The following is a 132,795-nucleotide window of genomic DNA, read 5'->3' as shown; positions in this document are numbered from 1 at the left end:
CGGTTTACGCCCAGTAGTAATATCCCCAACATTAGGCCCCAGATTGATTTGAACTGGTTCATGTCAATCCTTAATACTTAAGAAAATTTCTTCTTCAACATCTTCACATAATCTTGTAAACCGTCGTGACATCACCTTCCAGGATCATGGTAAACCGCCATGCCGTCATCTGTTATTTAAAACTGTGTATAACCCACCTTCATTAATGAGCCTCCGACAATCGAGGCGACAACTCCGCCTCATACCCAAATTTTGGGCTCCTCGATTTTTCTGCCTGACGGTTATCTTTTTGCCTTTATAAATAGGGCCAGGGTGTCTTTCCATTCCCCCCCGTATCTCTTCACCTCATCTTCTTCCTCGCACAGCCCGACCTTTGGAGCTCCGCCGCCACCGTCGACCTTCGTTTCTGCCTCCGCGACGGCCGCTGCATCAACCTGACTGGACTAGAAAAGTGCGGCACTCCTCCGCTGTTCCCTCATCATCAGTGAGTTCTTCTTTCCTTTGCTCCAGATCCACCATTAGGGTTTCAATGTTCATCGGAGTCTATCCAATGCCCGCCATTGTTCCTTCCTGTTCTTTTTATTAGCACAAACAGCTAGCTGGATCCGATATTTCTTACGCGGCCGTAGCCATAATCCCCTTTTTGTTAGATCTGTTCCTTTATACAAAACTCATCTGAATCTTGCTGAACTGTTCATACTCTTGAAATTAGGTCTGAATTTATTTTGATTTTCCAACGCACGGCAGATCTGAAATTACCATGCCAAGCTGTGAAACTTGTTTTTCCTTCACTTACGCATCTTTAAACTTGTATCTTCAATACCAGATTAGGCGGTTTAACTTCATAGAAAAATGATGACCCAGTAGATACCATTAGTCCCCTGTTGAACCGCCACTGCATTCACCATTGTACTGTTTCCATTGTCAGACACCGGTTTACGAATAACGAACTCCGGTTTAACAATATGCTTATATCCTTATACCCTTGTATAGCTATCCATGTAAATCTTAAACAGGCAATAATCATGTTTCAGATTTCCACTGCCATGGCCAAGCAAGTCTATGAATGCAATTGGGCTCCTTCTCGAGTAACCGAAGAGCAGTTAAACAATCTTGTTAAAACGGGCGCTTTAGCCGAGAAAGACGTCATCCACTGGAGGGTCCCTGGCCCGGAAAATCCCCCTACACCCAAGGACGGAGAGGTAGTCGTGTTTTCTGATCATCTAGGTCGAGGTTTTTGCCCTCCCGGTTCGAAATTTTTCCGAGATGTACTAGCCAATTTTCAGTTGCGCCCTCAAGACATTGGTCCAAATTCTGTGACCAACATCTGCCACTTCCAAGTCTTCTGTGAAGCTTATCTACAAGAGGAACCTACAGTCAAACTATTTAGGGATTTCTTTCACTTAAACCGTCACACAGAATTCACGGATGGACCCAATACTGAATTGGGCAGAATGGCGGTTCAGAAAAGGAAGGAAGTCACTTTTCCTCATCCCAAGCTCCACAGTCACCCCAAAGAGTGGAACCAGACCTGGTTTTATTGCAAGGATACATCTCCACCTGATGAAAACCCCCTGCTGGGTTACCGCCCTGAACGCCTTAGCAATATACATCCTTTTCCTTAGAGGTTGACTGCAAAAGAAAGGGCCAACTATGCTCCTCAACTATCAAAGCTTAGAGCCTTCATGGCGAACGATTTGACAGGAGTTGATCTTGCTCGTTGCTGGATAAGCTGGAGTATTCTGCCCTTAAGCCGGCGCTCTGGTTTGATGTGTGAGTACACAGGGAGTTTGAAGGATGCTCAACGATACATTGACATTCAGCTTACAGATGCGGAAGTTATTGAGGCTGTAAAGAAGATGCTGAATGAACCGGAGGCTATCTGTGCCCAAACCGGACTGCTCCCTTTCTGCACCTTCCACAAACCGCCAGCTGTAAGAATCATATAGTCTTTTTATCTGAAGTTGCTGAAATTGTGATTATCTTCTGACAGGGTAATGATCCGTTCTAGAACAAGAAACCACAAGAAAAACCGGCAAAGCCGCAAGACAAACCGACCAAGCCACTTCCCCCAAAGACCAAGGTTGTTAAGAAACCTGGCAAGAAAAGGACCACTGCATCCTCCGAGCTACCAGCTGATGACGATGTGGGTAACCCGGAATCAGAGGTAGAACTTGACTCTCTTGGTTCATTTTTCGTACACCTCATTGACAATGATTATTATCAGGACGACGCTGAAGGCAGTCACACTGATGATGTAGAGGTAACCATTCTTTCCTCCGATTCAGATCCTCTGCCAACATAAAAAATCCGTCGAGCAAACCGGAAAGTAAAATTTTCTCATCCCCTTGCTTACTTGGATCCAAACTTTCTTTTGAAGACACAGCAGCACGAAGCTCGCCGCACAACCCGGCACAGCGGCCAGGTAGTTACCTCCGCCGGTTTACCGAACACTCCGGTTGGGAAACGCCGATCAGAGGTCTCTTATCCCCTTGACACTTCATGCCCCAAAGCGGGTTGTTTTCGTCAGCCTCTTAACCCGTCTGATTCAAATTATCAGGGTACTTCCCACTCATCCTCTGGCGAGTCGTCAACCACAAAGCTTCCACCCCTCAAAACAGTTCTTGGGTGAGCCATACACTTATTTTTATCCTTGATTGTTATTTTGATATACTTGTACTGATCCTCATGTTTATTTTTCTCAGCGCCAAGCCCAGACCCAGCAAGAAGGCTCGATTGAATAAACCGGCTGATGATGACGTGGCTGTTGAACCGGAAAAAACTCCAGATCCTGAAGAAACCAACGTTGACGCCATACTGAATGACCCACCGCCTCAAGATCATGACTTTGTTGCTGAGCAGATAGAAGTTGACACCACAAGCCATGCTGACAAGCCAACCAGCCCTGTCCGAACTGATGACAGAACGGCAAGTCCGGTTTAAAATACTGACAAACCGCCAACCCCAGTAACGGCTGCTGATGACAAAGATGATGATATTATGATTACTGGCACTGGCCATACCGCTCCTGGCAATCCCGTCTCTTTGTCAAAGCATACTGCCAAAGACGAGCTCTCTGCAATTGGCAAAGGCAAATGGAACGCCGATTTGTCAAATTATGCCCATCTGAATGCTCAAGACCTTCACTCCGGCTTCTTGAACCGTCTATACACCAGCCGTCACTATGAAGCCGGTTTGGTAAATTTGATGAAGGAGCGATATGAGGTAACTCCATAAGTGTTCCTCTCTTATATTCAATTGCAGCTTATCAACTTCCAGTAGCCCCCAAGTGACGGTTTAAGATACCAATCTAAACCGGGACTTTAGTAACAATTTCATGTTCGCAACAATGCATCTTAACTTCACTGATGTAGCCCCCAAGGGCTGGTTTAACTTTATAAAGATGAACCGGGACTTTGTAGAAGAATTCCCATATAAGCAATTATGAGCAAATACACATTAGCCCCCAAGTGCCAAGTTTAATACTTGTATTGTGCTTGGGACTTGTAGAAATTTCGGATAAAGAGCAAATATGCATTAGCCCCCAAGTACCAAGGGCATAACTTGTTATGTGCTTGGTACTTCAAATATGTACTGTCAACTCATTATATATCTGTCTCTTTATAGGCTGAACTGAGCAAGAAAGAAAGCCAAACAGCTGATCTGCAGGAGAACCTCAAATCCCAGCAAGCCGAAACCTCCAAAGCTAAGGAAGAGTTGACCAGCGCTCTAGGCGCTATGGAGAAACTTAAAGAGGGCTTCAACAAGGAGCGGGCGGATTGGGAGATTGAAGAATCCTCTTTCATAAAAAGGGCCGAGAACGCAGAAGCAACTCTTAAACCGATGGTTGACGAACTGACCGGTGTAAAGTGGAAGATTCATGCCATGACTGCTGCTGTGTTCGGTAAACATCTTTTACTTAATACTTTCAACATATCTTCCCATGTATTGCCGATTTACTGATGTGTACAATGGCGCATGAACTCGTATTAGCCATCTGGGCTCTAATGTATAGAAGAAATTGAAAGCGGCCTATACTCTGATAGAGCAGCTGTATACCGGTGCGCAGCGGATCATCTATACTGCTTCACACAATAATCCTCCTCCCACTTTGATCAAGGATACATTATAAAGGTTATCTATGCTTCCTGCCCGGGTAGACGAGCTAAAAAAGTCTGCCGCAAGAACGGGCGCTTTGGCCGCATTAACCCGGGCAAAAGCTTGGGTACCTGACTTTGATCCAGTGGAAGCGGCCCAAGGCTATCCCAGTTTGAAGGAAGACGGAACAGAATTTGGCAATGTTGATCTCTGAATCATAAACCGGGAAGTACGCCCATTGGCTTGTCAACTGGTTGAAGAAGAGGATCTCTCGTACTATCAGGCGAGTTATGATGATAAGAACAGACGGGTTGCTGCACCAATTCCAGAAGCGCAAAATCTTATCCCACCAATCTGTAAGCACACTTATGCCCCTGACATTGAACCGTCCACGCTTATAAGCGATGAAGTTGTATTCCAAGCCCTAACTGGGATCGACTGGGCAACTATTGACTTCCAGCCACTGGGTAGAGAGGAGGGAGTTGAACCGGTGCGAGACGATCCGCAGCCGTCTAGCCAAGCTGGTAACGAATCATGATCTGGAGGCCGGTTTAGTCTTCTACATGCCGCGACACATTTTTGAGAAAACAATTATCCTTGTGGGCACTGAAACGCCTTGTAATAGGCTAGTTTAAAACACTTGGTCTGTTATGCATTCGTGCATGTTTATCTGCGACTGATGCTTGTTAATTCGCCATGGTTAAGTTCATAATCCATAGCCATTTATTCAAGCTGTTCCTGCAGATAAGAAGCTTAAAGCGCCCTGGCGGTTTACCACCGGGCGGGTCATGATACCCAAATATATATATGACCAAGGTTTAGAACCAAGGTTTGTAAAAGATAACCAAATATGGAAATATATGATACCTGTGACCTTTAGGCATAATGTTGGCTGACCAACTTCGTAGTGAGGGTCATAACCCTAATATGGAGTATAAGTAACTCCTGTTATATGATGTTGGTTGATAATAAAACCGTTCTGGGTTATCATAAACACCAGTTTATTCTATACTGGTGACTTTGAGTCAAAACCAGACCGGGATGATAGTCTCCGGATTATAATTTGATTGTGTACTGACAACTTGTAGTTGACAGCCTAACCGGGTTGATAAACACCGGTTTGAAAACATCACAAATCTTATGAAAACAAAGAAAAACTTAGCAAAAGGCAAATAAAACCTGTTGTAGTCGAGGCTTTTCATGGGCTGCCAGGCCCCAAATTCGAGGCTTTTCATGGGCTGCCAGGCCACTGAGTTAAACCATTTTTGCAAAGCCTTTTAAGATGGTCCTCAATCCTTAACCAATCATCGTTTTAACTTGACAAGTTCCGGGTCTTCATTTTAGAGTAACTTGTCAAAGTTCGAAGGGTCATACCAGGTTTACCTGGGCGGAGTGACTTACTTAAATAGGCAGGTTAACCCGGGGTCTTAGGTGTATACACCAGGCTTCCAAGCCATGGCTTGATAACCTATTACAACTGTAGATTCTTTGTCCATTTCGACAGCAAAGAATCCCCAAGTAACATTTTGAGCTGTGCTCAGTGGGTGCCTATGTTTGAGTTGTTGTTTTTCAACACTCTCTTTGGCCCTGGATTGATTTGGCTTTGAGCCGATCAAGAGGTGTGACTATGGTTCGAATACGACCAAGCCCCCAAGTGATGCTGTGGGATACGCCGATCAAGAGGTGTAGCTATGGTTCGGATACGACCAAGCCCCCAAGTGATCTATCATAAAGCTTTGAGAAGCTAAATCAAGGTGTAAACCGGACGCCGCTTTATAAATAGAAGCTCCATGTAACCACACATGATGTAATAAAAACAACAGATACCCCGCTTTAGCTGAGGTTCTGGTTTATTATATTGATCATAATATATACATTGTCATAACATGTACATAAGCAGAGCCTATGGCTCAAGTATAGTAGGGCCGAAGATGAGCAATATTCCACGGCCGGTTGGTCTCCTCCTCCGATTTACGTGAGCCTTTGCGCTCTCGAACATCGATTAGGTAGTATGACCCGTTGTGTAGATTCTTGCTGACCACAAAGGGTCCCTCCCAAGGGGGGGATAGCTTGTGCATATCCGTCTGATCCTGGATGAGTCGAAGAACCAAATCACCTTCTTGAAAGGTTCTGGTTCTAACCCGGCGGCTATGATCATGCTGATAAATCGCCGAACGGGCTGCCGCCATGTCACGCTCCTCATCAATAGGTCAAGAGCTTCCTGTCGTGCCTTCTCGTTGTCAGCTTCAACATATGCTGCTACAAAAGGTGAGTCATGATGGATGAAACTAGGAAGAACCGCTTCCGCTCCATAAACCATGAAGAACGGCGTGTATCCTGTCGATCTGTTGGGTGTGGTATTGATGCTCCATAACACAGAAGGTAACTCCTCAACCCAACAACCCGGCGTCCGTTGCAAAGGAACCATAAGTCGGGGTTTGATGCTTCTCAAGATCTCTTGATTGGACCTCTCCGCTTGACCATTGGACTGGGGGTGTGCCACTGATGACACGTCAAGCCGGACGTGCTCACGTTGACAGAACTCCTTCATGGCACCCTTTGACAGATTGGTACCATTGTCTATTATAATGCTGCGTGGAAAGCCAAACCGAAAGATCACCTTTTTGATGAATTGAACCGCCGTGGCTGCATCACACTTACTAACTGGCTCTGCCTCCACCCACTTTGTGAACTTATCAACCGCCACCAAAAGGTGGGTCTTCTTGTCCTTGGACCTCTTGCAAGGCCCAACCATATCCAGCCCCCAAGTTGCAAATGGCTAGGTGATTGGAATCATCCTCAATTCTTGAGCCGGTACATGAGCGCGCCTTGAGAATTTCTGACAGCCATCACATCTTTTGACTAAGTCCTCGGCATCAGCATGAGCTGTCAACCAATAGAAACCGTGACGAAACGCCTTGGCCACCAAAGATTTTGAACCGGCGTGGTGACCACAATCTCCTTCATGGATCTCTCGCAAAATTTCACGGCCTTCTTCAGGAGACACGCAGCGTTGAAACGCCCCTGACACAGTGCAATGATGTAACTCTCCATTGATAATACACTACTGGAATTAGCTTATTGCCGTCTGCCAGTTCTTTGCCGTCTGCTAGCTGACGGCAAAGAAGGTCTTTGCCGTCCGCTTACGGAAAACGGACGGCAAAGAAATGGCTGATGGCAAAGAAAGATTTTGCCATCAGCCAGTTCTTTGCCGTCCGCTAGCTGACGGCAAAGATTCTTTGCCGTCAGCTGGCTGACGGCAAAGAGAGAGGTGGCCCCACTTATGAGCTGATTAGATAAAACTTAACGGATCCCCTCTTTGCCGTCCGCAGAAAAATAGCGGACGGCAAAGCACGGCCGACGGCAAAGACCTAACTTCACTAACCTAACTAACGGCCGAGCCCCCCACCCCTTTCCTCTCTGTTTCTCTCCATGACCAGATCGACCCCCCGCCGCCCCCCGCCGCCCGGCGCCGCCCCCACCCGCCGCCGCCTCCAGCACCCGCCGCCGCCCCCGCCACCCACCGCAGCCTGCACCGTCGCCCCACCACCCCCCGCCCCCACCCGCCGACGCCCCGTCGCCCCACCATCCCGCCGCCCCGGCGCCCCACCACGTCGCCGCCCGACCATCCCACTGCCCCGGCGCCCCGCCGCCCCCACCACCCGCCCACCACCCCGGCGCCACCGCGGCCCCATCGGCCCGGCCTCCCTGCCGGCTCTCCCTGAGCTCCACCGCCCCGGAGCTCCACCGCCCCGGAGCCTTGCCACCCCCGTCGCCACCGCCACCCTGCCGCCCGCCGCCCCCGTCGCCACCGCCACCCCCCGAGCTCCGGTGAGTTATTTTTTTCTTCTGTTTTTTCTTTTTTTGCTGTTTAATTGTTTGTGTTAGATTTAGGTCTAGATATGTGTTAGTGTTAGTGTTAAATTTAGTGCTAGATATGTGTTAGTGTTAGATTTAGTGCGTGGGTTTTAGATAATTAGTTATATTATTAAAAGAAGTAGAAAAAAGATGAAAAAAGAAGAAGAAGAAAAGAAGAATATGTAGAAGGGGAAGACGAAGAAAAGAAGAATATGTAGAAGGGGAAGAAGAAGAGAAGGAAAGAAGAAGAAGAAGAAATGAAAGAAGAAGAAGGATAGAAGGAAACACCCCGACCCCCTGACCCCGACACCCCGACCCCGACACGACACCCCGACACCCTGACCCCCTGACCCCGACACCCTGACCCCGACACCACACCCCGACACCCTGACCCCCTGACCCCGACACCCCGACCCCGACACCTCACCCCGATCTAGAGGCGCTATGTGATAGGCCGTTACAAAACATGAAAGAACCGAATGGAAAGCAGAACTGGACGAAGCCAAAGGCATGGTTCAATCTTGGAAGGCCAGCTATGAGGGAAATTATCTTGTGGGTGAAAATGCAGTTGATGTTCCCCGATGGGTATGCAGCGAATCTAAAGAGGGGAGCGAGTATTGATAAATTGAAGATATTTGGTCTCAAGAGTCATTATTGGCACATATGGATTGAGCGGGTAATGCCGGTGATGTTGCGTGGCTTCATCCCTGAGGATGAATGGCTAGTACTGGCAGAACTCAGCTATTTCTTCCGCGTTCTTTGTGCGAAAGAACTATCGCCTGGCGTGCTAGAAGAAATGGAAGAGTTGGCGCCGGAGTTGATCTGCAAGTTAGAGAAGATCTTTTGCCGTCTGCCGCGAACGGCAAAGAAGCCTCGCGGCGGCCACCTGTGCTCCCTGGGAGCTGACCCATTTGGTCAGTTTGCCTACAGCGGCGGACGACAAAGGCTTTGCCTACAATGGCAGACGGCAAAGAATGCCCACATTTGCCTACAGCAGCAAACGGCAAAGGCTTGTCCCGCAGTGATGCCCAGCTGACGTCATTCGGCGGACGGCAAAGGCCGGATGCTCTTTGCCGTCAGCGGCGGACGGCAAAGGCTACCGTTAGCCGCCTAACGGACTAACAGCGCATTTATTGCCGTCGGCTTTCTTTGCCGTCAGCCGCTGATAGCAAAGGCCCCTTTGTCGTCCACTTCAAAAAGCAGACGGCAAAGAAGGTCTTTACCGATGCCTACATTGCCGGAGCCTTTTGCCGTCCGCGGCAGACGGTAAAGGCCTTTGCCGTCCGCCATCCTTGCCTTTGCCGTCTGCTGTGGCAGACGGCAAAGTAGCTGATTCCTGTAGTGATAGTCATGGACTTGGACCGCCAGATTATCTGCCTGGCCAAAGTTTCATCCTCTGGTAACTCGCCCCGGTTCATATACGCCAGATATGGAACCGTCCAATCTGGGATAACATGAAGAGCCGCCACCAACTGAGCTTCTTGATCAGGAACAGCCAAATCCTCTTCACCAGGGAGCTTCGGACGGACTATGCAGAACATCTAGGAAGACATTAGGTGGAACCGGTTTACGTTGGGAACCCAGGCGGCTTAAAGCGTCCGCCACTTCATTCTTCCGCCGGTCCACATGATCCACCTGATAACCTTTAAAGTGACCTGCAACAATATCCACCTCACGACGATATGCTACCATGAGTGGGTCCTTGGAATCCCAAGTGCCGGACACTTGTTGAGCCACCAGATCTGAGTCACCAAAGCACTTAACTCGGCTTAGGTTCATCTCCTTAGCCATCCGAAGACCATGGAGTAAATCCTCATATTCGGCTGCATTGTTAGTGCAAGGGAACATTAAACGGAGAACATAACAAAACTTATCACCTTGTGGGGAAGTTAATACGACTCCAGCCCCCGAGCCCTCCAATTGCCTGGACCCATCAAAATGAATAGTCCAATAAGTATGATCCAGCTTCTCTTCTGGCGCTTGTAGTTCTGTCCAATCATTGATGAAATCCACAAGTGCCTGAGATTTGATCGCCGTTCGGGGTATGTATTTCAACCCGTGAGGTCCGAGCTCGATAGCCCACTTAGCAATCCGGCCAGTTGCTTCCCTGTTCTGGATTATATCCCCGAAAGGAGCAGAGCTGACCACCGTGATGGGATGACCATGGAAATACTGCTTAAGCTTCCGGCTTTCCATGAAGACCCCATACACCAATTTTTGCCAATGCGGGTACCTCAGCTTGGACTCAATAAGCACCTCACTGATATAGTAAACCGGCCGCTGAACCGGATACTCCTTTCCTGCCTCCTTGCGCTCCACCACAATAGCCACACTAACAGCTCGAGCGTTAGCTGCCACATATAGCAACAATGGTTCTTTGTCAACCGGAGCAGCGAGAATCGCCGGATTAGCCAGCTGCCGCTTTAAGTCCTCAAATGCTTCATTAGCGGCGTCACTCCAAACGAAGTTATCCGTTTTCTTCAGCATCTGATATAAAGGGATGGCCTTCTCGCCAAGGCGACTGATAAACCGGCTCAACGCGGCAATCCGGCCTGCCAGGCGTTGAACATCATTGATACATTTCGGTTTGTCCAAGGAGGTGATGGCTGTGATCTTTTCCGGATTAGCTTCAATGCCCCTGTTAGACACCAAAAAGCCTAAGAGCTTGCCTGCAGGTACGCCAAAGACGCACTTGGCCGAATTAAGCATCATTTTATAAACCCGCAGGTTATCAAAGGTTTCCTTCAAGTCATCGATCAATGTCTCCTTCTTCCTTGATTTCACCACAATATCATCCACATAGGCGTGAACATTGCGGCCGATCTGTTTATGAAGACAATTCTGCACACACCGTTGATAAGTCGCCTGGGCACTCTTGAGCCCAAAGGGCATGAACACATAGCAGAAGGCTCCAAAGGGAGTTATGAAGGCTGTCTTCTCCTGGTCCTTAACTTCCATTTTTATCTGATGATAACCAGAATATGCATCCAAAAAACTTAAACGCTCGCAACCCGCCGTAGCATCAATAATTTGATCAATACGGGGAGGGCAAAAGGATCTGCTGGACAAGCTTTGTTGAGATCTGTGTAGTCCACACACATACGCCAAGTGTCGTTCTTCTTAAGGACCAGCACCGGATTAGCCAACCATTTAGGATGAAATACTTCAATGATAAATCCAGCCGCCAAGAGCCTGGCTACTTCTTCTCCAATAGCCTTGCGTCTTTCTTCATTGAACCGGCGGAGAAATTGCTTGACCGGTTTGTACTTGGGATGAACATTGAGAGTGTGCTCAACAAGTTCTCTCGGTACACCTGGCATGTCAGAAGGCTTCCATGCAAAGATGTCCCGATTCTCACGGATGAACTCGATGAGCGCGCTTTCCTATTTCGGATCCAAGTTAGCGCTGATGCTAAACCGCTTGGACGAATCGCCGGGCACGAAGTCAACAAGCTTAGTCTCATCAGCCAATTTAAACTTCAGGGCCGGATCATGCTCTGTAGTTGGTTTCTTCAATGAAGTCATATCTGCCGGATCAACATTGTCTTTGTAAAACTTCAACTCTTCTGTTGCACAAACCGACTCAGCATAAGCCGCATCACCTTCTTCACACTCCGGAGCGATCCTGCGGCTCCCATGCACTGTTATAATTCCCTTGTGACCCGGCATCTTGAGCTGCAGATAGACATAACAAGGCCGTGCCATAAACTTAGCATAGGCTGGCCGTCCAAACAGGGCATGATACGGGCTCTTGATTTTCACCACTTCAAAGGTCAAAGTTTCTGATCTTGAGTCATGCTCATCTCCAAAAGCCACCTCCAGAGCTATTTTACCAACAGGATATGCCGATTTACCAGGCACCACGCCATGGAACACCGTATTGGACGGTTTAAGATTTTTATCGGTTAACCCCATGCGATGGAAAGTTTCATAATAAAGGATATTGATACTACTCCCTCCGTCCATGAGTACCTTGGTGAACTTATAACCTCCCACCTGAGGTGCCACCACCAACGCTAGATGACCTGGATTATCAACCCGGGGCGGATGATCCTCTCGACTCCACACAATAGGCTGTTCAGACCAACATAAATACAGGGAACTGCCGGTTCAACGGAATTCACCGCCCTCTTATGAAGCTTCTGATCGCGCTTGTCCAGGCTAGTGGTGAAGACATGATACTGTCCGCTATTCAACTGCTTCGGGTTGCTCTGGTAACCCGACTGCTGCTACTGTTGCTGATTCCCCTCATTGTTATAACCACCTTGGTTGCCCTGATTGCCTTGATTGCCATGTCCGCTCTGGTTACCGTGAAAACCTGAACCGAAACTGCCTCCACAATAGCCCGGCCCGTGAGACCCGGGGCCCGAACCGCCACCCGGTCCATGATCATACTGGAAAGAATCAGAATTTTTGAACTCTTGCATGATGTAACAATCTTTCCAGAGGTGCGTGGACGGATTCTCCTTCGTCCCATGTTTTGGGCAAGGCTGGTTCAACAGATAAGACAGGCGGTCCGGGTTAGGACTTGGTCCTCCACCGCGCTGGGGCGGTTTACCCTTACGCCGTTGGCCCTTGTCCTGCGTGCTGGTATTAGCCACATAGTCTAAGCCGTGGTCCGCTTTACGCTTGCCGCCGTTTCCATGACCCGCCGGGTTGTGGTGCTGCCCCTTGGCGTTGCCACTCCTTTTCCCCTTCCGTGTCTTATCATCGTCAGACTCGGGATCCCTGGTACTATCAGAGTTGGCATACTTCACCAGAGCGGCCATGAGAGTTCCCATGTCATTACAATGACGTTTGAGCCGTCCCAACTTCAACTTCAGGGGTTCGAACCGGCAATTGCCTTCCAATGTTAAAACTGCGGTATCAGCGTTGATGCGGTCCGATGAATGCAAAATATCTGAAACCCGGCGCACCCAATGGGTTGTGGATTCTCCTTCCTCCTGGACACAGGCAGCTAAGTCCACAATTGACATGGGATGCTTGCATGTATCCTTGAAATTCTGGATAAACCGGGCTCTCAACTTGGCCCGTGACCTGATAGAATTAGCCGGTAAGCTCTTTACCCAAGTGCGGGCCGTCCCCTCTAGCATCATGGTGAAGTATTTCACACACGCCGCATCGTCCACATCTAGCATCTCCATGGCCATCTCATAGCTCTCGACCCATGTCTCAGGGGATAAATCGGCGGTGTAATTCGGCACATTGCGCGGGCCTTTGAAATCCTTGGGCAGGTGCACATTGCGCAGCGCTGGGACAAGACACGGTACCCCCAATGAACTAGAAGTAACTCCTGGTTCCACCGACGTGGTTGGACGAACCGGAGTAAGCTGACGGGCTTCATGTTGTGCCGCTAACTCGACCTCTCTTCGTGCCCGAGCCCGGTCCACCACCTCCTGAGCATCACCAGCACCACCCGCCGGGTTATTACCACGGGGCGGATCACAGTTCCGCGCGTTGCTTGACACTGCCGGTTCATCCATACGCCTGCTGTAACTCCGGCTTGGGCGGGGAGTGGAATGAATCCGATCGCGACTATATGAATAAGCCTCCTTCTGAACCAAGGCTGTCTGAAGAAGCTCCTTAACCCGACGCGTCTCGACCGCCGCCGGTGAATCGCCTTCGATCACGATGGCCGCCAGCCATGAAGCGGCAGCGACAATGTTGTCCATCGGGTTAGAGTAATGACCCGGTGGCGTTGGGACATGTGGTGTTACAATGTTGTTCTGACAAGGCGGATCCACCAAACATGGCTGAACCGGCGCCCCTGCTCCAGGTGCCTTCGGCCGGTTTACCACCGGCGGCTTACTGGTCCTTGCTCCTGGGGTGTTAAAGAGGTTTCTAGCGTCATAAACCGGCGGTAGGCGAGATCGGTACCTCCTCTTCAGGACTTCGTTCGATGCACTCTGATCCAGCATAATACGGTAAGCCTGTGCATCCAAAGCGGCCCGCTCCACGGCCATCCTGGTATCCTTAGCTGCCAAGTCGGCTTTGGCCTGGGTGATCTGATCTTTCACCTTCGCGATTTCCGCATTGTGTGCATCCTGATCCGCCGGGTTAACCTCCGCCATCAGCGTTGCCAACGCGTCAAACAAATCAGATAGAACCTGAGCCGGCGGTCACACAGGGCCTCCTGCCCCGGCCGCTGTTGCCGCTGCCGATCCGGAAATCATTGCCGCTGCGGTCGAAGAGTGGAGCGCTGGTTGCATACCGGCCATGAAGATCGCAACCCGGTTTGGCAGATAGAGGGGTCCGGAATACTGTCGCCATCGGAATAGCCCCCAATCTGGCCATCTTGTAACTGATATAACGACTCGGTCTCTCCGGTCAATGACTCGTCGTCGGAATAAACGACGGTTTCACCACCAGATTCCGATCTATCCTCAGATTCCCCTCCATGGATGACTCCCACGAAGGCAAGCTTCATGACAGGCTTGACCCGGGCAGATCTCGCATGCTGAGCCATTTCGACGAGGTCGGTGCAGATGTCCGGCTCAGGGCCTGGTTCACCGATCTTGCCAATGAAAACGTGTATGCCACCAAAGGGGACCCGGTACCCATACTCAATCGAGCCGGCCTCGGGGCCCCATCCTGCATCGTCGATGTAGAGCTTGCCGCGACGACTTTTGGTCATCCGGCCCACAGCGTAGCCCTTGAGTCCTTCGAAGCAGCCCTCTAAGAATTCGAAACCATCGTGCGATAGCCCCACGGTGGGCGCCAACTGTCGTGGTTTTGTCACGGCAGATGTCCTAGAGAAAGGACTTAGTCGTGGAGCCATCGCTATGGGTTAACTTAAAGGGGTTAAAGCGAACAAGGGACATAAGAGATTTTATACTGGTTCGGCCCCTTGCGGTGAAGGTAAAAGCCTACGCTCCAGTTGTTGTGGGATTGCTTGGGTTTCGATGACCAGGGAGCGAATACGCTTTGCCTGAGTCTCGAGTTGTGGTCTGCCCCCCTTGAACCGCTATCGGGTCGTCCCCTTATATACACGGGTTGACGCCCGTCGGTTTTCACAGAATCCCGAGGCCGGCTCATAAACGTGTCCAGCTCGGTCTCTGCTCCTTCTATCTTACAACACAGGTTTACATATCAATGCCGGTTTATGTCTACATGCCTTAAACCGGCTTTGGGCCCTGGGCCTTTGTTGGGGAACGTAGCAGAAATTCAAAATTTTCTACGCATCACCAAGATCAATCTATGGAGTAATCTAGCAAGGAGGGGAAGGGGAGTGCATCTACATACCATTGTAGATCGCGATGCGGAAGCGTTGCAAGAACGCGGATGAAGGAGTCGTACTCGTAGCGATTCAGATCGCGGTTGATTCCGATCTAAGCGCCGAACCACGGCGCCTCCGCGTTCAACACACGTGCAGCCCGGTGACGTCTCCCACGCCTTGATCCAGTAAGGAGAGAGGGAGAGGTTGGGGAAGACTCCGTCCAGCAGCAGCACGATGGTGTGGTGGTGATGGAGGAGCGTGGCAATCCTGCAGGGCTTCGCCAAGCACCGCGGGAGAGGAGGAGGACATGGAAGAGGGGGAGGGTTGTGCCAGAACTTGTGGTTATGCTGCCCTCCCACCCCCACATATATATAGGGGCAAGGGAGAGGGGGGGCCGGCCCCCTCAGATCCAATCTGAGGAGGGGGCGGCGGCCAGGGGGGTTGCCTTGCCCCCCAAGGCAAGGGGGGCGCCTCCCCTTAGGGTTCCCCCAAACCCCCAGGCGCATGGGCCCTGGGAGGGAAGGCGCCCAGCCCACTAAGGGGCTGGTCCCTCTCCACATACAGCCCATAGGGCCCTCCGGGGCTGGTGGCCCCTCCCGGTGGACCCCCGGAACCCTCCGGTGGTCCCGGTACATTACCGGTGACGCCCGAAACTCTTCCGGTGGCCAAAACGGGACTTCCCATATATAAATCTTTACCTCCGGACCATTCTGGAACTCCTCGTGACGTCCGGGATCTCATCCGGGACTCCGAACAACATTTGGTAACCACGTATATCTATTCCCTATAACCCTAGCGTCATCGAACCTTAAGTGTGTAGACCCTACGGGTTCGGGAACCATGCAGACATGACCGAGACGTTCTCCGGTCAATAACCAACAGCGGGATCTGGATACCCATGTTGGCTCCCACATGTTCCACGATGATCTCATCGGATGAACCACGATGTCGGGGATTTAATCAATCCCGTATACAATTCCCTTTGTCAATCGATATGTTACTTGCCCGAGATTCGATCGTCGGTATCCCGATACCTTGTTCAATCTCGTTACCGGCAAGTCTCTTTACTCGTTCTGTAACACATCATCCCGTGATCAACTCCTTGGTCACATTGTGCACATTATGATGATGTCCTACCGAGTGGGCCCAGAGATACCTCTCCGTTTACCCGGAGTGACAAATCCCTGCACTAGTAGGAAAAGGGGCTTTTACCCCGGTTCATAAGGGCCTTTAGTCCCGGTTCAGGAACCGGGACTAAAGGGTCGTTACTAATGCCCTAGCCCTTTAGTCCCGGTTCTTACACGAACCGGGACTAAAGGCCGTCCACGTGGCCGATGCGGGGAGCCCAGGCAGGAGGGCCTTTGGTCCCGGTTGGTGCCACCAACCGGGACCAATAGGCATCCACGCGTCAGCACCTGGCAGGAGCTGAGGTTTTTGTTTTTTTTGAAAGGGGGGGGGGTTTGGGGGTTTTGGGGGGTTAATTTAGGTTGTTATTAGGTAGCTATTAGAGAGAAGTGTCCTCTCTTATATCTCCGTGCTTGGTTTACCAACGCTACGTACTGCTATGCCTAAACATGGCTTAGATTGAAGTGAAGGCAACATGTGGTGCATGTCGAAAGTAATACCAATCCGGACTTGATCAAGTTTGGATTGTACTACTTTCGACACGCACCACATGCATGTATCCTTCACTTCAATCCAATCCATGTTCATTTCACCCGCTGATATATAATAACTCTTCATGCACGCATCATGCATCATCATATATAATAACAAGTCCTACTAATCATCATCATACAACTTCTACTCGTTATTAATAACAAGTCATACGATCATCATCCTCACAGTCATCGAACCAACCCTACTTAATTGTTCTTAGCACATGATCATTAGTATTAGGTAGGACCGAAATACCCTCTTTAAGGTAAAATAGCATAAAACAATATAGACCCTGACTCTCCATTATGGAGAATGGAGATCATCCTGTCTCCAATTCTTGCGCCTCGCTTCCTTTTGCTTCCAAGAAGCTCCTTGCGACTGTCCATACATTTTTTCCATTCTTTGATTTGCATGTCTCCACTTTTTTTAGAAATCCGGTATGGACAGTTGAGATTCGTAGGATGACCTGGTTGTATATTCAAAACATCAAGCCTACCATTCTGATACATCAAATGAGGCACACAATCCTCTGAGATTATCTGTTGAAAAACATAGTAATAACTTCATAGTTAGCAATGATAATGCACTAGTTTTAGAACTATACAAAATATGCACGGATGTCGTAATAGTAAGAAATCTTACCAGGGTATCTCCATAGTAGTTACCGTAGTTCAACACGTGCACTAGTGGCACGTATGGAGGACCATAATGATGAGGAGTTTGATTGTAGATATTGTAATTCTCAATATCAGTACAAAATCCGACCAGATGAGTTTTCTCCTTATTAGTTAACTCAGAGCCATCGGTGTACTAGGTTCTGTCTACCATGTTCCGCACATTGTTTGAACAATCAAAATAAGCTGTCAATGAAAATAAGCTGTCAACTATTTTGAAATGAACAATATAAATTAGCTAATAACTATGTTTGAGAAACTCACATAGCGGTAGAATTGGAGGCGTATCAACAAGATCCATGGTGACAAGCATACCCTCATCAAAACCATACATTTTGCAAAATGCTTCCCAATATTTGCAACCAAAATGGGTTACGCTCTCAGAATTATACAGATTTACTTCAAAATCTATATCATGATGGGTCCTTAGGTGAATTTTCTTTGTTTCCATACTTTCATGGTCTTCAAAACCCATCCTCTCCAAGACGTAGCGTCTTGCATGGCATGGGATAAGCTAGCCGAATTGTAAAAGATAAAAAGTACACGTTGAAATAGTTGAAGTCGTGATTAATTACGAAAAATAACACTTTGTCGTCGTTGCGTACCGTTTCAACATCAAACATCTCCTCCAGCTTAATACTGAAGCGCCGATCTTCGTCCAGGTGAGGCCTGTCGCACTGACCTCGGTCGTCGTGGCACCAGTCGCACTCCCCCGGGAGACTTTCGTCGTCCGAGTACGACATTTCCTATGTTCATATATAATTCAAATATTAAACATCTACAATTAAATATATGTACTAAAAAACCTAAGTTAGATCATTATTATTCATCACGGGTTGACTATCGGTTTGTCGAGTCTTTTCTTGAAAACTCTCAACTCACGTGGTGTAGACATTCGACCGTTGGTGATGGTCGCTCCTCCCTTTGTCCCCGTGTGCATTACACCAAAATGTCTAGCTAGCACACGAGAACAAAGGAGAAGCGACCCCCACGACAATAGTCGGGATTCTTCGTCCTCTCATATATATATGGTGGAACTCTCCCTCACTGATTCCTCTCTGACATTTGCGACCGTCGGTGATGGTAGCTCCTCCTTTCGTTCTCGAGTGCATTACACCAAATTGTCTAGCACACGGGAACGAAGGAGAAGCTACCCCCACGACAACAGTAGGGATTCTTCGTCCTCTCATATATTGTGGAGACTCGACAGACTTACAGTCAACCCGAAATATCGTTTAATTATCTTTCTAAAAGAGGATTTGGCTGGTCTCACCTCGATGTCGGAGGGGGCGGTGACGGGGACGACGGCGGGGAGGATGGAGGGGCCGGGGGGGCTCCTAGATTTCTGCGAAAACAAAAACCCTATAAGCTATCAACTAATCATAGTGCTCTCCAATTTTAGCATTCAAAGTAGGATCGGAGTAGTTTTCCACTTTGAGCATTCAATAAGCAAAATCAAATCACAAAATAAAGTAGTATTCAAATTAGGATGCATTCAATTATAAGCAAAACTACATCATCTCCATGCGTCCGTACATTGCCGAATATTATCACTAATACACCTCGAATACTATCATACATATAGCATCGCTAGTACAGCTAGAACAGTAGCGCCCGACGGGTATCGGCGCGGGCGGTGGACACCCAAAGGGACGGAACCATCACAGGATCATAGCTCCAATGAGATCCCTGAAGAACCTGCCAGGTATTGTCGAACCTGCCCTCCAACGCAACCATGTAGCGACGGACGTGCTGGTCCTCCTTGCTGACACGGTCACGTACCTCCTCCGCGGTGTCCGGAAGCCTCAGCACCGTCACTGGCCCACGCGAGCGCCATCAAACAAGGATCGGGTCAACGACGGGCTGGTTCCTCACCAACCTACGCCCACCGGAAGGTAGCACCTCCCAAAACCAGCCCGGCGGAGCCCAGTCCCGGACATGGCCCCTCTGATCAAGCCGGCCTCCTCCGCCGAGTCGACGACGAGGATGCGGGATAGGCATCGTCGACATCGATGCGGGAATAATTGCTTTAACTAAAAAAACAAACTAGTTCTATTAATTTCCTTACTATAAATAGAATAAAGTAGTACTTACTAAAAATAAACTAGCTAGTTTAACTAGTTCTATTATTTTTCTAACTAATTCTATTAAACACTTTCTAAGTAGTACTTACTAAAATTTATCGGGGAAGGGGGTACGTATATCGACAACGACATACCCGATAAAAAAATAAGAAGAGGAAGAAGAAGAAAAAAAGAGGAGAAGAAGAAAGGAATAGAGGAGGAGATCGAAGAAAAAAAAGAAAAAAAAAGAGGAGAAGAAGAAGGAATAGAGGAGAAGAAGAAAAAATAGAATAATATATTATTCTATTTCTTCTTCTTCTCATCTATTTCTTCTTCTTCTACTCTTTTTTTCTTCTTTTTCATCTTCTTATTTATTTCTCCTCTTCCTCTCCTCTTCTTCTTATTGTTCTTCTTCTTCTCCTTCTTCCTCTTCTTATTTTCATTTTCTCTCTCCTTCTTTTTCTTCTGAATATGAACATACATAAATGACTTTGATCATACACAATTTTTAGATTCCTACACAATATGAACATATACATAAATTGACAAAGAAAATTCTATGAACAAAAAAAATCATAAAAATTCTATGAACAAAATTACAACAGAAAAAAGTCATAAAAATTCTATGAAAAAATTGATATATTCTTTGCATATATATGAACATACAAACATTTGCATATTCAATAATAATATCACCAAAAAAATCTAAACTACACATCTAAATTACAACAACTAAATTAACTACACATCCAAATTAATACAACTAAATTACAAATCTAAACTACACATATGTAATAGCTAGCTAGGGGGCGCGGCAGCGCGGCGGCGGCCATTACAGGGAGGAGGAGGGCGTGGCGGTGGCTCACATCGGGCGACGGAGGGCGATGGCGTGGGCGGCGGGGGGCGGAGGACGACGGCGACGGGCGATGGCGTGGGCTCGGGGGCACGGGGGACGGCGACGGCAGCGGGGCAGCCTGGCAGCGTAGATCGAGCTCGCGGCGTCGTCGGGCGGGGGGACACTGGCGACGGAGATGTGAAATTTTCACAAGTCCTGGTTATATAGCAAGGGCATTGGTCCCGGTTCGTGGCACAAACCGGAACCAATACCCACCCTTTAGTCCCGGTTGGTGGCACCAACCGGGACCAAAGGCCTCTTTTCACCAGCGCAAAGGGCGGGAAGCAGAGGGCTTTGGTCCCGGTTGGTGGCACCAACCGGGACCAAAGGGGAGCATTGGTTCCTGTTGGAGCCACCAACCGGGACTAATGTGCTGGCGCGGTGCAGTGGGAAGTTTAGTCCCACCTCGCTAGCTGAGAGAGCTCAGCACCTGTTTATAAGCTGCGTTGCAGCTCAGGTGCTGAGCTCCTCTCTAATATGCAGGCGTTACACATGCCTACCTTTCTCACTGCCATGTTGGGCCTATTGGGCCTGCGGGCCTGCATCCTGGCCCATGTGCAGATGGGTTTCTAGTCGTATGCAGGCCGTGTGGCCCATTAGGCGGCATTTTTTATTTTTTCCAGTATTTTTTTGTTTTTTGAATTATTTATTTTCTTTTAATTTTTGCTTTATTTTTTTATTCTTTTTGCTTTTAGCTCACAATAATTATAAACTTTCTGTTACTCCATTAGTTTCCAAATTTGAATAGTTTAAATTTCATCCGGAAACTCGTCTGTTACAAAGGGATTTCATTTTTTAAAACTTATTTGAACTCCTAACTTTTTGTGTGTTCAAAATGCACAAAGCCACATCATCATTTTTCAATCCTTTCTTACTTCATTTGTTATTTTTCATGCATTTACTAATTATTTTGAGCTATAAGACCCTAAAATTGAAAAGCATTTCAAATGAACTCTGAAAAGGTTGAAAGTTGGCATGATATCATCATTTCATCCACATAGCATGTGCAAGAAAGTTGAGAGGGTTACGGCAAAAACTGGATGCACTTCGTGTACAAAATGGACAATCTCTTTCAAAGTATCAGGATTTCATCCGGAAACTCGTCTGTTACAAAGGGATTTCATTTTTTAAAACTTATTTGAACTCCTGACTTTTTGTGTGTTCAAAATGCACCATTCAAAGCCACATCATCATTTTTCAATCCTTTCTTACTTCATTTATTATTTTTCATGCATTTACTAATTATTTTGAGATCTAAGACCCTTAAATTGAAAAGCATTTCAAATGAACTCTGAAAAGGTTGAAAGTTGGCATGATACCATCATTTAATCCACATAGCATGTGCAAGAGAGTTGAGAGGGTTATGGCAAAAACTGGATGCACTTCGTGTACAAAATGGACAATCTCTTTCAAAGTATCAGGATTTCATCCGGAAACTCGTCTGTTACAATGGGATTTCATTTTTTTAAACTTATTTGAACTCCTGACTTTTTGTGTGTTCAAAATGCACCATTCAAAGCCACATCATCATTTTCAATCCTTTCTTACTTCATTTGTTATTTTTCATGCATTTACTAATTATTTTGAGCTATAAGACCCTAAAATTGAAAAGCATTTCAAATGAACTCTGAAAAGGTTGAAAGTTGGCATGATATCATCATTTCATCCACATAGCATGTGCAAGAAAGTTGAGAGGGTTACGGAAAAAACTGGATGCACTTCGTGTACAAAATGGACAATCTCTTTCAAAGTATCAGGATTTCATCCGGAAACTCGTCTGTTACAAAGGGATTTCATTTTTTAAAACTTATTTGAACTCCAGACTTTTTGTGTGTTCAAAATGCACCATTCAAAGCCACATCATCATTTTTCAATCCTTTGTTACTTCATTTGTTATTTTTCATGCATTTACTAATTATTTTGAGCTATAAGACCCTAAAATTGAAAAGCATTTCAAATGAACTCTGAAAAGGTTGAAAGTTGGCATGATATCATCATTTCATCCACATAGCATGTGCAAGAAAGTTGAGAGGGTTACGGCAAAAACTGGATGCACTTCGTGTACAAAACGGACAATCTCTTTCAAAGTATCAGGATTTCATCCGGAAACTCGTCTGTTACAATGGGATTTCATTTTTTAAAACTTATTTGAACTCCTGACTTTTTGTGTGTTCAGAATGCACCATTCAAAGCCACATCATCATTTTTCAATCCTTTCTTACATCATTTGTTATTTTTCATGCATTTACTAATTATTTTGAGCTATAAGACCCTAAAATTGAAAAGCATTTCAAATGAACTCTGAAAAGGTTGAAACTTGGCATGATATCATCATTTCATCCACATAGCATGTGCAAGAAAGTTGAGAGGGTTACGGCAAAAACTGGATGCACTTCGTGTACAAAACGGACAATCTCTTCCAAAGTATCAGGATTTCATCCGGAAACTCGTCTGTTACAAAGGGATTTCATTTTTTAAAACTTATTTGAACTCCTGACTTTTTGTGCGTTCAAAATGCACCATTCAAAGCCACATCAGCATTTTTCAATCCTTTCTTACTTCATTTGTTATTTTTCATGCATTTACTAATTATTTTGAGCTATAAGACCCTAAAATTGAAAAGCATTTCAAATGAACTGTGAAAAGGTTGAAAGTTGGCATGATATCATCATTTCATCCACATAGCATGTGCAAGAAAGTTGAGAGGGTTACGTCAAAAACTGGATGCACTTCGTGTACAAAACGGACAATCTCTTTCAAAGTATCAGGATTTCATCCAGAAACTCGTCTGTTACAAAGGGATTTCAATTTTTAAAACTTATTTGAACTCCTGACTTTTTGTGTGTTCAAAATGCACCATTCAAAGCCACATCATTATTTTTCAATCCTTTCTTACTTCATTTGTTATTTTCATGCATTTACTAATTATTTTGAGCTATAAGACCCTAAAATTGAAAAGCATTTCAAATGAACTCTGAAAAGGTTGAAAGTTGGCATGATATCATCATTTCATCCACATAGCATTTGCAAGAAAGTTGAGAGGGTTATGGCAAAAACTGGATGCACTTCGTGTACAAAACGGACAATCTCTTTCAAAGTATCAGGATTTCATCCGGAAACTCGTCTGTTACAAAGGGATTTCATTTTTTAAAACTTATTTGAACTCCTGACTTTTTGTGTGTTCAAAATGCACCATTCAAAGCCACATCATCATTTTTCAGTCCTTTCTTACATCATTTGTTATTTTTCATGCATTTACTAATTATTTTGATCTATAAGACCCTAAAATTGAAAAGCATTTCAAATGAACTCTAAAAAGGTTGAAAGTTCGCATGATATCATCATTTCATCCACATAGCATGTGCAAGAAAGTTGAGAGGGTTACGGCAAAAACTGGATGCACTTCGTGTACAAAACGGACAATCTCTTCCAAACGCATTTGATTTTTATTTATTTTACTGTTGCTATTTTTATTTATTTTACTGCTGCTATTTTTACTTAATTTATTAAGGTTATTTATTGTACTTACTATAGTTTATTTTATTTTATTTTATTAATGTTTATTTAGTTTTATTTATTTTATAAATATAAAAAAATGAAAATAGATGCGCTTATAGAGAAAATTCAACCTAAATTCATAATAAATTTCTATGAAATTTACTATGAATTTAGGTCTAATTCCCTGTATAAGGGCATCTATTTTCACTTTAAAAGGCAGAGAGGGACGGGCTTATAAACTGGTGTGAGCCCCTTTCGGTTGGCGAGGTGGGACTAAACACTGGCCGCAACTAGGACCAGCCCTTTAGTCCCGGTTTGTGGTATGAACCGGGACTAAAGGGTGGTGGGCCAGGAGCGTGGCCCATTGGTCCCGGTTTGTACCACCAACCGGGACCAAAGGGTCCATACGAACCGGGACCAATGCCCACGAGGCCCTGGCCGGCCCCCTGGGCTCACGAACCGGGACCAATGCTCACATTAGTCCCGGTTCATGACCGAACTGGGGCTAATGTGAAAACTGCCCTGTGACCTAAGCCTTGTTTTCTACTAGTGCAGTCTCGATTCGCGCCAACCCAACAGACACTTTGGGAGATACCTGTAGTGCACCTTTATAGCCACCCAGTTACGTTGTGACGTTTGGTACACCCAAAGCATTCCTACGGTATCCGGGAGTTGCACAATCTCATGGTCTAAGGAAATGATACTTGACATTAGAAAAGCTCTTAGCAAACGAACTACACGATCTTGTGCTAGGCTTAGGATTGGGTCTTGTCCATCACATCATTCTCCTAATGATGTGATCCCGTTATCAACGACATCCAATGTCCATGGTCAGGAAACCGTAACCATCTATTGATCAACGAGCTAGTCAAATAGAGGCTTACTAGGGACATGGTGTTGTCTATGTATAGACACATGTATTTGAGTTTCCTATCAATACAATTCTAGCATGTATAATAAACGATTATCATGAACAAGGAAATATAATAATAACCAATTTATTATTGCCTCTAGGGCATATTTCCAACAGTCTCCCACTTGCACTAGAGTCAATAATCTAGTTCACATCACCATGTGATTAACACTCACAGGTCACATCACCATGTGACCAACATCCAAAGAGTTTACTAGAGTCAACAATCTAGTTCACATCACTATGTGATTAACACTCAATGAGTTCTGGTTTGATCATGTTATGCTTGTGAGAGAGGTTATTAGTCAACGGGTCTGAACCTTTCAGATCCGTGTGTGCTTTACGAATATCTATTTCAAATAACTGCTCTACTATACGAATCCGGTTTACTACTCAGAGTCATCCGGATTAGTGTCAAAGTTTTCATCAACGTAACCCTTTACAACGAACTCCTTTTCACCTCCATAATCGAGAAAATTCCTTAGTCCACTAGATACTAAGGATAAGTTGACCGCTGTCGTGTGATCCATTCCCAGATCACTATTGTACCCCTTGACCAACTCATGGCAAGGCACACTTCATGTGCGGTACACAGCATAGCATACTGTAGAGCCTACGTCTAAAGCATAGGAGACAACCTTCGTCCTTTCTCTCTCTTCTGCTGTGGTCGGGTCTTGAGTCTTACTCAATACTCACACCTTGTAACACAGCCAAGAACTCCTTCTTTGCTGATCTATTTTGAACTCTTTCAAAATCATGTCAAGGTGTGCGTTCCTTGAAAGTATCATCAGGCGTCTTGATCTATCTCTATAGATCTTGATGCCCAATATGTAAGCAGCTTTATCCAGGTCTTCCTTTGAAAAACTCCTTTCAAACAACCCTTTATGCTTTCCAGAAATTTTACATCATTTCGGATCAACAATATGTCATTCACATATACTTATCAGAAATGTTGTAGCGCTCCCACTCACTTTATTGTAAATACAAGTTTCTAACAAACTTTGTATAAACCCAAAAACTTTGATCACTCCATCAAAGCGTATATTCTGACTCCGAGATGCTTGCTCTAGTCCATGGAAGGATCGCTGGAGCTTGCATACCTTTTAGCATCCTTAGGATCGACAAAACCTTTCTGATTGTATCACATACAACCTTTCCTTACGAAAACTGGTAAGGTAACTTGTTTTTGACATCCATCTGCCAGATTTCATAAATGCAGCTAATGCTAACATGATTCCGACGGACTTAAGCATCGCTACGGATGATAAAATCTCATCGTAGTCAACTCCTTGAACTTGTGAAAATACTCTTTGCCACAAGTCGAGCTTCATAGACGGTAACATTACCGTCCATGTCCGTCTTCTTCTTAAAGATCCATTTATCTCAATGGCTTGCCAATCATTGGGCAAGTTCACCAAAGTCCATGCTTTGTTCTGATACATGGATCCTATCTCGGATTTCATGGCTTCTAACCATTTGTCGGAATATGGGCCCACCATCGCTTCTCCATAGCTCGTAGGTTCAGTATTGTCTAACAACATGATATCTAAGACAGGATCACGTACCACTCTGAAGTAGTACGCATTCTCGTCGTCCTACGAGGTTTGGTAGTGACTTGATCCGAAGTTTCATGATCACTATCATAAGCTTCCACTTCAATTGGTGTAGGTGCCACAGGGACAACTTCCTGTGCCCTCCTACACACTAGTTGAAGTGACGGTTCAATAACCTTATCAAGTTTCCACCATACTCCCACTCAATTCTTTCGAGAGAAACTTTTCCTCGAGAAAGGACTCGTTTCTAGAAGCAATTACTTTTGCTTCCAGATTTGAAATAGGAGGTATACCCAACTGTTTTGGGTATTCTATGAAGATGCATTTATCCGCTTTGGGTTCGAGCTTATCAGCCTGAAACTTTTTCGCATAAGCACCGCACCCCCAAGCTTTTAAGAAACGACGACTTAGGTTTCTCTAAACGGTGTCGTCTCAACGGAATTGCGTGGTGCCCTATTTAAAGTGAATGCGGTTGTCTCTAATGCCTAACCCATAAACGATAGTTGTAATTCGATAAGAGACATCATGGTATGCACCATATCTAATAGGGTGCAGTTATGATGTTCGGACACACCATCACAATATGGTGTCCCAGGTGGTATTAGTCGTGAAACAATTTCCACAATTTCTTAATTGTGTGCCAAACTCGTAACTCAGATATTCATCTCTATGATCATATCACAGACATTTTATCCTCTTGTCACGACGATCTTCAACTTCACTCTGAAATTACTTGAACCTTTCAATAATTCAGACTTGTGTTTCATCAAGTAAATATTCTCAGCGTCTACTCAAATCATCTGTGAAGTAAGAACATAACGATATCCACTGCGTGCGTCAGCACTCATTGGACTGCACACATCAAATGTATTAATTCCAACAAGTTGCTCTCTTGTTCCATCTTACTGAAAACGAGGCCTTTCAGTCATCTTGCCCAAGTGGTATGATTTGCATGTCTCAAGTGATTCAAAATCAAGTGAGTCCAAATGATCCATCTGTATGGACTTCCTTCATGCATATATACTAATAGACATGGTTCGCATGTCTCAATCTTTTCAAAAACGAGTGAGTCCACAGATCCATCAACATGGAGCTTCTTCATGCGTTTTATACCAATATGACTCAAGTGGAAGTGTCACAAGTATGTGGTACTATCATTACTATTTTATATCTTTTGGCACGAACATGTGTATCACTGCGATCGAGATTCATTTTAGGTGCAACACCATTGAAGGTATTATTCAAATAAACAGAGTAACCATTATTCTCCTTAAATGAATAACCGTATTGCGATACACATAATCCAATCATGTTTATGCTCAACGCAAACACCAAATAACAATTATTTAGGTTTAACACCAATCTCAATGGTAGAGGGAGCATGCGATGCTTGATCACATCAACCTTGGAAACACTTCCAACACATATCGTCATCTCACCTTTAGCTAGTCTCCGTTTATTCCACAGCTTTTATTTCGAGTTACTAACACTTAGCAACCGAACCGGCATCTAATACCCTGGTGCTGCTAGGAGTACTAGTAAAGTACACATTCATATAATGTATATCCAATATACTTCTGTTGACCTTGACTGCCTTCTCATCTACCAAGTATCTAGGGTAGTTCTGCTTCAGTGACCGTTCCCCTCATTACAGAAGCACTTAGTCTCGGGTTTGGGTTCAACCTTGGGATTCTTCACTAGAGCAGCAAATGATTTGCTGTTTCATGAAGTATCCCTTTTGCCCTTGCCCTTCTAGAAACTAGTGGTTTTACTAACCATCAACAATTGATGCTCCTTCTTGATTTCTACTTTTGCGGTGTCAAACATCGCGAGTTGCTCAAGGATCATCATATCTATCCCTGATATGTTATAGTTCATCACGAAGCTCTAATAGCTTGGTGGCAGTGACTATGGAGAACCATCACTATCTCATCTGGAAGATTAACTCCCACTCGATTCAAGCGATTGTGGTACTCAGACAATCTGAGCACATGCTCAACGATTGAGCTTTTCTCCCTTAGTTTGCAGGCTTAAGAAACTTGTCAGAGGTCTCATACCTCTTGACGTGGGCACTAGTCTGAAATCCCAATTTCAGTCTTCGGAACATCTCATATGTTCTGCGACGTTTCAAAACCGTCTTTGGTGCCACAATTCTAAACCGTTAGCAATACACACTGAACTATCACGTAGTCATCAAAACGTGTATGTCAGGTGTTTCGCAACATCTACAGACGACGCTGAGGTTCAGCACACCGAGCGGTGCATTAAGGACATAAGCCTTCTGTGCAGCAATGAGGACAATCCTCAGTTCACGGACCCAGTCCGCATAATTGCTACTATCAACTTCAACTAAATTTTTCTCTAGGAACATATCTTAAACAGTAGAACTAAAGCGTAAGCTATGACATAATTTGCAAAGACCTTTTGACTATGTTCATGATAATTAAGTTCATATGATTATTTAATGAACTCCCACTCAGATAGACATCCCTCTAGTCATCTAAGTGATACATGATCCGAGTCAAACTAGGCCGTGTCCGATCATCACGTGAGACGGACTAGTCATCATCGGTGAACATCTCCATGTTGATCGCATCTACTATACGACTCATGTTCGACCTTTCGATCTCTTGTGTTCCGAGGCCATGTATGTACATGCTAGGCTCGTTAAGTCAACCTAAGTGTTTCGCATGTGTTCCGAGGCCATGTCTGTACATGCTAGGCTCGTCAACACCCGTTGTATTCGAACGTTAGAATCTATCACACCCGATCATCACGTGGTGCTTCGAAACAACGAACCTTCGCAACGGTGCACAGTTAGGGGGAACACGTCTCTTGAAATTTTAGTGAGGGATCATCTTATTTATGCTACCGTCGTTCCAAGCAAATAAGATGTAAACATGATAAACATCACATGCAAATCATAAAGTGACGTGATATGGCCAATATCATCTTGCACCTTTGATCTCCATCTTCGAGGCGCGGCATGATCACCTTCGTCACCGGCATGACACCATGATCTCCATCATTGTGTCTTCATGAAGTTGTCTCGCCAACTGTTACTTCTACTACTATGGCTAACGGTTAGCAATAAAGTAAAGTAATTACATGGCGTTATCATTGACACGCAGGTCATACAATAAATTAAGACAACTCCTATGGCTCCTGCCGGTTGTCATACTCATCGACATGCAAGTCGTGATTCCTATTACAAGAACATGATCAATCTCATACATCACATATATCATTCATCACATCCTTTTGGCCATATCACATCACATAGCATACCATGCAAAAACAAGTTAGACGTCCTCTAATTGTTGTTGCATGTTTTACGTGGCTGCTATGGGATTCTAGCAAGAACGTTTCTTACCTACGCAAAAGCCACAACGTGATATGCCAATTTCTATCTACCCTTCATAAGGAACCTTTTCATTGAATCTGATCCGACTAAAGTGGGAGAGACAGACACCCGCTAGCCACCTTATGCAACTAGTGCATGTCAGTCGGTGGAACCTGTCTCACGTAAGAGTACGTGTAAGGTCGGTCCGGGCCGCTTCATCCCATGATGCCGCCGAATCAATATAAGACTAGTAACGGCAAGTAAATTGACAAAATCAATGCCCACAACTACTTTGTGTTCTACTCGTGCAAAGAAACTACGCATAGACCTAGCTCATGATGCCACTGTTGGAGAACGTAGCAGAAATTCAAAATTTTCTATGCATCACCAAGATAAATCTATGGAGTAATCTAGCAACGAGGGGAAGGGGAGTGCATCTACATACCATTGTAGATCGCGATGCGAAAGCGTTGCAAGAACACGGATGAAGGAGTCGTACTCGTAGCGATTCAGATCGCGGTTGATTCCGATCTAAGCGTCGAAGCACGACGCCTCCGCGTTCAACACACGTGCAGCCCGGTGACGTCTCCCACGCCTTGATCTAGTAAGGAGAGAGGGAGAGGTTGGGGAAGACTCCGTCCAGCAGCAGCACAACGGCGTGGTGGTGATGGAGGAGCGTGGCAATCCTGCAGGGCTTCGCCAAGCACCGCGGGAGAGGAGGAGGACATGGAAGAGGGGGAGGGCTGCGCCAGAACTTGGGGTTATGCTGCCCTCCCACCCCCACATATATATAGGGGCAAGGGAGAGGGGGGCCGGCCCCCTCAGATCCAATCTGAGGAGGGGGCGGCGGCCAGGGGGGTTGCCTTGCCCCCCAAGGCAAGGGGGGCGCCTCCCCTTAGGGTTCCCCCAAACCCCCAGGCGCATGGGCCCTGGGAGGGAAGGCGCCCAGCCCACTAAGGGGCTGGTCCCTCTCCACATACTGCCCATAGGGCCCTCCGGGGCTGGTGGCCCCTCCCGGTGGACCCCCGGAACCCTCCGGTGGTCCCGGTACATTACCGGTGACACCCGAAACTCTTCCGGTGGCCAAAACGGGACTTCCCATATATAAATCTTTACCTCCGGACCATTCCGGAACTCCTCGTGACGTCCGGGATCTCATCCGGGACTCCGAACAACATTCGGTAACCACGTATATCTATTCCCTATAACCCTAGCGTCATCGAACCTTAAGTGTGTAGACCCTACGGGTTCGGGAACCATGCAGACATGACCGAGACGTTCTCCGGTCAATAACCAACAGCGAGATCTGGATACTCATGTTGGCTCCCACATGTTCCACGATGATCTCATCGGATGAACCACGATGTCGGGGATTCAATCAATCCCGTATACAATTCCCTTTGTCAATCGGTATATTACTTGCCCGAGATTCGATCGTCGGTATCCCGATACCTTGTTCAATCTCGTTACCGGCAAGTCTCTTTACTCGTTCCATAACACATCATCCCGTGATCAACTCCTTGGTCACATTGTGCACATTATGATGATGTCCTACCGAGTGGGCCCAGAGATACCTCTCCGTTTACACGGAGTGACAAATCCCAGTCTTGATTCGTGCCAACCCAACAGACACTTTCGGAGATACCTGTAGTGCACCTTTATAGCCACCCAATTACGTTGTGACGTTTGGTACACCCAAAGCATTTCTACGGTATCCGGGAGTTGCACAATCTCATGGTCTAAGGAAATGATACTTGACATTAGAAAAGCTCTTAGCAAACGAACTACACGATCTTGTGCTAGGCTTAGGATTGGGTCTTGTCCATCACATCATTCTCCTAATGATGTGATCCCGTTATCAACGACATCCAATGTCCATGGTCAGGAAACCGTAACCATCTATTGATCAACGAGCTAGTCAACTAGAGGCTTACTAGGGACATGGTGTTGTCTATGTATCCACACATGTATTTGAGTTTCCTATGAATACAATTCTAGCATGGATAATAAACGATTATCATGAACAAGGAAATGTAATAATAACCAATTTTTTATTGCCTCTAGGGCATATTTCCAACAGCCTTCATAAAGCTTCACCGTCTATCTTCATGGGCTTCAGATATAATGAACTACTTATGGGGTTAACCCGGCCTCTCCTGGCCGGTTTACGCCCAGTAGTAATATCCCCAACAGTATTCGAGTTGCTTCGAAGTCAAATGTGGATTCCATACCTTTTCTAAGTGGTGTTCTCATATTCCTATGTGGATATTAATCCTTCTTGATCATCAAGATTGCCATCTTGATTCTATTTCCAACCGGTGCGTTTCTCTTCGAGATGATCCCATCATTCTCCCCATCCGCAAGATCAATTATAAGTTTTCTCAATGGTGTTTATTCCATCTGCCCCAAGTTGCCTTTGTTTTCCCGCCCTCCCACCCTCTTTCTTCAAGGACTCAGATTTCTTAATCATGTACCCATCTTATGGATGTGAAGTTTCTCCATTCTTTTCCATCAATGTTCTAATCCGGTGATTCTCAGGAAGATTCTAAGGAAGCTTCAAGTTCATCAATCTTCGTTCTCTTTTCTTCTCCGGTGGGTTCAAGTCAAGCTTTCGGTGTTGATCATATTCCCTTCCTTGTTTCAAGTGTTTTCGTATGCCGGTGTATCTCTTAATCATTCCCTGCTTGCTATTCAATTGTTCCGGAGTGCTGAAGATATCTTAGAAGATTCAAGTTTCCATTATTATTCCTTTCAAGCTATTTCGAGGTTGTTACCTCATTCAAGATGTTCAAATCAACCGGCGCAATCTCTCCTTTAAATCGTTCAACGGTGTTTCTTTGAGTGGGCCCTAACCCACAGGTCCTTTCCCAGGATCTTACCTAACTCTTCTAATTTTTCTGGAGTTATTCTCAAATTCATTCCAAAGTTTGACGAAAGAATGAATTATCATCCGTCATATGCCTTCTCCAAGATTGTTTCAAATTATTTTCATCTTTTGCTCAATCTTTTCTATTCCTCATTCCGGAGTGCCTCAACAATTCATGGTGGTTCTCATCCTCATTCTCAACATTTGAAGACCGAAGAGAAGATTTTCTCTTAAATCTTGCTCCGTTCTCTTGAAGATGCGTAGTCCAAGCTTGATGCCATCCTCTCATAATTGTTTTCGATTGTGAGAATTCTTTTCACCCATCTGGAGCAATTCAAGAGTCTTTTCAGTTTGATTCTCCAGAGCCATCATCTCAGTATTATTCATTCTCAGCTTTCAGATCTCATTATCCAAATCTTACCGGTGCATCGTTCAAATATCCTTTAATCAGTTCATGATCTCTTCGTTCTGATGTATCTAAATTCTGTCAAGTATCTTTATTCGTTTTCTAATTCTTGCCGATGAATTGCGCCTTTGCTACTCTCATTTCCAATTCTTACGGTGGTCCGTTCAAGAGTTCTCTTCCTTGGTTATCATATCAATTCATTCGTTCTTTCCAAATCCTACTGGCGGATCGTTGAAGAATTTTCTCAAGTTTGGCAATATCTCTTCAATCTTTTCAAGAAGAATAAGTAGTATGCCAAATCCGTTGCTTGTCATCAATTAAGTTGATGAAGGATAAACATACAGTAAATCTTATTCTTGTTTCCTTGAGGTGATTCAATTCTTTTCTTTCGAAGTTCGTTCATGATATCAATTTGTCGGTGCTAAGTTGTTCATCTTTTGTTTCTGGAGTTCTAAGCTCTCTTAGTTAACTTGCCGTGAAGCTCCATCTAAATGTTTACAAGGCTTCATCTTATTATTTTCAAGCTTCTTTCCTTTGTGACCATCCTTTTATCTATCCGGAGTTCTTCGAGAGTTTCTACATGCTGGTTCGTCAAGGATTCCTTTCTTTCTTCAATTGTTCTTCAAGATTTCTCTCGAAGCTAAGATCTGCCAAGCTATACTCAAAATTAAACATGGTGCTCAACACATGTTTTGTTTTGAGGAGTTCAAGTATTCTTCATCTTGCATTCCAAAGTGCAATTCTCTCTATCTTATCTTTTGAGGTGGTGTTATGTCACTCTTGACAATTTCCCTTCGTGTGTCATGATTCAACAGTTGTCAAGAATGAGATAGTTAAACCCATCAAGTTATTCGAGCATGAGCTATTCTCAATCCATCAATCTCTTCGTTGGAGTTATCTTGGGTTATATTTCACCTAAAGCTTTCCCTAAGGATTGTTGCTATTTATGGTGCCTATAAATGACCCAAGTTCTTCATTTATTCTCCCGGGGAAATAAGTTTCTCGTCTCCTTGTTGATATCAATCCAATCTATTGTTTCTGTTAGTGGCAGAATTTCGCCTCAATTTTGAGAAGTTTTCCATAAGCCCACTACAAGCTTATTCGTTTCGTTGTTGGTTTTCCAACAACTTCGTTCTAACCTTCTTGGAAGGGTGCTTTCCAAGATCATTTGTGGAAGAAGTTGGCATTTTCTTCTCCATTCCTTTATTCCAATGATCTATCTTCTATTTCTTCTTCCGGAGGCATGGTGATGTTGCTCTCTTCACTCATCATCTCGAATTGTGAGGATCGTGTTCTTTTCTTGCTTATCCATTTAAGCGGAGTGTTGTGTCTATCATTCCTCTGCTAACCGGAGTCTCATCCAAGTGCTTTCATTTTGCCAAGTTCATATTCTATGCCTTCCATTTCCAACCGGAGTGTTGTCGTAATTAATCTTTACCGTTCCTTGTACATCTCGTTTCAACCGGAGTGCTTGCATGTACTTCTTGTCCATTGTTCTCGTCATTCATAGCTATGCAAACTTCAAGGTTCTTGTGGTATTCCTTGTTCCTCTTTGCTAATGAAGTGTTTGCAATCTTGTTCATCTTTGTTGTATTCTTTTCTCGAAATTGTTTAACCTCTCAAGGTTCTTTGGTATCACTCGTTTGTACAAGAAGCAACTCTGTTTTACCTCTTCCTCTTTCGTTTCTCTCCGGTGCCATCCCTAGATCTCGGTATGAGATCTCTTGTAAGTGGAGGAGTGTTGTGACGCCCCGAGACCGACGCTTCAGACGCCTTTCATGTTTTTCGTTATCGTCATGTGTATTCATTTGTTTGCTGCATTCATCATGTCATCATCCGCATTGCATCAGCACTCGTTGCCGTCATTGTTTTTTTTTAAACTTGCATCCGCTCGTAGTTGCCGCGTCCCACTTGCTTTTGTTGACCGTTCTGAGACCAACCTTGTTCCTCGTTTTCCCTCTTGCCTAAACCGGAGTCTCTTTGCAGAGTGCATCGACCCCTTGCCCGTGTCCGAAACTGCCTCGAACCCGAACCGGACTATCGTTACCGTTGGGTCCGGATCATCCCCAAACATCTATAAAACATCTTCGTTTATTTGTTGGACTTCCCCAACCTAATTATCTTGAGCGTCCGATCTAAATCGGAAGGTCATTCTAGCCCCTTCCTAAATTTCATTTGCTATATAAGAGGTCCAACCCTAAAACCTAGGCCTGTTGTCCCATCATTCCCTTTCGTCCGCCGCCACTCTCCCTTGTTTTCAGCGCCGAACTAACCAGCCTCCACCTTCCCCCTCAATCCATTCCACGCCCGAGCCGCAACATCCTCTGCTTCCCGCGCTGCCGCCCTTCCGCCACCGTCAAGGATCACCAGCGAGCACCTCCTGGAGTCCCTGCCTCCTCATCGACCCAAGGAAACGAGCTTCTCCCGAGGCCAGCCATCGACCACAGCACCATCAGGCCGCTTCCCCTTGCCCAGATGCTCCACCGCTGCCTTGCTTCGTCCTCTCCGTCCTCCCGCCGTTGAGTAGCCCCCGAGCTCGTGGATGCCCGGCGCCGAGGCCTCCTGCCTCCCTGATGCTCGTCGCCCCGAGCCCCAGTGCTCCAAGGCTGGCCCTTCCGCAGCTCCTTGCCGCCTCCCTCTCCTTCTTCCCCTGGTTCTTCTCTCTCCCTAACCTCATGGTCTCTCTCTTTCTTTCTTCAGGACGAACAAGAGGAGCCCCATTCGCGCCATGGATCCCTGTCTTGCCGGATCCGAGGTGGATCCATCCGTCCCCGCCGTTTCCCGCGACCCGGATCTGCCGCCGCCTGCCGTTTCTTGCCTCTGCCTCGCGCTATGCTCGCCCGAGCCTCACCTCCAGGACCCCCACCGTCGCCGGAGCAGATCAGCGCCTCGCGGTCGACGACGACCGAACCATCAGGCCGTCCCCTGGCCCTTGCCTTTCTTTCCGTTTCTCCTTGCTGTCTCTCCTCCCTAAACTCTGTCGCTCTCTGCGTTTGTTCACAGGAGCATGCCCCAACATGGCCGCGCGCCCGTGCCGACCTCCCCTCGCCAGATCCAGCGCTCCATCTCGCCTCGTCGTCCCCGTCGCCAAGTCCGGCCACGGTCGTCGCCCCCTGCTTCCTCTGCTTCGAGCAGGAGGACGAGCACTCACCCGCATGCGTTGACCGCGTCCCGCTGCATCGATCGCGACCCCAAGCCGGCCTCTTCACCCGCATCTGCCCCGCCAGCCCAGCCAGATCCAGCCCAATGTGAGCATCGCCCGCAAGACCCCCTGTTCCTGTTGGGTCAGCCAATTTCGGGCCAACTCATGTTTTTTTCCTGGACGGATTTAGCTAATTTTTCCAGAAGTTTATTGTTTTACGGAAAAACCCTCTTATTCATGCATTTAATATCTCACTAACCGTGCATCGGATTAAAATGTTTTAAATATGTAAAGTGCTTAGAATTTCATCAAGTTTCATAATATGCAACTTTCATCCATGTTAAAAATGTTTAACTTGCTGTTTGCTTTAATTTGCATAAATGCCATGTTAAAATGATTTATTCCATAACTAAATAACCGTAGCTCCATTTTAAATAAACCTTATATGTAAATGGGGTAGAAAAATGCCTAGTTTAACATGGTGCACTTTATTTTGCTGTTTAACAACATTAAAATTGTGTTTAGGGCAGAACAGTAGCAAATTCGAAATATGCATATGAGGATTTTCCAGAATTGTTATTTGTTGTTCCGGCCTCATTTAAACTTGCTTAAATAGTTAGGTTACTTATGCTTCACCTCTTGCCATGTTTAACAACATTTAATATTGTTGGGTACATAAACGGGAGAGATCTAAATAAATGAATGTGGTGTTTCGTCGATATGCAACTCGTTGCATATTGAGCTCCACTTAATTTGTAGTATTGTTTGTTGCAATTTGCCATGCTTTTAAACCGGACATGCATCATACTTGTTTGTGCATCAGGCCATGCTTATGTGATGGTTGTTTACCATTATGTTTGCTTCTTTCCGGTTGTGCTTCTTCTCGATAGTTCCGGTTATGTTGCGCTTGTGAGGATCCGTTCGACTATGTTGGTTCGTCTTCTTCTTGGACTCGTTCTTCTTCCTTGCGGGATCTCAGGCAAGATGACCATACCCTCGAAATCACTTCTATCTTTGCTTGCTAGTTGTTCGCTCTATCGCTATGTCGCGCTACCTACCACTTGTTATCATGCCTCCCATGTTGCCATGTCAAGCCTCTAACCCTCATTCCTAGCAAACCGTTGTTTGGCTAAGTTACCGCTTTTGCTCAGCCCCTCTTATAGCGTTGTTAGTTGCAGGTGAAGTTGAAGTTTGTTTCATGTTGGAACATGGATATGTTGGGATATCACAATATCTCTTATATTTAATTAATGCATCTATATGCTTGGTAAAGGGTGGAAGGCTCGGCCTTATGCCTAGTGTTTTGTTCCACTCTTGCCGCCCTAGTTTCCGTCATACCGGTGTTATGCTCCTTGATTTTGCGTTCCTTACGCGGTTGGGTGTTATGGGAAGCCCTTGACAGTTCGCGTTGAATAAAACTCCTCCAGCAAGGCCCAACCTTGGTTTTACATTTGCCTAACAACCTATTACCCTTCCCTTGGGTCGGCCAACCCGAGGGTCATCTTTATTTTAACCCCCCCGGGCCAGTACTTCTCTAAGTGTTGGTCCGAACTGGGCAGCCGGCGGGGCCACCTCGGGGGAACTTGAGGGCTGGTTTTACTCGTAACTTGACCTATCCGGTGTGTCCTGAGAACGAGATACGTGCGACTCCTATCGGGATTGTCGACACATCGGGCGGCTTTGCTGGTCTTGTTTTACCATTATCGAAATGTCTTGTAACCGGGATTCCGAGACTGATCGGGTCTTCCCGGGAGAAGGAATATCCTTCGTTGACCGTGAGAGCTTGTGATGGGCTAAGTTGGGACACCCCTGCAGGGTATAAACTTTCGAGAGCCGTGCCCGCGGTTATGTGGCAGATGGGAATTTGTTAATGTCCGGTTGTAGAGAACTTGACACTTGACTTAATTAATATGCATCAACCGCGTGTGTAGCCGTGATGATCTCTTGTCGGCGGAGTCTGGGAAGTGAACACGGTCTTGTGTTATGCTTGAACGTAAGTAGTTTCAGGATCACTTCTTGATCACTTCTAGCTTCTCGGCCCTTGCGTTGTTTCTCTTCTCGCTCTTATTTGCGTATGTTAGCCACCAGATTTGCTTATCGCTTGCTGCAGCTCCACCTCACTACCCCATCCTACCCATAAGCTTAAATAGTCTTGATCTCGCGGGTGTGAGATTGCTGAGTCCTCGTGACTCACGGATCCTTCCAAACAGTTGCAGGTGCCGATGATACCAGTACAGGTGACGCAACCGAGCTCAAGTGGGAGCTCGATGAAGACCTTCGTTGTTATTATGCTTCGTTTCCCGATGATCAGTAGTGGAGCCCAGTTGGGACGATCGGGGATCTAGCATTTGGGGTTATCTTCCTTTTTTTCGGATTCGTTCGTAGTCGGACTATGTGTGTACTCTGAATGATGTATGTTTAATTAATGTTTTGTGTGAAGTAGCGATTGTAAGCCAACTCTTTATCCCATTCTTATTCATTACATGGGATTGTGTGAAGATGACCCTTCTTGCGACAAAACCACCATGCGGTTATGACTCTAACTCGTGCCTTGACACGTGGGAGATATAGCCGCATCATGGGTGTTACATCACCTCTATGGGTTTCAGAGATATCTCTGTCACGACCCAAACACGGATATGGGACAGACACTCAGATCAGTACCAATATCGAGTACAATTCAAGGGATACAAGGAGAATTTAGGGTGAGAATCACTATCAGCAGCAGAGGGATGAGATACAGGTAGCAGGAGGGTGAGGAATAGGAGCAGGAGAACGGAAGGTTCAGACGTTTCAATCAGTTCCCTCCCCTCACCTTGGAATATATCCAGGTGCACTGCTTTATTTCCATCTATGAATTGGCCGTAGCTGTTCTAAAAGTAGATGGCACGATAAAAAAAGGCCCATCTGGCTTCTGTAGGAGGAACAAGCTGTTTGAAAGAAACAATAAGCTTATCATGGCTCACCTCACTGATGCTTTTGCTTTGTGTTTGGCTTCTCTATCCTCCGGAGATAGCTTGTATCCCTGCGACAACAGCACTTCATGATGCCAGCCAATGATCAGGGGGCAACAAATGTCTGTCGCCTCCCTGGACACCTAGGGAGGAGAGGAGTGAGCAAAAGATTATTCACTTCATCTAAATTATGTGCTAAGTTCAGCTGCCTGTGGCTTAATCAAGACGGGCGTGATGCCCAGTTCCAATAAAGAAAAATGAAAAGAAAATAAATCTGCTACGAATTCTGCATGAAAAACTTACCAAATCATTCCCGGGCATGCCACCTCTGCACGAGTGTCTGCTCACATATGAAGAAGTTGCTGTCAGCAAAAACATAAAGTTTTTTTTTCTGGCTGCTAAAATGGACTGACTAACATGTAGTGCTTTTAAGAAGACACTTGTTCTTGAAGACGACTCTTTGTGACATGAGCAACAAAATTTCAGAAACCAGGGATCACTTCTCCGGATCCTGCACTTCTGCCACACCTTGTTAGGACACTTTTTTGCCTTGGTTTTGCACAAGGTTTCAACATAATCTGTCCAATAGAAGAAAAAAATGGTTTGAACATGACCGATATGATAATGGGGATCCAACACGAGCTAGCAGTTCCTTTCTCAATTGATAAATATTCTCCCTATCCAGGACCAGGGTCAATGTCAATAACATGACATCCATCAAGCGGAGAGATTTAATTGTGAGGAAAATATTAGCGTGTGATATTTTGTATGGTGGATTTTTCTTCAGTCTAAGAAAGAAAGGGACAACAACCAAAGACTTGAAAGTGATGGAGCGGAAGGTGTTGACACAATTCGTCTATATTTCTCTGAATAGGCAGACTAGTTGGCAATCAAACAAAATTCATCGAAGAAATTATTACATAATACGTTGGAAGCATTGTAAATATGCTATATTAACCATAGATTCAAATAACCCGCGAAATAGCCGTGATAACTGCGCTATAGCTGCCTGGGAGCCTCGCCGCTAAGCTATGGCTGTTGCCGCGAAAACCTCAACATATCCCTCTAAATGGCTAAAAAATCGGTAAAACCCTTCAGAAATCATCTCTCCCACCAGAAAATTTTCCGCCATTTGCCGCTATTGCCCGCTATGGTGGCCGCTATGGCTGCTGGAGGAGGCCGCCGCGAAATCATTTCTTCCGCAATTTTAATCCATGATATTAACTGAAAAAAGGTTGGTGCTGAGACAACACTATTTAGGTTGCACATTAAGGAAGTCTCACAGTGTCTTATCACTAGAGCATTCTTGGCTGAAAAATATATCTCAACATCAATAAGACAATTGCATATGTACCGATGGTAAGATCAGCCCTTCAAATTAATTGACATTAGAGAGAAGAGATCCCAACCGTAGCAATCCAAAGCATGCCAGTGCTGTATGATATCATATTTGATCAGATCTGAGGCCTCCGGCAAGGTGATCCCCTCTCGCCATTCCTATTTTTGTTTGTCGCTGATGGCCTATCTGAGTTGTTGAATCAGGGAGTGCTATCGCGTGCCATTGAACCTGTGAAAATCTGTAGAGCTGCCCCAGGTGTGTCACATCTTATGTTCGCTGATGATACATTATTATTTTTCAAGGCTAACCAGCAGCAAGCGGAAGGAGTTAAGAGCATTATAAATGTGTATGAAAATGTTACGGGCCAACTTATCAATCCCCTCAAGTGTTCTATCTTATTTGGTCCTGCATGCTCCAATGAGGCACAAGAGGTGGTTCGGTCTGTTCTGGAAGTACAGAAAGATGAGTTTGAACCAAAGTACCTTGGGCTACCAACACCTGATGGGCGCATGCATCGCGGTAAATTTCAGAATTTGCATGTACGGCTTATGAAACGGATTTGCATTTGGGGTGATGGTCACATGGCTCAAGCAGGAAAGGAGACTTTGATAAAAGCTGTGGTACAGGCCATTTCTGCTTATATTATGGGCGATGATCTAACACGGATGGTTAGAAATTACTGGTGGGGTCAGAGAAAGGCAAGAGGAAAGCTCACTGGATGCCTTGGGAGAAAATTATTCAGCCAAAGGCTATGGGGGATTGGGTTTTCGTGATTACAGAATCTTTAATCAAGCTCTACTAGCCCGGCAGGCGTGGCGGCTTCTCGTCAATCCGGACAGCCTATGTGCGAGAGTCTTAAAAGCTAAGTATTATCCTAACGGTCGTTTGGAAGACACCGTGTTTGCAGGGAACGCCTCATCGTCATGGCAAGCGATCACGTATGGGCTTGAGCTGTTGAAGAAGGGTCTTGTGTGGCGGGTCGGCAATGGCCAAAATGTAAGAATCTGGCGAGATCCCTGGTTGCCTCGACCACCGTCATACAGACCCGTCACCGTGCAAGGAAGATGCAGATTGCGACGTGTAGCTGACCTGCTCAGCGCGCATGGAACCTGGGATGTGAATCTTCTCCGCCAGTACTTCGTGTCGCCGGACGTTGAGGAAATTCTTCGCATCAGGACAGCACCAAGCCTTGATGATGTGCTAGCATGGGCACCGGATTCCAAAGGCGTCTTCTCTGTACGGAGCGCGTATAAGATCACCCTCGACGACAAATCCCGCACATCTATGTGTGCCATGAGCAGGGCACCGGACGGCAATCACGCCGTCTGGACGGCATTGTGGGGGTGCCCTGCTCCCCCAAAGGTACGGGTTTTCAGGTGGCGTTTGGCGACTGATTCCTTGGCCACTATGCAAAATAAATTTAAGGGGCACGTTGAAAAATCTGACATATGTACCATTTGTGGTCTTGAACCGGAGGACAACTTCCATGTTGTCTGCAGATGCCCGATGGCGCGAGCATTGTGGGAGGCCATGCGCGAGTCATGGCCACTGCCAGACCTGAACAGCGTCAACAACTCGGGCCCTGACTGGCTGCTGCAGCTACTTGACAAGAGCACGGAGATAGAACGCCTCGTCATCCTGATGACCTTTTGGCGGGCATGGCACTGTCGAAATGAGGTTACTCACCATAAGCCGGCACCACCTGTGGAGAGCTTTCGGAGATTCCTTGATAGCTACATCTCATCACTCTTGTGCATCAAACAAAATCCATATGGGGACATAGCTAAAGGCAAGATGGTGGTCGACGTTGGTGCAGGTGTGCGCCGTGTGAGAGATACCCACCAGCAGCCGCCGCCGGTGCCGTCGCCGTCCGCAGATAAATGGCAAGCCCCCCCGGCGGGCTGGGCAAAGTTAAACGTTGACGGTTCTTTCATACCGGGAGAAGACACAGGTGCGGCGGGCATGGTACTGCGAGACGAAGCGGGTGCTATTATTTTTTCAGCTTGCCGTTACCTTCGCTGCTGCTGTTCGGCACTGGAAGCTGAACTGGCGGCTTGCATGGAAGGAGTATCTTTGGCATTGGAGTGGACGGGCAAACCCCTCATCATCGAATCTGACAGTCTACAGGCCGTAGAATTCCTCCAGGAGCAAGGCATTAATCGGTCTAAGGTGGCGTCCCTCTAGTTGGGGAGACGAAGAGGCGTTTGCATGGACAGGCGGAACACCGCTTTGCTCATGTTCACCGCCCCAGCAATGAAGCTGCTAATTTTTGGCTCAGTTTGGCCGTACCTCCTTACGTGCTGCTGTTTGGCTGAGAGCAGGTCCAGATAGTTTTAGTAACCTTTGTCAGAACGAGTGTGTAATCCCACAATTTAATTATTACATACTCGTTTGACCCGCAAAAAAAAAGATCTGAGGGGTTTGCTGGGCAAGAAAGAGAGTATAAATATCAAGGTCTTCCATGCACAAACTGTCATGTGGGGCCAGACTTATAGGCGCAAGGGCCCTGCACTACCCTAGTTCTGTCCCAGTTTAATTATAGAGTCCTAGATTTAGGTTACAGAGTCTGGATCTTAGTTGGAAAGGTTTAGTCCCGAAGAAGGTTAACCTGCCACCACCCAATTAGAGTTGGAGTCTGTCACGTCATCGTAATAGGCTACTTACAGCCAGGAGTCTGTCACGTCATTGTAATAGGCTACTTATAGCCACCCGTATGGGATCGAGGGAAACAACCAGAAAATAATCTATCTTCTCACCTCGTGCACCTGCGCCTCGGCGCCCCCTCCTCACCTCTTTCTCCAAACATAGGCCACGAGAGTTTCGCCCTCGTCCTCCGACCTCCCACGACTACAACCTCCGGTCCAATCCAACCCCAGCCCGTGGCACAAACACATACCGAAAAAGGCTTTTGCCCCACTTTATAAATAAAGCAAACCGCCAGAGAGCGCACAAACACATACAAAGACAAAAGCTTGGCTTTGACTGTGGAAACTATTTTTTTCCAGAATACTGACTGCGGAAAGTTCAAAAGTCGTAGCCCGGCCCGCGGGGCACAACGTATGATTGTGATTTTGCCCTATCAAGACCCAAGTAGTGCAGTTATTTGGCAGAGACTTGGACTATGTAGACGTACACAGATTGGTTCTATTAGATGACCGAAAGGGTAAAACAGAAAAAGACAGCATAGACCTCAAGAAGAGTAGAAGAACAGTTGAGAGTTGTGGAAACTATTTTTTTTTCTAGAATACTGACAGTGGAAACTTCAAAAACCGTAGCCCACAGGTCACATACGTATAATTGCGACCTCACCCTATCAAGGACGTAACTAGTGCAGTTCTTTGCACTAGTAGAAAAAGAGGCTTCCATACGCCCCCATTAGTCCCCAAAACAATCGAACCGCGACCAAAGGGGGCTTTAGTCGCGGTTCGGGAGGAGACCCGCGACCAACTATCTGGGCCTAGCGCGCTCGGTCGACAGCTGGCGGACGGGAGGGGCTTTAGTCCCGGTTGGCCTGGCCAACCGGGACTAAAGGTCCCCCAACCGCGACTAAAGGCCCGTCCAGCTGGCGGACGGGAGGGGCTTTAGTCCCGGTTGGCCTGGCCAACCGGGACTAAAGGTCCCCGAAGGCCTTTAGTCGCGGTTGGCCAGGCCAACCGGGACTAAAGGCCCATCCCTATATATAGGACTCAGCTCACTTCACTTCACTCAGCTCACTTCACAATTTTCAGAAGGGGGTGGTGGGTTTGCTTTTGGTTTCTCCTATGCACACAAGGTGTTCGATGAAATGCCCAAGAGCCTGAAACAAACATGATATGAAGTGTCCGAGCCACACTTGAGCTTTCTCATTTATTTTTCCTCCGCGATCGCGGTTAGCAACTTGAACCTTTCATGTGTCATTGATAAAATATGCATGTGTGTAGTTCATTGTTTAATTTGTATTATTTCTAGCTAGTTAGTTTAACAAATGCATGATGGTTAATTATATACTTTATATAATAATAATGCAGATGAATCGGCAATGGATGTACGGTCCCCGACTCTCCGGCGAGTTCACTACGGGTTTGAAAGATTTCCTCGTAGTGGCAAATGCGAACAAGCAGCAAGGTTTTATTATCTGTCCATGTGCTGTCTGTAAGAATCAGAAGGGTTACTCCTCCTCAAGAGACGTTCACATGCACCTGCTTCGGCACGGTTTCATGCCAAGCTATAATTGTTGGACCAAGCATGGAGAAAGAGGGGTTAGAATGGAAGAAGATGAAGAAGGGGATGATATCGATGACAACTATCATGATCATTTCGGTGATACTTTCATGGAGGATGATGCTGAAGGTGGGGAAGGTTAGGTGAAGGTGAAGAAGAGGCACATGATGAGCCCGCTGATGATCTTGGTCGGACCATTGCTGATGCACGGAGACGCTGCGAAACTGACAAGGATAGGGAGAATTTGGATCGCATGTTAGAGGATCACAAAAAGTCATTGTATCCAGGATGCGATAATAGTCTGAAAAAGCTGGGCTGCACACTGGATTTGCTAAAATGGAAGGCACATGAAGGTGTAGGTGACTCATCATTTGAAAATTTGCTGAAAATGTTGAAGAATATGTTTCCGAAGAATAACGAGTTGCCCGCCAGTACGTACGAAGCAAAGAAGGTTGTCTGCCCTCTAGGTTTAGAGGTTCTGAAGATACATGCATGCATTAACGACTGCATCCTCTACCGCTGTGAATACGAGAATTTGAATGAATGCCCTGTATGCACTGCATTGCGTTATAAGATCAGAGGCGATGACCCTGGTGATGATGTTGAGGGCGAGAAACCCAGGAAGAGGGTTCCCGCCAAGGTGATGTGGTATGCTCCTATAATACCACGGTTGAAACGTCTGTTCATGAACAAAAAGCATGCCAAGTCGTTGCGATGGCACAAAGAGGACCGTAAGTCCGACGGGGAGTTGAGACACCCCGCTGATGGAATGCAATGGAGAAAGATCGACAGAGTGTTCAAAGATTTTGCAGCTGACGCAAGGAACATAAGATTTGGTCTAAGTACTGATGGCATGAATCCTTTTGGCGAGCAGAGCTCCAGCCATAGCACCTGGCCCGTGACTCTATGCATCTACAACCTTCCTCCTTGGTTGTGCATGAAGCGGAAATTCATTATGATGCCAGTGCTCATCCAAGGTCCAAAGCAACCCGGGAACGACATCGATGTGTACCTAAGGCCATTAGTTGATGAACTTTTACAGTTGTGGGCCAGACCTGGTGTACGTGTCTGGGATGAGCACAAAGGAGAGGAATTTGACCTACGAGCGTTGCTTTTTGTAACCATCAACGATTGGCCTGCTCTCAGTAACCTTTCGGGACAGACAAATAAGGGATACAATGCATGCACGCACTGCTTACATGAGACTGAAAGTGTACGTTTGGTTAATTGTAAGAAGAACGTGTACCTGGGTCATCGTCGATTTCTTCCCCGAAATCATAACGTAAGAAAGAAAGGCAAGCATTTCAACGGCAAGGCAGATCACCGGCCGAAGCCTGCGGAACGTACTGGTGCTGAGATATTTGATATGGTCAAGGATTTGAAAGTCATCTTTGGAAAGGGTCCTGGCGGACAATCATTTCCGCGGGGAGTTGACGGGCACGCACCCATGTGGAAGAAGAAATCTATATTTTGGGAGCTAGAATATTGGAAAGTCCTAGATGTCCGCTCTGCAATCGACGTGATGCATGTTACGAAGAATATTTGCGTGAACCTGCTAAGCTTCTTGGGCGTGTATGGGAAGACAAATGATACAAAGGAAGCACGGCAGGACCAGCAACTTTTGAAAGACCCAGATGACCGGCATCCGGAATGGTTTCAAGGTCGTGCCAGCTACGCTCTTACCAAAGAAGAGAAGGTCATTTTTTTTGAATGCCTGAGCAGTATGAAGGTCCCGTCTGGCTTCTCATCGAATGTAAAGGGAATAATAAACATGGCGGAGAAAAAGTTCCAAAACCTGAAGTCTCACGACTGCCACGTGATTATGACGCAATTGCTTCCGATTGCTTTGAGGGGGCTCCTACCGGAAAATGTTCGAGTAGCCATTGTGAAGCTATGTGCATTCCTCAATGCAATCTCTCAGAAGGTAATCAATCCAGAAGATCTACCACGGTTACAGAACGATGTGGTCCAATGCCTTGTCAGTTTCGAGTTGGTGTTCCCACCATCCTTCTTCGATATTATGACGCACCTCCTGCTCCACCTAGTCGAAGAGATTTCCATTCTCGGTCCTGTATTTCTACACAATATGTTCCCCTTTGAGAGGTTCATGGGAGTATTAAAGAAATATGTTCGTAACTGTGCTAGGCCAGAAGGAAGCATCGTCAAGGGCTATGGAAATGAGGAGGTAATTGAGTTCTGTATTGACTATGTTCCTGACCTTAAGCCGATTGGTATTCCTCAATCGCGGCACGAGGGGAGACTAAGTGGAAAAGGCAAGATCGGAAGGAAATCCACGATATGTATGGACGGTCATTCTATGACTGAAGCACACCACACAGTTCTGCAAAATTCCAGCTTTGTGGCTCCGTACTTCGAGCAACACAAGAATATTTTACGCTCGGACAACCCGGGGAAGCCTGAATCCTGGATTAGAAAGGCCCACATGGAGACTTTCGGCAGTTGGTTGCGAAAACATTTAATGAATGACAATGATGTTGGAGATCAGCTGTACATGTTGGCCAAGAAACCATCTTCGACTATAACGATTTTCCAAGGGTACGAGATAAATGGGAATACATTTTACACCATCGCCCAAGATAAAAAGAGCACCAACCAAAACAGTGGTGTCCGCTTTGATGCAGCAACCGAGAATGGGCGAAAGGTCACATATTATGGTTACATAGAGGAGATATGGGAACTTGACTATGGACCCTCCTTTAAGGTCCCTTTGTTCCGGTGCAAATGGTTCAAGCTAACAGGAGGTGTGGTAAAGGTGGACGAGCAATACGGAATGACAATGGTGGATTTCAACAATCTAGGTTACCTTGACGAACCATTCGTCCTTTCCAAAGATGTCGCTCAGGTTTTTTATTTGAAGGACATGAGTAGCAAACCGAGGAAACGGAAAGATAAGAAAACGATCAGTACATCATGCGATGATCCAAAGCGCCACATTGTTCTTTCAGGGAAAAGAAACATCGTGGGAGTGGAGGACAAGACAGACATGTCAGAAGATTATAATATGTTTGGTGAAATTCCGCCCTTCAAAGTGAACACTGACCCAAGCATTAAGTTAAATGATGAGGATGCTCCATGGATACGGCACAATCGTAAGCAAGCAGGGACACAAGGGAAGAATTGATGTGTAATAATTTATTGTACCAAACTTTGTATTTGGTCGATGAACTGAATGATGTATCAAACCTTTGTCAAACCTTCAAGGGATTTTAAAATGAATTAGTTTTATTTTTCTGATTTTTTTGATATATATAATTGTATTTTTTAAGATTTTAAAATGAATTAGTTTTATTTTTCTGATTTTTTGATATATTATTTGTATTTTTAAGAATTTAAAATGAATTAGTTTTATTTTCTGAATTTTTTTGATATATAATTGTATTTTTAATATTTTAAAATGAATTAGAAACAAAATAATATAAACTTTAATAAAATATATAAGTACAAACAAAATAAAATAAATTTTAATAACAGGCAAAAAAGAAACAAAACAAAAAAGAAACAAAACAAAAAATGTAAGTAGAAACAAAACAAAATAAATAAAGCAAAAAAGAAACAAAACAAAATATGTAAGTAGAAACAAGACAAAATAAATAAAGCAAAAAAGAAACAAAACAAAAAAGAAACAAAACAAAATATGTAAGTAGAAACAAAACAAAATAAATAAAGCAAAAAAGAAAACAAAAAACAGGCAAAAAATAAAAAATATGCCTCCTACTGGGCCACCACGGCCTGAATACGACTAGAAACCCATCAATGGGCCAGGATTCAGGCCCACAGAAGGCCCAGTAGGCCCACAAGCACATAGTGACAGAATAGGCCCATAAGCCTGCATTTGAGAGGAGCTCGAAGTGGTGAGCGCAGCCGCGCTTATAAACCACTGTCGAAGCCTCTCGGCTAGCAAGGTGGGACTAAACATCCCACCGCACCGCGCCAGTTCCAGCACAATGGCTTTAGTCCCGGTTGGGGAGGCGGACCGCGACTAAAGGGTACCCTTTAGTCGCGGTTGGTGTGGCCAACCGCGACTAAAGGGTACCTTTAGTCGCGGTCCGCCTCCCCAACCGCGACTAAAGGTACGTCTATATATACTGCACTTGGCAGTTTCGCCACTTCCCATTCTCCTCTCTCTCGGCGCCGAAGCCCTGCCCCGACGCCGATCGACGCCGAAGCCCTGCCCCGACGCCGACGCCGACGCCGAAGCCCTGCGCGCCGCCGCCCCCGTCCCCAGTGAGCGCCGCCGCCGCCCGTGCCCTGCCCTTGCCCGCCGCCCGTGCGCTGCCCTTGCCCGCCGCCCGCCGCCCGACGCCCTGCCGCCCGACGCCCTGCCGCCCGCCGCCCGACGCCCTGCCGCCCGCCGCCCCCCGCTCGCTGGCCCTGCCTGCCGTCCTCCGCGCGCCGGCAGAAGAAGAAGAAGGAAGAAGAAAAAGGAAGAAGAAGAAGAAAGGAAAAGGAAAAAGGAAGAAGAAGAAAGAAGGAAGAAGAAAACAAAAGAAAAACAGAAGAAAAACAAGAAAAAGGAAGAAAAAAGGAAAAAGGAAGAAAAAAAAGAAAACAAAAGAAAAAGGAAGAAAACAACAGAAGAAAAACAAAGGAAGAAGAAAAAAAGAAAGAAGAAAAAAAAGGAAAACACAAGAAAAACAAACAGAAGAAAAAAACAAAAGAAAACAAAAAAACAGAAGAAAAACAAAGGAAGAAGAAAAAAACAAAAGAAAACAAAAAAACAAACAGAAGAAAAAAACAAAAAAAAGGAAAACACAAGAAAAAAGAAAAAGGAAAAAGAAAGAAAAAAGAAAACAAAAGAAAAACAAACAGAAGAAAAAAACAGAAGAAAAAAGGAAAAAGGAAAAAAGGAAGAAAAAAAAGAAGAAAAACAAAGGAAGAAGAAAAAAGAAAGAAGAAAAAAGAGGAAGAAGAAAAAAAGAAAGAAGAAAAACAAAGGAGGAAGAAAAAAAAAGGAAGAAGAAAAACAAAGGAAGAAGAAAAAAAGAAAGAAGAAAAAAAAGGAAGAAGAAAGAAAGAAGAAAAACAAAGGAGGAAGAAAAAAAAGGAAGAAGAAAAACAAAGGAAGAAGAAAAACAAAGGAAGAAGAAAAAAAGAAAGAAGAAAAACAAAGGAGGAAGAAAAAAAAGGAAGAAGAAAAAAAGAAAGAAGAAAGAAAAAAGAAAAAGGAAGAAGAAAAAAAGGAAGAATAAAAAAAGAAAGAAGAAAGAAAGAAGAAAGAAAAAGGAAGAAGAAAAAAAGAAGAAAGAAAAAGGAAGAAGAAAAAAATGACAACCAAATGAAAACCAAAAGAAAGAAGAAAGAAAAAGGAAGAAGAAAAAAAGAAGAAGAAAGGAAGAAGAAAGGAAGAAGAAGAAAGAAAGAAAAAAGAAGAAAGGAAGAAGAAGAAAGAAAGAAGAAAGAGGAAGAAGAAAGGAAGAAGAAGAAAAAAAGAATTTTTACTTAAAGAATCTTATTTTTTTAATTCCTCCTCCTCTATGTCCCCTTAATCTTATTTTTTAATTCCTTTATACTTAAAGAATTTTTACTACATGCAGGAGTGACATATGGCGGACGATAGAGCCGAGCCGCTTAGGGATCCGGAGGCTGAACGTTATTTAATGGGCATCATCAACAACGAGATTCCTTATGTGCCGGGCTCAGAATATGAGCAACAAGAGGATGTAGTCTCTTCTTTTCTGAACCTTGACGGTGGAACAGAGATTGTCGATGATCAAGAAGGTGAAGGAACGGACATTGTCGACGGAGGTCAACCGTCAAAAACCGACGATCTCGAATTGCAAGTAGCAACCACCTCCGGCGAGGTATATATATACATTGAGCCTCTCGTGATACAAACTTACTGAAATGTGAATACATATGTATTAACGCGCGCGACTCTCTTTCTTTTTTAGCCCTCCGGATCGAGTACGACAAAGCGTGGCAAATCCAAGACGATGAAAACAGGAGAAACATATGCCATTGAGTTTGTCAGTGAAACCGGCAAGCCCCTACAGCACACCTCAAAGTTTATCAACCAATGCGGAGTCGTTGTTAGAGACAACGTCCCGATCACCGTCCAGGAATGGAAGGAGCCAAAGAAGGCACGTCTTGGTTTCAGTTTTGTCGACAAGAGAACGAAAAAGGATTGCTGGAGAAAGCTTATGGAACATTTCATTCTACCTCCGGAATACAACAAAGTCGATGAATTCGGTAACGAGGTTCCGGGTGGACGTCAGAGGAGGAGGCTAGTTAAAGAGTTCGCTCTTCAGAAGATGGGCGAAGCATTCCGGAACTTCAAGAAAAATTTAACCCGTGACTATGTCAACAAGGGCAAGACTCCGGATTTCAATGGACAACATGAGAAACTAAAAGATGATTGGCCAGAATTTGTGAGGCAAAAGCAATCGGAGCATTTCAAGGAAATATCGAAAAAAATAAGGATAATGCGAGTAAGAAAAAGTTCCATCATATTATGGGGCCAGGAGGATACCGCCTTTCGGAGCCTAGGTGGCAGAAGATGGAGGAGGACCTGAGGGTGTGAGGAATCCCTCTAGGTACAGAGGGATGGGACCCAAGGGCCAAAAGCTGGTGGTACGGGCATGGGGGATCGCTAGACCCGGAGACAGGGGTGTGTGTTCACCGGCAGAGACAGTTTGCTCCCACCCAAGCCCTTATTGACGCAATGACCCAAGCTCAAGAGGGCTTGATCAAGTTCAACAGAGAGAAAGACGCACTGACAACAGCCCTCGGGAATGATGAACACGGAGGACGTGTACGAGGCAAAGGCAAAGTTCCGTGGAAAGTAGGGTTTTCCCAGGACAATGACCCGTACTGTTACAGAAGCCGTAAGAGAAAGATGGACCGGGATGCAGATCTTATGACGAAGTTTGCATCGGAACTCCATGAGTTGAAGCAGACTGTGCATGAACTAGTGAAAGAAAAATCGGCTGCAGGGCCGCATGAAGATCATGAAGCGGATCGCGGAAGCCAGCAGCGGAGAAGCAGCGTGGCTTCCACGGATGCCCCGCCTGGTGCTAGTGCACCGATGATCGAGATTCGTGCACCGGAGCCTCACTACCCCGTGGATGATGTAAAGGAGATGAAAGAATGTGATCTGCATTATCCCGTGGGGAACGTTTCCACGAAGGTAGCTAGCGGTAGTGCTTTACCCTGTACACCTGGAGCACTCCACCACAACAACCCCATTGCATATGGCTATGCTCGTGTCACGGTGGAAGACATAGTCCAAGGGTTTGAGGACCTGGAGATTGACAAACCTACACCCGAAGGGGAGAGAAGACTTGGAGATGTCAAGCGCCAGTTCAGTCTATGGAAAAAGAAGTACATAGTGTTTCCAGGCGAGGCGCCAAGGCTAGCAAGTCCACCCCCCTCCGATGGTGGTGGTGGTGGTGGTGGTGGCGGTGGTGGTGGTCGTGGTGGTTCACCTACACCTCCTTCACGCCATTCGACGCCGTCCCCCGATCCACAACCTCCGGCGGGTACGACGCCCCCCAATCCTCCTCCGGCGGGTACGACGCCCCCCAATCCACCTCCGGCGAAGAAGCAGAAGCAGGCGGACAGCAAGGAAACCCGCTCCTGGACTATTAACCCGGACCCTTATGTACCTAAGACCACAAGGGTACCGGAGCCATCACTGAAGCCTCTCCTCCCAAGGCCTGGGGAACTTAGTGAAGCTGAAACCAAATTGACCGCGTCTGCTGATTATGAGAAATGGAAGGCGGATATGAAGGCGAAAAAAGAGCCTGAGCCCAAGCAAGTATTCACTGAGAAGCAAAAGAAGTGGGCTAAGGATTTTTTGACGACACCGTCCCAAGCCGAGCTGAATATGCCTGACGACTATGGACATGAACTTCGTAGGCAAGCAAAAATATTGAAGGAGGAGAAAGAAGAAAGTAAAAAAAGTGGGAAACAAGTTGACCAGCTCGGGATGCAGAAGAAACAATCGATCCCCCCGCTCATAGTGAAAGCCGGTCCGGAAGAGGACCCCGAGATCATAGCAGCTGCGGCAGCACTTGGATTGACCGTAGCGGGTGCCATGAAACAAGCGTCCGAGATGGGTTTGACTCTTCGTGCCTTCTTAGGCCTTGAGGATGCGCCAGTATGTGAGATAACATTACAATATGTGCGGAATGGGCCTCTCGTCGAGCCTGCGCGGGAAAAGAGTCTACCACCACAAATGCGAAATCTGCTACGTTAGTACAAGCAATTCATAACATGGGCCGACAAAGAATATGTTTATACGGATGTTACAGATGAGCATCACACCAAACGGTACTCTGTAGAAGTTCATATGAGTGAATTGTTCCAGCTGTTCAATCTGCGCGACCTCGACAAATCTATGCTGAGTTGCTACGTTCTGTAAGTGATTTATTTCTACCTCATCTCGTTCTTCATTGCCTGCACTATATATATATATATTGTCCTAACTATATTGTTGCATACGCTATTATGCAGATTGAAGATTTGGGAATGCAAAATAAGAAACATCCATGATGTTGGGTTCATTGACCCACATATCGTTAATGGACATGTGTTACAACATCACCCCGAAGACGTGGAGAAAGACTTGTACAAGTTTCTTAGAAAGCATCAACTCAAAAGTCATATTCTATTTCCTTACCATTTTGGGTGAGTGTTTCTCTCTTGTGCCCATTCTTTTTTGTTTACTCCATGCATGGTATGTCTAATCGATGAGTTATGCATGACTGTGCATGTAACGTGTTCGCGGGTTCCACTGGATTCTGCTAAATATTGAACTTCACACCTCCAGAGTTCTAATCATGGACTCTATGGATTCGGATCCAAAGCGTTGGGCCGACATGAGAAAAATGCTGCAAAAGTAATTATTTTCAATCATTTGAGCTCTATATCGATCGGTCTCTTTCGTTCATTTCCTAATATCAAGTAACTAATAACTCCCTTGTTCATTTAATTTTCTTTGCCCTGTAGGGTTTGGAGACGGTTCTCAGAAGAAATTGTCGGTGAATTCAAACATGAGCTAGATTTCAGAAGGTTAGTTAATGTGGATAAGCAGCCACCGGGGACCAATCTATGTGGATACTATGTTTGTGAGAACATCCGGAGACACACCTCTGAGCGGAAGGCATCGGATAGCGTGCGGAACGCGACGGATAACTTGCGGAGGAGGCTTAGTCCAGAAGCTCGCTTCCGACCAATTCAAGAAGAATTAGCAGGATTTTTCATGAGGGAAGTCATCAATCCTAAAGGAGAACACTATACCGAGGACGAAGAAATTTATATGCATACCCAAGATTGAAACTTGTTCGAAGTTGTATATGGTCATCCATCCTAATTGTGTATGGAAACTTGTTCGAAGTTGTATATGGTCACCCGAGATTGAATATATATTATATATTCCTCTTGAATTCTTCTTGTTTGAAATTTCATATGCATGTATATAGTAGCGTAGAATATGTGTACTGAAACTTTATCAAAATTAAAATAAAACACAAAATAAAATATAAAAGAAATAAAACACTCCAAACTAAAAAGAAACCAGGTTTAGGGGGGCTAAAACCCTAAACCTGCGGTGGAGGCCTTTAGTCCCGGTTGGCCACGAGAACCGGGACTAAAGGTCCTCCGCCCCGACGGACCACGGGCGCCCACGTGGACGGGCCTTTAGTCCCGGTCAGCCACAAGAACCGGGAGTAAAGCCTTTAGTCGCGGTCCATAAGAGGCGCGACTAAAGGGGCGTCTTTAGTCGCGCATATTTAGTCCCGGTTGCACAGCCGGGACTAAAGGCTGTTGCGAACCGGGACTAAAGGGCTTTTTTCTACCAGTGTTGGCTAAAAGGGTGAAACAGAAAAAGACAGCACAGACCTCAAGATGAGTAGAAGAACAGTTGACAGTTGTTCCTCGCCCATACCCAAAGCCCTCCTCCTTGCCTTGCTGATCAGCAGCTGATGCTACACCGGCCAGCTCCCTGCTTTGTTAGTTATCACTTGCTTGTCCGTTCGTCGCTGCATGAATATGGGCACCTTCCTTCCATGTTCCACAAGCTGTTTCACATGGCTGCTCTTGCTCCTAGTCTTCGCTGCACATCCATCTTCTCAAGCCTCCAACGCGACTGCCAAATTGTCCGCTGTCTGGAGCACAGATTCGTATGTGCTCTTCCAGTCCGTCCCACCTATCCTTCGCTGCAGCGATCTATGCAATTGACATTTCAGGCTGTAACTACCCCTGTAGGAAATCTGACCAGAGGTACTTCTTTGCAATATGCGTCTTACCACTCGCCTCCTGGAGCGGTGATGATATTGCGGTCGTTTGGTCCGCCAACCTTGGCCGCCCACTCCAGTTCGGTTGCACCCTCAACTTCACCGCAGATGGGGACTTGGTTCTTCGGGATTACTATGGCAGCCTCGTCTGGTCCACCAACACATCCGGCCAATCTTTCGTTGGAATGAACATCACAGAGTCTGGCAATCTGCTTCTCTTCAACCAAAAGAACTTGCCTGTCTGGCAGTCCTTCGATCACCCAACTGACGCTATGCTTCCCCGGCAGCCATTAATGGAAGGGATGAAGCTGACGCCCAACATCTCCAACGCCAGCAACGCTGCCAGCGATCAGTTATATCTAGCTGCTCATCATGCTAGCCTGCAAGCGTTTACAGGGTCAACGCAGCAACAGACCTACTACCGAAGCTTTTCATACTACGGTGGAAACACAAGTGATTAACCTACATACATTGCGCTAATCAATGGGAGCCTGAACATCTTCCCTTCCTCAATCCCACCCACACACTCAATCAGAAACATTGTGATCGACCTGCCTCCTGCACGCTCATTTCAGTACATGAGATTCGAGTCTGACGGACATCTCAGGCTGTACGAGTGGCATCAAAGCAACGCCCGTTGGTCTATAATGGTGGGACCCACGGTCAGCGACCCAGACAAGCCAGGAAGCGAACCAGCCAAGGAGGGACCAAGCCAGGAGGAGTAGCTGAGTCGAGTGGTGTATTAAAGGGCCAAGTGTGGCCAGTTGTAAGGCATGATGTGATTTAATTGAACCAAATGGAGAGAAGCTGATCTTCCTCCTCCTTATCCCCTTCCTCTCCCTTCGTCTCACCTACCCCCTCCTGCATCTCCCCCTCCTTAGATCCGTAGGCTAGATCGGTTCCCTTACATCTGGTATCAGAGGTCCAGCCCGTCGATCTGGAGACCGCCTACCCCAAGCCACGTTACCAGACGAAGCAGGCGCAGCAAGCGGCGGCGATGGAGGAGCAAATCGCGGCCCTAGCCAAGGCCGTCAATGACGGGCGGTTGGCCAACGAGGTCCACCTCGACGTGATCCAGCAGTCGTTGGAGCTTTGGAGGCCAGCGGTTACTCATCTCCAGCAACAAGTCGACGAGTTGCGCACGCAAGTGGGGTGCATCGTGCTACACCCGGCCCTGGCGGCGCCTCCGGATCCGATCCCGGAGGGCGACGCTGTGGTGCGACCAGCTTCGGCGCCAGACACCGCCGAGCACCACGGGCCGTTAGGCCACGGCGAGATCGACATCACCGGGGGCTCGACACACGGGGTGGTCACCACCCAGTTGCCGCCTCCGATCAAGGGTAAGTCCTTGGCTAATTCCCATGCTCTGGTTGCTGTCCGCGCGTTAGATTCGTCCATACCGCATCAGATCGACCCGCCCATGACACATTTCCCTAATTGGTCGTTGCCTAAACTCGATTTTCCGGCGTTTGACGGGGAAAATCCGGAATTCTGGAGAACTAGATGCGAGAAATACTTTGATGTGTATGGTGTGCAGCCCGATCTGTGGGTCCGTGTCGCTACCTTGCACTTCACGGGTAGTGCCGCGCGCTGGCTGCAACTTCAGGAGTCTAGGAGTGGATCTATGAACTGGGAAGAACTCTGTGCAACCTTAGGCACGAAATTTGGGAGAGAGCAGTATCAAGTTCATCTTCGGCAGTTCCGTCTGCTGAAGCAAACTGGCACAGTGCATGAGTACATGCTACAATTTGAGGAAATCATGCATCACTTGCTGGCGCATAACCCTGCTTTTGATCCTGTGTTTTTTACCACACAATTTTTAGAAGGGATTAAACAAGAGATTCGCGTGGGTGTGTTATTACATCGGCCAAAGGACTTGGACTCCGCCTTCTCTTTGGCTTCCTTGCAGGAGGAAGTGATGGAAGCGATTCCACATCGCGATTACCGGCGACAGGAGGGCGGGGGGCCGCGCATACCACCTTGTCCCATCGGGGTCGTTGGCGCGCCGCAACAACGCCAACAACCACCAGGCTTGCCGGTGGCTGCAGAAGATCGTCGGGGCCAGGAAGCAGCACATGCTCCAGAGCGGGCGGGCCGCAGAGACGATCGAGTGGCAGTGCTCAGGAATTATCGCCGCGCCCGCGGGCTTTGCTTCAAGTGCGACGAGCGGTGGGGGCAAGGTCACCAATGTGCACCCACTGTCCAGCTCCACGTCATCGAGGAGCTCTTGGAGCTACTTCAAGCTGAGTACCCGGAGCAGCAGCAACACGACGACAAGGACCAGGAGGAGGTGTTGATGTCCATTTCCAAGCTGGCCATGACAGGACAAACTACACCGCGTACAGTGCGGTTGCTAGGGCGAATCGAGGGCGTGGAGGTGCTGATTCTGGTCAACTCTGGCAGCTCTCATAGCTTCATTAGCGAGCAAAGTGTTGCGAGGATGCAAGCTGCAGTGCAGCCGCTGGCTCCAGTACCTGTGAAGATAGCTGATGGGGGCACCTTATCATGCACAGGCATCCTGCCGCGATGAAAGTGGAAGACACAAGGGCAAGTTTTTCAGTCTTATCTGCGAGTGCTACCTCTGGGGTGCTATGACATGGTCATCGGAATGGATTGGCTAGAGCAATGTGGACCTATGTGGGTGGATTGGACTAACAAAACACTCCAGTTCACCCACGAGGGCAAGGAAGTGTTGTTGACTAGGATTCAATCTCGACTGCAGCCAGTCCTGAAGTGTCAGCTGCTCAGCTCAGAGCCATGGAAGCTGAGGGTGATATTCTCCATTTCGTGACCCTGTGTGCAATTGCGCCGGAGGAGACCGACAAAGGAAAACTTCCAACAGAAGTGCAGGCAGTGCTGGATGACTTCCAAGTGGTCTTTACAGAACCAACAGGACTGCCTCAGGATAGGGATTTGGATCACTCCATCACACTGTTGCCAGGGGCCAAACCAGTTAACATCCGGCCATACCCTTACACCCCGGAGCAGAAGACAGAGATCGAGAACCAAGTCAAAGAAATGCTGAAAGCTAGGCTAATCACTCCAAGCATCAGCCCCTTCTCATCACCGGTGCTGTTAGTCAAGAAGAAAGATCTGACCTAGAGATTCTGCGTGGATTTTCAACATCTGAATGCCATCACAGTCAAGAACACATATCCCTTACCGATCGTCGATGAACTGCTCGACGAACTAGCAGGGTCCAAATGGTCCTCGAAGCTCGACCTGCGAGCGGGATACCACCAGATCGGACTGCGACCAGAAAGATGAAGAAAAGACAGCGTTTAAAACGCATCAGGGGCACTTCCAATTCCGAGTGCTTCCATATGGAGTGACAGGTGGACCAGCCATGTTTCAAGGGGGCATGAACACAATGTTTGGACCACTGCTGCGCAAGGGGTTTTTAGTTTTCATGGATGATATCTTGATGCACTCAGCCACCTTCTCTGGCCATCTTCTTCTGCTATGCCAAGTTCTCACAACACTTAAGGCAAATGACCAGCGAGCAAAACTCTCCAAATGCACGTTCGCACAGAACAATATCTCGTACTTGGGGCACCAGATCAGTGATGCAGGAGTCTCAACACTGCCCGACAAGATTCAGGCGGTGACAACATGGCCGCAGCCAGCATCAGTGAAAGAGTTGCGCGGGTTTCTGGGGCTAGCCGGGTATTACCGCAAATTTGTGCGGAACTTTGGCATCATCAGCCGGCCCATCATAGATTTTCTCCGCAAGAACTCATTGTTCGTATGGACGAACGTCACCGAAGAGGCATTCCAAGAAATCAAACGAGCGCTGATCCAAGCCCCGGTGCTGGCATTACCAGATTTCTCGAAGCAGTTCGTGGTGGAGACTGACGCAAGTGCTACCGGAGTGGGGGCAGTCCTAATGCAAGAGGCGCATCCAGTGGCTTACTTGAGCAAGGTCCTTTGCCCGCGGAACCTGGGCCTCTCAGCATATGAGAAGGAGTGTTTGGCACTGTTGTTGGCAATCGACCATTGGCGACCATACCTCCAACACGCAGAGTTCCTGATCCGCACCGATCAAAAAAGCTTGCTCAACCTTACCCATCAGCGCTTGAATACCCCAATTTAACAGCGTGCGTTTACCAAATTGGTGGGGCTGCAATTTCGTATCCAGTACAAGGCAGGGCCGCTGAATCGAGCCGCAGATGCACTATCGAGACGCCGGCATGAGCAACCTACAGAACTGAATGCAGTGTCAGTGTGCAGACCAGTGTGGCTGGACGCAATTGTGGCCGGCTATCAACACGATCCAGTTGCGATGCAGAAACTCGCGCAGCTAGCAGTCAATCCGAATGCTGAGAGCGGCTTTACCTTGAAGGAAGGTGTGATTCGTGATCACGACCGCGTGTGGATTGCGGAGGACAAGGACACACAGCAGTCCATCATCAAATCGCTGCACGACAGTGCAATGGGGGGACACTCGGGATTCCACGCTACCTACAATCGAACCCGACGACTCTTCTCATGGAAAGAGATGATCAAAACCATCCGCTCTTGCTCCATTTGTCAGCAAGCCAAGACGGAGCACAAGTCGCCGCCAGGACTGCTGCAGCCTTTGCCAATTCCAAAGAAACCGTGGGCAGTGATCTCGGTGGACTTCATCGAAGGATTGCCAACGTCAGGTGGCTAGAACGTGATATTGGTCGTCGTCGACAAGTTCTCAAAATACGCATACTTCCTGTCGCTCAAGCACCCATTCACAGCCTTGCAAGTGGCGACGGTGTTCATGCGCAACATATACAAGCTGCACGGCTTACCAATGGCCATTATCTCAGACCGTGACCGCATCTTCACAAGCAACATTTGGCAAGAACTCTTCAAACTCTCGCAAAACACAGTTACGCCTCAGCTCATCGTATCACCCCCAGACGGATGGGCAGACAGAGCGAGTCAACCAATGTGTGGAGACCTATCTCAGGTGTGCGGTGCACGCGTGTCCCAAAAACTTGTTTAAATGGCTCTTCCTGGCTGAATATTGGTATAACACTTGCTTTCACTCTGCACTGGGGCGTACGCCGTTCGAAGTGATCTACGGGCATTTGCCTTGAGAATTTGGTGTGATCCAAGTGGAAGAATGCACAGTGCCGGACCTGGCAGCATGGCTGAAGGAAAGAGAGATTATGCATGAGCTACTACAGCAACATCTGAAACAGGATCAAGACAGGATGAAAAAGCAGGCAGATAAGCATAGGACAGACAAGCAGTTCGCTGTGGGAGACTCGGTATACTTACGTCTGCAACCATACATCCAGACATCACTTGCACAACGACCGTACCAGAAACTGGCCTTCCGGTACTATGGACCATACAAGATCATCGGGCGCGTGGGAGCGGTGGCCTACAAGTTGCAACTTCCAGCAGGGAGCAAAATCCATAATGTGGTGCACGTGTCCCAACTCAAGCAAGAAGTCAGTGTGGACGTGCCAATCGCAGGTTCGCTCCCTCCTGATAACGCCACTCTTCAGGCCTTGCATGTTCCTTGCAGCATCCTCGACGATCAGTATGGTGGCGCGTCAAGTACCACCAGGCGCGTGCGGGTGCTCTGGGACAACCTGCCAGCGTCCATGGCAACTTGGGAAGACCCGGACGAGCTCCGTCGCCGTTTTCCGGCAGCACCGGCTTGGGGGCAAGCTGGCTCTCAAGGAGGGCAGAATGTAACGGTGGGACCCACGGTCAGCAACCCAGACAAGCCAGCAACCGAACCAGCCAAGGAGGGACCAAGCCAGGAGGAGTAGCTGAGTCGAGTGGTGTATTAAATGGCCAAGTGTGGCCAGTTGTAAGGCATGATGTGATTTAATCGAACCAAATGGAGAGAAGCTGATCTTCCTCCTCCTTATCCCCTTCCTCTCCCTTCGTCTCACCTACCCCCTCCTGCGTCTCCCCCTCCTCAGATCCGTAGGCTAGATCGGTTCCCTTACATCTGGTATCAGAGGTCCAGCCCGTCAATCTGGAGACCGCCTACCCCAAGCCACGTTACCAGATCTGGAGACCGCCTACCCCAAGCCACATTATCAGAGGTCCAGCCCGTCGATCTGGAGATCCAATTTGGTATTTTTCATAAATAGGATAGCATTTAAAAATGCTGAATTGGTGCTGTTATAATTGCTAATGCTCATCTTTGCACAAAAGTGATGTTGTGTTCCTTAACAAATAATTGTTATGGAATTTTTGGCAAATGATGAACATTTTTCCGGCAACTCTTGAGCAACTTCAAACTTCACTTGAATTTGAATTGACTTGAATTTCAAATGGGATATTGAACAAAGGTGATTAAGCACTGTTTGGAAAAATGATTAGGTTAATCACAGAGGTTACTATAGCATGACACTGGGGATGTTACAAGCTGTTGTGTGCCTTCGAAACATATCTCTCTCGTGTGTATGTTCTGCATAATTTACCAGTGGCCTGCCTATAATGTTCAGCTTCTTAATTGTATAGAACCCTCCAAACTGTTAATTTGCTGCTCCTGTAGGCTGATTAATTGACCTTGGGTTTCTTCTACCTGGACAAGTTTTCTATCGCATACACACGTGCGTTGTTGTAGTAGTAGAGCTCCCTCCGATCCATATTAATTGACGCAGACTTACTACATCTTTAGTAGTTTAATGGTAGTCCTATTAGTTGAATGGAAATCAATTAATTTTATGCCGTTCATGCGCTCAGTTGTCGGCCGGCCCCGATGGAGCCTTGCAGCCCCAACGGCGTGCTCGCACACGCGTTCCACGGCGACCACATCACCAGCGCCCCTGCCATCCTCCTCCAAGCCCGTGGCCAGTGGCTCCCCAAGGCCAAGCTATGTCAGGCAGCAGCAGCAAGGTGAGCCCCATCACTCTGCGTTTATTTCTTCAGATCATGCAGCAGCAATGTGACCGAGGAATCGATGCTTTACATAATTGATCAGTTAACTGGTAATATATCTATAGAATAGCCAAGCAAAAAACATTGCGTTTCCTAGATGTTCCATACGATATTAAAGTTGGAACCAGGCTAATAGACAAACTGCATATCCGATTATGCTAGAAAAAAGGAGAATAAAAAGTTTACTTTTATGATGGTAGGATGTCTTAGTTTTGTTTCCTATGTTCTTTCTCAAAAAAGAAATCTGGGATACACCATCAGTATCAACACCGGTAAAAAGAATCCAATCAAAACATGATGTTTTTCCCTTGGCTATATGTTTATTTGAAGGAAACCATTCAATTCTCAGTGATCTTTCTTTATGCTCCTTATTGCCATTTTTCCTAATGTGCCTATAGAAGTGATTTATCAGGTGTTTTGGTATATTATCTTATAAGGGAGTCCCAAAGTTTTTTGGATTGTGAATTCTCTGGTCAGAATCGGTTTTTTTTCCCCCTTGTGTTCATTTATTTCTCAGATTGCAGAACTGACGAGTGTAGACTAAGTTGATGATCTACAGGTGTTGCTCCTCTCCCCTGATGTGTAGTGCAACTATAAATAGGGAGAGAATTGCGTGAGGAGAGCTCTCTTGCTACTGTTCTGAGCTCACTCTTTGACTAATCTAAATGCTCTCTCTGCTCACTGATCGATCAAGGATGGCACTGAAATATCAGCAACGACCAGCACAAAAAGAAAGGGAGAATAAATGGGACCAATTAACTTACTTCTGTTTAAGAGTACACTACTTTTGACTTTGGAGTCACACTGGTGAATGGGGCGTCGCATGGTCTATGCTGGAGGTGTTCACATATAACAAGTTCACTATTTGTTCCATTGGTCAGTTGTATAATATGTGGGCGTATTTAAGTTGAAATATGCTCCTTTCTTGGTATTTGGAGACAAGATACTGGCAGTTTTTATGTTACCAGACTGTTTATTAGTTATCTGTAGTTTTATAACAATCTCCATTGTCAATGGGTTCAGATTTTTCAGGAAGAATGGGTCTTGTATTTGTATTATTTAATTGTGCAATAATTGATAGATAACAAAAGATAGATACTTAAGAAGTTTACAGATTTGAGTATGAAAGTTTCACCCCGGTGAGTGTGGTATTGAATCATAACTCTAATAGTGGTTTAGTTTATTCTAGGTTACCAGTACAAAGTATGAACACTCTTGCAGAGTTTAAATGGTAAAGTAGCAAAACAGTATTTTGTACTTGGTTTATACTCCGTACTTCATAGCTTTATCATATCCAGTTGCTCCCTTCGCCATATATTTTTTCACGGGGCCAAATAATTTGGTAGCCGAGCAATGAGCAATGTTTGCCTCTGTTTTGTATTTGCCTCTGTTTTTTCACTAATATAATCACGTAAGCCACGGCGCATGTTTCTGCCATGATTTCCTTCGGTTGGATTTTGTCGATTTAGGTGTTGAAAAATTATGGGTTGTGGATGCAGGATTAAGGACATGTACCTGCACTACAACGAGAGATCTAGGCTGCTTCTTTGTGGCTTCCAAACTTGAAATGTTTGTTTGGAAGTTAATTTAGTTTTTTTGTTGTGGATTCACATTTTCTCACATGTACCATCCTCTCTGACCTTTAGATTCCCAAAAAACTAAATGAAGATATGGTGGTATGGTCTCAATAGTACAACTTAAAGCCTTCCATGCTTTATATTTTCAAATTTGCTCTTTATGTTAGATCCGGTGTGAAAAGCGGCTTCCAAGCAGAGGATGCGGGAGTGTTGGCCACATTTGGTTTTCGACTTGGATGTCTAAATATTCTCATAATACTTGACTCCCTTTCGGCCCTTGCGCCATTGGCGCAACGAGTCATCTAGTGAGAATAAAGCAAGCCGGGCCAGGCCCATGGAGCAGCTGTGTCCAGTGTGCGACGCTCTCCGCTGATGGCCAGTGCATAGGCTCCGACGATGGCAACCTGATGGCTCGTGCCACTGCCATCCCTCCGACCGTAAGCCCCCTCCCTCTTCCCCCAACTCGAACAGCTTGCATCGTTTCGCTTATTCGAGCCACTGTAGCCGGTAGATCGTGGAAACAGAAGACTCCCTTCTCCGAGTTCAACCACGAGCTGTATGCTAACTTGCCAAGGATCGAATTGGGTGGGATAGCTGCTGTGCCGTAGAAACTGCGATCTGCCCAAACCTTCGCGTGGTCGTGTCTCTTAATTGGATACAGTCTTAAGAGACAGACTTGGGTACCGCTGCATATACTACTGCTATTACAGTATTATACTCAGTTGTTGGCATCAACATCCTCTGTTGTTCCTGCTGATTTTTTTTTTATTTTTTTGAGAAACATTGTTCCTGCTGATTGCATCCCTGCAAAGTCTCCGTGTGAACCAGCATTCCCAAAGATGTCCTGTCCACAGAGAAACAGTTGTCTGAAGTCTGAACACAAATGCACCACCAGGGAATAAACTTGCACACTACATGTTTCAGAAATACACTGACAGCATGCAATGTCTTTGGGCTTACATTGTTCATGCCATCACAACACTTTAGACACAAATCATCTCGAGAAATGCACAACATCTCAATGGCAACACATGCTTACATTATTCACTGCCCAGATGTTAATCGGTAACTCTGCATATACTACTACTGCTATTAATTATGTTGTTGGCACCATCATCCATTTCATTGATAAGGTGGTAAATTTCCAAGGTTGTCTTGTGCACTCAGAAACAATGTTTGTACATAAATGTGCGATCAGGGAATAACTTTCACACTTCACAGGTTTCAGATATGCAGTGACAACATACAAGGTCGCTGGGCTTATTTTATTCAAGCCATCACAAACGCAAACACAGATACAAAGCATCTCAAGGAAATAAACATACAAATACAGAGCATTGACGCTCATTGCACTAATAAATCTGCAACTTGATAGACTGAAGCAATACGTGAGCAGAATAGTACTCCCTCTGTAAAGAAATATAATACCTTTTAGATCACTAAGGGAGTACTCCCTCCGTCCCAAAATAAGTGTCTTGTGCTTAGTATAAATTTGTACTAGAGCTAGTACAAACTTGAGACACTTATTTTGGGATGGAGGGAGTATTTCTTAACTCAATCCTTGTGACCCATTGGCGGAGGACTAGAGGTAGATGGTTCCATGTTTTCTGATTCGTGTGCCTTAGTTGCCATTCTTGTTTGTACACTTTCCTTAGCTTCTTTCACCAGTGAACTGAGGCTCCTGAGAGGCTTCATTCTCTGCGCCCCATCCTCTTCGATGGCAAAAACCATTGTCATGTCAAGATGACGCATGTGTTCAGAGGCACTGGACAATGCATTCATCAAGCTATCCAGGTCGTTTTTGCCGTAGTTGCCATTGTGTTCCATCATCGATGTGACCATCTGACACGTAGTCTTCATCAGCCTCAGGCAACGGACAGTCAGATCACTGTTTTTTTCTACCATCTCATTGAGCTTCTTTGGAAGGCTAATTACATCAAACTGTAAATCTTGATCAGCACTAATGAAAGTGTTAAATACCGTCACACAAAGGGATAACAAGGGTGCACAGAATTCCTCATGCTCGTCATTCTCGGATTCATCTTCCTCCAGTTCCACCTCATCCCAGTATTTTTGATCCTCCACACCCCTTTCCTCTTCTTTTACCACGATCTCAAGTTGGTCTTGTTCTGCTCTTGCTTGTGTTTCATCTTTCGAAAATTCATAACCAAGTATTTTTTCAAGCACCTGAAACATTAAGAACATGTATGCTTCAGTTTCAAGTAGGTAAGAATTCAAGGTAGGGTAGTCCTCACTGCATATGTGGGAAAGTAGTGGCAGAACCCCAGCTCGATGCACCCACCCTACCCACACAAGAAAACATACCAAAACATTTCAAAAAAAAAACTGAAATTCTGTGGGAATGATTGAACAAATGTTTTAGATGGTTGCAAAAATTGGTGGTCAAATGACAACCAAGGAACTGTGCACAAAAAAATAATTACAAGTTGTGCTCAAACAGTGCACGTACAATTTGAGTAATTTTCATTAAAAAATTTACAGAACTCCTTGGATGTCATTTGACCACTGAACTTTGCAAGCATCTATAATGTTTGTTCATCATCATTCCCACAAGATTTCAGCTTTTCTTGAAATATTTTGCTATATTCTTTTTTGCGTGGGTGTACCGTGGGTGCACCGAGCTGGGGTGCAGAACAACCACTCTCTACTCTCTACTTTTACTACCCCCACTGTTCCAAAATAAGTGTCACGGTTTTAGTTAAATCTTCAACTTGAACTAAAACCATGAAACTTATTTTATAATTTTAACTAAAACCATGAAACTTATTTTAGACCGCAGTCAGTTTTGAACTAAAACCACGATATTTATTTGGAACGGAGGGAGTATTTCGTATGAACTATATATGTATGTACCTTTGGCATTATAGAGGTCATGATTTTCTTCATTTTAATGATACATTCATCATCTTGAGTGTGTTGAATCTCAATAGATATGCTTTCATCCGACTTCATTGATAAAGCCAAGGTGTGATGAATGTTGCACATATGCTCCAAGATTTCAGCTGCTCTTATTCTGCACACCCTGTTCTCGTCATCTAGAAGGATTTTAGTGAGGCTACCTACAACGTCACCATCTAGCTGTAAGATTATACAAGTATTGCCTCCCCTTTGGAAACGTAACTTTGCTAGTGCTTCACCTGCCAACTCTCTAATGGACCTGTCCACGGCGCCAGCAGCAAAGATAGCTACCAACATCTTGATAAAAGTTGGACTGCTCTTGGTATCCATATATAGTTGCGTTAGTATCCGCATAGCCTTTTCCCGCAACTTGACATTACAGTGGCGACAGTTGAGAATCGTCTCCATGGTGTGGATTGCTTCCTTGTTGTTTGATATTTCTCGGCGTATCCTTGACCCAGTCTCTCCCAGAGCAGCCACAAGAAGGTGCATAACCTTGAGCGATCCCTCTACTACCCTGATGGACCATGGACCATCGCTGAATTGGTGGATTAGGTCGGAGGTCAAAGGCGCCAAGATCTTCGGTAGCAGACCTTGGGTCTCACTCATGATTTTGCGATTATTCTCATCTTCTGCAAGCTTCCGGAGGATGCACAAGCCTCGCAGCACCAGCTTCCCGTGGTCTTCCCAATCCCCCACATTGTTGCCTTTAGGGTATGACTTGATTAGACGGTATTCTTCGAAAGTACCGATCAAGGAAGATATGTACTGAATCCCCACAGGAAATTGCTCCAAATGGATGTCAAGAGCAAGGTATGCCACTATCCCGGCGGCCTTGTTTCTCATCTGAGTCATCTCTTTGCCATACACACCCCGTGGATTCAGCGTCTGCAACAGTTTCTCAAGTACAGGTGAAGATAATGCAGACATGATCAGATGTTTCATCAACCTATGCTTATTAGAACTTGCAATTTTGGGTCCACTTTCCCCAAAGCATATGGCTGTGTACAAGAGGTGTACGCCGGAAAGGCAGTCATGAGGCGACCTGGAACCTATCAAGTCTACAGCATGTGTGATGAAGTTCCTTCCTCTCGCAAATGATGGGTTCTTCTCGCACCCAATCCTTGTGTCACTCAAGTAGGTCCAAACTGCTTTGAGTTCATCGTGCCCATATGTAGGGATCAAATCCATAACCATCCTCTTTCCCGCGCGACCAAAGATGAATCTGTAGAAGAAGAGCACACCTTGGAGTGAAGCAAGGGAGTACAAGGTGTCCATCGCCGGCTTCAGGTTTGCTTGTTCATCTGAGTTGCCCCCGTAATCGTGTTGTATCAGGCGCAAAAGCGATACCCCTGCGGACATCAACCCCCCAAACATGTAGACAGCCGTGAGAGGGCACACAAGTATGGCCAGCACCAGCATTTGAACAACCACGGAAACACGTTCTAGAAAGACCCATATTGAAGAAAGATAGGCCCAGAATTTCTTTTGCGGGGTAATAACCACATTTCTACCCTCTTGTGAGACGTTTTTGCTCGAGAAGGCAGATAGAGAACCCTCTAGCATGTCATAGGCTGAAGACAGTATATAGGTTAATCTTTCATTTAGATAGACATCGAATATCCTGTCAAAGATATAAACAAGTGAGACACACACTAATGAATTACAGGATAAATATCTTTGACCAATAAAAGAGCGCATTTTATATCACGCGCGAGTCTTTCACATCAGCAAAACAATAGAATAATACTAGCTTTTATTAATTGCATCCAGTAACATAACGAGCTAGCTTTTTTTTTTTGAGGAACTCATAACGAGCTAGCTCGGTGTACAGAGGAATCTAAAGTTGAATTGCTAAGCGCGCGTTGAAGAGGTAGGTTTAGGGTTTTGCGTGGGTGGCTAACATCCAGCCCCACGTCTCTTTATATGGATGATCATAATACAATTACATACGTATACAAATATGTGTACATGTACAATATGCTAGACCCTATTTTACATGCCCCTCAATCTGAACTACATATAAGATTCAGATTGGTTCTGAAACGGTCTAGCATCTGTCGAGTAGCGGGTTTAGTAAATACATCCGCTAGCTGATCATCAGTTGAGATAAACCTGACTTCCAGTTTACCAACAGCTACTCGTTCCCTCACAAAATGGAAATCAATCTCAATGTGTTTGGTCCGAGCATGAAACACTGGATTCGCCGTCAGGTAAGTTGCCCCTAAGTTATCACACCACAATATGGGTGTGCGCTGCCGTGTGACTCCAAGTTCTGTGAGAACTGTGTCTATTCAAATGGCTTCAGCCGCGCCATTGGCCAACGCCTTATACTCTGCCTCGGTGCTAGACCTCGAGACTGTAGGCTGCTTCTTGGAACTTCAAGATATAAGATTGGGTCCAACAAATATAGCAAAACCACCAGTAGAATGCCTGTCATCAACACAGCCTGCCCAGTCTGCATCGATGAATATACTGACTCCAGTAAATCTGGACTTACGAATCCGTAGTCCCGTGTCTAGCGTACCTTTGACATACCTCAGAATACGCTTAACTGCTTCCCAATGAACCTCCGTAGGCTGAGACAGGAACTGGCACACTTTGTTCACGGCAAAGGAGATATCTGGACGAGTGAGTGTCAGATACTGAAGTGTTCCAACTACACTGCGATACCTCAAAGAGTCGTCAGTACTCAGCAATGCACCACCGTGACGCGAAAGGCTCTCGGATGTAGCAAGTGGAGTGAAAGTGGACTTGTAGTTCTCCATGTTGACACGATGAAGGAGATCAAGTGCATACTTCTTCTGCGTCAATGTCATGCCCCCTGAATGAAAGGACGCTTCCAAACCAAGGAAGTACTCCAACCGGCCCAAGTCTTTGATGGGAAAACTCGCAGACAAGGACTGCACAAGGAGATCCACCACAGTAGGTGTAGAACCAGCAATCACAATATCATCAACATACACCAGCATGTATATCTGAATAGCACCATGTGAAAAGATGAATAGGGACGCATCTGCCTTGGAGGGAACAAAACCAAGCTGTGAGAGCCGCTGACTCAAGCGAGCATACCAGGCACGCGGCGACTGTTTGAGCCCGTAGATGGACCGTTGGAGTTTGCAGACATGAAAGGGATAATGAGCATCCTCAAAACCAGGGGGCTGCTGCATGTAGACATCTTCGGCCAGAAAACCGTGGAGAAAAGCATTACTCACATCAATCTGTCGAAGACTCCACCCGCGGGAGACGGCGAGAGAGAGGAGCATACGAACCGTGGAAGGCTTCACCACGGGGCTGAAAGTATCTCCATAGTCGATCCCTTGCTGTTGAGTAAAACCACAAGCAACAAGGCGAGCTTTGTGCTTGTCAACCGAACTATCTGGACGATGCTTGGTCTTAAAGATCCACTTGCAGCTCACAACATTAACACCATGAGGCCGAAGCACCAACACCCATGTGTTCGTGTGACAAAGAGCAGCAAATTCCGCAGACATGGCGGCGCGCCAAGCCGGTTCACCAAGAGCATCACGATGAGTAGTGGGTGCGGCAAAGAATGCACGCCGACGAGTGTCGTACCGCACCGTGCCATCCGTGTATGTCTTGGCCTTACGCGTATGATCGCGGTGATGAGTGACCATGGTGTGCCCGGGAGCTGCATCGTCGGTAGATGGTGGCGGCGACGACGGAGACCTGACCAGTGGTGTCACGGCTGAACCATTTTCAGCAACAGGCGACACGGGCCGGGGAGACGCGTCGGGTTGGGCCGAACCAGGCGACGAGGGGGAGCCAGGCGGTGACGGCAGCCCCGGGGACGCGGCTGGCGACTCGGCGATGCCCGATGCAAGCGAGGTGGGCTGGGCCGACCGAGGCGAGACGGGGGACGCAGAGGGCGACCCAGTCGGGACCGCGGTCGTGCCAGCGGGCGAGGCCGACGGGGCCGTAGTCGCGCCAGCGGGCGAGGCCTACGAGGCAGCCTCGGGAGACGGGGAATGCACGTCGGGGCCATGCACGTCGATCACGCCGGCAGATGCATGTGCGACGACGGTTTCCTGGGAAGAAATTAGAGCAGCATCTGCAGAAAACAAGTCAGTGACAAATATGACAGGTCGTATTTCCGCACATGGACATCCGAAACCGGTTCATTAGATGGAAAAGTGAGGGCGTGCTCAATAGAGAAGCAATATCAACCGAGACATCCTGGCTGGAGTAAGGGAAAACTGACTCGTCGAAAACAACATCACGAGAAATGTAGATCCTACCGGAGGTGTGATCAAGACACTTATAACCCTTATGCAGAGGACTATAACCAAGGAAAACGCACGTCTTGGAGCGGAACTCCAGCTTGTGAGCATTATACTTGCGGAGACTAGGCCAGCAAGCACACCCAAAAATCCGAAGAGAGGAATAATTGGGCTGAACATGAAATAGACGGAACAGGAGCGTGTCCTTGTTGAGAACCGGAGTGGGCATATGGTTGATGAGATAACATGCCGTAAGAAAGGCCTCATCCCAAAACCGGAGTGGGAGAGACGAATGCGCCAATAAGGCGAGGCCGGTCTCGACCAAGTGACGGTGTTTACGCTCGGCAATACCATTCTGCTGAGACGTATGTGGACACGACACACGGTGGGAGATGCCCGTGCGTTAAAAGTAGCGGTGAAGCTTGTGGTATTCACCACCCCAGTCGGACTGAACGGCCTTAATTTTGCAATCCAAAAGGCGTTCGACATGAGCCAAAAGTTATAAAAGACTTGCTCAACATCAGACTTGTTTTTAAGCAAATAAATCCAAGTGAAGCGCGTGTAGTCATCAACAAAACTAACATAATACTTGTACCCCCCCCCCCCCCGAAGACGCAATAGCTGGACCCCAAACATCTGAATGAATTAATTCAAGAGGTATAGTAGTGACATGATAAGACGTAGAATACGGTAGTTGATGACTCTTAGCACGCTGACATGCATCACACACTAATGGTGAATTATTTGAACTAGAACAAGGAAGGTCATGGCTCCGAACAATGGAGGTGACCACATTATTGGTAGGGTGACCTAGACGTTGATGCCATTGCAACGACGAAACGCGGACACTGGATGAAGCATGGCGAGATGACGAGGACGATGCATGAGCAAAGGGAATCGGGTAGACCCCCCCCCCCGACTGCTACCTTGAAGAATGACGCGCCTGGTTGCTTTGTCCTTAACAAAGAAAAGACGACGGTGAAACTCAACAAACACATCATTATCACAAACAAGACGGTAGACAGAAAGGAGATGCTCTCTGATGTGAGGAACATGCAGGATGTTGCGCAGTTTAAGAGATGAACCGGGTAAACGGGAATGACCAATGTGTGAAATAGACAAACCTGCACCATTGGCCACCTGAACCTGACCTGGTCCTTGCCATGATAGCGCTCGTGAACCTGGAGGCGTTCCAGATCACTCGTCAGGTGATCGGTAGCCCCGGTGTCCAGGACCCAAGGATAGTCGACGGTGTTGGTGGAGGCCGAGTTGGCGGAGCGAGTGTTGTGGTCCTGGTCATAGCGCTTGCGACAATCATCGGCCTCATGCCCCCAGTTTTTGCAAATTTGACACCGGGGGTGCCAGCGATTGTTACGACGGCCACCACCGCCATTGTTGCCGCTGTTACCCCCGCCACTTTGCCGACCATTGCCCGCATAGGAGGGGTTGCGGTCGCGGCCACCGTTGGGGCCGCCGGTGCCGCCTTGGCGGCCGTGCCCGGGCTGGCCGTTGCCATCGGCCGAGCGACCCCCACCCTGGGAGGGGTAGGGCTCCGAGTACGGAGCACGTCCGCCCTGGTCGTAGGGGCCGGAACGAGTCACGGTGTTGGCGGAGGGAGTCCATCCCTCCGACGCACTGTACCGAGCCTGCAACGCTTCGAATGACAAGACGAGCAAGTAGAAGCTGGAGTAGGGCATAGGTGCGTTACTCACACCCAGGGAGGCAGCGATGGAGTTGTAGGCGGAGCTGAGTCCGGTGAGGATGTGATCAATGAGCTCATCATCACGAATCGGAGAGCCGGCGGCAGCCATGGTGTCGGCGAGGGCCTTCATCTTGTGCATGTACTCAGCCGCGGGCATCTCCTCCTTCCGCAGCGTCTGGAGTTGACACCGGATGTGACGGACGTTGGCGCGACTCTGCGCGCCGTACATGGCACCGACGGCCGTCCATACCGCCTGCGCCATCTCACAGCTGATGAGCTGACAGGCGATGTCCTCCCCCATGGATGTAAGAAGGAGGCCCTTGACCTTTTGATCCTGAGTCCACCAATGATGGTACGCCGGATTAGCGGCGGTCGTCGCGGCGTCGCCAGTCCCGACGGGGATGGTCTTGTCGGGTGCCGACGTGGTGCCGTCCAGGTAGCCATGGAGGTTGGCGCCGGCTAAGACGGTGCCGGCGATGCCTCCCCACAGCATGAAGTTGTGGCGGCCAAGGCGAACGGAGATTGCCGGAACAGCGAGGGCGGCGGGAACGGTGGCAGCCGCGGGCGAGGTGATGGTGCTGACGCTGTTGGAGAGCGAAAGGGCGGCGGACGACATCGCGGCGGCGCGGAGGAGGACAGCGCGCGGCGGCGGAGAAGAAACTCGCGGCGGCGGCGGCGGCGGATGGATCAGGCGGCGTGTAGTGTTCGCGCGGCGGCCTTGTGGCTAGCTAGCAAGCAGCTGGATGGATCCTGCGTATGTGCGTAGCTAGCTAGCAAGCAGCGGCGGTACGCGGAAGCTAGCTAGCAAGCAGCGGCGGCGACGCGGAAGATGGGATCGGGCGGCGGCGGCCCGACCTGGCTGATACCATGTTGAAGAGGTAGGTTTAGGGTTTTGCGTGGGTGGCTAACATCCAGCCTCACGCTCTTTATATAGATGATCATAATACAATTACATACGTATACAAATACGTGTACATGTACAATATGCTAGACCCTATTTTACATGCGCATTTCTAACCAATCCCTAAAAAATAGAGGAGTGTCCAACCTAGTGAACCTTAATGGAGTGTTTATACTCCACTAAGTTTTGGTCGGTTCTAGCCGATCCCCTATATTTAGCGGAGTAAAACGTAAATTTACATAAATTCAACTTAATTTCAACAGAGATTTGCATGCATTTAAACATAAGTTCAACATAGATAGTCTTGACAACCAAACATTAAACATAAATTCAAACTTAAACAACACTAAACTACTCATCTTCATCGGCCGTAGTGGAGGTCGAGCCAACCCTTCCTCAACAGGCCACCCTCGGTGAGCATGGGTCCGGGCCGGTGCCATCGTCGTCGCAGTCGAGGAAGATGCTCCGCCACTCCTCGACGTCGAACTCCTCCTCACCACCCTCCTCGCCGCCTTGCACCTCGTCGTCGGAGATGACGATGACCTCCCCCCATTGTCAACGAATATCGTCCGCTCCGCCTCCACGAGCTCGGGTTGCTGGCGGCGGAGGTCCTCCATGTATGCCTCATCGGTGGCCTCCGCCTCGAGGCACTCCCGAGCATCGCCGCGCTCACCACACCCAACGCTAGCGGCTCCTCCCAAATGGGAAGTTGAGCCGCACGGTGGAGCCGTGGAACCGGACTTGCCACAGGTTGTACTCCAACGCCGCGAGCTCCGCCGTGTGGAATGACCCGAGCCACTTTTGCTTGTGGGTCTCCCGGTCGGTGACCTCCACCACCCATGTCCCCCACGACCGCTGTTGGACGCCAAGGTATATCCTCTGCGACGGCCATGGCAGAGGGAGCTCCGGGAAGTCGGCGAACTAGGCGGGGGCGGACGGATCGAGCAAGCGGTGGCGGCTCGAATATGCATCTCTCGAGGACGAACCGCGGGCATGGCGGCGCGGATCCGCGCGTCACATCAGGGGGGGGGGGGCTCCGGCCACCGCGTCCAGCCATTGGGAGAAGAGCGGGGCGAGGGGGGAAGAGGAGGCAGAGGAGGGGAAGAGAGGGAGAGATTTTTTTACTCGCCCACCAAGATAGAGAGATTTGCGGCGGCTGAGTATAATTTTTACTCCACTATGGTCTATTGGGGATCGGTTAGGTCCAGGTTTGAGGTGTAAAACCGGGATTTTACTCCTCTAACCGGTTATTGGGGATCGGTTAGAAATGCCCTAAGAGCATCTACAACCTGGGTTGCCTAAATTGGGCACCTATATGCCCGCGGATGCGGCCAAGGCGGTATTCGCGGACATTGACCGGGCACACCCCATTTCTCCCTGTCGACAATCGCAGTCCTCATATACCCGCATGGAGATCATGCAGACGTAGATCATGGCAACATAGAAATATACAACACAATGGGACATAGTTGGCGTCAGGGCATAGATCAACATGGCATCCACATGGCATAGTTCGTGTCGGGCATAGTTGAACATGCCACCCAGAAGGCATTGTTCGTGTCGGGCATACTTCAGGCACAGTTCAGAGGCGGATAGATTAAACCACATACAAATTATAGCTAGACGGGATGGGGAGGCGAGGTTTCGGTCGCACAAAGGGCAACGATGTGCCTCGTCAGCAGCTTGGCATGCTCGGCCTGAAGGACAAGATGACGACAAAGGTTGCCGTTGTGCTCGTGAAGCGTTTTGAAGAGCTGATTATTGACAACGAAATGGACGAGGACCCAAGAGAGAGTACTGGTGGTCGTGATATACCAAATTTGGCCACACCAAAACCACACATGGGGATCCGCTACGAAGATAACTAGGCTAGGAGGCGTGAGCTGCACAGCCGTCTGCTACTCCAGCGACGGCGGCCACCACACAGCCGTGTGCCACGCGGGCACGGCGTTCACCTACACCCCCGTCCTACGCCGCCGGGTAGGACGGACTTTCACTCGCAAGGAGCTCCGCCGTGCTGCTTGAGGTTCTGGTTCAGGTGTCAACAGCACTCTTCCTTCTTCCTCACCTTTGTTCCTCTGGAGATCAGGTTAGTTTCTTCGTGGTGCTAGTTCTGAGCTGCAACCCACTCCTTGATGCATGTCTGCTCCTCCGGCGTCTTTTTGTTGCACTCTTGGCAGCTTAGTCTTAGGATCAGTTGGGGTCTTTCTGGCTCGGTTCTTGGCTTGATCCATGGATAGTTCGGGTTTTGAGGATGCCATGCTGGCCAAGTATGGTTGCGGCACCGTTGAGGCGGTGGCTGGCCATTGCCGGCCGGCCGGCGTGCTCGCCGTCGTTCTCAACGAAGGTATCACGTTTTCACCCAGGGCTTTCGCCACCCTACTGGTCAACTGGTTCGGGGGAAACGCCAACGGCTATCGTGTCCAGCCTTGTCAGAGGGGTGCCTTTCTTTTCCAGGTGGCTCATGAGAGCATTGCCAAAGAGATTGTGCTCCGCAATCCATGGAGGTCTGGCATCATTTCTGTTAGCATGTCACTTTCTGGCCGGACCTTTTCCGCATGTCGTGAGGTGAGGCCGGCTCATGCATGCTCCGATCGATGTACACGGACGGGCTTTGTTAGCTAACTCTCTCTTGCCGTCTCTCCTCGGACCTCGGCCATCGTGCGCTCCGTCCCTGCTACGGGATGGCAATCACTTGATTGCCCCAGCCCCGCGTGCCCAGGTTTCCGGGGACGCCTCCGCTCGTCTGCATGGGGTGCCCTGACACATGCAGGATCACGCCTGAATGCAATCAATTACGCGCGTGCTTAACGCCTCCAAACCCTTGCATTACGCTGACGCAGCCTGCCGCCAGCCAACCGCCAGACGTTCCACGCTCGGATTCCTTTGGTAATGTTGGCGACGTTCCAGCTGCCCACTGCGGCTCTCAACCTACGCTACAGCCCGCGCTTAGCTATACCCCCTATAAGGAAGCGCTGCTCTCTAATACGGGTGGCCCCCTCCTGTAATCCCTCGAGAATTGCGCCGTATCCGCTTTTTCAATTTGGAAAGCCTAAGGACCTGCACCGTCGCTGTTTCCGATGCCTGTCCTATAGCCACCGGCAGCGGGATTGCAGGGATCCGGCTGTCTGCTGATTATGCCGCTTGGTTGGCCACCTTAGCTTCCAATGTAGCTCTAGATTCCTACGCTCCTCGCATCGCCATATCCCCGCGCCTTTAAGTACCAGTGTTGATGCAGCAACCCCCGTCATCTCCTCACCTTCCTTTCCACTCATCACCTCTCCATCGCTTCCCGATCTCGCGCCCCAACCAAGCCCTGCCGTGGAGCCTGTCGTGCATGGCCGCCCCTCCTCCTTGGATGTGCACTACCCCATGGTGCCAGACCAAAACTCTCTCGTTTGCCTAGTCAATATCTCACCTCCAAAGGCTTCCTTCCTCCTCTGGCTCCAGAGGGTTTTTAGGCACCATCTTGGCATCACCGCTGTGCGGTTTGCCGGCTGTGCTATGGGTACGGCTTTCGTAGTTTTCCAACGGGAGTCCGAGCAGACTACAGCTTTGCGTGCCAGCCCGTTGGATGTGGGGGATCGTACAATATAGATCCTGCCGGACAACGAGGGGGACAACGCTTTCCGCTTTGCCTACCATCACGTCGTGAGCATCTCACTCGAGAAAATGCCTTTCGAGATGTGGAACAGCAGGGGGTGACGACGAGTGTGGCCGGCTTTGCCAAGCTGTTCCGTATGGAGCACGCTTACCTTCATGGCAGTGAGTTCTCAAGTATCTTCGTCCTAGTCAAGGTGGAGGCCCTGCAACACATCCCTCATCATCTCACGTTTCATCGCGTCGACAGCAACGACATCTACGCCGACGTCATCATCAACGAGATTTGGGATGTCGCTCGCTCCCTTGGTGCCCCCACCGTTACGCCACGCCCGCCTGGCCGGCATGACGGGGGTGCTGGTGACTCCCGCCCTCCTGCCCATCCTGCCCCGCCGCGGCAGGAGCATGCTCATCCTCGATCCTCGGCGGCCCGTGGGCACCCAGAAGGGGGAGAGGGCAAGGCGGACAGAGCTTTCAGGGCATTTCTACAACTAGAGATGGCTTCGGTGGGCGACTTCCTTGCCATGCTCAAGTTGGCGGCCAAGCCCAAGCTCATCAAGGACGCCACCTGAAGGAAATATGCCCTAAAGGCAATAATAAAGTTGTTATTTTATATCTCCTTATTCATGATAAAGGTTTATTATTCATGCTAGAATTGTATTGATCGGAAACCTAAATACATGTGTGAATACATAAACAAACACCATGTTCCTAGTGAGCCTCTACTTGACTAGGTCGTTGATCAAAGATGGTTATGGTTTCCTAACCATGGACATGAGTTGTCATTTGATAACGGGATCACATCATTAGGAGAATGATGTAATGGACAAGACCCATCTGTTAGCTTACCATAATGATCGTCCAGTTTTATTGCTATTGCTTTCTTCATGTCAAATACATATTCCTTAGACTATGAGATTATGAAACTCCCGGATACCGGAGGAATGCCTTCTGTGCTATCAAACGTCACAACGTAACTGGGTGATTGTAAAGATGCTCTATAGGTGTCTCCGAAGGTGTTTGTTGTGTTGGCATAGATCAAGATTAGGATTTGTCACTCCGAGTATCGGAGAGGTATTTCTGGGCCCTCTCGCTAATATACATTGCAAGCAAACGACTAAGGAGTTAGTCACGAGGTGATGTATTACGGAACGAGTAAAGAGACTTGCCGGTAACGAGATTCAACTAGGTATGAAGATACCAATGATCGAATCTCGGGCAAATAACATACCGATGGACAAGGGTATGAGACCTCTGAAAAGTACTTTACCTACAAGATGGAGGAGAATAGCTCAACCAGTGAGCATGTGCTCAGAATGTCTGGGTACTAAAATCACTTGAATCAACCGGAAGTTAATCTTCTAGATAAGATAGTGATTGACAGAGTTCTCTAGTCACCAAGCTACTAGAACTTAATGATGAACTATAATATGCAAGGGATGACAAAAACGATTCCCGAGCTCTTCGCGATGCTGAAATCGACGAAGGTAGAAATCAAGAAAGAGCATCAAGTGTTGATGGTTAACAAGACCACTAGTTTCAAGCAAAAGGGCAAAGGGGAAGAAAGGGAACTTCAAGAAGAATGGCAAGCAAGTTGCCACTCCCGTGAAGAAGCCCAAAGCTGGACCCAAGCCTGAAACTGAGTGCTTCTACTGCAAAGGAAATGGTCACTGGAAGCGGAAATGCCCCAAACATTTGGCGGATAAGAAGGATGGAAAAGTGAACAAAGGTATGTTTCATAAAGAGGTTATTGATGTGTACCTTACTAGTGTTCGTAGTAGCCCCTGGGTATTTGATACCGGTTCTGTTGCTAAGATTAGTAACTCGAAACAGGAGTTGTAGAATAAACAGAGACTAGTTAAGGGCGAGGTGACGATGAGTGTTGGAATTGATTCCAAGGCTGATACGATCAACATCGCACACTCACTCTACCTTCAGGGTTAGTGTTGAATCTAAATAAATGTTATTTGGTGTTTGCGTTGAGCATGAATATGATTAGATCATGTTTATTGCAATACGATTATTCATTTAATTCAGAGAATAATTGTTGTTCTGTTTACATGAATAAAACCTTCTATGGTCATACACCCAATGTCAATGGTTTATTGAATCTCGGTCATCGTGATACACATATTCATAAGATTGATGCCAAAAGATGCAAAGTTGATAATGATAGTGCAACATATTTGTGGCACTGCCGTTTAGGTCATATTGGTGTAAAGCGCATGAAGAAACTCCATGCAGATGGACTTTTGGAATCACTTGATTATGAATCATTTGATACTTGTGAACCATACCTCATGGGCAAGATGACTAGAAACTCCGTTCTCCGAAACAATGGAGCGAGCTAATGACTTATTGGAAATTATACATACCGATGTATGCGATACGATGAGTATTGAAGCACGCGGCGGGTATCGTTATTTTCTGACCTTCACAAATGATTTGAGAAGATATGGGTATATCTACTTGATGAAACACAAGTCTGAAACATTTGAAAAGTTTAAAGAATTTCAGAGTGAAGTGAAGAATCATCGTAACAAGAAAATAAAGTTTCTACGATCTGATCGTGGAGGCGAATATTTGAGTTACGAGTTTGGCCTTCATTTAAAACAATGTGGAATAGTTTCACAACTCACGCCACCTGGAACACTACAGCGTAATTGTGTGTCCGAACGTCGTAACCGTACTTTATTAGATATGGTGTGTTCTATGATGTCTCTTATCGATTTAGCACTATCGTTTTGGGGTTATGCATTAGAGACAGCCGCATTCACGTTAAATAGGGCACCATCTAAATCCGTTGAGACGACATAGTATGAACTATGGTTTGGCAAGAAACCTAGGTTTTCGTTTCTTTGGGGATGCAATGCTTATGTCAAAAGACTTCAGCCTGATAAGCTCGAACCCAAAGCGGAGAAGTGCATCTTGATACGTCTCCAACGTATCTATAATTTTTGATTGTTCCATGCTATTATATTATCTGTTTCGGATGTTTTATATGCATTATTATGCTATTTTATATTATTTTTGGGACTAACGTATGAACCTAGAGACGAGTGCCAGTTTCTGTTTTTTCCTTGTTTTTTATTTTCGCAGAAAAGGAATACCAAATGGAGTCCAAATGGAATAAAACTTTTGCGATGATTTTTCTTGGACCAGAAAACACCCAGAGGACTTGGTGTGCAAGTTAGGGAAGCCACGATGTGGCCACAAGGACGGAGGGCGCGCCCAGGAGGGTAGGGCGCGCCCCCACCCTTGTGGGCCCCTCGTGACTCTCCTGACCTAATTCTTTCGCCTATATATACTCATATATCCCCAAACAACCAGGGGCATCCACAAAAACACTTTTACACCGCCGCAACCTTCTGTACCCGTGAGATCCCATCCAGGGACCTTTTCCGTCACCCTGTCAGAGGGGGATTTGATCACGGAGGGCTTCTACATCAACCCTATTGCCCTTCCGATGAAGCATGAGTAGTTTACCTCAGACCTACGGGTCCATAGCTAGTAGCTAGATGGCTTCTTCTCTCTCTTTGATTCTCAATACCATGTTCTCCTCGATTTTCTTGGAGATCTATTCAATGTAATACTTTTTTGCGGTGTGTTTGCCGAGATCGGATGAATTGTGGATTTATGATCAGCTTATCTATGAATATTATATGAATCTTTTTGAATTCTTATATGCATGATTTGATATCTTTATAATTCTCTTCGAACTATCGGTTTGGTTTGGCCAACTAGATTGGTTTTCTTGCAATGGGAGAAGTACTTAGCTTTGGGTTCAATCTTGCGGTGTCCCCCAGTGACAGTAGGGGCATCAAAGCACGTATTGTATTGTTGCCATCGAGGATAAAAAGATAGGGTTTTCATCATATTGCTTGAGTTAATTCCTCTACATCATGTCATCTTGCTTAATGCATTACTCCATTCTTTATGAACTTAATACTCTAGATGCATGCTGGATAGCGGTCGATGTGTGGAGTAATAGTAGTAGATGCAGAATCATTTCGGTCTACTTGACACGGACGTGATGCATATATTCATGATCATTGCCTCAGATATCGTCATAATTATGCGCTCTTCTATCAATTGCTCGGCAGTAATTTGTTCACCCACCATAATATTATCTATCTTGAGAGAAACCTGGACCCTGGGTCTATTTTCCATCATATAAGTTTTTATTTTCCATCATATTAGTTTCCGGTATATTACTTTGCAATCTTTTACTTTCCGTTCCATAAACCAAAAATACCAAAAATATTTACTTTACCGTTTATTTATCTCTATCAGATCTCACTTTTGCAAGTAACCGTGAAGGGATTGACAACCCCTTTATCATATTGGGTGCAAGTCGTTTTATTATTTGTGCAGGTATTAAGTGACTTGTGTGTTGTCTCTTACTGGATTGATACCTTGGTTCTCAAACTGAGGGAAATACTTATCTCTACTTTGCTACATCACCCTTTCCTCTTCAAGGGAAAAACCAACGCAAGCTCAAGAAGTAGCAGGAAGGATTTCTGCCACCGTTGCTGGGGAGATCTACGCCAAGTCAAGACATACCAAGTAACCATCATAAACTCTCATCTCTTGCATTACATTATTCGCCATTCGCCTCTCGTTTTTCTCTCCCCCACTTCTAAAATGATTTTTGAAAAGTTTTGCCTTTTCTTCGCCCCTCTTCCGTTCGTATTCTTATTCCACTTTTGGTTTGTCGAGTTGTTTGCTGCCACTATGTCGGTATCTGGGGAAGTTATCGTTGAAAATCTTGAGAAAAAACTTGAATCTTGTTCTTTGATCATGAAGCTGAAACTCCACCTATTTACAAAGCAAGAACTTTTCATGGGGGGGACGGTAATATTATTGGGAAAAGTGTTACCCAAGAATTCTTTGATTGTACGGGAGCTATGCCTATTAGTAAAAGATCTATTCTTCCTTATACAAATTGTTATGCGGATGTCATTGTTATGCTTGTTGAGAACTTAGAAAGAAAGTTTGTGCATCTTCATCCTGCTTTAAAAAAGGTTTTTTATGAACTCCCCAATATTAATCACACTATAGCTAGAAAGATTGCTACTATTATCCTTATGCGGGAATTTGAATTCATAATACAAGAAGCTAGGGATATCTTTGCTTTCTATAAAAAAGATGTTGAACACCCTCCGATTGAAGATATACTCCATGATAAAGAAACCATGCATAGCTTGGAATCTAGGGATTATCAATCTTATAGTGAAAATCTTAGGAGGAGAGTCCCTTATTCAGAAATTTCTCAATCTTTGTAACTTGAGGCTTTTGAGGAGTTTGATTGGATTACTAGAGGAATTTATGTAGGATTTAATAGTGATTGGTTGAATAAAATGATGAAGGAACCCTTTAGAAACGAGATACGTGTTTTATATGATGATATATATGGTGATGATCCCGACTATGGGTTTATGAATGTTAAAACTACCAATTAAAGTCCTTTTCATTAAGTTCATCTACTAGGAGGGAAATAAAGGAAAGGATAAATTTGTTAAGACGAGTTTTGGAGGATTTGATGAGTAAAGAATTGCATACCAAAGATGACAATACCTAGATCTATTCGTGTCTTATGCCAAGCTAAGGGTGTTAAACAATAGCGCTTGTTGGGAGGCAAGCCAGTTTTATTTTTGTTTTTTTTGTTTTGCTACTGTTATTGAATAAATTACACATTATTACCTCTGTAGTAATTGTGTTTAGGTGTTTTAATTAGTGTTTGTGCCAACTAAGACCTTTGGGATAGCTTACGGTGATAGTTGATTTGATCTTTGCTGAAAAATAGAAACTTTTGTGCCTAGTCCCAGAATTGTTAAAAATCACAGAAGCATGATAAAATACTAATTCTTTTTGCACAAGATTAATAAACAAATCTCATCTGTTGACCTATTTTTTCAGAATTTGTGGAGTTACAAAAGTATTCGAAATATCCAGATTGCTACAGACTGTTCTGTTTTTGACATATTCTATTTTCTATGTGTTGTTTGCTTATTTTGATGAATCTATGGCTAGTATCGGGGGGTATGAACCATGGAAAAGTTGGAATATAGTAGATATTACACCAATATAAATAAAGAATTAGTTCACAACAGTACCAAAAGTGTTGATTTATTTTCTTATACTAACGGAGCTTATGAGATTTTCTGTTGAGTTTTGTGTTGTGAAGTTTTCAAGTTTTGGGTAAGGATTTGATGGACTATGGAATAAGGAGTGGCAAGAGCCTAAGCTTTGGGATTCCCCAGAAGGCATCCCCTCTTTTGTCTTCGTCTATCGGTAACTTTACTTGACGCTATATTTTTATTCACCACATGATATGTGTTTTGCTTGGAGCGTCTTGTATAATTTGAGTCTTTGCTTTTTAGTTTGGCACAATCATCCTTGTTGTACCCACCTTTTGAGAGAGACAGGCATGAATCGTGATTTATTAGAATACTCTATGTGCTTCACTTATATCTTTTGAGCTAGGTAATTTTGCTCTAGTGCTTCACTTATATCTTTTTAGAGCACGACAGTGGTTTTATTTTATAGAAATTAATGAACTCTCATGCTTCACTTATATCATTTTGAGAGTCTCTAAACAGCATGGTAATTTTCTTTGGTTATAAATTTAGTCCTAATATGATAGACATCCAAGAGGGATTTAATAAAAAAAATCATATAAACTGCATTGAATACTATGAGAAGTTTGATTCCTTATGATTGTTTTGAGATATGAAGATGGTGATATTAGAGTCATGCTATTAAGTAATTATGAATTTGAGAAATACTTGTATTAAAGTTTATGATTCCCGTAGCATGCACGTATGGTGATCCGTTATGTGATGAAGTCGGAGCATGATTTATTTTTTGATTGTCTTCCTTATGAGTGGCGGTCGGGGACGAGCGATGGTCTTTTCCTACCAATCTATCCTCCTAGAAGCATGCGCGTAGTACTTCGTTTTGATAACTAATAGATTTTTGCAATAAATATGTGAGTACTTTATGAATAATGTTGAGTCCATGGATTATACGCACTCTCACCCTTCCACCATTGCTAGCCTCTCTAGTACCGCGCAACTTTCGCCGGTAGCATAAACCCACCATATACCTTCCTCAAAACAGCCACCATACCTACCTATTATGGCATTTCCATAGCCATTCCGAGATATATTGCCATGCAACTTTCCACCGTTCCATTCTTTATCACACGTTCCATCATTGTCATATTGCTTTGCATGATCATATAGTTGACATCGTATTTGTGGCAAAGCCACCGTTCATAATTCTTTCATACATATCACTCTTGATTCATTGCACATCCCGGTACACCGCTGGAGGCATTCACATAGAGTCATATTTTGTTCTAAGTATCGAATTGTAATTCTTGAGTTGTAAGTAAATAAAAGTGTGATGATCTTCATTATTAGAGCATTGTCCCATGTGAAGAAAGGACGACGGAGACTATGATTCCCCCACAAGTCGGGATGAGACTCCGGACAAAAAATAAAAAAAGAGGCGAAAAAATGAGAGAAGGCCCAAACAAAAAAAATGAGAGAAAAGAGAGAAGGGGCAATGCTACTATCCTTTTACCACACTTGTGCTTCCAAGTAGCACCATGATCCTCATGATAGAGAGTCTCCTAATATTGTCACTTTCATATACTAGTGGGAATTTTTCATTATAGAACTTGGCTTGTATATTCCAATGATGGGCTTCCTCAAATTGCCCTAGGTCTTTGTGAGCAAGCAAGTTGGATGCACACCCACTTAGTTTCTTTTTTGAGCTTTCATAAACTTATAGCTCTAGTGCATCCATTGCATGGCAATCCCTACTCACTCACATTGATATCTATTGATGGGCATCTCCATTGCCCGTTGATACGCCTAGTTGATGTGAGACTATCTCCTTCTTTTTGTCTTCTCCACAACCACCTTCTATTCCACCTATAGTGCTATGTCCATGGCTCACACTCATGTATTGCGTGAAAGTTGAAAAAGTTTGAGAACATCAAAAGTATGAAACAATTGCTTGGCTTGTCATCGGGGTTGTGCATGATTTAAATATTTTGTGTGATGAAGATGGAGCATTGCCAGACTATATGATTTTGTATGGATAAGCTTTCTTTAGCCATGTTATTTTGAGAAGACATAATTGCCTTGTTAGTATGCTTGAAGTATTATTGTTTTTATGTCAATATTAAACTTTTGTTTTGAATCATACGGATCTGAACATTCATGCCACAATAAATAAATTACATGGGTAAATATGTTAGGTAGCATTCCACATCAAAAATTCTGTTTTTATCATTTACCTACTCGAGGACGAGCAGGAATTAAGCTTGGGGATGCTTGATACGTCTCCAACATATCTATAAGTTTAGATTGTTCCATGCTATTATATTATCTATTTTGGATGTTTCATATGGATTATTGTGCTATTTTATATTATTTTTGGGACTAACCTATTAACCTAGAGCCCAGTGCCAGTTCCTGTTTTTTCCTTGTTTTTGAGTTTTGCAGAAAAGGAATACCAAACTGAGTCCAAATGGTATAAAACTTTCGGGATGATTTTTCTTGGACTAGAAGACACCTAGAGGACTTGGAGTGCAAGTCAGGGAAGCCACGAGGCGACCACGAGGATGGAGGGCGCGCCCAGGGGGGTAGAGCACGCCCCCATCCTTGTGGGCCCCTCATGACTCTCCTGACCTAATTCTTTCACCTATATATACTCATATATCCCCAAACCAACAGGGGCATCCACGAAAACACTTTTCCACCACCGCAACCTTCTGTACCCGTGAGATCCCATCTACGGACCTTTTCTGGCACCCTGCCGGAGGAGGATTCGATCACGGAGGGCTTCTACTGTTGGAAATATGCCCTAGAGGCAATAATAAAATGGTTATTATTATATTTCCTTGTTCATGATAATTGTCTATTATTCATGCTATAATTGTATTAACCGGAAATCATAATACATGTGTGAATACATAGACTACAACATGTCCCTAGTAAGCCTCTAGTTGACTAGCTCGTTGATCAATAGATGGTTGAGGTTTCATGACCATGGACATTGGATGTCGTTGATAACGGGATCACATCATTAGGAGAATGATGTGATGGACAAGACCCAATCCTAATCATAGCACAAGATCGTGTAGTTCGTTTGCTAAGAACTTTTCTAATGTCAAGTATCATTTCCTTAGACCATGAGATTGTGCAACTCCCGGATACCGTAGGAATTCTTTAGGTGTATCAAACGTCACAACGTAACTGGGTGGCTCTAAAGGTGCACTACAGGTATCTCCGAAAGTGTCTGTTGGGTTGGCACGAATCGAGACTGGGATTTGTCACTCCGTATGACGGAGAGGTATCTCTGGGCCCACTCGGTAATGCATCATCATAATGAGCTCAATGTGACTAAGGAGTTAGCCACGGGATCATGCATTACAGAATGAGTAAACAGACTTGCCGGTAAAGAGATTGAACGAGGTATGGGGATCCCGACGATCGAATCTCGGGCAAGTAACATACCGATGGACAAAGGGAATTGTATATGGGATTGATTGAATCCCCGACATCGTGGTTCATCCGATGAGATCATCGTGGAACATGTAGGAGCCAACATAGGTATCCAGATCCCGTTGTTGGTTATTGGCCGGAGAGATGTCTCGGTTATGTCTGCATGGTTCCCGAACCCGTAGGGTCTACACACTTAAGGTTCGGTGATGCTAGAGTTGTTATGAGAAATTCTATGTAGTTACCGAAGGTTGTTCGGAGTCCTGGATGAGATCCCCGACGTCACGAGGAGTTCCGGAATGGTCCGGAGGTGAAGATTTATATATGGGAAGTCTAGTTTCAGTCGCCGGAATTGTTTCAGGGGTTATCGGTATTCTACCGGGACCACCGAAGGGTGTCCGGGGGTCCACCGGGTGGGTCCACCTTCCCCAGAGGACTTAAAGGGCTGAATATGGGAGGGAACCAGCCCCCTAGTGGGCTGGTACGCCCCCCAAGGGCCCGAGGCGCCTAGGGTTGGAAACCCTAGGGGAAGGGCGCCTCCCACCTTGCTTGGGGGGCAAATTTCCCCCTCCTGGCCGCCGCCCCCCCCCCCCTCTAGATGCATCTAGGGGGGCCGGCCCCCTCTTCCCTTCCCCCTATAAATAGTGGGGGGTGGGAGGGCTTCCATACCCCTTCCCTGGCGCAGCCCTTCCCTCGTCCAACACCTCATCCTCCTCCGTAGTGCTTGGCGAAGCCCTGTAGAACCGCAAGCTCCACCACCACGCCGTCGTGCTGCCGGAGCTCTCCCTCAGCTTCTCCTCTCCCCTTGCTGGATCAAGAAGGAGGAGACGTCTCCGGGATGTACGTGTGTTGAACTGGGAGGCGCCGTCCGTTCGGCGCTAGATCGGCTCTTCCGCAATTTGATCGCTACGAGTACGTCTCCATCAACTGTGTTCTTGTAACGCTTCCGTTTTGCGATCTTCAAGGGTATGAAGATGCACTCCCTCTCTCTCATTGCTAGCATCTCCTAGATTGATCTTGGTGACACATACGAAAATTTTGAATTATTACTACGTTCCCCAACAGTGGCATCATGAGCTAGGTCTATGCGTAGATTCTATGCGCGAGTAGAACACAAAGTAGTTGTGGGCGATGATTTGGTCAATTTTCTTGTCGTTACTAGCCTTATCTTGATTCGGCGGCATTGTGGGATGAAGCGGCCCGGACCGACCTTACACGTACGCTTACGTGAGACTGGTTCCACCGACTAACATGCACTTGATGCATAAGGTGGCTAGCGGGTGTCTGTCTCTCCCACTTTAGTCGGATCAGATTCGATGAAGAGGGTCCTTATGAAGGGTAAATAGCAATTGGCATATCACTGTTGTGGCTTTTGCGTAGGTAAGAAACGTTCTTGCTAGAAACCCATGGCAGCCACGTAAAACATGCAACAACAATTAGAGGACGTCTAACTTATTTTTGCAGGGTATGCTATGTGATGTGATATGGCCAAAAGGATGTGATGAATGATATATGTGATGTATGAGATTGATCATGTTCTTGTAATAGGAATCACGACTTGCATGTCGATGAGTATGACAACCGGCATGAGCCATAGGAGTTGTCTTAATTTATTGTATGACCTGCGAGTCAATGTAAACGTCATGTAATTACTTTACTTTATTGTTAACCATTAGCCATAGTAGTAGAAGTAATAGTTGGCGAGACAACTTCATGAAAGACACGATGATGGAGATCATGATGATGGAGATCAGGGTGCCATGCCGGTGACGATGGTGATCATGCCGCGCCTCGAAGATGGAGATCAAAAGCGCAAGATGATATTGGCCATATCATGTGGCTTTATGATTTGCATGTGATGTTTGTCATGATTACATCTTATTTGCTTAGAACGGCGGTAGCATAAATAAGGTGATCCCTCACTAAAATTTCAAGAAATGTGTTCCCCCTAACTGTGCACCGTTGCGAAGGTTCGTTGTTTCGAAGCACCATGTGATGATTGGGTGTGATAGATTCTAACGTTCGCATACAACGGGTGTAAGCCAGATTTACACATGCGAAACACTTAGGTTGACTTGACGAGCCTAGCATGTATAGACATGGCCTCAGAACACGAGAGACCGAGAGGTCGAACATGACTTGTATAGTAGATGCGATCAACATGGAGATGTTCACCGTTGATGAGTAGTCCGTCTCACGTGATGATCGGACACGGCCTAGTCGATTCGGATCATGTATCACTTAGATGACTAGAGGGATGTCTATGTGAGTGGGAGTTCATTAAATAATTTGATTAGATGAACTTAATTGTCATGAACTTAGTCTAAAATATCTTTACAATATGTCTTGTAGATCAAATGGCCCACGCTAATGTTGCCCTCAACTTCAACGCGTTCCTAGAGAAAACCAAGCTAAAAGACGATGGGAGCAACTATACGGACTGGGTCCGTAACTTGAGGATCATCCTCATAGCTGCCAAGAAAGCATATGTCCTTGAAGCACCGCTAGGTGACGCACCCATTTTCCCAGCAACTCAAGACGTTATGAACGCCTGGCAGTCGCGTAGTGATGATTACTCCCTGGTTCAGTGCGGCATGCTTTACAGCTTAGAACCGGGGCTCCAAAAGTGTTTTGAGCAGCATGGAGCATATGAGATGTTCCAAGAGCTGAAAATGGTTTTCCAAGATCGTGCCCGGGTCGAGAGATATGAAGTCTCCGACAAGTTCTACAGTTGTAAGATGGAGGAAAACAGTTCTGTCAGCGAGCATATACTCAAGATGTCTGGGTTGCACAACCGCTTGTCTCAGCTGGGAGTTAATCTTCTAGATGACTCGGTTATTGACAGGATCCTCCAGTCGCTTCCACCTAGCTACAAGAGTTTTGTGATGAACTACAATATGCAAGGGATGGAGAAGTCCATTCCTGAGTTGTATTCAATGTTGAAATCAGCAGAGGTGGAGATCAAAAAGGAACATCAAGTGTTGATGATGAATAAGACCACTAGTTTCAAGAAAGGCAAGGGTAAGAAGAACTTCAAGAAGGACGGCAAGGGAGTTGCCGCGCATGGTAAGTCAGTTGCCGGGAAGAAGCCAAAGAATGGACCCAAGCCTGAGACTCAGTGCTTTTATTGCAAGGGAAATGGTCACAAGAAGCGGAACTGCCCCAAGTACTTAGCGGATAAGAAGGTCGGCAACGCCAAAGGTATATATGATATACATGTTATTGATGTGTACCTTACCAGCGCACGTAGTAGCTCCTGGGTATTTGATACCGGTGCGGTTGCTCATATTTAATTTGTTAACTCAAAACAGGAGTTGTGGAATAAGCGGAGACTGGCGAAGGACGAGGTGACGATGCGCGTCGGGAATGGTTCCAAGGTCGATGTGATCGCCGTCGGCACGCTACCTCTACATCTACCTTCGGGATTCGTTTTAAACCTCAATAATTGTTATTTAGTGCCAGCTTTGAGCATGAACATTGTATGTGGATCTCGTTTAATGCGAGATGGCTACTCATTTAAATCCGAGAATAATGGTTGTTCTATTTATATGAGAGATATGTTTTATGGTCATGCCCCGCTGGTCAATGGTTTATTTTTATTGAATCTCGAATGTGATTTTAGACATGTTCATAGTGTGAATGCCAAAAGATGTAAGGTTGATAATGATAGTTCCACATAGTTGTAGCACTGCCGCCTTGGTCACATTGGTGCCAAACGCATGAAGAAACTCCATGCAGATGGACTTTTGGAGTCTCTTAATTATGAATCATTTGACACGTGCGAACCATGCCTCATGGGCAAAATGACCAAGAGTCCGTTCTCCGGAACAATGGAGCGAGCTACCAACTTGTTGGAAATCATACATACTGATGTGTGCGGTCCAATGAGCGTTGAGGCTCGCGGTGGCTATCATTATGTTCTCACCCTCACTGATGAATTAAGTAGATATGGGTATGTCTACTTAATGAAACATAAGTCTGGGACCTTTGAAAAGTTCAAGGAATTTCAGAGCGAGGTAGAGAATCAACGTGACAGAAAATAAAGTTCTTACGATCAGATCGCGGAGGAGAATACTTGAGTCACGAGTTTGGGACGCACTTAAGGAAATGTGTAATTGTTTCACAACTCACGCCGCCTGGAACACCTCAGCATAATGGTGTGTCCGAACGTCGTAATCGCACTCTATTGGATATGGTGTGATCTATGATGTCTCTTACCGATCTACCGCTATCATTTTGGGGTTATGCTTTAGAGACTGCCGCATTCACTTTAAATAGGGCTCCGTCGAAATCCGTTGAGATGACACCGTATGAATTATGGTTTGGGAAGAAACCTAAGCTGTCGTTTCTAAAAGTTTGGGGATGCGATGCTTATGTCAATAAACTTCAACCTGAAAAGCTCAAACCCAAATCGGAAAAATGCATCTTCATAGGATACCCTAAGGAAACTATTGGGTATACTTTCTACCTCAGATCCGAAGGCAAGATCTTTGTTGCCAAGAATGGATCCTTTCTAGAGAAAGAGTTTCTCTCAAAAGAAGTAAGTGGGAGGAAAGTAGAACTTGACGAGGTACCCCCTCTTGAACCAGAGAGTAGCGCAGCACAGGAAGATGTTTCTGTGGTGGCTGCACCGACTAGAGAGGAAGTTAATGATGATAATCATGAAACTTCGTATCAAGTTGCTACTAAACTTTGTAGGTCCACAAGGACACGTTCCGCACCAGAGTGGTACGGCAACCCTGTCCTGGAAATCATGTTGTTAGACAACGATGAACCTTCGAACTATGAAGAAGCAATGGCGGGCCCGGATTCCAACAAATGGCTTGAAGCCATGAAATCCGAGATAGGATCCATGTATGAAAACAAAGTATGGACTTTGACAGACTTGCCTGATGATCAGCAAGCCATAGAGAATAAGTGGATCTTTAAGAAGAAGACTGCCGCAGATGGTAATGTGACCATCTATAAGGCTCGGCTTGTCGCTAAGGGTTATCTACAAGTTCAAGGAGTTGACTGCGATGAGACCTTCTCACCCGTAGCAAAGCTGAAGTCCGTCAGAATAATGTTAGCAATTGCCGCATTCTATGATTATGAGATATGGCAAATGGACGTCAAAACAACATTCCTTAACGGTTTCCTTAAGGAAGAATTGTATATGATGCAGCCGAAAGGTTTTGTCGATCCTAAGAATGCTGACAAGGTATGCAAGCTCCAGCACTCCATCTATGGGCTGGTGCAAGCATCTCGGAGTTGGAACATTCGCTTTAATGAAATGATCAAAGCGTTTGGGTTTATACAGACTTATGGAGAAGCCTGTATTTACAAGAAAGTGAGTGGGAGCTCTGTATCATTTCTCATATTATATGTGGATGACATACTAATTGATGGAAAATGATATAGAACTTTTGGAAAGCGTAAAGGCCTACTTGAATAAATGTTTTTCAATGAAGGACCTTGGAGATGCCGCTTACATATTAGGCATCAAGATCTATAGAGATAGATCGAGACGCCTCATTGGTCTTTCACAAAGCACATACCTTGACAAGATATTGAAGAAGTTCAATATGGATCAGTCCAAGAAGCGGTTCTTGCCTGTATTGCAAGGTGTGAGATTGAGCACGGCTCAATGCCCGACCTCGGCAGAAGATAGAGAAAAGATGAGTGTCATCCCATATGCCTTAGCCATAGGCTCTATTATGTATGTCATGCTGTGTACCAGACTTGATGTGAACCTTGCCATAAGTTTGGTAGGGAGGTACCAAAGTGATCCCGGTATGGAACACTAGACAGCGGTCAACAATATCCTGAAGTACCTGAAAAGGAATAAGGATATGTTTCTCGTTTATGGAGGTGATGAAGAGCTCGTCGTAAAGGGTTACGTCGATGCTAGCTTCGACACAGATCTGGATGACTCCAAGTCACAAACCGGATACATGTACATTTTGAATGGTGCGGCAGTCAGCTAGTGCAGTTGCAAGCAAAGTGTCGTGGCGGGATCTACATGTGAAGTGGAGTACATAGCTGCCTCGGAGGCGGCACAGGAAGCAGTCTGGATGAAGGAGTTCATCACCGACCTAGGAGTTATTCCCAACGCATCGGGCCCGATGACTCTCTTCTGTGACAACACTGGAGCTATTGCCCTTGCCAAGGAGCCCAGGTTTCACAAGAAGACCAGGCACATCAAGCGTCGCTTCAACTCCATTCATGAATATATTCAAGATGGAGACATAGATATTTGTGAAGTGCAAACGGATCTCAATGTCATAGATCCGTTGACTAAACCTCTTCCACGAGCAAAACATAATCAACACAAGAACTCTATGGGTGTTCGATTCATCACAATGTAACTAGATTATTGACTCTAGTGCAAGTGGGAGACTGTTGGAAATAAGCCCTAGAGCCAATAATAAAATGGTTATTATTATATTTCCTTGTTCATGGTGATTGTCTATTATTCATGCTATAATTGTATTAACCGGAAACCATAATAGATGTGTGAATACATAGACTACAACATGTCCCTAGTAAGCCTCTAGTTGACTAGCTCGTTGATCAATAGATGGTTGAGGTTTCCTGACCATGGACATTGGATGTCGTTGATAACGGGATCACATCGAGAATGATGTGATGGACAAGACCCAATCCTAAGCATAGCACAAGATCGTGTAGTTCGTTTGCTAAGAACTTTTCTAATGTCAAGTATCATTTCCTTAGACCATGAGATTGTGCAACTCCCGGATACCGTAGGAATTCTTCAGGTGTATCAAACGTCACAACGTAACTGGGTGGCTATAAAGGTGCACTACAGGTATCTCCAAAAGTGTCTGTTGGGTTGGCACGAATCGAGACTGGGATTTGTCACTCCGTATGACGGAGAGGTATCTCTGGGCCCACTCGGTAATGCATCATCATAATGTGCTCAATGTGACTAAGGAGTTATCCACGGGATCATGCGTTATAGAATGAGTAAACAAACTTGCCGGTAAAGAGATTGAACGAGGTATGGGGATCCCGACGATCGAATCTCGCGAAAGTAACATACCGATGGACAAAGGGAATTGTATATGGGATTGATTGAATCCCCGACATTGTGGTTCATCCGATGAGATCATCGTGGAACATGTAGGAGCCAACATGGGTATCCAGATCCAGCTGTTGGTTATTGGCCGGAGAGATGTCTCGGTCATGTCTGCATGGTTCCCGAACCCGTAGGGTCTACACACTTAAGGTTCGGTGAAGCTAGAGTTGTTATGGGAAATTGTATGTGGTTACCAAAGGTTGTTCGGAGTCCCGGATGAGATCCCGGACGTCATGACGAGTTCCGGAATGGTCTAGAGGTGAAGATTTATATATGGGAAGTATAGTTTCAGTCGCCGAAATTGTTTCGGGGGTTATCGGTATTGCACTGGGACCACCGAAAGGTGTCCGGGGGTCCACCTGGTGGGGCCACCTGCCCCGGAGGACTTAATGGGCTGAATATGGGAGGGAACCAGCCCCCTAGTGGGCTGGTCCCCCCCCAAGGGCCCAAGGCGCCTAGGGTTGGAAACACTAGGGGAAGGGGGCGCCTCCCACCTTACTTAGGGGGCAAGTTTCCCCCTCCTGGCCGCCGCCCCCCCTCTAGATGCATCTAGGGGGGCGCCCCCCTCTTCCCTTTCCCCTATTAATAGTGGGGGGTGGGAGGGCTGCCATACCCCTTCCCTGGCGCAACCCCTCCCTCCTCCAACACCTCCTCCTCCTCCTCCATAGTGCTTGGCGAAGCCCTGCAGGAGAACCGCAAGCTCCACCACCACGCCGTCGTGCTGCCGGAGCTCTCCCTCAGCTTCTCCTCTCCCCTTGCTGGATCAAGAAGGAGGAGACATCTCCGGGCTGTATGTGTGTTGAATGCGGAGGCGCCGTCCGTTCGGCGCTAGATCAGATCTTCCGCGATGTAAATCGCCGCGAGTATGGCTCCATCAACTGCGTTCTTGTAACGCTTCCGTTTTGCGATCTTCAAGGGTATGAAGATGCACTCCCTCTCTCTCGTTGCTAGCATCTCCTAGATTGATCTTGGTGACACGTAGGAAAATTTTGAATTATTACTACGTTCCCCAACATCTACATCAACCCTATTGCCATCCCAATGAAGCGTGAGTAGTTTACCTCAGACCTACGGGTCCATAGTAGGTAGATGGCTTTTTCTCTCTCTTTGATTCTAAATACTATGTTCCCCTCGATGTTCTTGGAGATCTATTCGATATAATTCTTTTTTGCGGTGTGTTTGCCGAGATCTGATGAATTGTGGGTTTATGATTAGCTTATCTATGAATATTATTTGAATCTTCTCTGAATTCTTATATGCATGATTTGATATCTTTGTAATTCTCTTTGCAATGGAAGAAGTGCTTAGCTTTGGGTTCAATCTTGCGGTGTACTTTCCCAGTGATAGTAGGGGCAGCAAGGCACGTATTGTATTGTTGCCATCGAGGGTAAAAAGATGGGGTTTTCATCATATTGCTTGAGTTAATTCCGCTACACCATGTCATCTTGCTTAATGCGTTACTCCGTTCTTTATGAACTCAATACTCTAGATGCATGCTGGATAGCGGTCGATGTATGGAGTAATAGTAGTAGATGCTGAACCGTTTCGGTCTACTTGACACGAACGTGATGCTTATATTCATGATCATTGCCTTAGGTGTCGTCATAATTATGCGCTCTTCTATCAATTGCTCGGCAGTAATTTGTTCACCCACCATAATATTATCTATCTTGAGAGAAGCCTCTAGTGAAACCTATGGCCCCGGGTCTATTTTCGATCATATAAGTTTCTATTTTCCATCATATTAGTTTCCGGCCTATTACTTTGCAATCTTTTAATTTCCGTTCCATAAACCAAAAATACCAAAAATATTTACTTTACTATAGATCACTGAACATCGGTCAAAATTATCCTTAGTTACCTAAGAGGACTAAGGAAATATTTCTCGGTTATGGAGGTGATAAAGAGTTCATCGTAAAGGGTTACGTTGATGCAAGCTTTAACACTGATCCAGATGACTCTGAGTAGGATACGTATTGAAAGTGGGAGCAATTAGCTAGAGTAGCTCCATGCAGAGCATTGTAGACATAGAAATTTGAAAAATACATACGGATCTGAATGTGGCAGACCCGTTGACTAAACTTCTCTCACAAGCGAAACATGATCACTCCTTAGTACTCTTTGGGTGTTAATCACATGGCGATGTGAACTAGATTATTGACTCTAGTAAACTCTTTGGGTGTTGGGCACATGGTGATGTGTACTATGGGTGTTAAATCACATGGTGATGTGAACTAGATTATTGACTCTAGTGCAAGTGAGAGACTAAAGGAAATATGCCCTAGAGGCAATAATAAAGTTTTTATTTTATATTTCCTTATTCATGATAAAGGTTTATTATTCATGCTAGAATTGTATTGATCGGAAACCTAAATACATGTGTGAATACATAAACAAACACCGTGTCCCTATTGAGCCTCTATTTGACTAGCTCGTTGATCAAAGATGGTTATGGTTTCCTAACCATGGACATGAGTTGTCATTTGATAACAGGATCACATCATTAGGAGAATGATGTGATGGACACGACCCATCCATTAGCTTAGCATAATGATCGTTCAGTTTTATTGCTATTGCTTTCTTCATGTCAAATACATATTCCTTCGACTATGAGGTTATGCAACTCCCGGATACCGGACGAATGCCTTGTGTGCTATCAAACATCACAACGTAACTGGGTGATTATAAAGATGCTCTACAGGTGTCTCCGAAGGTGTTTGTTGAGTTGGCATAGATCAAGATTAGGATTTGTCACTCCAAGTATCGGAGAGGTATCTCAGGGCCCTCTCGGTAATACACATCATAAGCTTGCAAGCAAACGACTAAGGAGTTAGTCACGAGGTGATGTATTATGGAATGAGTAAAGAGACTTGCCGGTAACGAGATTGAACTAGGTATGAAGATACCGAGGATCGAATCTCGGGCAAGTAACATTCCGATGGACAAAGGGAATTGTGTATGTTGACATAACGGTTCGACCAATAAAGATCTTCGTAGAATATGTAGTAGCCAATATGAGCATCTATGTTCCGCTATTGGTTATTGATCAGAGAGGTGTCTCGGTCATGTCTACATAGTTCTCAAACCCGTAGGGTCTGCACGCTTAACATTCGATGACGACATAGTATTATATGAGTTATGTGATTTGGTGACCGAATGTTGTTCAAAGTCCCGGATGAGATCACGGACATGACGAGGAGTCTCGAAAAGGTCGAGAGGTAAAGATTTATATATAGGACTATGGTATTCGGACACCAGAACTTATCGGGTCACCGAAAGGGGTTTCGGGCACCCCGGCAAAAGATCTGGGCCTTATAGGCCAAGAGGGGAAACACACCAGCCACAAGGGGCTGGTGCGCCCCCATATGAGCCAGCCAAGGTGGAGAAGGAAAAGGGGAGGAGGAAAGGAAAGAAAGGGAATAGGATTCCCCCTTCCCCCTCTTTCCTCCCCCCTCCGTCAAATATGGCAGGGGGCGCAGGGCAAGGAAGCCCCGAGGGGGCCGGCGGCCATCCCTTGGGCGCCTCCTGGCCTGTCCCCTCCCCTCCCACCTATATACATGTGGGGAGGGGGGCGCCTAGAACACACAACATCAATTGTTAGCCGTGTGCGGCGCCCCCTCCACAGTTTACACCCCCGGTCATATTTTCGTAGTGCTTAGGCGAAGCCCTGCGGAGATCACTTCACCATCACCGCCACCATGCCGTCGTGCTGACGGAACTCATCTACTACCTCGACGTCTTGCTGGATCAAGAAGCCGAGGGACGTCACCTAGTTGAACGTGTGCAGAACTCGGAGGTGCCGTACGTTCGGTACTCGATCGATGGACCACGAAGAAAAGTTTGACTACATCAACCGCGTTGTGAAACGCTTCCGCTTGCAGTCTACAAGGGTACGTAGACACACTCTCCCCCTCGTTGCTATGCATCTCCATGGATAGATCATTGCGTGTGCGTAGAATTTTTTTGTTTTCCATGCAAAGGTTCCCAACACCACCTTCTCCATCCCCACGGCGGCGCAGATCATGCATGAAGATGAGGTCCGGATCTGCCTCAATTCGTCGATGTCGGCGGCGGACGTGCGTATGCCGCGGGTCACGGTATCCTTCGACACGGACAACCTGTGTTTCTCCTTCAAGCTGGAGCTGAACAACCGCATGGCCACTACGGGTGTCATCCCAGTGCGGCCGCTGTCGGTGGACGACGGCTTCTTCCCCTGTTTCGACTACCTCAAGGAGGCATTAACGCGGGAAAGTTGTCGTTCGCTCCTCTTCAATTTCTGGCCCAAGATGCTGGATGGAGGGCTCTGTCCTCATACTCTCCCGCTGCTGCCGTCTGTCGAAAGCAGGTACCCGCCCAAGGCAAATGTGCCAGTCAGCCTGCTAACTGCGGTTGGGCCGCTGCTCGCTTCAACAGCCGGTGCCTTTCCGGCGGAGGCCCAGTTCCCAACCCAAGATCATTTTTTAGCCCATCAGATCCTCACCTCCCGGCCCATCTGCTCGCGCCCTTTTAGCCGCACCCCAAGACCTAAGCCTGGGATCCTGCCTAGTGGTCAACCCTCGCGGGTGGTCGCCACTGACCTCAAGCACGGGGCCTGTGCGGTGCTCCCCCCCGCATGTGGCCACAGTCTTCTGCAACTGCCGCGAGCCGCCGCGCGAGCCACCAGCCAGCGACCTCAACCTCTCCAAGCCTACGCTGCAGCTCTTCCCTCCTCCTCCTCTGGGATCTTCCCCTTTAGGCGAGGCAGCAGAGGCTGCTCCTGCGGCCTTTGATCTGAATCTAGGGGAGGGCATCCAGTCTCCGGAGTATGCCGCTCAGGCTGTCCCTGTGGTGGCTAGGGATCCAAGCCCTGACCAGCACGAGGAGGAGGAGGCGCCACCGCCTGTGCTCACTACATCTCCTCAGTGTAGCCCGCGCATTAGGCGCGCCTACGACGGTGTGTATGTAGGCTCGGTCGAGCGCGCTGTCAAGAGGAAGGCGGCGGCGTCTGAATCCGGATCCAGCAGTGAGTTGTCCTGCCGCTCCGGCTCTCCCTCTCTGCACGCTGCAAGAAGGCGAAGGCGGCGGCCGTGGCCGTCCTTCTGGAGCTACCGCTGCTGGATACCCCATCTCCACTGACCCAGGGCAAGTTAAAGCAGATTTCCCAAAGCTGCGACCACAACGTCAGTGCCATCCTTGATCAAGCCAGGCACCGTGCAGCCTCTGCTGCTTCCGGGGACGCAGAGACCTCCACTGCTGCTAGTGGCTCCTCTGGTCCTTCTATGTGCGTTCTCAATTCCCTTAATGGTTAGATCATATGCTGCTTGTCTGTGCCTATGGGCATTGGTGTTCGAGTCTGTATTCATCATGAGCCTGTTAGGTTATGTCAATTCCCGTCAGTCTTTGGGTTACCATAGACAGTTTGTTAGTCGCAACCTGTTCTGCTCTAGGGTCAGAGTGTTCTTGTTGCATGTCAGTCTGTATCATGTATGTTTCCTTTCTAGCAAAAATGTTTCAGTGTCTCCTTCCGTTGCATTATCATGAACATGCTTTTGTCACTCTGTATTCCCGCTTTGGGTTGTGAGCTCATTACTGCATTATGAAGATTCTAAACTGGAATGTCCGTGGTCTTGGTGACGATGATAATTGCTCTTTGGTTCGTGATACTATAACCTCTTGCTGCCCTAGTGTTGTCTGCTTGCAGGAAACAAAGCTGCCATTCCTTTCTAGCTTCAAGTTGAGATCTTTTCTGCCTGTGAATCTCAAGGAACATGCGGTTACTCTCTCTGAAGGCGCATCTGGGGGAATCCTGGTCGCCTGGGATCCTGGCTGTGTTCTGGGTCAAGTCGTAGCTTTGCACAAATATCATGCATGTCACCCTGAAGATGACTTCTACATCAGCCAACAGTTCTTTTCTGCTTACTGTTGTATATGCACCGTGTTTGGGCAGCGAAAGACCAAGTTTTTTTGAGGCAGTCAACAATGCAGCAGGGTCACCTAGTCTCCCAAGGGTTGTTCTGGGAGATTTCAACATGTATAGGTTTGTAGATGAGAAATCTCGTGGCCAGATTAATTGGAACATGATGGAAAGCTTCAACTCGTGGATCAGGTGCCATGGTTTGGATGATGTTCAGATTGACAATAGACTGTTTACCTGGTCCAACAAGAGAAGTCTTCCTACTCTAGTACGACTAGACTGTGTGCTTGTCAATGCTGCCTGGAATCTAAGTTTCTTGCAAACTTCTGCTACATGTATACCCACGACTACGTTTGACCATGCGCCCGTTCTCGTGGACTTCTCGGCGGACGCAACTAGAAGCAAGTTGTTCCATATGGAGAACCATTGGTTGGAGATGGAGGAGGCTAGAAATATCATCATTGATTGTTGGTCGAGAGGCACCCGGGAAATCAGATCTTCCGCGTCTCTAATCAATTTCAAAATGAGACGAGTTCGAGTTGAGCTATGGAAATGGTGCCGCAAGAATTCTAGCATCAAGGTTCTTTTGGAAAATAACAAACACGTTGTTTGTTTTCTGAATGCTATCGAGAAGAGATATCAGCTCTCTATTATGGAAGTCATACTCAGGGAGTTTGCTTCAGCCAAGGCAGAGCAGCTGATCTTGTGGCAAACAATAGTTTGGTGTTGTAGGTCCAAAGTACGGTGGTGCGTCTCCGGAGACAAGAACTGCCAGTTCTTTCATGCAGCAGCCAACTGCCAGGCCCGTCGCAATAGGATCAAGGTTATTATCCAGGATGGGGTAGAGCATTTTGAGAACTGTCAAAAGCTAGACTTGGCTACAAACTACTTTACTGCAATCTTGGGCCAGCCTGCTTCTTCTATGCCTATGGTTGATTTGAGCTCCATGTATACTCAGTTGGATCTTTCAGAACTCGTGGGGATGTTCTCTTGGGCAGAGATCTTGGAGGCTATTGACAGTTCACCAAATAACAGAAGTCCAGGCCCGGATGGTTTCACCAATGAATTTTACAAAGTTTTTAAACTTCTGTTGAAGGATGATCTCCTCAGGTTCTTTGGTGATTTCCACAGAAATGAGGTCGCTTTAGATGGCATCAATACTGCTTTCATTATGCCACTGCCAAAGAAGGATACACCATTGGAGTTGCGAGACTATAGGCCTATTTCTCTGGTGCATAGTACACCCAAACTGGCTTCCAAGGTTCTGGCAAATCGGCTGAAGAGGTGGATTCCTTCTTTGATACACTCTCTGCAGTATGGGTTCTTGCGGGGACGATCGATCGTCGAGAACTTGGCTTTGGCTGCTGAAATGATCCGGTATGATCACAATAGGAAGATGCCAGTTATTGCTTTGAAGTGGGATTTCCACAAAGCTTTTGACAGTGTCAGTTGGTGTTGTCTCAAGAAAATATTTGAAGCCAGAGGGTTTCCGCAGTTGTGGATGACATGGATTCATACTCTCCTATCCACTGGCAGCTCCAGAGTGCTCATCAATGGTGAGCTGGGAAATCCCATTCTTGCAAGGAGAGGGTTCCGTTAGGGGGATTCTTTGTCCCCGTACCTTTTCATCCTCGTTGCTGATGTGCTCCAGAGGCTGTGTTGCAAACACTTCCAGGATGGTACACTGCAGCATCCTCTCGGCTCTGAAAGTTTCTTCCCGATGCTGCAGTATGCATACGACACGTTGATTCTTTTCCGAGGAGATACTCAGCAGGTGGCTGTGATCAAAGCTATTCTCACTGCTTTTTCGAAGTTCTCAGGGCTGACTATAAATTTTCACCAAAGTACCCTCGTGCTAGTCTCTATGGATGCAGCTACGGCCTCCACGATAGCTCAAATGCTTGGTTGCCCTGTTTCCTCCTTCCCATGTACATACCTTGGGCTGCCACTTTCCCTGCACAAGATCACACATGGTATGCTTTTACCGGTTATTCACAAGGTCGATTGCAAGCTCTCGGGCTGGTTAGCCACTTTCCTATCCTTAGGAGGGAGGCTTACTCTTATCAACTCAGTGTTGGCTGGCATACCTAGTTACTTCATGTCATGTTTCTCCTGGCCCAAGAAATCAATCAAAATACTGGACAGTCTCTTGCACGCTTTCTTCTGGCAGGGCAAGAATGAGGTTAAAGGAGGACAATGCCTAGTGGCTTGGGACACGGTTACGCTACCCCGGGCCAACGGGGGCTTGGGTGTTTGAAATCTACAGGTTCATAACCAGGCTATGATGTGCAAGTTTGTCTCCAAAGTCCTGCAAGCCTCTGAGATCCCATGCTACCAGTGGTTTGCCTTACAGTACTGTAGGAGTCCTATACCTCAGGGTGCCAGCAACAAAGACACAGCTATGTGGAAAGGTTTCAAGGATCACATCCCTATGGTTGTTAACTCTTCGCGCTGCGCTCTGGGGGTCTGGAGCCTTGGTGTCATTCTGGCATGATCAGTGGCTTGAGGCTAGTCGATTGTGGCAGGTGTTCCCAATAGTATATTCTTTTGCTACAAATCCACATTGCTCTGTTCAATCACAGCATTTACAGGGAACTTGGGAGGTGCAGCTTCACCCCAACTTATCCCAAGCTGCTACACAAGAACTGATGGCCCTGAGCCAGCTCATCTCAGGAGTGGTTCCAAGTAGATCGCAAAAGGATGCCCGCACACCTTCGTAAGCTTGCAAGCAAACGACAAAGGAGTTAGTCACGAGGTGATGTATTACGGAACGAGTAAAGAGACTTGCCGGTAACGAGATTGAACTAGGTATGAAGATACCGACGATCGAATCTCGGGCAAGTAACATACCAATGGACAAAGGGAATTGTGTATGTTGTCATAATGGTTCGACCGATAAAGATCTTCGTAGAATATGTAGGAGCCAATATGAGCATTCAGGTTCCGCTATTGGTTATTGGCCGGAGAGGAGTCTCGGTCATGTCTACATAGTTCTCGAACCCGTAGGGTCCGCACGCTTAACGTTCGATGACGTATAATATTATATGAGTTATGTGATTTGGTGACCGAATGTTGTTCGGACTCCCGGATGAGATCACGGACATGACGAGGAGTCTCGAAATGGTCGAGAGGTAAAGATTGATATATAGGACGATGGTATTCGGACACGGAAGTGTTTCGGGGGATACCGTGTACTTATCAGGTCACCAGAAGGGGTTTCGGGCACCCCCGGCAAAAGATATGGGCCTTATGGGCTAAGAGGGGAAACACCAGCCACAAGTGGCTGGTGCGCCCCCATATGGGCCGGCCAAAGAAGGGGAAGGAAAGAGGAAGGAGGAAAGGCAACTGTGGATTAGGATTCACACTTCCTTCCCTCAACCCCTCTCTTTCCTTCTCCCTCGATCAAATAAGGCAGGGGGCGCCACTTGGGGAAACCCTAAGTAGGACTCGGATCCTACTTGGGGCGCCCCAAGGCTGCCTCTCCTCCCCTCCCACCTGTATATATGTGGGGAGGGGGCACCTAGAACACACAACAGACAATTATTAGCCGTGTGCGGCGCCCCCCTCCATAGTTTACACCCCCGGTCATATTCTCGCGGTGCTTAGGTGAAGCCTTGCGCGGATCAATTCAACATCACCGTCACCACGCCGTCGTGCTGAAGGAACTCATCTACTACCTCGACACCTTGCTGGATCAAGAAGGCGAGGGACGTCACTGAGCTGAACGTGTGCAGAACTCGGAGGTGTCGTGCGTTTGGTACTTGATCGGTCGGAGTTATAAGAAGTTCGACTACATCAACCGCGTTGTCAAACGCTTCCGCTTTCGGTCTATGAGGATACGTACACACACTCTCCCCCTCGTTGCTAGGCATCTTCATGGATAGATCATTGCATATGCGTAGAATTTTTTTTATTTTCCATGCAACGTTTTCGATCACTATGTTTCAGCTAGGGATTCGGAGTTACAAACTAGACGAGGATGAGGTTTTGGGCCTGTTGGTGGCCGTCGTCGTTCCCCTATGAGTAGCATGGTGTGATGTACTTTCTCCAGCCGTTATCTGCGCCGACAGAGAAAACACTTGTATCTTTATGAGTAACGACAACTGCCTAAGTATGTCCTGGAAAGTGCAAGGGCTTAATCAGAGGTGAAGCTATTGCGATCTGCGAGGTAGCCGGCGCTCACCGCCTAGTTATAATTAGGACACGTTTGGTTGCTCGTGGCGTTTTTTTGCACCTTTGCATATTTGTCTTGGTTAGGCCTGCTTGAGCAAATACAGGCAAAAAACCAACATTTGCATGTTGTTTGGCAGCCTGCATGTAGGCTAGCTGCATCGGGGGAGAAATTTTTGCTTCGCATTGGTTGTCTGCATTGGCTGGGAAGATGCAACTATACGGTGAGAGTTAACAGCTACACATGACACAAAGAGTTACACTAGAGTGTCTCGGCAACTGCGGTGGATGGTGGTCACAGCTTCTCGTCCGATGTGACGAGCACATAGCCATGGGCTAGCGATCCCGTCGACGGCGCGGGGAACCAGTTGCTAGCGTCGTTGTCGCAAAGGAAGTCCGTACGGAGGGACGAATAGAAGGGTGCACAGGCAGAGGAGGGGGAAGAGAAATGCAGTGCACGCGCTATGATGATGTCAGTGTAGTAGGACACGGGAGAGGAGGCCGAAAGGAACGATGCCGACGATGGCGCCAGTGTAGTAGGATGCAGGTGAGGAGGCCAAGAAGAAAGATTAGAAGGAACTAGGCGAAAGAGATTAAGGAGTGTCATTAAAACAGACCACATACATGCATATGTACAGTCCATGCAGAAAATATAGATCTACCCATCTACTATCGTCGAAACAGAAAACGTGCAACACGAAAGTCGTGTGAAACTGCAAGACGAAGCTATTGGTCAAAGGAAATTTCAAACGATCGAGCGTGCGCGATGGGTTTGACAAAATTCAATGAAAATAGCTCCAAACATGAACACAAAATCGCGCATCTATAATGAACGAAACCACGAACCGACCATCTTAATGGAACCACAACATCGGTCTTATCTCGAATTGAAACACCGTTGTGTAGATTAAAAGGGACATAGGAAAAGGGATTAGAGAAGGAGTTTATGTATACTAGCTCACATCCTCTCATCCAAGAGGACCCACCACATGCGCTCGATGTGGTTCGACTTAGCCTGGTTCGCTAAAACGGTTGATTCGGTTGTTTCTAGCGGACCTGAGTGAGAAGTGCTTTAAAGTTCGTACCATGCAGGTCAAATAGTAAATGCAACCAATGAAACGGGTCAAATTAATTCCAAGTTTGAAGCTCAACTCTCCAGCTGGATTGATCAATACCTAGGTTAAATTTCATAACATGTTGGGATTTGATACAGCAGGAATTGGTTGACTTAGTCCTCTGTGACTTGTAACTTCAGTAAATACTTTTATTTTAATTAATTCATACCGTGGAACGATTGTTCTACGTGTTTCGGTTAAAAAAAAAGGAGTCAAATTGGGCCTAATCGGGTGGATGTGAAAAACCAATCGCATCCTTAGTCTTTAGGAGACAAAAATTGAGACTTAGTGGTCCACCGTAGCTAGGGAGATTGGCGGCCGCGCCTCGTCGGTTGTGTGGTCCTTCCGGCGATCGGATCTAGAGGTAGTGTCGCCATTTTCTGGGATAGGAGCTTGGCTTCCATTGCATCTCATGCAATCAGACAGTTCTCAATCACTGCCAAAGTAACTCCGCTGCATACTGCAATGTCCTTCTGGCTAACCAATGTTTACGGCGCATCCAACAACGCCTTTAAAGATGATTTCCTCTCTGAATTAGTAGCTGAAGCACCGCCGTTATGGGGTGCACTGGCTCATATGTGGCGATTTCGACATAATATACAAAGCAAGAGACAAGAGTAACCACAATTTGAGTAGAAGAATTATGGATCGATTTAGAAACACCATAGACATGAATGTGGTCAAGAGTTGCGTGAAATTGAACCGTGAGAGTACATGCAGCCGGGGCGAGTCAAATAATTAGCACTAATCCAAATAGGTGTCCTAGGCGTGGTCAACGCCAGTTTTTTGGCTGGGCAACTTTTGGTTCTCAAATCCAAACAGCCCCAGAATCTCGAAGCGAGGGGGCGACAAAGATAAATACTCGCTTTGTTCCTAAATATAAGTCTTTATAGAGAACTATGAACCACATACGAATGTATGTAGATGCATTTTAAAGTGTAGATTCACTCATTTTACTCTGTATATAGCATACAGTGAAATCTTTACAAAGACTTATATTTAAGAACAGAAGGAGTATCACTAGTAGAAAAGGGGGCTTTTGTCCCGGTAGGTAAGGGCCTTTAGTCCTTCGAACCGGGACTAAAGGTCGTTACTAATGCCTCTCCCCTTTAGTCCCGGTTCTTACACGAACCGGGACTAAAGGCCGCGGCCACATGGAGCTCCACCTTTAGTTTACCAACCGGGACTAAAGGAAATTTTATGATTTTTTTTTGAAATTTTTTTTTTTGAATTTTTTTTTGATTTTCAAATTTCTGAATTATTTTAACCTCTAATCTCTAATCACCACCCCTCATCACTGCTCAATTTATCCTCTAATCTTTAATCACCCCTCATCCTTTCAAATCATCTAACTTCCCGGACGGTCACCCATCCCCTCATCCTTTCAAATCATCTAACTTCCCGGACGGTCACCCATCCTCTGACTACTCCAGCCTGAGCACGCTTAACTTCCGAGTTCTATTCTCCCTCGTTTCCAAGTCTGCATTTGTTGTTTTCCTGACAATAATAAGATGTCAATCCTATTAACCCTCAGGAATTTAGCTTGAGCATGAAGTGACACATTTCACTGTTTGAGTTTGAAACTATTATTTTTAAAAACAATAATTATTTAGTAACACTAATATTTCTGGAATAATTAGTTTGACCACTGTTTGACCATAGTTTGACCAGATTTGACCAAAATTCAAAAAAACTGAAATAATTATTTAGTAACACTAGTATTCTAGAATAATTAGTTTGACCATTGTTTGACCACAGTTTGAAATTTTTTGGATTTTTTTGCCTCCCCAGATCTTAAAAGCCCCGTAACTTTTTTCTGTTAGGTTTTTGAGGATTTTGAAAATGTTTAACGAGGTTCCCCCGGTTAAAATCGGATGTGACTTTCCGAGTAGATGATTTTTCATATAAAAAACTTTTAAATCCGAGTTCGTATGCAAAAGTTATGCCCATTTTACAAATTCCAGAGAGATTTTGCAAATAAAGTCGAAATTCATATTTATAAATTTTCCCAACAACTAGACCACATATCACATGGGAAATTTATTTTATTTTATTTTTTTGACATTTCCATCATTTTCTTTTGTTTTTTCTAAAACTGAAAAGGCGGTCAGGGGGGTGTAGAGTTTGAAAATGGGACCTTTAGTACCGGTTCGTGCCATGAACCGGTACTAATGCCTCAAAGCCCATTAGTACCGGTTGGTGGCACACCTTCATCGCACCCTTTAGTCCCGGTTCGTGGCACCAACCAGGACTAAAGGGCCTAGGTGAACCGGGACTAATGCCTTAGCCGCACGAACCGGGACCAATGCTCACATTAGTCCCGGTTCGTGACTGAACCGGGACTAACGTGAATATTGCCCTGTGACGAAAGCCCTGTTTTGTACTAGTGGTAGTACACATGACGGCAAGCACAGAATAGCACTTTCGGAGCGATAGTCACTTCTTGTCTTCTTAAGTGGCTATCTCTCTAAGATATTCTTTTTGTTTGCCGGGAACTATCTCTACATTTATTGTGTAAAACAATTATCTTCATTTTAAAATAATTGAAGTTCTAGGTTTGATCAAAGTCGAACTTCATATAGCTTGGTCAAGTCTATAAAAAAAATGCTAAGATCTACAATGAATAAATATATAGGATCTACAATGAATAAATATATAGTATCAAAATATATTTTATAAATAATCCAGTGAAACTAATTTGATGTTCTAGATACTGATATATTTTTGCATAGGCTTACTCAAACGTGAAGAATTTTTACTTAATACAAACCTAAAACTTCAATTATTTTGAAATGGAGGGAGTAGAAAACGAAAAACATGAAGCTAAAATGCAGAGAATTAAGAAATTAAGTATTACATATGCACGGATGAAAGGTATTGTGTAAAAATTTACCCAGTTGTTTGTACGGCGGTGACCAAGGTGATAAATGTGAGACACCAAAAATCTTTTTTGTGGAGCGCAGAGACGAAGCCACCAAGAAGTACGACGGTTGTCCAAGTAAGTATGAGAAAACCTACACCCTTGATGGCCATGTATAGGTAACCCATCAACGCGGCATAGCTGTTGATAGTCATCGCAACCGAATTGATCTCATTAGTAAGTTCCCTGCGAGTAAGTTCCCTGAGATCTGCCATTGCCTCCCCCCTGAAGAGTGGAGGTCAACCATATATGTGTGGTTACTGCACTGCAAGCGGATTGAAATGGCTGGATCTAGATTCCAGTTGTTGAAATCTAATAACATGGGAGAAGATCAAAGATATTAAGTACTCCCTCTGTAAAGAAATATAAAAGCGTTTAGGTCACTACTATAAATGCTCATATTTCTGTACAGAGGGGAGTAGATCACTCCAGGCGCTGCTCATGCATGCATGAAAAACAGCAGCAGAAGAAGAGAACTTTTGAAACTCCCCAACATGTATTACATTCCCGGGGTGGGTGGTTGGATCTTACCTGCAATGCAAGGAGTGGAGAACGCGCGCGCTCGGTTTAACTGCGGCAAGCGATCAGCTGGAGAGAACTATATATGTTGCTCGCATGAATTCCGAAAGGTAGAGGGGCATGCAACCACTACGGGGCAAAAAGCAGACCACGCAAGAACGCCAATTAATAAATCAAAGATGCTCTGCTGAACGGTGGCCTTGAGCTGCACCATGGATGCATGCACAGGTTTAGGGGAAGCAAAGTGAGAGTGCCGAGTGGTACTTGCCTCTTTGAGCGCTGATGCTTGGGACGCAGTGGAGCTACGGTAATGAGAGACGACATCAGTTGTATTACCGGTGTCCAGTGTCCTGATCTAATAGTGCTGGAATTTTGTCTATTTTGACCCAGCCCAATAGCAGTTTCAGGAATTTCTAATAAATTCTAGAGGCCCACGCAGCCCATTCGTGCAAGGCAAGAGGTAGAACTAAAGTTTAGTCCCACATTGCTAGTTTAGAGGGAGTTGGACCTCTTTGTAAGGGAGGTTCTTTCCCCACATGTATGAGCATGAGAACAAGAGGGAAATCCATGTACGCTCCTCCTCCGCTGCCCACCGCGCCGCGCCGTTGGTTTTTCGGCAGCGCTTCGCGCGATTACTGACTTCTTCGTCACGGACGCCCCGGACTCCGACGACTTCTTCCCCGACGTCGACAACCTCTTCGACCTGTTAGAGGTCCTGTCACAGTTCCTTATTCTAGTGTTTGCCCTAGACATTGTTAGCCTTTACTTCATATATGCATCTTGATCTACTGCCTGCTCTAGAGATGATCGGTTCTAGCTCATATATGCATATGTTATTTACCTTCTCTTTGTCAAATCGCATGGCTTGTTTTATCACTGCTATACTAGTCATGCTTTATCTAGTATTTCTGTTAATAAAATCATTCGATAAATTGCCCATATTTTCAACAAATAGTACCGACAAGATCGTGGGATCTCTCTCTCTCTCTCTCTCTCTCTCTCTCTCTCTCTCTCTCTCTCTCTCTCTCTCTCTCTCTCTCTCTCGGGTAAGGGCATTTACAATGGTGTTATCTTAGAAGTGTCACATAGGATAAATGATGATGTGGAGGAGAGAGAGAAGTCATAAGAAAAGGCTTGTCTTCTCTTATTTAATAGAAGACAAGAGATGATCTCTTAGCATAATACGTCTCATCACGTTTTTAGAAATAGCTAGTTATTAAAGATAAGGCTAAAAATGACCCTTTGTGGATAATTTTTTTTATCATCTCTAAATTACATGCAAGATAAGACTAGCTTATCAATCATTATACATGCCCTAAGAAACCAACCCGGAGGCGACGGTGGTTGAAGAGAACGGCCGGTGGGTGCAGTGTGTCAATCACGACAGTACCCCGTATGTAACGATGCATCATTGCATGCGCCGGATTGATAGGTGCAGCTTTAAACACGACGGTGCGTACGTACGACGGGTCCTCGGCCGCATTTGCTATAGACATCATTGACACGGACCACGCCCACGCCAGGTTGTATTTGCACACTAGGACGCGAATAGGGCTTGTTCGTTCGCTACGAGGGTCCCTGGCACGTACAATCGCAGTCCAGCTGCTGGCAAAGCTTTTTTTTTTTAGGATGCTTCTGGCAAGGTTTAACAAATACTAGTATTACCGTGTGTGCAGTTCATGTGATATAATTTACGCTTGGTTCTGAGGATCCATTTTCGTTTTTCTTAACTAATCATGCTATGTTGTGGTCTTGTACATAATGGTTCGTGGTCAAGAGCTCATCATTCATCCATCCACATCAGTTTCATGTCGCAATGTTGGCTGGACAATCGTGTGGCTTCCATACATGAGACGGATATAGAAGAACCTTGAGAGGCGAAGCCAGCCAGAGTTCAATGGGGGTCCGGAAAATATCAGGAGCTCTACGGGAACATCTAGAACGTTGGATGTGATATCCAACAATCAGCCTCGAAGGATGTGGACCTGTCTGCAATAAAATGACTCCTCAAGGGGTTTTCTGTAATGTTTTGCGAGCTTTCTCTGTCGCCATTGGATCTCACATCCAACGCTGCAGGTGCTCCCGCAGCATGGGAGCATGTGAGCTACGGGAGCTCCTGATATTTCACCAATGGGAGTCAGCTTCATTCACACTAGGCATGGGTTGGGGTCAGCTTCATTCACACTATGGATTCAACTCAAATCACGAGGTGATAAATAGGTATTTTCTATAGGCTTTAATTACGACTAGATTTTTATTTTAATGAAATATAGAAAAATCAAATCTTTTTTGTGGTGGACACGACTTCGGTGTTCTAGACTTCTAGTCGTGTATGAAGTTGCGCGAAGAAATGACTTCAGTGTTCTTCTAAAAAAACAAATTCTCTACTTTTTATATAGACCCAATTTTGTGATTATTCACAACAAAGACCAGGGAAGTCGTTTCTTCGCCAAACTTTACATGTGAGTATAACACTAGACTATATTTGTTACAAAAAAGTTTGAGAAATATTTTTAACCTTCTTTTATTAAAAAAAAACAATTAGCACGCGCCTAGCCCTAGGTTCGTCTGTGCATTTTCCTGGAGTGACACATTATTATGGTATGCTATGATAGAAAAAAAATTACAGAATTTTTAGTCAAATTGACCAAGCCCCCATATATCAAAATCCTGGCTCCTTTTCTGAAGTGCTCAACGGAGACCACGAATATGTGTCTCTACTCATTGTCTAATTTTATTGACGGATTTCCACCTCGCGGTACCAAAATGTTCATTTAAGTGAGGTTGGACGATGAAAAGTTTTTCTGGTTGGGGATAATTTCTCTCAAATGCTTATCATTTGTGCAAGCAAAAATTATGTGCAAACCGTGTGAAGTTCAGCATTCTGTTCTCCTTTTTATTCCTTTGGCCCTAATGGCCCAAGGAGTGTGAGCCGGATGGTACAATGAGGTGACGGAGTAGACAAGATAAAAATGAAGCCCAAGGAGCACACAGTAGGAGGGTCGCTGGGATGTCTAGAGGGGCGGTTTCTATTTGTCGCATACGTCACTAGAGGCCAACCCTAGTTGGAGCTTAGGTCGCTACTTAGTGAAAGAGCGCTTAACCCCCACACCCCCACCCCCACCCTCACCCCTATATTTGGGCCAGCCCATTAGCTCTTTTCGGCTATGGGAAGATACTAGAACCTTCCCAAACCGGGTTCTTTTGTGTTTTCTCTTCCTGCCTTTTTCATTTTCGTTCTTTTTTTTCATTTTTCTATTTTGTTCATGTTTTTTATACTTTTATTTTTAATATCATTCCAAATCATGAACATTTTTCGAACATTTATTGAAATCAAGAACCCTTCTATAATTCGCAAATATTTTTTATTACCAAACATTTACTGAATTTGCAAACTTTTTTTACAAATTCATGAACATTGTTTGCAATTGCCAACATTTTTTTAAACCAGTGACCATTTTTTTCGAATTATAAAACATTCTCTTAATCGTCGGACATTTTTGGAAATTGGGCAACAATTTTGAAATTCACAAACAGTTTCTAATTTGCCGAACATTTTTTAAATGCATAAAAAATTGAATCAATGAATGTTTTGTAATTAATGAACATTTTCATAAATATTCATGAAAATTTTGTTCAATTTCACAAACATCTTATGAATACACGATTTTTATTTCAGAATCATGCACACATTTTGATTTCACAAACTTTTTTTCTAAATCCTATAATTTCTTTGAATATGCGAACATTTTTTGAATCTATGAACAATTTGTGATTGCTTAAAAAATCAAAATTTTGGAACTTTCCTAAAATCTGGAATTATTTAAATAAAGAAGAGAAAAATAAACACAGAAAATAAAAAGGAAAGAGAAAAAAAAAGAAATTAAAGAAAAGCGGTGTGCCCTGCGCATCGGCCGGTCAAAAAGGAGTGCATGGGGGAGCGTGGGATCTCCTCCTTAAGTGCAACGCGCCAAATATTGAAATCGGTAGTTAAGGGTTACCCCTTACAAAGTTTCCTCGCGGCTACGCAGGCACTGAGAAGTGGTGCACGCAGGTACGCCACTTGTCACAACCTGTGAGTTTTCTTTTTTTTCTTAGATTTATTTGTTCAATGTGTTTTATCTCTTGAACCGTGTGTCCAAATCCCGAATATTTTTCAACGTTGGATTTCTCATGTCGAGATCTTCAAAACTAGATTTCATGTTAATAGATTTCAAGAAACATTTTTCTACAAAATAAACTGCAGACTGGAAAACCCCCAAAGAAACAACACAAATAAGGGAACCGAAAAAAAGTATGGCAAAAAAGAAGAAAAAACCCGGAGCCGAAAGCACCTTTTTTTGTTTTTCGAGAAACATTGTTGTGCTTCTCGCGGAAGCAAATTTGTGCCTCAACAAAAAGCAAATATGTGCTTCTTGTGAAAGCACTTTTTTTTAGAAGGTGCTTCCCACGGAAGCAAATATGTGCCTCTACGAGAAAATTATACTTCTCGTGGGAACACAATTTTTCTCAAGAAACATATGTGTGTGCTTCTCACAGAAGAATATTTATGCTTCTCGTGGAATCATAGATTTTTGTTCTTTTACGAGAAGCACAGCAGAAACAAATGTGTGCCTGCATGAGAAGCAAATATGTGCTTCTCGTGAAAGCACATATTTTTTTATCTTTAACAGAAGAAAATTTATGCTTCTCGTGGAAACATAGATTTGTTTTTCCTTTTCTGGTTGTGCTACTCGCCGAAGCAAATCTATGTCTCCAAGAGAAGTAAATATGTGCCTCCAACAACAACAACAACAAAGCCTTTAGTCCCAAAAAAGTTGGGGTAGGCTAGATGTGAAACCCATAGTATCACGCGACCAACTCATGGTTCGGATACATGGATAGCAAACTTCTACGCACCCCTGTCCATAGCTAGTTCTTTGGTGCTTTTGGATTTCATTTTCATAAGAGTGCCTAAGTTTTTACGTTGGCTCGCCAAGCCTGTCACAACCCTCCTCCTTTACCCGGGCTTGGGACTGGCTATATTGAGACAACATAGGGGGAGTTAAATATGTGCCTCCATAAGAAGCAAATATGTGCTTCTCGTGGGAGCACACCTTTTTATTCGCAAAAAAAAATCTATGATTTTTTTTTCTCCAAAACCTATGAAAAACCGGAAAAAAAGAAAAGCCAAAAAACAAAAAAAATCTAAAACGAATATAGAAAATTTTGAAAAATAAAATCCAGAGAGCGCGCCCAGCACGCGACATGTATTGACGGCTGGACACAACATTTGGCGTGCTCCAAGGGCACCTAAAGTGATCTCTGAAGGTCCCCCGCAAGGGGTAACCTCCAGTTAGTTGCTCTCGCCAAATAGGACCTACCGTCGCTAGATTGCGACCTAGTGCGCACTCTCGTGAGCCATTTTTACTGTACGGGCTGGCCCATTGTTATTTTCGCCCACCAGTTTTGCAAAGGTTCTAGAACCTTCCATGAATCGGTTCTTTTTTCTTCTAGTATTTTTTCTCTTCTTCGAAAATTATTACAACGATGGGCCCAGAGAGCAAGATCATCAGCCGCGTCCCTAACTATGCAATGAATGCCTTGGTTGCATTGTCGAAATACCTTGGCGTTGCGTTGTTTCCAAATATTCCACATAACAGCAAGGATTATTGTCGAACTGACTTTGCTCGATGTAGCCCCCTGCTAAATATTCCACAGAACATCCGACATTTTTTGGGAGCAAAGTTCTTCCAGATCGCGGTAGCCAATTGATCCTTGGGACTAGAAGCTCATATTTCCTCGTATGCCCTTTTGGTAGTAAGTGGTTTGCCCGTAAGCCTGCTTATTCTAGCCATTTTACAGGGCTACGCTGATGTGGGTTCTGCTAATTGGGTAATAGGGGACGCGGGCCCTCCCTGAAATTCCCGCGGGAGGGGGGGGGGGGGGGGAGATTAGTGAGGTGGGGAAGGAAATACCGTTGGTTAAGTAAAAGTAGTCAGTGAGTCTAGCATTTTTGTATTCAAGTTCACCGGGAGCATAAAAATACGCAAGTGCATACCCTGCAAGTTGGCCATTCGCATTCCACAACATGGCCTGCATACCCTAGTTGAACCTCAGCACTAGGAGAAAATAGGGAACTAGTCCCGGTTTCAAAGGGCGTTTAGTTCCGGTTCTGGAACCGGGACAAAAAAGTCGGGACTAAAGCCCAAAACCTTTAGTTCCGGTTCGCTTAAGAACCGGGACAGAAGGGGCTCCACGTGGCCGTTGCGGGGAGCCCAGGTAGGAGGACCTTTAGTCCCGGTTGGTAACACCAACCGGGACCAAAAGGCATTCACGCGTCAGCAGCTCGCAGCCGCTGGGTTTTTTGTTTTTTTAGGGGAGGGGGGGGGGGGGTTAGGGGTTTTGAGGGGTTAATTTAGGGGTTTCATATTATGTTAGCTAGCTAATAGACAGAAGTGACCTCTCTTTATCTCCGTGTGTGGTTGATGCTAGCTACTATACATATAGAGAGAACTCGACACGCTAGGTAGTAAGCAAATGAAAGAAACCATTAATTACACAAGATCGTCATGAACATATACTGAGAGAAGTGACATCTCTTTCTCCGAGAGATTGGTCGAACAACAAGTTTTCGTATATCTATCCGACGCTACTAGCTACATATATACAATATAACATCTCTTACAATCCCTAACATCTAAAGTCTATCAAATTTCACATGGTATTCTCCCTTCTCATTGATGACGTGGTGAAGAAAGAATCCTGCCAATTCCTCTTGAATTGTTCGTACGCGATCATGTGCTTGGAGTTCATCCTGCATCTCCCACACCTAATTTAAAGACGGGGGGCAATACATATATATGAATGAAACTCAACACAAATGATGATAATAAAATAAAATTGTGAATATTATTGTTTACGTACTTCATATGGTTATTCAGAGTAGCCCCGCTGAGAGGTCGCATTGTAGATGAACTCACAAACGTAGTATCCACAAAAATCATTCCCGGCTTCCTACCACAAGCACTTTGTGAGAAACAGAGTTCAATCAAACTGAAAATCAGGCATGGTAACTGGTATTGATGAAACTAGAATCAATGGGAGATGCGCGGAACTAGCTAGTAGTACTTAATTTTGGGTGTGTAAATCGCAGCTCCCTCGGCAGTCCCGGAATAATTCCCGTGAACTCTTTCCAAACCCTGCCAGACAAAGAAAATAATTACTTGATATCAGGAAATGAACAAAGTTGCCGATATGGTGCGATAATGATCCATTGAACTTATTTCTGGAGCATTGCAGTCATGTCCGCATAGTCCTGGAGATCTTTTCGTATCGAGTCTAATACAATTACTACTCCCCACTCAAGCTCAATCTCTAGCAGAATAAAGTGGAAGCTGCGCACGCATGCATGCATAAATCATCAATTACATTACTATAACCTCGAGTAAGGGAACCCGAATATGCACAAGACAGTAACACTCACTTGAAGTTGTAAGGAAAGAGTATTTTCCCTTGGTTTTGATTTCGAAGCAACGATTGTAGCAAGTTGTCCTCGGTATCTTTCGACTCTGTTTTTAACCAACCATTCATTTATGGTATTTGCGTTAATGAACCCAATGTCATAGATTTGAGCTTTTCTGCATTCGACGATCTTCAATCTGCAAAATATAGTGAGGATAATTATATATACATGCAATGAAAGAGCTGAGCTATAGAGACTTAATTACAGAAGTAATACTCATAGACAGTAGCAAGTCACGAGTTGTTTGTCGAGGGCAATTGATTGTATAACTGGAATAACTCCACAAATTCAATAGGCAACAACTCAGTTCCAACGAGGTCGTGCTCCTCTTTAATTCTCAGCATCAAACTATCCTTCCCAGACTCGCTGCAGGTTTTCATGTACCATTCATGCAATCTTCGCATCATCATTGTTAGAGGAGGATGATCAGGTTTGACCAGAGGCTACCCGTACTGGTATCTGAAGCTGTCCACCTCCATTATTTCAAACTCTACATCATCGCTCAGGTAATCAGCAGGACTGGTAGCGGGCAGTAGCCTCGGATGATTAGCGACGATATCGCTAGAAACCTTGAGCGGGGGGCACGATTGGTTCGCCTGTTCGCCGAGCTGGGGAATTTTTTCCCACTTCTTCATTCTGCTAACCTTGCATCACTGGAAGTACTTCCCGACCGCCGCGCTGATACGTCCATTTTGCATCATGTTTTCTTACTGTTATTTATAATGTTTTCATCCATAATAATGCTTTTTGGAGTAATTCTAATGCCTTTTCTCTCATGATTTGCAAGGTACACACCAAGAGGGAGAATTCCGGCAGCTAGAAATCTGGACCTGAAAAAGCTACGTCAGGCCACCTATTCTGCACAACTCCAAATGAGCTAAAACTTTACGGAGATTTTTTATGAATCATTTAAGAAATATTGGAGCCAATAATCACCAGAGGGGGGCCACCAGGTGGGCACAACCCACCTGGGCGCGCCAGGCCCCCCTGGCGCGCCCAGGTGGGTTGTGGACTCCTCGGCCCACCTCCCGTGCCCATCTTCTGGTATATAAGTGATTTTGACCTAGAAAAAATAAGGAGAAGACTTTCAGGATGGAGTGCCGCCTTCTCCAGGAGGAACTTGGACAGGAGCACTTTTGCCCTTCGACGGAGCGATTTTGCCGGAGGAACTTCCCTCCCGGAGGGGGAAATCATCGTCATCATCATCACCAACAACTCTCCCATCTTGGGGAGGGCAATCTCCATCAACATCTTCACTAGAACCATCTCATCTCAAACCCTAGTTCATCTCTTGTATTCAATCTTGTTATCGGAACTATAGATTGTTGCTAGGGGGTGACTAGTAGTGTTGATTACATCTTGTAGTTGATTACTATATGGTTTATTTGGTGGAAGATTATATGTTCAGATCCATTATGCATATTAATACCCCTTTGATCATGAGCATGTTCATTATTTGTGAGTAGTTACTTTTGTTCTTGAGGTCACGGGAGAAATCATGTTGCAAGTAATCATGTGAATTTGATATGTGTTCGATATTTCGATGGTATGTATGTTGTGATTCCCTTAGTGGTGTCATGTGAACATCGACTACATGACACTTCACCATACTTGGGCCTAAGGGAATGCATTGTGGAGTAGTAAATAGATGGTGGGTTGCGAGAGTGACAGAAACTTAAACCCCAGTTTATGCACTATTCCGTAAGGGACCGATTGGATCATAGAGTTTAATGCTATGGTTAGGATTTATCCTTAATACTTTTCTCGTAGTTGTGGATGCTTGTGGGAGGGTTAATCATAAGTAGGAGGTTTGTTCAAGTAAGAACAACACCTAAGAACCGGTCCACCCACATATCAAATTATCAAAGTAGCGAACACAAATCAAACCGACATGATGAAAGTGACTAGATGAAATTCCCGTGTACTCTCAAGAACGCTTTGCTTATTATAAGAAAACGTTTTGGCCTGTCCTTTGCCTCAAAAGGATTGGGCTACCTTGCTGCATACTTGTTACAATTATCGTTACTTGCTCGTTACAAATTATCTTGCTATCAAACTACTCGCTACTTACAGTTTCAACACTTGTAGACCATACTTACTGAAAACTACTTGTCATTTCCTTCTGCTCCTCGTTGGGTTCGACACTCTTACTTATCGAAAAGAGCTACAATTGATCCCCTATACTTGTGGGTCATCAAGTCTATTTTCTGGCGCCGTTGCCGGGGAGTGAAGCGCCTTTGGTAAGTGGAATTCGGTAAGGAAACATTTATATAGTGTGCTGAAATTTATTGTCATTTGCTACTATGGAAAACAATCCCTTAAGGGGTTTGTTCGGGGTATCTTCACCTCGTTCGGAACCACAATTAACTGCCCCTCAACCTACTGCACCTACTTAAAATATTGAACATGAAATTCCTTCGGGTATGATAGAACAACTACTAGCTAATCCTTATGCAGGAGATGGAACCGAACATCCTGATATGCACTTGATATATGTGGAACAAATTTGTGGATTGTTTAAGCTTGCAGGTTTACCCGGAGATGAGGTGATGAAAAAGGTTTTCCCTTTATCTTTGAAGCGAAAAGCATTGGCATGGTATAGGCTATGCGATGATATTGGATCATGGAATTTGAATCGTTTGAAATTGGAGTTCCACCAAAAAATTTATCCTATGTATCTAGTTCATCGTGATCGGAATTATATATATAATTTTTGGCCTCGTGAAGGAGAAAGTATCGCTCTAGCTTGGGGGAGGCTTAAGTCAGTGTTATATTCATGCCCCAATCATGAGCTCTCAAGAGAAATTATTATTCAGAACTTTTATGCTCGGCTTTCTCGTAATGATCAAACCATGCTGGATACTTCTTGTGTTGGTCCTTTTATGAAGAAAACTATTGAATTCCGGTGGGATCTTTTGGAAATAATTAAACGCAACTCTGAAGATTGGGAACTTGACTAAGGTAAAGACTCAGGTATAAAGATTAAGTATGATTGTGTTAAATCTTTTATGGATACCGATGCTTTTCAAAAGTTTAGTACTAAATATGGACTTGACTCTGAGATATTAGCCTCCTTTTGTGAATCATTTGCTACTCAGGTTGAACTCCCTAAAGAGAAGTGGCTTAAATATCACCCACCTCTTAAAGATGAAACTAAAGAACCAGTACCAGTTAAAGAAGAAACTTTACTCTATAATGTTGATCCAGTTGTTCCTACTGCTTATATTGAGAAACCCCCTTTTCCTGTTAGGATAAAGGAACATGCTAAAGTTTCAATTGTGGTTAACAAAAGCTATGATAGAACACCTAAACCAGATGAACAAATTAGAGTTGAACCTAATATTGCTATGGTTAAAGATCTCTTAGAAGAAGATGTGGATGGGCATGTTATCTACTTCTGTGTAGAAACTGCTAGAATTGCTAAACCCGATAAAAGGGATAAAAATAGACCAGTTGTTGGCCTGCCTGTCATTTCAGTTCAAATAGGAGATCACTATTATCATGGTTTGTGGTGACATGGGTGCTAGTGTGAGTGCTATTCCTTACAAGTTATATCAAGAAATTAGGGAAGACATAGCACCTACAGAGTTAGAAGACATAGATGTTACTATTAAACTTGCAAATAGAGACACCATATTGCTACCTCTTGAGCATGCGTTGGTTTTCCCTTGAAGAGGAAAGGGTGATGCAGCAAAGTAGCGCAAGTATTTCCCTCAGTTTTTGAGAACCAAGGTATCAATCCAGTAGGAGACTACACGCAAATCCCTAGTACCTGCACAAACAATTAAGAACCTTGCAACCAACGCGATAAAGGGGTTGTCAATCCCTTAACGGCCACTCGCAAAAGTGAGGTCTGATAAAGATAATAAGATAAATATTTTTGGTATTTTTGTTGTATAGAGTGAAAAGTAAAGATTGCAAAATAAACGGCGACAGAAATAGCTAGTTGACGGGAAACTAGTATGATGTAAAGTAGACCTGGGGGCATAGGTTTCACTGGTGGCTTCTCTCAAGATAGCATATATTATGGTGGGTGAACAAATTACTGTCGAGCAACTGATAGAAAAGCGCATAGTTATGAGAATATCTAGGCATGATCATGAACATAGGTACCACGTCCGTGTCAAGTAGACCGAAACGATTCTGCATCTACTACTATTACTCCACACATCGACCGCTATCCAGCATGCATCTAGAGTATTAAGTTCATAAGAAAAGAGTAACGCATTAAGCAAGATGACATGATGTAGAGGGATACTCAAGTAATATGATATAAACCCCATCTTTTAATCCTCGATGGCAACAATACAATACGTGCCATGCTGCCCCTGCTGTCATTGGGAAAGGACACCGCAAGATTGAACCCTAAGCTAAGCACTTCTCCCATTGCAAGAAATATCAATCTAGTAGGCCGAACTAAACCGATAATTCGAAGAGACTTGCAAAAATATCAAATCATGCATATAAGAATTCAGAGAAGAATCAAATATTGTTCATAGATAATCTTGATCATGAACCCACAATTCATCGGATCTCGACAAACACACCGCAAAAATTATTACATCGAATAGATCTCTAAGAGAATCGAGGAGAACTTTGTATTGAGATCCAAAGAGAGAGAAGAAGACATCTAGCTAATAACTATGGACCCGAAGGTCTGTGGTAAACTACTCACACATCATCGGAGAGGCTATGGTGTTGATGTAGAAGCCCTCCATGATCGATTCCCCCTCCGGTGGAGCACCGTAAAAGGCCCCAAGATGGGATCTCAGGGTACAGAAGGTTGCGGCGGTGGAAAAAGTGTTTCGTGGCTCCCCTGGATGTTTTCAGGGTATAAGAGTATATATAGGTGAAAGAAGTAGGTCGGTGGAGCTACGAGGGGCCCACCAGGGTGGGGGGCGCGCCTACCCCCTGGGGAGCGCTCTCCTGCCTTGTGGCTTCCTCACTGCTTCCTTGACTTCCACTCCAAGTCTCTTGGATTGCGTTTGTTCCAAAAACAATCCTTGCGAAGATTTTATTCCGTTTGGATTCCGTTTGATATTCCTTTTCTGCGAAACACTGAAATAGGCAAAAAACATCAATTTGCACTAGGCCTTCGGTTAATAGGTTAGTCCCAAAAATAATAATAAAAGGTATATTAAAGCCCATTAAACATCCAAAATAGATAATATAATAGCATGGAAACAATCAAAAATTATAGATATGTTGGAGACGTATCAAGCATCCCCAAGCTTAATTCCTGCTCGTCCTCGAGTAGGTAAATGATAAAAACAGAATTTTTGATGTGGAATGCTACCCAACATAATTTTCAATGTAATTCTCTTTATTGTGGCATGAATGTTTAGATCCAAAAGATTCTAGACAAAGTTTTATTATTGACATAATAATAGTAATACTTCAAGCATACTAACCAAGCAATTATGTCTTATCAAAATAACATAGCCAAAGAAAGCTTATCCCTACAAAATCATATAGTTTGGCCATGCTTCATTTTCGCCACACAAAATGCTCCCATCATGCACAACCCCGATGACAAGCCGAGCAATTGGTTCATACCTTTTAACGCGCTTCATCCTTTTCAACCCTCACGCAATACATGAGCGCAAGCCATGCATATAGCACTATGGGTGGAGTAGAGTATGATGATAGAGGTTATGTGAGAAGACCAAAAAGGAGAAAGTCTCACATTGACGCGGCTAATCAACGGGCTATGGAGATGCCCATCAATTGATGTGAATGCGAGGAGTAGGGATTGCCATACAACAGATGCACTAGAGCTATAAATGTATGAAAGCTCATAAAAAAGAAACTAAGTGGGTGTGCATCCAACTTGCTTGCTCACGAAGACCTAGGGCATTTTGAGGAAGCCCATCATTGGAATATACAAGCCAAGTTCTATAATGAAAAATTCCCACTAGTATATGAAAGTGACAAAATAAGAAACTCTCTATCATGAAGATCATGGTGCTATTTTGAAGCACAAGTGTGGAAAAAGGATAGTAACATTGTCCCTTCTCTCTTTTTCTCTCATCATTTTTTTCTTTTTTTTCATTTGGGCTTCTTTGGCCTCTTTTTTTTCGTCCGGAGTCTCATCCCGACTTGTGGGGGAATCATAGTCTCCATCATCCTTTCCTCACATGGGACAATGCTCTAATAATGAAAATCATCACACTTCTATTTACTTACAACTCAAGAATTACAACTCGATACTTAGAACAAAATATGACTCATGTGAATGCCTCAGGCGGTGTACCGGGATATGCAATGAATCAAGAGCGACATGTATGAAAGAATTATGAAGGTGGCTTTGCCACAAATACGATGTCAACTACATGATCATGTAAAGCAATTTAACAATAATGGAGCGTGTCATAATAAACAGAACAGTGGAAAGTTGCATGGCAATATATCTCGGAATGGCTATGGAAATGCCATAATAGGTAGGTATGGTGGTTGTTTTGAGGAAGATATAAGGAGGCTTATGTGTGATAGAGCGTATCAAATCATGGTGTTTGGATGCACCGACGAAGTTTGCACCAACTCTCAAGCTGAGAAAGGGCAATGCATGGTACTGTAGAGGCTAGCAAAATGCGGAAATGTAAGAGTGCGTATAATCCATGGACTCACATTAGTCATAAAGAACTCATATACTGTAACATCCCCAGCATCACCCTACAGTGATCTCCTCTTAATCATGACAAGTCATCATCGTTGCAATGCTTGATCACAGTGGTGAAACATCGTATTTCAAAATCCTTATCTGAATTCAAATTCAAATTGAAGTGGAATCTGAAGTTGCTCAAATATTGCTGCAAAAATGTTGATCATTTGTCAAAAATTCCATAACAAATGATTGTTAAGGAAAACAACATCACCATATACTACAAAATGGTCCTAAGCATTTTAACCAGTGCGAAAATAGCACTATTAATGCCTTTTCCATTATTGAAAATCCCAAATGGAATCAAAACTTGTCCATACTTTTTATGGCAGAGCAAATTATTCCCTAGTAATTGTTTTGGCCAGGCACACAATTTTGCTAAGTCATTTGGTGGCTAGTTTAATTGCAAAAGCCTGCTGCTAAAAGAAAAAACAAATAAAAAGAGGAGGCGAGAGAGAGGGGAAAGGCCCCTGACCCCCTGGGCCTAACCCTCCGGGCTAAGCCCAACAGGCCCTGTGGCCCACTCCCCCTCCCCTGTCGTCTCCCACCTCCCACTGTTCGACCGACCGGGCGCCTCGGCGCCACCCGACCACCTCGCCGGCCTCGCCGGGAGAGGATAAGGGCGACGCCTCGGGCTCCCCTTCCACTTGCTCTGCCGCCCCCACTCGCGCCAGTCCCTTCCCCTCGCCCGCTTCGCCTTCTCCCTCTCCCCACCAGATCCCCCTCGAGCTCTCTCCCTCTCCACCGAGCGCATCCGTCGCCGCTCGCCGTCGCAGCCGTGGCCACCGGCGTCGTTCTGCCCTTCCAAGGTGCCCGAGGACTCCGCCGGTCTCTGCTTCATCGCCCGGCGCTGCTCGCTGGAGCTGGCAAGCCCTGCAACGCCGGATCCCCTCCTTCTTCCTCCCCGGGTCATTGGACACCGCCGTCATTGATTCGGCCTTTCCCTGCACTCCTAAACTGCCAAGGGACATCGGCGTGCCGCTCGGTGAGCCCCTCCTCCTTCCCCATCTCTTTGGTCGCTCCCGCACGCTCGCTAGCTACTTCCTCATGCTCACCCGAACGCGCCGCCACCTGGCCTCTTCGCCGGCGTGGCCACGGTGACCTTTTGGTCCCGTGCGTGCCACCGTTCCGCTTCTCGCGTCGAGTAGGCACCGTAAGCACTTCTCGCAGCTCGCTTTGCGCACCGTAGCCCCGTTCTCGTACCTCGCCCGAAGAACCTCGCCGCCGACGAGCTCGGCGCCGTGGCCATGGTCGCCTTCACATGCGGCCGAGCGCCGCATCGTGCTCCTGGGGTTCCTAGGGGCCCAACGCGCGCATCCGCTGCTCTCGCCGAGCCCAGTAGCCCGATCCCTGCCAACGCCCGTTCCGGCCGTCCGCCCCGCTCGACGCCGTCGTCATTGCAGCCCGCCCCCGCCCGAGCTAAGGTCGCAGTTGGATGCGCCGCTCCTCCCGCGTCCGAACGAGCCCGGCCGCGCACGAAACGGCCCCCTGTGGCATTTTTTCGGCGAAGTCCCGAGCCACGCCGCCGCGATCTGCGTCACCGGAGCTTCACCGCCGGCCGCCAACGTGGCTAGCCTGGGGCCACCCCAGAGCCACTGCCAGTGGACCCCGTGGGTCCCAATTGACTGGGTTGACCCAGTCAACTGCTGACCTGGCAGCCCAGTGCCACTGACACATGGGCCCCACCGCCTATATTAATTAATTAAAATGTTTTAATAATTAAAACCCAATTAGTTACTAATTAGAGACTGACATGTGGGCCCCAGTAGCTATTTAACCTCAGATTAGTTGAATTTAATCTCTGTTAATTAACAGTGGCTGACATATGGGCGCCACCTGTCTGGTTTGACTGGTCAGCCGACCTGTTGACCTGCCGACGTCAGCATTGCATCATGATGATGTCATAATTCCCTTTTCTATTAATTCAAATAATTCCAGAAAATGGTTTAATCTTTGAAAATTCATAGAAAATAAACCGTAGCTTGGTTGGAAAAACTTTATACATGAAAGTTGCTCAGAACAACGGGGCGAACCCGAATACGCTAACCACATACCTTTCAGATGCCTCAAACTATTTGAACATGGAACATTCCCCTCCGGTCATCTGGCTGACACAGGTCCGGAACCGGGCTTACATTCCCCGTTGAATTCCCCCTTCACCTTTATCGTGTAGCCATACGTTAGGTCACACCCGGCACAGCATATTGCCTTGTTATGCTTTGTGATGCTATGTTTGCTTTATATTTATTGTTTCTTCCCCCTCTTCTCTCCGGTAGACCCCGAGACTGATGCCGCCCCTGTGGTCGACTACGTCGACGACGACCCCTCCTTGCCAGAGCAACCAGGCAAGCCCCCCCTTTGATCATCCCGATATCGCCCATTCCATTCTCTCATGCTTGCATTAGATTTTGCTACTGTTATTGTTTGCTCTTATTCTGATGCATAGCCTGCTTTTGTAACCTGCTTATTGTTACCTACCTGCTTATCCTAAACTGCTTAGTATAGGTTGGTTAGTGATCCATCAGTGACCCCCACCTTGTCCTTGTTGCCCCTGCTTCATCATTGAAGATCCGATCAACGAGATCGAAGACCAGGCCCCGGCACAACACATCACTTTCCCCTTAGTTGCTCGACACTACTGGGTTACTATCGAGTACCGGGGGTGAGACCTCATCAGCACTTCTGATGTTAACCCTGTAGTGTAGCTATTCGGTCGTGGTCATCGAGGGTGATTTCCTCTTTAACCACTTCCGATACGACTTTGTTGTGCAACCCCTCAAGTGTGAACCTCGAGGGTGGTCCCTCTTACGTTCACCTTGATGATTACATCAAGTGGAATTCACCGGGGGTGATTCCTCGGGTTTTCCCCTTGATGTTTGGACACACGGTTACTATGGTTACTATGACTTTACACTGAACCATGTTACTAAAGACGGGTCGGCCCTGAGCGGTACCCGCGCTAGCATATTTGCGAGTGATGAGGTGTCGGGTTGACCTGGAGGGTGCCCGCGAGATACTTACGAGGCGTGGCCGGGCATTCCTAGCCCTTGCCGCAAGTCCTCGAGACGGGGCAACGGGGTCACATCTTTCGTGAGTCTTTGCTTGTTACGGCGCGTTCCTAATCCACTACAATTTGGATATTTGATCCGAGGGGCTGAAGGAAATATGCCCTAGAGGCAATAATAAAGTTATTATTTATTTCCTTATATCATAATAAATGTTTATTATTCATGCTAGAATTGTACTAACCGAAAACATAATACATGTGTGAATACATAGACAAACAGAGTGTCACTAGTATGCCTCTACTTGACTAGCTCGTTGATCAAAGATGGTTATGTTTCCTACCATAGACATGAGTTGTCATTTGATTAACGGGATCACATCATTAGGAGAATGATGTGATTGACTTGACCCATTCCGTTAGCTTAGCACTTGATCGTTTAGTATTCTGCTATTGCTTTCTTCATGACTTATACATGTTCCTATGACTATGAGATTATGCAACTCCCGTTTACCGGAGGAACACTTTGTGTGCTACCAAACGTCACAACATAACTGGGTGATTATAAAGGTGCTCTACAGGTGTCTCCAAAGGTACTTGTTGGGTTGGCGTATTTCGAGATTAGGATTTGTCACTCCGATTGCCGGGTATCTCTAGGCCCACTCGGTAATACACATCACTATAAGCCTTGCAAGCATTCTAACTAATGAGTTAGTTGCGGGATGATGTGTTACGGAACGAGTAAAGAGACTTGCCGGTAACGAGATTGAACTAGGTATTGAAGATACCGATGATCGAATCTCGAGCAAGTAACATACCGATGGCAAAGGGAACAACGTATGTTTTTATGCGGTTTGACCGATAAAGATCTTCGTAGAATATGTGGGAGCCAATATGAGCATCCAGGTTCCGCTATTGGTTATTGACCGGAGAAGTGACTCGGTCATGTCTACATAGTTCTCGAACCCGTAGGGTCCGCACGCTTAAAGTTCGGTGACGATTTGTATTATGAGTTATGTAATTTGATGTACCGAAGGTAGTTCGGAGTCCCGGATGAGATCGGGGACATGACGAGGAGTCTCGAAATGCTCGAGACGTAAAGATCGATATATTGGACGACTATATTCGAACATCGGAAAGGTTCCGAGTGATTCGGGTATTTTCGGAGTACCGGGGAGTTACGGGAATTCACCGGGAGAAGTATTGGGCCTTATTGGGCCATACGGGAATAGAAGAGAGAGGCCAAAAGGAAGGAGGCGCGCGCCGCCCCTCTGGTCCGAATTGGACAAGGGGTGCAGCCCCCTTTTCCTTTTCCCTCTCCCCCTCTTTCCTTCTCTCCTACTCCGGAAAGGAAAGGGGAATCCTACTGGGACTTGGGAGTCCTAGTAGGACTCCCCACACTTAGCGCGCCCCCTCTAGGGCCGGCCTCTCCCTCCCTCCTTTATATACGGGGGCAGGGGGCACCCCATGAACACACAAGTTGATCTGTTGATCTATTCCAGCCGTGCGGTGCCCCCCTCGACCATATTCCACCTCGGTCATATCGTAGCGGTGCTTAGGCAAAGCCCTGTGTTGGTAGCAACATCATCACCGTCACCACGCCGTCGTGCTGACGGAACTCTCCCGTGATGCTCTGCTGGATCGGAGTTCACGGGACGTCATCGAGCTGAACGTGTGCTGAACTCGGAGGTGCCGTACGTTCGGTACTTGGATCGGTCGGATCGTGAAGACGTACGACTACATCAACCGCGTTGTGCTAACGCTTCCGCTTTCGGTCTACGAGGGTACGTGGACATATTCTCCCCTCTCATTGCTATGCATCACCATGATCCTGTGTGTGCGTAGGAAATTTTTTGAAATTACTACGTTCCCCAACAGGGGCCTCTTGCCTGATAGCACTAACCATCACGTGGGCATAGTATGGGCGTTCTGCGTCGTATACATCAGCCGAAGCTTAATAGACGTTAGCGACTGAGCGGCACGCGCCGGGTTGGACTGCATAAGCACCTGCCTTTTTGAAGGAGGTAGCTAGGTCTGCTCACCGGCCGCCGACGCAACGTGCAGGAGTTCCCGGGGCGATGGCCCATGACCCCTGGGGGCATAGGTTTAGTCCGACGTCCTTGACCTCTCTATTAAGCCTAGGTCGGGTTGCGGCGTATTGTTTGGCCAAGGCCGGGCATGACCCAGGAAAGTGTGTCCGGCCGGAGTTAATCAAGCGTGGTGGGTAAGTTGGTGCACCCCTGCAGGGAAGAAAACATCTATCGATAGCCTATCCTACGGTAACGCACACTTGGAGTTGTATCCCGATCGATACAACTAGAACTGGATACTTGTGATGAGAAATGGATTGTGATGAGAAATGGATAGTATGGCTCTGGGATTGCTTTCTCGCAGGGAGTCGAGAAAGGATCTTTGGCCGAGGTTGATAACACTTCTACTACTTTACTTTATGCTGCTCTACTCCCTCCTGTTGCTGCAAGATGGTGGTTTCCAGAAGATGCTAGTCTTCGATAGGCTAGGCTTTCCCCTTCTCTTCTGGCATTCTACGGTCCAGTCCACAGATACAACCCTTTTCATTGATACCGATGCATATGTAGTGTAGATCCTTGCTTGCGAGTACTTTGGATGAGTACTCACGGTTGCTTTGCTCCCCTTTTTCCACCTCTTTCCATTCTTCCCGGATGCTGCAACCAGATGGTGGAGCCCAGGATCCCGACGCCACCTTCGACAACGACTGCTACTACACTGAGGGTGCCTACTACTACGTGGAGGCCGCCGACGAGCAGGAGTAATTAGGAGGCTCCCAGGCAGGAGGCCTTGCCTTTTCGATCGTAGATGCTTTTGTGTTGGCCTTCTTAAGGCAAACTTGTCTAACTTATGTCTGTACTCAGATATTGTTGCTTCCGCTGACTCTTGTGTATTCGAGCTTATGTATTCGAGCCCTCGAGGCCCCTGGCTTGTAATATAAAGCTTGTATTATTTTAATTTGTGTCTAGAGTTGTGTTGTGATATCTTCCCGTGAGTCCTTGATCTTGATCGTACACATTTGCATGTATGATTAGTGTACGATTGAATCAAGGGCGTCACAAGTTGGTATCAGAGCCAACTGCCTGTAGGTAGCCCCCTTTCCAACTCCTTGGCCGAAGTTGAGTCTAGTCGTCCAAAACTTTTTTACTAACTTGGCTGTGTGGCTTACGGGCCCACGTCGCCATTGGGTGGTATTAGGATCTTTTATTCCTCGTCTATACTCTGGGACTCTGATCTCTTGTCTATTCGGGTTAAACATTTTACTAACTCTGACATTAGGCTCTCGTATCCACTTCCTCCCGGAGATCTCCGACATTATCGATGATTGCTTGCTTCGCCAGAAGATTCTGCAGATACTCCTCGATGTTTCTCGAGACACTGTGTCAACTGCCTTGCAATTCCTGACCACTGATAATCCCCCTGAATAACATCCTTGCCGCTTGTACCTTCATCCCTAGTTGCTCCTGTTATTACAAGATACCACTAGTACTCTTCGTTGTTCCGAGAATCCTTTGTGCCTTCTGCTTTGCAGCTTCTTTTCGAACTGCGGATAATTCACTTAACCGGGGTTCGTTCATCCCCAGTTGTTCATTTGCTTTCCAAAATACCAGGAAAAGCTATCTGATCTTATCCGCTGCAGCCTATTACTCTTGATTCTCCTTGCTTGCTTGCATTAGGATTAATTCCATATGTCTAGCAATATTCTTTAAAATTCTTTGCGATTGTCATTCTGTTCCTATGGATTCAGCGTGTGTGCGAATACTCGCAATCATCAAATAATCCTTGGAAATTTTCTTTCCGGCCCAGACATCGTTCCAGATATGAGCTGGTTCTTGCTCAATCCAGATTTGATCGGGTGCAACTCTAAGTCTATTCAACTTACTCATCTTTTGATCAGAGCCTTTGATTCTGATCCTTCGTCTTGAAATCATAATTCCTTTGTACCCAAGCATCAAATCATTCAGACGTTTCTATAAGCCGATGCCATTGCATCCCCTTGTTCATCTGATTGATTACCGATACTCACATCAACTCTGTCGAGAATCGCCAGATCCATTGCTGGGTTGTTATCCGACAGTGTCCTTCACATCCAAAACCTAGTGAGTTTTTCCCTGATACATAATACCTTCGGTAAATTGTATCATCTGCTTTGACTTCGATACTCTGCTTTCAAACTCGTATCTTTTGCTTGGTTGATGGTTGTATAGATTCGTAAAAATGCCCCGATGGGTTGAACTTATGCCTTCCATAATCTGTGTGAACTCGAAAGTTATGTGAGTCATACTCTTCTGGTGCTTCACCAGATAAATTTTCAGCACTGCAATCTCTTCGAAAATGAGAAGTGAATGAAAGGTTATGCATTGAAGAAGTGGAAGTCGACCTTGAACATTGCGTTCATGCCCATGGACCCGATGTAGAACTTATCATGGAAGTTGTTCGTGAAAATAATTATTTCCTTCGTACAAGTTCATCTTGTATCTATGAATTGATCCTTTACAATCGTGGTTCCGACCATATTTCCTCCTTGATTCCATTTCCCGGATAAGTTAAAATACTTTCCCTCTACAGATCATTTCACCGGTCCAACCTGTACTCCGATTTACCTTCCGGTATTACCTCTTGTACTTGTTACTGGGAAGTTTAATGCCCTATCAGATCATTCTAGCCTGATCGACTGTATTTTTATCGTGCCAAATTTTAACTGTGCTACCTGGTCCTTATTCCCGGAGCACAATTTTCGACGATGAGCTAAGCCTACATCGATTTTCCTCGTCATATCATTTTGTCTTGAATAGGAAGCTTAATTTCGAGTTTGTGTCGTACCCGTGGTTCCAATAACCTTTCGCTTCATCATTCCTTTGACTTGATGTCATCGCCGATCGACTACATCTTCCTAAAATCTCTCAACAATTGTGTCGTGCTCGTCAACATTCTGAGCTCTTCCAACATATCAATCGAATTCGTGGTGAGAAATACCATCCTTGACCTTCGATGATTTGAGTTATCATCGACAACCCCCCCCCCCCCGTGTCTCCTTTCCAACACATGTTTGATCATGTCTTGGTTATACCTTGGACTCCTTGCTATTCCTGCAATTGTTCCTTGAGTATTTCTTGTGATCTTCAACTCCAACCCCTACTTGTAACACCATGTTAATGCTACCTTTAAGCATGACTGAGGTATTCCGCATATAAACAAGAACATTGGAAGAACATTGTCGAATGTTTCTTGATCTATTATCCAAACACCATTGTTGAAAGTGCGTTATATCGACTAGAGGGAGGGTGAATAGGCGATTTTTATGATTCCTTCACTGAGGAAATTCAGGGTGAGGAAATTCCTAAGCGAAGAACTACTTGCAGCGGAATAAATACTCAGAAGTAAACATAACAGAATACAAGAACAGTCATCATGATGAAATGAAGACAAGCACAGAGTACAGATAGCGTAAGCACAGGATAAAACAGGATGAAGACAAACAGACTGAAGAATTTGAACTGAGGAAATTGAGAAAGTCTTCAGTCAAAGTCTTCAAATACAGATATGAACAAACACACAACACAGTAATGAGGAAATGAAAGAGTTTAGGAAATACAACCAGTAGGCTTGGTGAAGACAATGATTTGCTAGACCAGTTCCAACTGCTGTGACAGTTGTACGTCTGGTTGGAGCGGCTAGGTATTTAAACCTGAGGACACACAGTCCCGGACACCCAGTCCTGAACACGCAGTCCAGGACACCTAGTCCTCACCGTATTCTCCTTGAGCTAAGGTCACACAGACCTCGCCCAATCACTCGTGGTAAGTCTTCAGGTGACTTCCAAACCTTCACAAACTCGGTCACTCGGCGATCCACAATTTCCTCTTGGATGCTCTAGACCATGACGCCTAACCGTCTGGAAGATGCACAGTCTTCAAAGGTAAAAAGCGTCGGATCCACGGAGGATCAATCTCTTCAGTGATGCTCAATCACTTTGGGTTTGTAGGTGTTTGGGTTTGGGTTTTCCTCACTTGATGATTTTCGCTCAAAGTCCTCGGAGGATGGGATGCTCTCAAATGACAAGTGTCAGTTTCTCTCGGAGCAGCCAACCAGCTAGTGGTTGTAGGGGGCGGCTATTTATAGCCTAGGGAGCAGCCCGACATGATAAGACATAAATGGCCTTCAATAATGTGACCGTTAGGAGGGTAGATATTTTGTGACAGCTGGTGCGTAGCACAACAACGGTTGGAATTTCGAGTGTCTAATTCCTCAGGGCTATCATTTTCCTCGCAGTGTAGGCAATCCGCACTGGCGAATTCCTAACTCCTTAGTCAGACCAAATCCCTCAGAGACCAGAAGAACTTCATCTCTGTCACTGAAGAAAATGACTGAACTGTATGAGATTTCCAATGGCTTCACTCGAAGGGATTGGTAAGTGTAGGATTTTGAGTTGAGCATCACATGGAAATTTTGCCTTAGTATTTCCTCGACCCCCTTTAACAGTACGGTGTTTCCTATGACTCAAGAAAGAGAAAATGAAACTACAAAAACAAAAGTCTTCACGCTTCATGTTCCTCGAATGAATGTCAAGTCTTCAAGGTCACACCAATTTCTTCACTTTCAAAGTCTTCAGAAAGTCTTCAGAAATCCAAAGTCTTCAGTCGAAGAACTTCATTTTTAGGGGTCGACTTTCATTGTAAATATCAAACTCCTCATAGACTTATAGACCTGTGTACACTCGCAAACGCATCAGTCGCTTAACCTATAAGTCTTCAATACACCAAAATCACTAAGGGGCACTAGATGCACTTACAATCTCCCCCTTTTTGGTGATTGATGACAATATAGGTTAAGTTTTCAACGGGGATAATCATATGAAGTGTAAATACTGATATTGAGGAATTTGATTGCAAGATATAGAAGAACTCCCCCTGAAGTTGTGCACAGTGAGGAATTTTCTGTTGAAGCAATGCACATTTGAAGAGTATAATCATGGAGATCTCCCCCTATATCTTGTAATTCATACACGGACATATAATATGAAGAATTTGAAATGCATGATGAAATATGGTGCCTGATGTAATTCAGCATGCGTGCATTGACATTAATGAGGAATAAGCATGCAGAAAAATTCAGCAAAAGTATCAGGCCACCATAGAGTTTAAGTTTACAACTCGATCCAGCAAAGTCATCAAAAGAATGAGAGTTGTAACTTAGCAGAAAAAATATATCCCATATAAGATAGACCCGCTTGAAGACTAACTCAAATTTCTCCCCCTTTGTCATCATGACCAAAAGGGTTGAAAATGAGGACTAACGCCCCTGAAGAATATCATGTTGATGGAGGAGCGCCAGCGTTGTTGGGGTCGTTTGTCGTTGTAGGGCCTGCCGCAGTGTCGTCCAAGTCTTCATGCTCGTCCGTGTTGCGTGATGAAGAATATGAACTGGCGACCAAGGGAGGAACCTTGACCTTCTTGTATTTCTTCGGTGGAGGAGCAGACCAGTCAAAATCTTCTTTGACACCCATTTGCTTCAGGTCTTCTTCATCATAGAGATGTGACAGAATAGCCCAGGTGCGATTGAAGACTTCATGGAGGTAGTAATGGTTTTTCTTCACTGCATTATGTATAGAAGTCATGTTGTGAAGAATAG

General features: G+C 45.8%; 1 protein-coding gene across 1 annotated transcript; it reads right to left on the bottom strand.

The window, feature by feature from the left end:
* Positions 1 to 64,160: 64,160 nt before the first annotated feature.
* Positions 64,161 to 108,393, bottom strand: LOC109732874 (uncharacterized). The gene is made up of 5 exons (XM_073499626.1): positions 108,236 to 108,393; positions 107,980 to 108,096; positions 107,422 to 107,673; positions 66,266 to 67,934; positions 64,161 to 65,578 (listed from the first exon to the last, which is right to left on the bottom strand). The coding sequence occupies exons 3-5, from the start codon at positions 107,661 to 107,663 to the stop codon at positions 64,946 to 64,948; spliced, it is 2,544 nt and encodes an 847-aa protein (XP_073355727.1). The 5' UTR covers positions 107,664 to 107,673; positions 107,980 to 108,096; positions 108,236 to 108,393; the 3' UTR covers positions 64,161 to 64,945.
* Between the last annotated feature and the right edge of the window lie 24,402 nt (positions 108,394 to 132,795).

The sequence above is a fragment of the Aegilops tauschii genome, chromosome 5, assembly GCF_002575655.3.
Source record: "Aegilops tauschii subsp. strangulata cultivar AL8/78 chromosome 5, Aet v6.0, whole genome shotgun sequence".
NCBI classification, from domain to species: domain Eukaryota; kingdom Viridiplantae; phylum Streptophyta; class Magnoliopsida; order Poales; family Poaceae; genus Aegilops; species Aegilops tauschii.
The sequence above is the reverse complement of the archived record's forward strand: the minus strand, read 5'-3'. Positions and strand labels throughout refer to the sequence as shown.

Coding starts and splice junctions, on each gene's coding strand:
- LOC109732874 (XM_073499626.1), bottom strand. CDS start 107,663: ATGGCAGATCTCAGGGAACTTACTCGCAGGGAACTTACTAATGAGATC. Junction 67,935..107,421: donor ACCGCCGTACAAACAACTGG/GTAAATTTTTAC, acceptor TATCTTTGACAG/GATATTCGATGTCTATCTAA. Junction 65,579..66,265: donor TGACCTCTATAATGCCAAAG/GTACATACATAT, acceptor TTAATGTTTCAG/GTGCTTGAAAAAATACTTGG.